Source organism: Falco cherrug, chromosome 5, assembly GCF_023634085.1.
Source record: "Falco cherrug isolate bFalChe1 chromosome 5, bFalChe1.pri, whole genome shotgun sequence".
NCBI classification, from domain to species: domain Eukaryota; kingdom Metazoa; phylum Chordata; class Aves; order Falconiformes; family Falconidae; genus Falco; species Falco cherrug.
In genome coordinates, this window is record NC_073701.1 from 87,049,814 (window position 1) to 87,164,546 (window position 114,733).

The 114,733-nt window shown below is 41.0% G+C and overlaps 2 long non-coding RNA genes across 4 annotated transcripts; one reads left to right on the forward strand and one right to left on the reverse strand.

Annotated features, from left to right (window-relative positions):
- Window positions 1–29,755: 29,755 nt before the first annotated feature.
- Window positions 29,756–68,249, reverse strand: LOC129736219 (uncharacterized). Its single transcript, XR_008732528.1, has 4 exons — window positions 67,229–68,249; window positions 38,374–38,568; window positions 35,477–35,567; window positions 29,756–31,850 (listed from the first exon to the last, which is right to left on the reverse strand). It is a non-coding gene; the product is annotated as an uncharacterized LOC129736219 (long non-coding RNA).
- LOC114015701 (uncharacterized) lies at window positions 45,256–67,230 on the forward strand. Of its 3 annotated transcripts, XR_008732527.1 has the most exons (5): window positions 45,256–45,595; window positions 48,784–48,897; window positions 61,636–61,750; window positions 63,903–63,965; window positions 64,491–67,230. It is a non-coding gene; the product is annotated as an uncharacterized LOC114015701 (long non-coding RNA). The 3 variants fall into 3 exon arrangements; XR_008732525.1 differs by lacking the exon at window positions 48,784–48,897 and having other exon boundaries at window positions 45,285–45,595; XR_008732526.1 differs by lacking the exons at window positions 48,784–48,897; window positions 63,903–63,965 and having other exon boundaries at window positions 45,281–45,595.
- Window positions 68,250–114,733: the final 46,484 nt, after the last annotated feature.

The window sequence follows — 114,733 nt, forward strand, 5'->3', positions numbered from 1 at the left end:
ACCTGCTTATTCAGAAAATATTCAGACCACTTTTCAGGCAGGCAAAATATAAAAGAATCAGTTAGAGCTGGAAATCTCTGCAAAGCTGCACTCTTTCCTCCAAATTCATATTCAAGGCAGGCAAAGCCTGTGAATAATGGAGACTGTCCGAGGGCATAACTTTGCTTACAATGGAGGGAGTATGAATCAGCAAAAGAACAGGCACCCACTTATGTTGGAGACTGATTTATGCAAGCCCATAAATCGTCTAAATGAGGAAAGCTAGAAGTGGAAGTCAGGAATGCCACATGTGCCGTGACACATGGAGCATTATTTAAAGATCATCTTACAGAACCATTCCAAGTATCAGCACAGCTATCCAGAATAGGAAACTGAGTCAATTAGAGGGCTGCTGAACTCATGCTTACAAACACTGAGAATTACTCACCATCACACTGTGGTGATTATGGAGCTACTGAACTAGGTTATTAGCAAGGTTTCCTGACTTAATCCTTCATTTACAAACTAATGTGTTTGCCTATTGTGAGCTCAGCCTCCTAGTCTTGGGGCAGCAATTAATGCTGCCTCCTCCAGAAACATTCAGTGGAGGTCAGGGCCCTGGGGGAAGCTTCCAAAAATTCCCTCTGCCTGGACACTGCTGCCACCCACAGTTTAAGAGGCAACTGATTACAAATCCAGATTTTTTTCAGCAGCTTTTAGAGTTCTTACAAGTCTCGATCATTTTTCTGAGCGCAGCGGTTGCTTCCCCCAGCAGAATGCCTTGGGAGTCAGGCTTTTCACATGGGGAACGGGCACACCAGACTAATCGACCATGACCATGCTGCTTCTTGTGGTGTGCAGCTTCATCTTAGCACCTCAATGCAAATTATGTTGCATTTGCAGAGCTAATTGACATACGGAATATGAAAACTCCTTGCTTAATTTGCCATCATATCAATGAGAAAAATAATATGTGAAAAACCAGGAAGTGAAGCAGTATTTAACATAGGTTCACATATATCTTAGATAGGAATTTATCTGTACTCCCAGTACAGTTTCAAAGCAAAGCAGAGGTTTTGCTACTCGAATTTCAGTAAAATTATTTGAATTTGTGCCACTAGAGCCTTATCAAGCTTTTCAAGACTTTTTCTGGTTCCTTTAAAAGCTTTATAACAAACAGTGTAAGATCTGTTCTCTGGGATATTTCAGTCCCCACAAGTCAACAGCGATCTTTCTAAAAACCTATTTATATCCATCAGAGAATGAGCACCTTGCACAACCTGCTACCCACAAGTCCTGATTGATACAGCTGCAGGGACTCTCAGCTGTGGGCCATACTGCACGGGGAAGAGGGGAGGAATATTTCCTGAGCATGGGAAGAGGTTGCAGGAAGCAGAGTGATCAGGCTTTCAAGGAAAACGGTAAACCCATGCAGGGCAGTGACCAGATGCTGTAGTTTTTCTTATCAAGTTGCATGCTATTTATTATTCTTATTTTCCATTTTATGGTGTAAAGGTAAGCCTGGAGATGATCTATTGCAGAACAGATTTGCAAGTACAAAAAGGCCCTCTTACAGTTATTTGTTATTTGTCACTGCATTTGGCTTCTGTTTTACTTCTCTGAAGTGCTGGAGAAGATGATCTGACAATGACATAAATCTGTGAAGCATCTTAATAACTGTCACCTTTGCAATATTTTACCTGTGTTGCCTTAATCTTAATTTTAGTATTTCTATTACTGCTCTTAAGTTTTAAATATGGATCCTTTGGGAGATATTTTGGAATTAAAGATGCAGAAAGGCACAAGACCATGTAAAATTTCTTATTAATGAAAAATTGTAGATGTTGAGCATTATAGTCCATTACATTATTAGTATGGTACTTCAGTTACCTTGCCTCCATTGATTTAAACTTCAATCCTATCATCCATGTGTAATACATAATTATTTCACCTGTCCCTCATATGTTTACACTGAAAGCATACATCAAAGTGTGCCTTGTGAATTTATGACCGAACTAGATTCTTTGATAGCTTACATGAGCATAGATCCATCAACTGCATGATAAGGATTTGACCTGAGGTTTTGTAAGGTTTTTTCTTTTTTTCTTTTTTCTTTTTTTTTAATAGGTGAGCAGAAAATTGTGAGGTATTAGGTCTGTTATGGCAGGACACCCAGCACCGTTTAAACATGTCTCAGCTTGCTAGCCTTTGTTATTTATCACATATCACGTTTTTCATAGAAGAAATGCAGATTGGACTGGAAGTAAAGAGACAAAAGATTATCCACCTTCTTCCTGGAAACGAACAGTCAGACTATTTTCCTTCCATAGAGTGGAAAGAACCCATTCAGATACTGTGGGGAAAAGAAATTGTGACTTTTGTTTTCCGTTGCGTTTTTTTAAACTGAATATAAACCAGTGATTTCAAAAATAAAGCATTCAAGGAGGGGGTAAAAACACCCAAGGCCTTAAACAAACTGCTATGTTTGAAGAAAACTAATTCAACATTACAGGTTATTCTAACATGTAACACATGTAAGCAATACAAGGAGTTCCATACATGCTTTCACTTTGGAGTCTGTAGACCCCACGCTAGTAGTTCACTGCACTTGCAATGCTGCACAGCAGTGTCTCCAGCTCACAGAACCTCACAGAGGATCAGAGTTGTATCCTGCTGCTGCAAAAGCACTCTCAAGCTAAAGGAAATGCAAAGAGAGCAGAAAGGCAGTGTGGCATTCACTCAGTATTGGAGGAAAAAACCAGTGATTTCTTTACATGGCATTTTCAGTTTGTTTTCTGAATTTGGAACTAAATTAATAAGCCTCTCTCATGTTTTCAAAGTTCATTGTAGTCATGAGGCCATAAAGAAAATCTAAGTATGCAAACTTGACTTTTTAAAGGGGCATCATGTCTCATGACACCAGTGATACATCTTTGAATGTTAGCAGCATGGAAATGGACACAGGATCTGTCTCCACATTCATTTAAATTCCATCCAAGAATCCAAATTCCGTATTTTTGCTTGTATTTTTAACCTGAATACTCATATTTTTTTCACAGAAGATAAAGACCCAGGATTTAACAATATCATTTAGATTTATGATAGCTTAATGTGATATTTGAGACTTTTCACGACTTTTTTTTGCAAAACTACACACGCCCGTTCATTAAGACTATTATTCAAATGATATAGCACCATGTCTGTACTAAATGAAAATGTTTGTTTATCTGATTACTGATCGGAGTCATATATCCTCATTTATGGGAAACCAATTTACCAAGAAATTTCTTGTATCATATCAAAGAAGACAAATCTTTGGCACTCCTAGGAACTCTCTTTTAATAGGTAAAAGCAAAAAATCTGCTGCAGTTCTTTGTAGCACTGTGTTGTGGGTTGACCCTGGCTGGATGCCAGGTGCCCACTACAGCCGCTCTATCATTCCCCTCCTCAACTGGACAGGAGAGAGAAAATACAACGAAAGGCTCGTGGGTCGAGATAAGGACAGGGAGATCACTCAGCAATTGCCCTCACAGGCGAAACAGAGTCAGCTTGGGGAAATTAGTTTAATTTATTACCAATCAGATCAGAGTAGGATAATGACAAACCAAACCTTTAAACAGCTTCCCCCCACCCCTCCCTTCTTCCCAGACTCACCTTTCACTGCTGATTTCTCTACCTCCTCCCCTCCAGCAGCGTGAGGGGAGGGGGAATGGGGCTGCGGTCAGTCCATCAGACGCTGTCTCTGCTGCTCCTTCCACCTCAGGGAAAGGCTCCTCCACACGCTGCCCTGCTCCAGCGTGGGGTCCTTCCCACAGGAGACAGTCCTCCATGAACTGCTCCAACATGGGTCCCTTCCATGGGGTGCCATCCTTCAGGAACAAGCTGCTCCAGCATGGGTCCCCCATGGGGTTACAAGCCCTGCCAGCAAACCTGCTCCAGCCTGGACTCCTCTCTCCATGGGGCCGCAGATCCTGCTAGGAACCTGCTTCAGCATGGGCTGCCCACAAGGTCACAACTTCCTTCGGGCATCCACATGCTCTGGCATGGGGTCCTCCATGGGCTGCAGGTGGATATCTGCTCCACCGTTAACCTCCATGGGCTGCAGTAGCACAGCCTGCCTCACCATAGGCTTCACCATGGGCTGCAGGGGAATCTCTGCTCCAGCACCTGCAGCACCTCCTGCCTCCTTCTGCACTGACCTGGGGGTCTGCAGGGCTGTTCCTCTCACATATTTTCACTCCTTTCCTCTGTCTGCTTTTCCCTAGTCAGTTTTCCCCCCTTCTAAAATACATGTCCATCCCTTGGGGAGGGGGTAGGGAGTGAGCAAGCAGCTGCATGGTACTTGGTTGCCAGCTGGGGTTAAACCCGCTGGGGCTACCACTGTCACTGATGGGCTCAGCCTTGGCCAGCAGCCAGTCCATCTTGGAGCCAGCTGGCATTGGCTCCATTGGACATGGGAGAAGCTTCTGACACTTTCTCACAGCAGCTGCCCCTGTAGCCCCCCACTACCAAAACCTTGCCATGCAAACCCGGTTACATACTGGCTTAATATTTCCCAGAAGAAATGCCACCTGAACATGTTTATTTAAAACAAGATAGCTAAAATTGTCAAATTAAACAATGAAACATCATTTTGGGGAACAGAGAATGAAGAGTTGCTCTCTAGGCCAAGATTAGGCCCTGAGAGTGCAGTCTGGTGCTTTGGGGAATTTGGCTACGAGGTAATTTAAATAATCCGGATTCTTTTTATGAAATTGCTGTGTTGTTAAAGACTCCAATGCATAGCTAGCCATTAGAAGATTTTCCAACCTCTCCCCACCCTTTTGGAAAAAGTTACAGCACAAACAAAAATGTCATTAACAAGTGGATGAAGAGTGGTTGAACTAAAAAGAACACCCAATGGAAAACCTGTTTATCTCTGGGGAAGTACACACACACACACACACACAAAAGGAAAATCCCCAAACCAAAGAACAGAGCAGCTCTCTTTAGTAACAAAGAGGTTCTTTTTGTTGAGGGTACAGTACAACAAAGAGAGGGAAAGACCGTAGCAGAGAAAAGGATTCAGGGAAAAAAGTTTGATGTGAGAAGAGGAGCTTGACCCAACCTTACAGAGCAACGAAGCTAGGCAAGACAGATGTTTGGACCCAAACTCATAGCTATGCTCATCATGCCTCAGCTACACCAAGGGAACAGCAGCCAAAACAGCCCACAGAGGTTTCTGTACTCTTTGGTTGTATCTCTCCAGTAGAATAAACAGTATCAGAGAATATTCCCAAGTACTGGAACTTCCTCTTCTGACTGCCAGCATTGTCTCTGGGATGGGACCTCTGCCAAAAAGGAGGTTCCCCTGGCATGAGATGAGCCTTTCCAAGTAGGCAGTTTGGATGGGGACACCCTATTCTGTTTATTGTTATAGCTGTGAGCCATGTTGGCTGTGGAGCCTATGAACAACAGCAGAATTTATCATTTTACTGGTAGACATGTAGCCTTTACTTCTACAGATCTTTTGTGGGTCTTTAGTCCCTTCCCAAGCTCCCAGCTCCTCCCTCTCACCACCACCATTTCAACCACTATCCAAAGTTATAGGGTCTGCAAGGGGAATATACCTGGTGGCTCACTGGCAGTGTTCCTCTTATGTTTTTGTCCGTAAAGATGCCTTTCATATATGAAGGTTTTGCAACCTCTGTTGTTTGCCTTAGACCCACAAGTACATCCAAGCTTCCTCAGGTGTGCAAAATCATTTAACAATGTTCAGGTAGTAAATTAATAACTTCACAAATGCTTTCAAGTCCTAGACCTCTGTTGCAGCACCCTTTCTCTTTCCTTGCCAGGCCATTCCTCATCCATAGTTTTCGTCATAGCTTCTCATTCTTGCAGGCCTGGGGCATGACTGAAAACTGATGGCACAGTTCACCACCAGGAAAGATGTTGTTTTACTGAGTGGCCCTTTGAAATCCAAGCTAGTAGCATGCACATTGACATGGGTATCACCGGAGACTGGAGTCACTCAGACACCCAGGTGTGGCAGAGGTAAGGGAACAGTCAGAATGACACAGTGAGAAGGAGATTGTCTGTTTCCCATGAGTTTCCCCTTGTTTTATGTTCTAAAATCCTCATTTGTGCTACCTGGACAAGTTGAAAACTACCCACTGTGTCTGTGGTGTGAGCTGCTTCTCTTGTGATATATCTTCTTCCACATCCCATAGTGTATTGCAACAAAACATGCCAAAAGACCTGTATGGTCTTTACCAATAAAAGTGCAAATAGTGAGGACATGCCGTGCTGGTACAGACGCTTTGACCTCTGGTGCTCTTGCAACTTAATTCTGTCATCACAGATGATGAATCAGCAGAAGTACGGGTGCCAGATTCTGTAACACAGAGGAATCTTGAGTTAAATTAAATTCAGGTCTTATAATACAAATTAGCTGGAGAATAATGACAGAGATCATATTTTAAATTGTTTGATTGAATAACACCCTAAAACCAACAGCAGTCATTTTTAAGGGGACAAATGTTTTGTACCTTTGGGAATACTCACACTGGAGATAATGCAATGCTCTTCAGTTAATATTGGTTTCTCACAGCCCATAGCCTATTATCCAGATGAATAAATAACAAATGCACGCTCAAAACTCCAATTTAGACTTGGCTTGGCTGCCTCTGTACACACTGTATCTGTCATGTTTAGCTACTGCTGATACTTTGCTATCAATACGAGTGAATCATTTGCTGAATCACTTCAGATTTTCTCTCAGAGCTCTTTTAAGAGCCTTCATAACACTGTTATTCTGAATGTCAGCTCTCAATGAACCGAAAGGTCTGAACTCAGTGGTAAGACTCAGCAGCAGCTAGAAAAAGCTTCAAATATCACATGGCAAATCACCTTTCCAGCGCTCCTCTTTCTGTTGTTTTCTCCTCCCTCTCTGACCTCATCCTTTGCTTCTCCTGCCTGCCCGGTATGCCAGATTCATAAGGCTTTGGGATGGGGGATTTCTCTGGTTAGTAAATCCGCAAAATACTAACGATGTCCAGCCTACACAGATATTGGCAGTTTGCCTCTCTTTTCCATATCAAAGTGGAGAAACTGGGCTTGTAGTCAGAAAGAGATGAAACGGTGGGACTCAATGATGTTACAGGTCTTTTCCAACCTAAATGGTTCCATGATTCTCTAAGTCTGAAAGGTGAAGACAGCATCTCACCCTGGCCGGAGCAGGTATCTTCATGTTCTTTGAAAATACTTCCTTGAAACTTTAAAATACACAAGTTTACCAGAAGTTGAAAAGAAACGGAGGCCCTGGTCATGCAGCATTGCCACCTGAGCTTAAACCCACGTTTCAAGATCAGCTCTGGCTCTTCACTGTGTCTTCCTTCACCAGCCTTGGTTTCTTACAAGTTTTTTTCTGGAAGACTGGGTGTTTGTCCAGTGTTGTTCATAAGAGACACATAGCATGGAAGAGCTAGATTAAATACTTGACAGAATATATTTTTATAAAAATACGCTTTTTTCCAGTGGTCATATATTTCAAATAAATTTATGGATTTCAATAAAATTTTTCCAACTGAACAACAAAAAATATTGTGAAGTGATTCATTAGTAGTAATAATAATAGTATTAGTATTTAATACAGCAAGAGGTTGTGGCTTTTTTGGTTTCCAGGCTGGAACAGTAATGCTTTTAAAACACCAGAATTCCCTTGAGAATTACAAATGCTTATTTTTGTCTAGTTCCACATAACAATACATTGGTGGAACAAACCATCCTAGGGAAGCACCTTTTGTTTCGTGCAGTACATACAAGAAATTTTGCCTAAGGCAACAATCCATGACATAAATACTGAGACACCCAGAAATAGAAGGCTGCAGCCAAAGAAAGTTAGCGTTTCCAGGATGGTTATGCCCATATGGATTATGTTCAAAGAGCTGCCAGGCCCACGAAGTGCTGTGGGTGGCAACCTGCAGCTCTCAGGGTTGCGGCTCCTCGTGCGTGACTAGAGGACCCACAGGGAAGCTGGAGAGAGGCATCCTGGCGCACAGTTTGACCCACATCTGTCCCTCCTACTGTGATATATTCTATATCTCTGCCACTATCTATGAGATGTCTTGTCAAATGACCAGCTACTCAGACCTCAGCAAGGAACAAGCAGAAAGAGCTCACCAGCTGGTAATGCTCTTTATCCCATCTGTAAATCTCTCACTTCTAAATTTCAGTTTCTGCAAGCTTTACACAGCACATAGTAAGAGGTTTCACTGTGCCTTCCATCACTCTGGATTAACGGTGACAATAATAGTGTTTAACCTTTGTGGAGTTCTTTCTGTCTTCACAATGCTTGACTAACATTAACTAATCACGTTACAATAACTGGGCTGCTTACCATTCCTACTCTTTACAGTGCCACGAATAATCTGATAATTGTTTCTTTAGCTCATATAAACAGCTTGTCCACTCTCCTGTCATTTTCTGTGTTTCTTAAGCTATAGATTTCTGATATTAACCGAAGAAATGAAGAAGTTTGTCAAGCTTGCCCTAAACTAAGGCATATAATTACGTTAATACGGTAGGTCAGAGAGCAAATTTCTAAGAAAACTCCATGCATGTTCTACTGCATTCTTAGATCTATATCCCTAATTATGGGCATCTTCTGAGGGTTATATTGTTTGAGAATTAAGAAGTGTGAAAACATTTCTCTGGAATCCGTTCATAGTGATTATTTAAAAGCACTCTATATTTAATGTTTCAAACATTAAGTACTGACATACTATGCCATACTGTAGTAGTGTATCTGCTATAGGGGGCAGAGACACTGGTTTAAGCAGCTTACAGTTCAGTATAGAAATTCTGTTTTATTGTTGAGAAGCACCAAATTCTGTGTCTTTTCCAAACCAATGTCAAGAAATTTATAATTTATAGCCTCAGATAATCAGCAGAAGGTTCAGGAAATAAGGATTGCAGACTTCCCACATTTTATCCAGGTTTAACTATTGATGTGGAATAATCACTCCATAGCAAACAAATAGATTTATTTCCATATTCAGAAGTGAAATTGATTTATTTGGCAAATAATTGTTTCTCTGTGCTGTCCTTTTTCAGTGGAATAGCACTATTGCATTATCTCATGAGATCTACTGTGGTTTGGATCATGGTTGCTTGCCAGTGGTATTGAGACTCTCAGCTGGAGATAGTGCAAACTGTTTGCATTGATGGTGCATTTTCTTTGGGGTCCTTGATTTCTATTTTAAGATCTGATTGCTTTCAGCTTTCATCCATGGGCCTCTGTACTTTACAATCCTTGCATTACCAGTCCCCAGCTTTACCCAAGGTAAGACATAAACTATGCTATATCCTTACTGGCACCTGCAACAGAATCAGTTATCTCTGCCCCAGTCTCTAAGAGACAAGCAGATCCCATTATTATTCCTTTATTAATACAGTTTTGTGTGCATGGTGCTTTATAAGGAAAAGATGAGTCACTGTTCCAACAGATCTCACCCTATAAATTAGATGTGGCACATTGAATGACGACAGTAAAATGATTGGGGAAAGAACACATTTTAATATATGAAATTATTGAAAATTCCCTTTATGTTCATATCTTGTTTGTCCAAGACATACAATTCAAACCCAAAAGATAAGGGAATATGCTCAAAATGGGGCTAGACCCATTCCTCTTGCAAGCTCAGCTCTTCTGTAAGTGCAGAGGACAGCACTTGTTCTGAAGAAGATAGTGTAGCACTCTGACAACAGAATTTATTCTTAGCCACAAAAAGAGATATTAAAATGAATAATGACTCATCTCAGTAGGCACTGAACTGCAGCCTTAATCCCAATCCTGGTGGGAGAAGGATGACAGTCATAATACTCCCATGTGTGAAGCAAACATTTTTACAAAATTACAGGTACTTCAAAAACACAAGCAAAATTTTCTCTTGCTTCAGTCTGCAGAAGAGCATCTTGCCTCCACTCTGCACCAGGGCACAGGGATCTGACAAAAAACCTCTTCCAGCCCTGGAGGTGCTCCCTGTGTAAGCTCCCCTCAGCCATGCGAGTTCCTCTGCACATTCTACTTGTCTAAGCCCCTGCCAGCACAAGTCAGGACAAGAAAAGATAATTTTTAATTTGAAAGCCAAACTTAACAATTATTTGCTAGGAAAAATGGCAGTTTTGGCTGTCCTACCTGTACACTATTAATACCTTGTAAACCTGTATATATGGACAATGGAAAGCACTTTTTTTGCTAGGTGTTCCTTGTCTTGGTGAAGTCAGATCCTTTAATCCTTCAAGCCAAATTAGTACAAAGCAAAGTATTTCAGTGAAGTACCTAACCACTGCCATGGTGAGAGTCAGGAGGAAGCCACTGCCTGGGGACACCTGGAGCCTGGAAGTATCATGATCACGCATGAGTGAAGAGTTAATTAAAAGAGAGAGAGAGGATTTTAGATATGAGCAGAGGAAGAGAAGGTGACATCAAGAGGAATCACCAGCACTCTCGGACGGTTTCTGTCTTGTTTTGCTGCAATAGACATCTACCTTGCAAATCCTGCAACTCTGTGTAGACCCATCAAGAGGCTACTAATGCAGACAAGGCGGGCTCTGCGGGATGCAGAAAGGCATGGCAGAGGAGCAGCTTCTGACAGCACATCATGAGGCTGCCTGCTCTATTGCCTCTGGCAGATCTGGAAGAAATTCAGCCTGGGATGAGCATGGCTGAACTGTAAATAAGAGAAGCGTGTTTGTCTCTGTCTGGAAGGTTTTCCATGTACGAGACAGTCCTACATGAAGCACGGTGTTTCTCCAGGACCACCCTGTCTTGTTTTGCACAGTGTTCACAGAAACCTGAGTGTGATGTTAGTAAACAAAGGAAAGGCTGTGGCTGTGTCAGGAAAACCAGCTGCTCCCAGCCTGGAGAAGCTCTCACTAATTGGCAGTGTGCTTATTTTGTGTTCTTACATTGCCACCCTCTGACAACCCAGTGGATTAAAACACTGTTGTTCAAAAGACAGACGAAGTTTGAGCAATGCGTGTTCATGAAGTATGAGCCTGAATACAACAGAGTGGAAATGCATTGTCACTGCCACGCTTTGGCTTGAATTTAATAACTTTCAAGTTGTTTAGTAAGTTTTCCTGGATATTTCTCATCTATTGCTGATTTGCTTAAAAGCTGATTTGGGGATGTGTAGCAGAGAGAGTATTCAGCTCAGTGCAAAAACCTAAATCGGTCTCTACGAGTGTTTCCTCACCCCCCAGAAGAATTAGAGATGAGAAATAGTGCTCTCCTTTGTATTCCAAAGAAACGAAGCCATTTGCTATACAGAGTAAGAGCAGAGAGTATTTATAGAGGATTCATGGAAGCAGGAATACCAAAACTTTAAGACCAAAAGACCAAAGCACATTGTACATAGGTGCTGTGAATACTAATCCATGTACAAGGATAGCAGCTACTGCTCCATCATCATGTGGAAACCAACCTGTTTTCCACATATTGGGGGTTATATTCTGCCTTCCTGACCTACCATCCCACCAAGAGCTTGTCTGTGAAAAATCTAACATTTCTATCTGTGTGAATGTCAAATTATACAACACCTAAAGGGCACAAAATGCAGGGCACAAAGTAAACACTCCTGTCTTCTCGTATGAAATGTGAAAGGTAATTTTACATAATGTTTACCTTCAGTCAGAATTGCTTACATCTGAAAGAGCAGTGCACAAAGACTAGCTGAAAGGCAAAAAGCTGTGCATATGTTTTTGGAATAGAGGGAATTATGTATGCTGTGTATGGCCTTTTACTTGATACCTTCTTAAGAGCATCTTATTATTAGAAGAGAGATGTGGACAAATTGAAAAGAGCGCAGTAGAGGTTTACCAAGACAGTTATGTGGGCAGAGCATGGCATACAAGTTCAAGGTGAAGGAGCTGGTGGGACAATGTTCCGCACAATCTGGGCTAGTTTTGACGTTAGTCCTTCTTCTGTCTTTCAAGGTTAGACCAGACAACCTCCGGAGGTCCTTGCCAACTTACATTTTTCTGTGAATATGACATCCTTTCATGGCCATATGGACAGTGTTGTTTCACGTTGCATATCTCAGGTTTGCTCCACAGCTTATGTCCCTTCTATCAGACGAGAGCGGTGCTGCCAGGTAGCTCCCTGCTTCAGCACCAGGGACAACGAGGAGCTTAAAACCTTCCAAAAAAGATCCACTGCAAATATGGAGTGTTATAAGATAAAGGGTTCCTTGTTATTTTGTTTTGTCAGGTTGTTTTCACAAAATGCAATGTTGAAGTGCAGAATGTCCTTCAGACTAGAAAGTAGAAGTTATGCAGCTTGGTTAGCGATCACAGAAAAAGCCTGGAGAAAAAACTCTCTTCAAAAGTGACATTTTTAATAATCTACTTCTTATCAAGATAGGGAGTCAGGACACACAAAATATGCTACACATTACAACTTCCACTTCTGTCGTGGATGTCACCTTAACTTGAGTAAATAAAGATGGTGAAATAGTGGGTACCATAGTAGATGCAACGCAGAAATAAATACTCTCCCAAATAACAGCTGAGGGTTTGGGGTTTGTCAGGTGGGTTTTGGGGAGTTTCCTTTTTTTTTATTCCCTTTCCGTGGCTTTATTATCTCTTTAGAAAAAAACACCTGAAGCAACAACAAAAAATATTCCTGGACAGAGTTTGCATGAAACTTAAACATGAATGAATGGCGACCCTTAAAATACAACAAGTATAGAACATGATTGTGGGGCTCAAATTCTAGGAAATGGCCCAGTCCAGCAGTAAAATAGAGATAAATGTGACTGCTAAAAATAGCTTGATTTCCTTTGATTATAAGAAAAGGTGTTTTTGTTTATTTGAGCAAATAATTATTAGATTATTTATACCATGATTGTTACCATAATATTTAAGTAGAGCTGAGAAAATTCTCAATCAGAGTTTCATTTATTTACGTATCTAACATTATACTTGTCTCTCAAAAATGTTGTATACCCGAAAGCTTTTTGAACATACTGTCAGAAAAAGCAGATGCTGAGGACACTGATATTCAAATCAGTTCTTTAGTTAACAAGAAAGATTTTGACTGATATGGGAAACAAGTTTTACAGCTTGAGACATCTAGTAAAAAAGTAAAATATCCCTTTTAATTAAGAAAGATCAATGAATGAGAAAATTCAAATTAATAATAAAATAATTAAGGATAAATGTATACAACATTTTTATGAACAATTTTAAAACCAATTGAAAAAAGCGGTTTTTTACAAATAATTCACAATTAGAAAATATTAGTATGACTGTTCTTAGTGACTATCTCAATCATTAGAGTATGGAATATTTACTTACATCCAAGAAGATGCTTATCTTCACTGTTAGCCTTGTTTGTAGATAAAACTCGGCATCTGATTTTCTGTCATCTCTAGCTAAAGCTGACATATTCCTCTGTTTCTATACTAAAAAAAATAATAATCTGGGTTTATGGGAAGGAACATACTGACCAAATGAAAAGACAATGCAAAAGATATCTGATGTGGTAAACATGGCTGATGGAAACCTGAGATTAGAGAGCATTACGCTAGACAGATAATAGTGAATTAAGATCTTTCTTTCCCTTGGATTGTCTACAGGAGATGAGACAAGAAGAGATTTGTCATCTCCTCCTCTAAGAGAAGTCAAAAATAAAGGAATGAAGCTAAGCCTGGGAAAATGTGGGTGGTGGGAGGAAAGTGTTATTTTACTTTGTTTCTGACTATCCAAACCTATTTAATAGGGAATAAATTAAATTAATTTTCCATAGGTTGAGTTTGTTTTGCTCATGATGGTAATTGGCAACTGTTCTTCCTGTCCTTACCTTGACCCATAGCTTTTCTTCTTATTTTCTCCTCTAACCCTGTTGCAGAGGGGGAGTAAGAGAATGTCTGGGTGAGTGTCTGGCCACCAGTCAAGGTTAACCCATTTCAATCACAGGGAATGGTAATGTCATACAAGAATATTAAGCAATAAAATATACTGGCCTAATCAGGACTGGGGAGACACTGACATGTGCTCATACAGTTTCTTCTGGGAATGGTCCTCGTTGATAAAGGAATTACTTCTAAGTATAATAAATATAGCGTTCTGGAGACTTACAGAGAAAGGAAAAACGTTTCCAGATAAACAGCAAAATGGTACTCATAACCAGAATACAAAAAGAAAAAGATGCATGTCCAATGTGATTTTTGAAATTATTGTTTTCTGACACACTATGTTTTTAATTGCGCAGGTTTAATAACATATTGACAAGAGAAGCAAGAACTATATTTAGACTGTTTCATCACGGAAAATAAATACGGGGGTTTTTGGCTTTGCAAAACTAAGTTGTCTCATTTCGTTGCCTTTCCTAAGAAAAACTCTGGCCCAGAAAGGATTCATCATAGCAAAAATTGGTCCAAATTTCTCCTGCTTTGGAAAGCTATGAGCACGAGAAAGCAGGAGGTCATAGTGGAAACTGTTTTGCAACTGTAACTACAGTGGCCTAAATGAATGCCTGTTCTTATGTGCAAAGATGTCCCAGATGAATACTTCTACTTCAGAACGTATCATTGTGCTCAAAACCCAGGCAGCTGAACAAAATGTCCTTGGTGTTTTTGTGGCAGACAGTGCACAGTCTCAGTATGTTGTTCTGAAATGGGAGAGAGTAGGTGTACACCCGGGTGTTCACACAGTTTCCTGTTTGGGGCGGTATTTGTCTGATGTTCATTTTAACATTCTGCCTAGGGTAATTTTTCTTCTAAATTCTCCAAAGCACAGAATTAAGAAAGAGGGTTAAATGGTTGATTTAATTAAGTTAAAAGCTATATCTAAAGTGTGTGCCAGCTACTAAAAACCATTTGGAAAAGCTTCAGTTTTATCCTTACTTTCCGGAGTGGGCATTCTTCCAGCCACTGAATCAAGAGGCAGAAAAACCTGCTTAGAAAACCTTATCAAGTCAATACACATCCTTCTTCTCCCACATCAATGTCTCCCAGATGCCTTGAAGCACAAGCTTTAGCAGCTTCCTACCTAGGCCCCCCGAACCGGTAATCTTTTGAAGATACTAGTAGGAGGAGCATTGAATGACATCTATGGTATTCTAGCCAGGGCTAGAGGATCCCACCACATTATGCCCTACACAAACACAAGAAGGTCTTGTTCTACAAGAGCTACTGTCCAAGAATGACAAGAGGAAAACAATTTATCTCAAAGGGCTTAACTGAAGCAGAAAGTTTAAAGAACAGGAAGCACAGACACATGTACTCTGTTTCTGTGTTGTATATCACCTTGGGAAAGAACATACAGCTTTCCCCTCTAATGGGTAGAGGAGGTTCATCGCCTACAGCTGCTGGCATGTAGACATGCCTTGCAGGTACAGACAGGTTGGACTCCATCCATCTCTGTATTTTTCACACCATTACTAATTGTTGTACGGCATCCCAAGTGAGCCCATGTCCCACCTGGGACAATATCTACACACTGCCAGGTGCAAGCCTCGAATGGCACAACCGAATGGGAACACGCAGCAGCATGGGCAGGGGACTTCAAGAGCAGGAATGGCAGTACTGACCTCACATAACCTGAGCAGACCTTCACTTCGCTCATCCTCTGCTAGGATGACTCAGTGTGGCATTGGCGTCAGTGATCCTCCATGTTAACCAATGGCACACGTGGAAGGAGAGGGAGGATTCAGAAGTAAACAAGTATTTAGGCAACAGAGCCTTTTTAAAGTTCAAGATGTTTTGCTTATACTGTGTCTCATTGGGAAAGGAGGACTCAGCTGAGAAGTGAGACTTGAAGGAGATTAGACAGATAAAAGTTGAAAAAGGAATAGGAAAATCACGTCAAATCCAAGCAAACAGGTCAAAGTAATAAACTGTCAGACAGAAATGGGGGACCAGCAATTAACAGCGTCAAAAAAGACAAACAGGCAGTAAAAAACCAGAAACAAGCAAACAGGCATTCACACAGGCAGACCAAGTTCACCTCCCACTATTTCTTTCTGTAATTCTGGAGTCCTTATTAATGGGATTACAACTAAACCAGTGTACTGAGAAACCCAGTGAGGACTGCCAGGTCTCAGCTCCCTTCAGATGGAGACCTGCTCCACGTGGGCTGGATCACAAGGTTTGTTCCAGGGCGGGGAGTGTGCAAACTCATTTCCCATGAAAAGATGGAAACTCCACTCTGTGTGAAAATATTGGGAATCTATGTCGATACACAAGTCTCTTTCCTGCAATATGGTTTTCCGTGAGAGACAGTAATTCAGCTCTACATTTTTTCACAGTGTACCTTGCAGGTTCTTCCTATGGATACACATACTTCGAGGATCAAAGACAGAATGTGAGAGAAAATATGTTTATTTCACTTACAACAGCAAAGTATAATTCCTCTGGCCTGTTCAAGTTTCAAATAGGGATTTGTGTGAGCTACATCTTACATCTGTTTTGGGCCCCAAGGGAGCATTTTTAACATTGGAAACCTTTAGCTAGAAGATTTATGTTTCAACACCAGCTGGAACAATAGCAAGCTCAAATACAACGTACAGTTCAGTATGGAAATTAGATGACTGATACAGGTCACGAGATAGATGGAGAGTAGTGAATATGCTCCCACTCATATTAGAATTGCCTACAACAAAAAAATTACAGGGCAAAGATAACAACCATTTTCCTACTAGTTGGTTTATGTTGCAAATATGCCTAGGAAAAGAATATTTTTTTTTTCCAGAATATTGTCTGAAAACCAACTTCTTTTTTGGCTGTATACGTATCCTTCTTAAAGCAATCTTTATTGGCAAAATGAAATCTGTTATACCTTTCCCAGTATAGGGAGAAGAAGATAAGTTAGTGGAAGAAGCAGCTGCCAGCCAGGCCTCCCCTAACAGGCTGTAAAACCATTATTTTGCAGAACAAGTTCCAATGCTGTTCAGATGAGACATCAGAGCTGACATGGCAGGCTTTACTGGCATGACCAAAGGGAGGGTGCGTGTGGTGCTGGTGCTGTCCCTAATGTGGTTGCATAGCAATTCCTTTGATAATTGTGGTGATGATGCTTCTCAGAAACAAAAGGAACTTTTCATCAGGAAATCAATATTCAATCTAAAACATGGTTAATGGCTTGTGGTACTTCTACCTTCTAGCTAACTTTCTTTTTTTCACCTTTTTCTTTCTTTCTTTCTTTCTTTCTTTCTTTCTTTCTTTCTTTCTTTCTTTCTTTATTTATTTATTTATTTATTTATTTATTTCGTTTTTGGGGGTTTTTTGGTTGTTTAGTTTTTTTTAAATTATTATTATTAAATAATTTTGTCATCCCAAAACTTGTCCGGAAAGCCAGTGAAAAAAACAGCATTCAAAGTGAGTGAGCTTCTGGTCCTCAGTGCCAAACTCTCCTAAATAAAATAAAGGACTGAGTCATTCTCAATGGAAAAGCTGGTGCAAATTTTGCGCCATGGTGGTGTGTTCAATTTATAAGGGTTTCTACAAACATTTAAGCAGTGCTCTCCTGAATGCCTAGTTAGGAACTTGCCTGGTTTATACCAGTAATTCAGCAACTGACATTTCCTCGTGTTTAAACACTAAGACCAATGTGGTTTAAACTAACACAGTATATTGGGAACAAAAGGAAAACACAATAACGCAGCAGCTCAGGGAAAGAACCAAATGACAACGTGCAGGATTACCATTTTCTGCCCTGGTGTCCCAGTCTGCTCCCCACAGCCGAGGTAGCTAACTGCTAGCTTTCCCTTGCCATTGTACTCACACTTAATTCATTGCCCACGTTGGTAGGATCCCCCATGGTACGGATAATTTTAGTGGGCTCCATGGGTGATTTCAGCTGAAATGACCCAAATTCAAAGATACACACTGGTACAGTGGCTGCACTGCAGCTGCTTTGCTCTGAACGGCTCGTGCTCTCACCCGTAGGTCATTGCTCAGACCCTGAACTGCTGAACACATCTCCCACCCACCCCTTCAGGGTTTGAGATGTAGTTCAGAGTAGAATTAAAGGCCTTTAGTAAGCCCTCTGCCTACAAGAGAAACAACTTCCGTAGTAAAATGTAATTTTATTCCAAGTTTTTATCTTCTTTTCATTTTCTGCTGGCATTTCCCAGAAGCCATAGGCAGTGGGCAGGGGGGACTCCCCCACCCAGGGCATGTCTGCCTGCTCACTTTCAAACATGAATGCCAACATTATGTTCATTTCAACAGTAAAACTTCACAGCTTATTTTTAAACAGAAAATTTATAAACTGTTACATAACTGACATCCAGCAGAGGCCTGATCCATCCCGTTAATTCCCTTTTTTCAAAAGCAGATGTAGGCAGAACATTCACCAGCTTGGCAGGAGCCTCCATACCTCTCCAAGCTTTCTGGGCTGCTTTTCTCCTGCTTCAATGTCGGGTATTAAGAGTAAGCTCATCCTCTTTCATGGCTTCAGACCACCAGGTTTACAGCAATTTATAACAGCTTTAGTACCTCCAAGATAAATAGATTATAGGTAGTAAAACACACAAGTGATTCCATGCATTCCTATGTGCTCTGTAAGTGACAGGGATGAAGGCTGTCTAGAGGCAGAAGAAATATATGGATGAGAGCCTCTCTCCCACACAATAGTGAACCAGGCTGAGGTAATCCACCGTGTCCCCTGTAAAGTAGCTCCTAATATGAGAAAAAATCCCTCAGCTCCAGCAACAATTAGCACTTCTTAACCTCCTCTACATGGTGAGGGCAAAAAATAAGGAGGGTTTGAAGTGTTAAAGTAGTAAACAGTCCCGTCTCCCCCCCCAGACTGAAGCAGGGTGAATAGGGGGATTATAAGAGAGAAGCAGAAAGTCCAGGTCTCCCTGGGCAGCTGACTTAATGGTTGTCTACGTGATTGTGGTTTCCAATACAGAATCAAAACAGTTTCTAGTAGCAACCAGCTGTAAACATTTGGGTTTCTGAAGGTAATGAACTCACTCTCCAGCTAACAAACAGTGGAGTCATCAAGTACTACAATTTCAGTCCCGTAAATATAACACCAGTGGATATCGGTGAGCTGCTTCAATCGAAACACCTCACATTGGGCTAACGCTTTTCTTTAGAAAACAAACACATGCAGATGGGATTTGTTGTCAGAATGGGATCATGATTGCAAATGAATGAGGTCATTCACAATGATGCTGCTGCTGTAGGAGCAGGTCCTTGCCTAGTTGCTAGGAAGAGCGTGTTGTTTTTTATCAGGTAAACACGTAATGTTAGTCTTCCTCTGTCGAAAAGGAAAGAGGACACAGAACCATTTACTGGAAGTGTCATGTGGATTACTTTTCAAACCTGGAAGGAAAATGTCTCTGCAATGAATTTGCATAATAGGCGGAATTCTATTGCCAATGAGCAGTAAATGCAAATCTGCTGTGACACAGGACTTCTACTTCCATTCACCTGAAAATCTCAGGAAATTGAGCCTTGTTACAGGTGGAAGTAATGGAGCACAGCAAGGCGAAGTCACCTCACAAGGAAATGCATCTGGCAACATCAGTGGCAAAAGCAGACTCCCACATCTCCAGAGTCCTGGGGCCCTGCTGCATCTATTTATCACATTGCAGTGGGGAAATCCTTTGGTAACTTACAGTTAAAGATGCTGGGAAGAAGCAAGAATACCTGTTCCCAGAGCAAGGAGCTTGTTAGCTAATGGCATAGAGAGAAATATTCTCCTTTATTCAAGACAAATACGAAGGTAGAAAAACGTCCTGTAGCTAAGACCGTAAGTAGGTTTGCAACCAGCTTCAGAAGACCCATGTTCCGTAATCCCCGGAGAGCATATAAGTTTCAGGTTTACCTTTCCATGCAGCTCACTTTACTATTTTTTCTTGGTTTCTTAAGTATGTTTCATAACCTAAAGATCTCATTTTCAAACAGCCAGACAAGTTTGGTGTCTTTTATTAAAATATCCTGTGTGGATATGGTATACAAAGGTTCCTGTCCCAAAGAGCTTATGACTGATCATGATTCTGTGCACAGACCTGTATCCTTTATGACCAGCTGCCTAGACAGATACCTTATGGCATATCTATCTGTTGCCAGCTACCTGCTTTGAAAATTAGCCCAGTTATGCCTGGATTCACCTTATCTGGTTTAATGTATGAGTCAGTGGAGAGCTAGTTGATAATAAGTGAGGAAACATTTTCTTTTGGACTTGTGTGCTTCTCTGCCCATCAGCTGTTGAGGGAGCCTAGGTAACTTTGCTCCTCATTTTGATGTCCCATGCTATACGTAGCTGCAGGTGAGGTATTCCTGGGCCCAAACATCCAGATTACATGGGCTTGATTCTGCCTTCATTGGATTGTCACAGAGGTAAATTCGACAGAGCTACTTTTGTGCAGACAAGAGCACATCATTATTTTAAGGGAGGCTGTTCAACGTATTTAGGTGCATGGAGGAGGTGAGCGTCAGCTGAGATTTCCCATTGGCAGGATCCTTTCAGACAGTCAATTCCTTTCTCACAATTTACCTGGAAATTCAGCTATGATGAAAACATTTATTGGCTAGTAGCATCATGCACATCAAATGGTTTAAGCAGGGAATGCCTGTTTGTGAAAATCAGTCTGTGTGGGCTCTCTGGTTCAAAGGGCTGTACAAAAGCTAGTTTTTCCAGGAGGGGCAATGATGAACTCTTCCCAGGCCTCTTGGAAACTCACATAACATATTTCATATGGGTGCAGCACATTCTCCCGTCCCACTCCACATCTGGCTGGATCTACTACAGCCTCTCTTCATTCACCCTCACTTCCAAATATGTCCGGGAGTGGACTGGGAGTGAATGTAGCTATCAGCCCTCTTTAAAGAATGGTGGAAAATGAAGGTTTCTGAACAATACTTTTTCTTCCAAAATTGTACAAGGACACACTATAAATCTGGCCATGCTTAATGTTATGAATGTCAATGGAGAGCACAGGATTTTACTGCTCTCTTCAAGGGAGTAACAGTTGATCTCAGACTGAGAGAGGGAGGCAAAAGCAAAGAGATGCAGAGACAGGAGCTCACTTAAGGAATGCCTGACAAAGAGATTGAAGGGAAGGTGGGAACAAGAGTAAATTCTGTCAAAAGATTCTTTTGTGAGATAGGACTTTACCTGCCTGTAACTAATAATGCCAACAGATTTACAGATCACATATAAATTCCCCCAGGATAGGTGCAGGGTCATCAGCATCTAAAGAAATTAGTACTCTGACACTTTGAAAGCCACAGGCTTGCACTGGGAGAGGAAAAGACAAGGCAAAACAGACAGCCAGCTGTCAGGACAACACCAGATATAGGGTTTATTGCCTCCGGACAGGATAGGCACCCGTATTTTGCATCACCAGCCCTTGACTACCCAAACATGCATCTCCTAAACCAGTGTGAGTCAGTGGGGATTTCGAGGTCTGGCTGCCAGCACAGCATACAGCCGGGACTCAGGCTGTTTTGCTGTCATCTGGAAGTTCATCAATTTCCAAAATTCCATCCTCTGACCAAGCCTAATCTTAGCCTTGATGCTATGTGACTGTCTCAGTTGTGCTGCCCCAAAGCATCGTACGTATCTTTTTTTAGTAATGTGCAACTTAAGCCATTTGATTTCTTAAAATGAAATCAGATCTGTCTTGTTACAGGCCATAGAAGTGAGAATGGACCTAAATGAAAACCCAGTCATCTGAGTCATTTAGATCTGTAGATGGAAGTCATTCTGCACTGCTGTACAATGCATAGTGAACACAGGACCCTGTGCAAAAACAAAGCGATATTATTACATGTTTTGAAAAACAGTTTTGAAGGGGCTGGCTGCCAAGGTCATCAATTTGAGCATGAATAAATTATTCATTCTCTACTGTAAGGATTATTTGGCAAAATTTGTTACTACCTAGAGTTAATTTAGTTTAAAATAAACAGTGCAGAGATTTTGGAGCCACCATAATATATAACAAGCAACAATTAATAACACCTGCAAAAATGAGGAACTATCCTAGCAAAAAGGTTAAAACACATAATTCCTTTTACACAGGGAATTAAGCACAACATTAGTAAATCATAAACTCACCAAAAGAGGCAATTTAGGTAGAATTTTTCAGGAGGAATGTGGGGCTACATGCGCAAAGCTGCTGAGAGCAGGTGGTCCCTTTCCTTTTTATCTTACTGCACCCTATCCCATGTAGCAGAGTTTATCTGCTGCATAGGTGACATCCCCTGTACCGATTCCTGTATTCCAGTGTCTGAATACAGTTGGTGGACACTGATAGCAAAGTTCAGCTATCTTTTGTCTGTCTATCCCAGCCAGAGCTTGAATATATAGCTCTTACTTTTTTTTTTTTTTTTTTTCCCCTGTAATAGAGAGAAGAGGTTGCACTGAAAGAAGGTAAAACAGAATGCTAATTTTACTTTAAAATATGACATGCATAACAGCAATGACACCATAATTCATTAAATATAAATTCTACAGTGATCTGTAAATGTTATTCCCACAAGATATGTCCTATGTATTACGTGTAACTCCTTAGTCAGCCACTTCTGGAATCCCACCAGTTTTCTCAGAGACTGTTGTAAAAATTCAGATCTAGAAGGTAGGTGCATGGGGAAAGGGGAACTAAATGCTGGAAGTTTGCTAGTAAATGTCATTCTGATATACATAGTATCAGCAAACAGTACCAGCGTACCTTACAACTTTGTCTGAAATTTTCCATCCTCTCATTTTCTGTTGTATTTCTCAGTGACAAAATACTTCTATTTGTAAATCTTCAATGCCCTCATCTGTGTGTGTGTGGTTTTTTTAATGCTAATGTCAGAGTGGAGTGGTCACACAGCTGAGTACCACAATGATTTCAAACCCCACAGAAAATGCAATGTCCCCCTTACTACCATGTGGGATGAGCCACGTTTACAGTATGGCAGCACCAGTGTCTCATCACTAATTTTTTAACTTACTAGAAAAGGGCCGTATCCTTGTTTTCCAGGTTGTCCTTTTGGGAAAGACTCTGCACTGTGGACGACAGAGAGAGATATATATACATATATATTTGTATGCACTACACCTTCAGAAGAAACGGAGGTCATACCGATTTTATGGCAGATATGTTATTGGATTATGCTCTGATTCAGTGTATTGGAAAGAATATTAAAAACATAGCATTGTCAGGAATCCTGACAACTGCATCAGTTTTAAATTCTGGAAACATGGAGGGCAAACTATTTACAATGGACACAGTGAAACATTCAGAGATATTGAATTATGTGACAGGATGTGGGGGAAGGAGTATGATCACCAATTTGTTTTGTTTCGGGTATATTGCCAGTCCCATATTTTTGTAACGCAGTCAAGGGTTGCTGTGGTTGTGTTTCAAATCTTGTTTCAAAACTGGGAAATTTCATGGTTCTTTTGCCTAAGAGCACATTTAAAGTGTCTGCTTAACTGTTTAATTAGCAACTTGGAACAACAGTCATTTGTCACAAATGTAAGTTTACATAACCAAAATATTAGGAAAAGAATTACTAATTAAATTTGTTGAGTATGGATAACACGCTATCCTTTTCCCATAGTTTCCTGTCATTTACTGCAGTGGTACATCTTTTCTGTCAGAAATACACCATGAGCTTTACTATTACATTTTAATTTCTCTTAATTTGTCTGCAAAAGAAATGTAGTTTATGAGAACCTGAGACAGTTACAATTCTGATGAAGAGATTTCCCTCCCTCACCTTTTTGCCTTTTTTTTAAAAACTTTTTTTTTGACAGCCAGGTTGTGAAAGATCAGCGATAGAGCTTTGGGCTCAATTACGCCATCAGATAAGCAGCATATCTCTAAGACTCTCTAGCTAATTTATACACAAGAGATGCTTAAATTGGTTCTCTTGTGTAACTTAACATGCACTGAAAGTTCTGCCATTGGGAAGAACGTCAATCAAATGAAGAAGATCCGCGCAGAAAGCAAGCACAGATGGTAGGTGATGAGTGCTGATTTTGGAAAACAGAAAGAAATATAAGAGAGAGTTTTGCCCTACTAAGCAAACTATTGTTCTGACTGTCACTGTTTGATACGTAAGCAATTTTTCCTATCTGATAAGTCCTTTAAAAGTGATGGGTTAAATGATGTTTCTTAATCAGCCACTCAGACATACTGAGATCATAGATTAAAAATGACTATGACAATTGTACACATGGGCAAGTATGTGATACTGAAATCTGCAAGAACAGAGGTAGCTTTTTCATGTCATTCTTGGGGCAATGCTGCCAGTAATCCTCAAAATCAAGAATGTCAAGTATTATTCAAGCAAAATATGGAATAAATTATTTCAAAGTGAGAAGTACATTCTGTAAACAGTTCCTGCTTGTCTGAAACTTTGTACAACTTCAAATTTTAGGGTTATAGGTTTGTGAATTTTCTTCAGACACTGCATAAATTATTAAAAAACTCAAAATTTGGTATAGATCACTATGGATGTCTGTGGATCTTCCATGCAAATAATCTGCTATGAATGAGATTAGAAAGAATTGTAATTTATAGTCCAACAGCTTTTTTTTTCCTTTTCCTCTTCTGCAAATACTGTAGAAGAAAGAGAGTCCTAGGGTCAATAAAAAAAGCTGGAGACACATTATCTCATCTCCATTTCTAACTGCCATGCAAACTGTCTTGATTATTTGTACATTTTTTCTCTGTGGCCCAAATTTCCTCTAAGCTATTATCCTCCAAACTGGCTCTTGCTCTAAATCCCTCCTTTAAAGTGGGGCACGTCGTGAGGAAGGTGTTGCAGAAGTGTAGAGCCAATCCAAGAACTCCAGAATAAAGCTTCAGGTGTCAGCTCCCATGGGGTAACAGATCTCTGTTACACTGTGGTGTTGAACAGATCACCTGAATCTCAGGATAGAGTGATGTGACTATCTCATCAAATACTTATTGATAACACATAGGAAAAAGAAAACATTACAAATGACTGTAGTGTGATGGATACTTCCTGAAAGTTTGCACGGCCAGTGGAAAAAAAAAAAAAGTCATCTTTACTACTTCTGAAAACAAGAGATAATAAATTTTCTGAGGATCCGAATAATGCAACATTGGATCTCATCTCATCGAATGAAGGAGAGTTGGTCATTAACCTAAGAATATGTGGCTGTTCAAGCACAGGTGGCTATCATTATATAAGTTCAATGTTCTACTGAATATTGCAATAAGTAATGGTATACGTGTACAGGGACTTGAACAGTATCAATTGCCAAAGCTTTACACATAGTTGGAATTAGTGAGGGAACTACAAACTTAGACTGATTTGTTTTAAAGAGACTATGAGTTGTTGAAGGACAACTGGCATCCAAAATCCTTGATTGTGCTTGTAGGGATAAACGTAACATACACCAAAAGACATCATACACATAAAGACAGACATGGGAGTAATGTTATAACATCAGCAGAAATTGGTATGTAAGAACTGGAAAAAGAAAAAAGTAAATAGGAAGGATTACTACTTATCATTTTGGAAACTTTATAAAGTCAGTCCAAATAAGAAGGTATTTCACAAACAAAACATAACAGAACAAAACCCCTAGACAACAATTAAAGTACGTTATTAAATATACATAGTGAAACTGAATGAAATTTAAAAAAGGTGGAGAGGCTTTTTCCATCAAGAACTAAGAACTCAAATGTACTATCTCAGCTGAATAGGAAGCTCGTGTTTTGAAAAAAATAGGATGTGAAGAAGCATCTGCTAAGGTTAAGGAATTTTGGAGCAGTGCATTTCTACTTCAACCAAAACCTAACAAGGTGGCTGACAAACACCACAAACTACTTTAAACAAATTCAAGAAAACTTCAGCAGACTCAGATATCACTAAGGTTATTTCAATATTTAAAAAGAATAGGGGGGATTTATTTATTATTATGAAATGGTAATTAGAGTTTCAGCAACGGATTTAAGGTTATAGATACAAGCAAGAACAGTTAGTATGTTTATTTGCAGAAGGTCTGAGCCAACAATCTTGTTACATTTCATGGAAACATTTCATGGAAACATTGTACCTATCTGGAAAATGGAACTGTGTTGCTATTGTAAGGTTGTACTTTTCTAGTTAATTGCATTATTACCTGGACACTTGATTTAAAAAAAAAAACATTTGCAGTAAACGGCACTAACAAGGCATGTGTCTGACAGACTAAAAACAGTGGCTAAATGAGAAATCTTAAAACGCTGTCAATGTGAAATCATTAATGAGTGGAACTTCTTCTAGCAAAATCCCTCCGATATTCTTTTTTGGTCCTGTGTACTTTTATCAGTGACCTAAACAGGGAGAAATTGCCTTTGCTGGCCTACCTAGAAGACATAACATTTCATGGGTTAGCAAGACAGATCACTGTAAAAGAATAATATGAATCATATGCCTAAAAAACCCCACAAACATGCAAAATGTGTCTTAATGAAATCTGTAACCATTTCATTATAAGAACTCATTGTCTCACCATGTCTTGAACTGGTCACTTTAGACTTCACTGTTTTTATGGATTTCATTTGGTTTCTGCAGAAAATCCTTGAAGACTGTACATTCAGACGTTTGAGCAGGATGGTTAAGACAGTCTGGCTTGGAAATATCTGATTGATTGTGAGAAACTATGAGCCCCTCTCTTTTGGTAGCTGAAAATATTGTAAAAGCTGCACTGCACTTCATGTTCTCGTTATCCCTGAAGCCCTGTGGTATGAAAACGCCTGTATCTCATCTAACCCTAAAAGATCCTGGAGACATTGTGTTTCCTTAACCAGCTAGATGTCCTGTGATTCTGCCACCCGGTGGATAATCAGTGACTGCCCTTACAGACTGCAAAGAAGTTGGAAGAGGAAGGCTGTGAATTGGAGAGAATAAATTCACCCTCAGATGTCTGGGTCCGCAGCCTCATTGAATTCTCCAGAACAAACTATCACCATATTTCTGTCCAGCAACTAATTTCCATAGTTAATATTTGCAAGGCTATAAAAGAAAGGGTATGTGGGAGCACCAGAAGCGCTCCTATGCACGATGTAGGAGATCACCCAGACATCTGACACGGACTGTTTCTAGCTGGAGCCTGTACCAGTGCCAGGAGCTTCCCAGCAGTCTCATAAGCCTTGGGCCTAGGGACCATTCCGTGCTTTGCAGGGCATTCCCCAGCACAGAAGGCATCAGGCAATCAACCGTGACATTGCTTTCTGACCTCCAGTTCTGTTAAACCATTCTACTGTCTGTCCTACCCATTCTGGATTTCAGGCTTTCTTGAGGTCTTTCCTGCTTTCCCCTCTAATGACAGTAGCTGATAGATTGTCCAAAGCACATCCAGTCAAAAATTAGGCAGAAATAACATTGGATTCAACCTGTTTCAGAAACCCAGGTACCTGGTATATTTAAAAAAAAAAAAAAAAGAAAAAAAAAAGAAAGAAAAAAATCAAAGTAAAAAGAACTGGAAAAATATCTTTCTCCTCAAATCTCTTTCAGCTAATTTACTTGCATGTAGTAACAGCAGATAAAAATTCAGTCTGAAGTGTGGCTTTGAAGCTGGCAGCATCTCTTCCATTTAATTTTTTTTCCCCTAGCAGTATCAGAGACTTTGATTTGGAATGTACAGAACAAAGGTATAATCTTTCAGATTCAGATTAAAGAAAAACAAAACCAGAACTCGTCATGTGAATCCGGTAGATTGTCCAAGCTTTTGCTTTTGTATCATCCAGAGTTGGTCACCAGGGACACAAAATTATAAAACTCTAAATCCTACAACCAATCGCTGTGTTTTTTAAGGGGGTGTTGGTTTCACGTGCTGAAGTATGTGCACCAGTTTATAGCAACTAAGAAAAGCTCCTTTCTGTTTGCCATAAACTGAGCTGACTCAAGTAACTACAGTAAGGTGGTTGTTTAAAGTGGGTTTCTCCGTGTGTGGCATCTTGCTCAACATCTGGTTCTAGTTAACTTCTTTTCTGAGGTTTTTCTGTACGTTGCTGTGTTGAATCCGTATTCAATTTCAAAACAAGACTGAGAATAAAGCTAGAAGTTCACCTGATTTGTACAAAGAAAAGGACCACAAAACAAATGTTATTGCCCAGTTTGTGTTTGGAGAATTAAGTGTTATCACGTGGCAATTTTTGTCATAAATCTGTTGCTTGGGATTTTTGCTAGAAGTGTGCATTTAAGTATCCTTTGTAACCATGCCTAAGGGTACACTGAGGTCAGCCTTCTCTGAGATCTTTTATGTACCACATAGCACAAAGTAAGTTTTCATGCACTATGACTGCATGCAGATTTTGTGTCTTAGAGAATCAGAAACCAGCATCTTTATGGAATAAAATTAAAGCCTAGTGGTTTATTTAAACTTTTTATGCAATTATCCATAATATATTTTTACTTAAATTTCACATTACTTATCATAGTTCAACATCTAACTTAGCCTTGTAAAAAGCTAGCATTAACATAAAGCACATATTCATCCATACTTCAGCTTAAGCCAGTTAAGCAACTACGATACAACCTTTTTAATGTACAATCACATCCCAATTCTGTATCAGTTGCCATGTGATTTTTGGTGACTTCAGCATTACGATACTTCACCTCACCCAGACAGCACATCACTTCTGCCAATTCAACAGCTTGACTTAATGAAGCATCAGCAATACTAAACTGCAACGAAACCAACCCCTCCAGAGGACATCACAATATATTTTCCCTGACAGAATTTAGAAACACACTCTCACAAATTTCACATCCATATGCTTACAGAACCAACAGTTTAGGTTTTGGTTTGTTTAGATTTGTAATGTTGTTTTCATTTCCTAATCTGCCCATTTTTTCACATGAGTTTCCTGCCACTGCAGACCATGCTTGCTGCACATCACAGTCAGCAATGAAAGCGCTTATTTGGTTTAGCAGCAGCAGCAGCACATAGGTTAAGGACATATAAGGTTACATTTTGTTGCATATTACTTAAATGTGTATGTCCAATAGCTGCAATGAAGAATTTCTTCCTGTTTCTGTGGCTCCTCGTTCCTTCTGAACACAACGATTTCAGCAGTTGTCCGAACTTTGCCTCAGCTTGCTGTCACCTACATTGATTTTTCCAGTAGCACTTCTTTTGCCTTGTTTTTCTTTATTAGACCCCTGCCCTGAGAATTTGAATCTTGCCTCACCAATTGCTTATTAACTCTTGTTTTATTATTGTAATACTTCATTGTGTCTTCTGGGCTACCTGACTTCATTGAAAAGACTTTCTACAGCTACATCTCCCAGAGATCTGTAGGCCAGTCAGCCTCCCTTGATCCCTGGGAAGTTGATGGAGCAGCTAATCCTGGAAGCAAATTCCAGCCATATGAAGAACCAACCTGATAACCTTCTACAATAACTAACTGGCTTGGTAGACGAGTGTCACTTCAGACCTTCTACAATAACTAACTGGCTTGGTAGACGAGTGTCACTTCAGCAGTGACCATTACCTACCTAGACTACAGTAGATGTTGCCTACCTAAACTACAGTAGGGCTTTCAACAGTCTCCCATAGCATCCTCTTAGAGAAGCTGATGAAGTATGGGCTGGATGAGCAGACAGTGAGGTGGATTGAAAAGTGGCTGAACAGTTTGGCCCAGAGGGTGGTGGAGCACCTCACATGTGAAGAGAGGCTGAAAGACCTAGGACTGTTTAGCCTGGAGAAGGCCCAGAGGGAGGATCTCATTAATGTTTACAAATATCTGAAGTGTTCAGAGAAGGCTGAGCCGGAGACTTTTAAGTGGTGCCCAGTGACAGGACCAAAGGCAACGGGCACAAAGGCAATGGGCACAAACTGAAAGACAGAATGTGCCGTCTGAACATCAGGGACACTTTTGTGCTGTGAGGGTGGCCAAGCACTGGCACAGGCTGCTCAGGAAGGTTGTGGGGTCTCTCTCCTGGGAGTCAGTAAAATAAACCTAGGCACAGTCCTGGGTGCAGCTGGCCCTGCTTCTTGCCCAAAGGGAATCAATGAGCATTTGCCTCAATGGAAATTAAGACAAATATTGATCAGTCGATTCCTTAAGGAATACGGAAGCAGAGGTGGTCAAGACTATGAATGACTGAAACTGTAGGTGAGCATAACTGGTTTGTGGGGTAAGGGGGACCATTTCACTCCTTTAAGCGTGGCCTTTGTTAACCATACTGCACTGCTGAGGGAGAAGCCACCCACCCACAGCCAGCAGTGTATCAATGCAGCTCAGGTGCATGCAAAAAACTGATCCGACTGACACAGTGGCCACATGTCAGAAATATCTCATTAAAACAAGGCCAAGCCTTATATTATAAGACTGTCAGTTCAAGACTACAGCAAGGAGGCCTTTCCTCCTATAAACCCATAATTTTATCTCAAAGAAATGAAATGTCTTTATTAATTAGTGAAGTAAATATGGCTTTTTTTCCTGCCTGCGCTGTCTGGGTTTTCCCAAGACACGCCAGCCCTCATGAGGGAGGCTGGATTTCCTATGCCTTTTTCTTCAGTAGATGCTGACCTCCTAATATAATGGAACACATTTGATTCTCAGCAAGTAATACTTTGAAATCATAAACCCAACAGCATTTTATATTTATCATTCAGCCTCCCTAGGATTTCAAGCTGCTTAAATGTTCTGTAAAGACATTTATTATATCTTTTGGTTTATATCATGCCTGCCACACTAATAAAACTGATAACGTAATGATATCTGTCAATAGCAGATAATCAAAGCAACTATTTTTTAAAAACCAAAAATATATAAATATTGCAATGGATAAAAATAAAAATGTGAACAAGGACATTATCTGTTTTCTATAGAACAGCCACCCGTCAGTTTATAATGGATACCTAGTGCAAGGGAAAATGAACTTATGATTCAATTGAACTCAAACTAGTTCATCAGCAAAGGTTTCAGACTCAAAGATGTGTGTATTACAATGTCAGCTTCTAGACCTCTGAGGCATGTCATTCATTAGGTATGACAGAGGCATGTCTGTTTCCATGTCTGGAAACTTCCTGGTCTTTGAAATCAACTTTAAAAATGCTTAAAGATTTTCACATGGATGAATATCACCTGAATGTTTAGTAGTACTGACTTCACTGGAAGTAACGGCATGGAAGGGGTTTTGCAAGGTAGACTTTCAATAATCCTTGATATCTGACAGGTCTTTCAGTTGCAGGTAGAAATTTACGTGTTAATAAATTATATGACGAATGTGGTGTTGTGTTTGTACTCTCTCCTTTTATGGAATGCCTTTTTTAAAAAAAAAAAAAAAAAAAGAGAGAGAGACTGCAAGAACTGGCTCTGTAAAATATGTGGCTGACCTGCTGGGTAGAAGTAAACACCTACAATAGACTGCCATAAGAAATAGCTGTGTCTAGGGTTGTTTGGTTTTATTTTACTTCCAGACCATTACTATGAGAAAGCAGCAGCTTGAGCTTAATACAATTGCCCTGGTGATTTTTACAGAGCTCTTGCCATTATTGAAATCAGACTCACTATTTCCCCCAAGTATATGCCTGAATAGCTGAAAGATCTGTGCATCAGAGCAGAATTAAGTAAGAGGTAGGGTCATACTTAAAATGGTGCGTAGAACAGGGGGAAAATAATACTTTTTTGCCTTGTCTTCTAATAATGGAAGGTCAGTAAGGAGGCAAGTATATTTTTTGGCTTTACTAGAGGTGAAACCAGATGTAGAAGTGTCTTTGACTACAGTGAACAACCCTATCAGAAAGATGAAGTTATTGGAATCTGTAGTTATCTGTTTCTAGTATATCACTGTAGAAAGTATATATAAATCAAATTCTCGAACTTTTACTGAAGAATGATGCCAGCCCATGAGCTCCACAATGTCTTCAAGTGCAGAAAGTGTCAGGTCATCTTGTTCTTCAGACTATAAACAAAAATCGGGATGTCTGAGAATAGCTTAAAAATAGAAAAAGGTTCTACGTAATTACAGACTTTTACAACTCACAAAATATTCTTCATTTTAATTAACCTCTTGACTGCGCTGGCTCCTGAAAATATCCCATCTGAGACCTTAATCATCTGCCTAAGAAGAAGCAAAATATTAAACCTACAATTTCACATTACGAAGGTCACCTTCTACAAAAACATACTGAACCACTGCATCACATTGCAAAATGTTTTGCTGGCAAGAACTACCTACTTGTACACAGTATTTGCATGTGGAATAACCTGAACTTTGAGGTAAAAAAAAAATATCCTTAGATAAATACCCTAATTATGACTCTCATATGACTGAATAGAATATGAATCTGATCTGTAAACTGACCAAGGTCTTAACTTTGCTGTATCACCAGGTTAAAAATCAAGTCATAATTAAGGTACTCTCTACACTATTATTCACAATGGAGCATAAGAGGGGCAGGAGATAGTTTACGGTTCTTTTGAGAGTTCATGAGAAGGTGGAAAGACCAGCCAGTATAGCTTCAATGGAAAAGTTGTCTTATATATATTGTATTTGCATACTCTGATTTTGTAGTTGATTGTCCAAAGGAAAAGAAAAACAAAAAATGGTAAACTGAGAAGGAAAAGAACTTTCTATTTTGAGGTATTTTTTTCTGTACTGTAAATCACATCTGGAGAAAACCGCTAGAATATTCTATCTACGTATGTCAATCAGAGAAGTTTTCACCATTTCCTTTGGGAAAATTCTCCACAGACTTGTAGATTTTGCTGTCACAGAGGTTATCCAGACAGTTAACTTTTGCCCTTACTTAACTCCATGCAGTTACTCATGCTTCTGCTCTCCTTCATTCTGCTAAAGTGATTCCTATTCATTATTGGGAAAACCTTTAGAAATTTGCAGAGAGCTAAACATCTGCTCCTTCCTCCTGCCACTGGGCTTCAGGCTGCTATATTGTTGTTCTGCTGTCAGTGATGCTTCTGAAAGCAGTCTTTTAAAAAACAAATTTGCAACATGTTTGTGATTAAATTGTATACTGTGGTATCACCCAGTGACCCCAGCTAGTCTTGTACCCTGTTGTGTTAGATGCCGTATGGACATGATGGTGGACATGAAACCTGAGCCAAGGATTTTTCGCAAACAGTGCAACTTCTCATCTCCCGCATTACTAACATGATTTAGTAAGTCTAGATCTTTGCTCCCTAGATCATTGCTCCCTCTCAAGAAAAGAAGGAGACCACAGTGGACAAGTTTTACTTTCTGTTTGGGTCAGTGCTCAGGGAAACTTCATCACTCCTGAGAGAAACATGAGATAAAGGACAAGTCTGGGAGGCCACGGCTCCTGAGCACTTTGGTAAGCCCTGGGGTTACAGTTGTCACCTCATGGGTTATTTTAACTACTAGGAACTATATCTTTGCTGATAAAGCTTGATTCTCAATAAAAAGTGACAAAGGAAATGTCCTCCCATGTTGGATTCTCCCCATCTGCCTGTAGCACAGCTCCCAGCCCAGAGTATGCAAATTGCTATTAGTTATTGAAAAGATGTGACTAATGCCATGGACGAAGGGTGAGGAGGTGGAAGGGTATGGTCCCAGGTCCCAGAGCTTGCTTTCAGTCTGTGTGCCAGCCTCAGTAACAGAAAGGTGAAAGGAGGTGCTCCAGCAAGCCCTTCTGGGGCAACAGATTGGTTGCACTCCCCAAATGAACCCACGGGAGCTGGTGCACGCAAGAGCACCGTGGGCATCCAGCTAGTGGGCCACCTTGGCCCTAGGGAGGCTGCCTCTGTGCTTCTCCTTCCCTTGGGTCTTCCCTGTGTGAACCAAATGTTTCCATTACCCCAGATAGCCCAGCCCCACCTTCCCACATAAGAAGGAGGTGACTGTGTACCTCTTTCCCTCTGCTGGTCTTGCCTCAAGCGCACAGTGGTTTGCTACCTCTGCTGCAAATGGTCATTTCATAGGTGTCACCCCGTTTCCTGCAGTTGTTCAGCCCTTGCTCAATGCAACATCTATCAGGGCTTGCACTAAAACAGCAGTGCTGTGAGATTTCAAGCCAACATGAAGTCTTTGAAAGGTCTGACACCTCAGTCAAATGAGAAACGGTAGGCTCTGCTCTGCAAGCCTTGGCCAGTCCCCTTGAAACTCTCACATCTACAGGTCATCTAGTTACAAACATACAGAATTGATGTCAGACCTGCCCACTGTGCTTACGTGGCTAGTAAATTATACTTTATTTTCATTACTAACAACTATTTCTCATGGGATCCAGTGTGATTTAATTAGTAAATGGGTGTGGGTGTGTGTGTTTTTAATACTATGTCTCACTCTATCAGTTTAAAAAAAATATATTGTAAATGCAATCACACAATATAGAGCTGTTAAAAAATTCCTATGCAAAGTTTTGCTGAAGAAAAAGTCTTGAGGAGGAAGGAAATGTTTCGACAATAAATCATAAATTTATATTGAAAAATAGCACTGATCCAGAAATTAAAGAAATAGCTTGTGCTCATTTTTTTGATAATTTTTTAGATAATTCTCAATAATTTTTAAGACGTATTCTTGAAATCTAGTATCAGCTTTGGGGTTTTTTTCCCAGCCTCTTTCTTTTCCTTTTTCTTATTACCTGAAACAGAACTAGGAAATACTTCTCACAAGTTCCTTATAAATACTGTAACAGAAGGGGTTTACCTCTGTGGAAATTGCCTACTTGCACCATTTTAATCTGTCAGACTGTTCGAAATTTTTTTAAAGCCAGCTGGGGGAATGGAATACGTACATTACTCTGCAACACTGAGTCAGTGGAAAGAGACCCAATGACTCCAGGGGAAACTACTTATATGTTTAGTTGCCTTTAGAGCAGGTATTAGTTACCTGGTGAAGACTACAAACTTAATAACCCAACGCCATATTAACAAGTTATAGTTTTATATATATATATATACATATAAACAAGTATAGTAGCTCTTTTTAGAAGCAGGTTGACCATTTTTCAGTGTGTTCTTTCTTTTTTCCATTAGCCTTATAGTCACTTCTATATTTCACATGATTGAACAGAAATCTACTACTTACGCCACCTGAAAGATGTGTCTTTTACAAATTATTTACTTTGGATGGCTTGGCTGTACACTTCTTGCTTTTAAAAAGGAAATGCTCACAAAAACAAACAGTCCTAAGAATTTTCTGGTTTAAATACAATTCTCCAGCTTGATGTTTCCAAGGCAGTGCGCTGAGGTGAATCCACAGCTTTCCCGGAACATTGCAACACTGAATGAAAACGTGCAGAAGAGCTTGAGATATATTCTAAATTCCCTGCATTCACTCCATGGAGGGTTACACTTCTACTCCCAGTCCAACAAATGTGAATAATGTGATCATCTGTGCATACATAAAATCCTGCTGGGAGTTGATGCAAACATAAAATTCCCCATGTGTTTTCTAGCATGTGAAACCATGCTCAAATCCATGTGCAGCCAGAAAAAAAAAAAAAAAACAAACTTTTGAGAAAGAGATAGTAATTTTAAATCTAAACCAGAAATTCAACCATCTGTTTCATATCTCCAATCTACCAAGCTGCCATCGTCCTTACTTACGAGGAGAGGAGCTTTTCAGTGTCATCATACTCCATGTCATGGACAAAGTCTGGGTCTCTACTATGGTGTTCACTGACAGCAGTAAAAGATGCTGGGGGAAAAGGATAAACATACTATTATTAAGACCTTCATTTACTGAGCAGCTAAAAAAGAATTCTGTAACTAAAACTACATATATTCATATCTATATATTTTTAGTGAGAGAACTATGCTTTGCCAAGTATTTCTCATCAGATAAAATAAATCTGATTTTGACCTTCAGCTGAATGTTCCTGCGTTTTCACTGATTACAGTAGGCCTTTGAAATTCAGCAAGAAGAAAGCTCTGGAAGATAAATATTTCTAGTGCAGGGGTCCTCAAACTGTTTAACCAGGGGGCCGGCGCGCGGATGAAGCGGCAGGCAGCCATCTGCGGCTGCTTGGTTCCCCCCCCAACCCCCGGCGGGGGTGTCTGTAAATACCGGGGGGCCGGATTGGGGACCCTGGGGGGCCGTATCCAGCCCGCGGGCCATAGTTTGAGCACCCCTGCTCTAGTGCCTTACACGAAATTCCATTTGTCTGCATCCCAGGTACAGGTGCGTGTCATTCCCATCTGTCAGCAAAGCTGTGGCAACATGCCAAAATAACAACTGAACACAAACACTGGGACACCACAACTAAATAACCAGCAACACCTGCTCTTGAGCAGAAACCCTCCCCTACAAGGGAGCAGGGAGGGAGAGCTAAGCCACCTTCCCTTCCTTGAGGACTGTCTCCCTCAGATGTGTTGTGTGGCTTCAGGGGCTCATCCACAGCTCCGGGGGAACCACATGAACAAAGTGCTTTTCCACCATCTCCATATAAGCAGAGACTCAAAGCAGGCTTCTCCACACATTTCACAAAGATAGTACAAGGCTTTAGTACACCATACTATACGCTTGCAAATAGAACCAAGACATTCCTTCATGACGTAGCATGGTGCTTTTCAGGAATGTCTGTCCTTTTGCTGCACAGGTGGGACGGTGCAAAGGAGGATGGCTGAGGGCATGGTGGCCAGAGCTGGTGACTGAAGGTTTCCCTGGCATACTCTTCCTTGCAGAAGGCTTGAAGGATTCTTCAGGATTAAGAAGGACACTTGTGGCTCTTGTAGATATTGCCATACAGAAGAGCTCTGGTCTGTTCTTGCCTGGGTCGCAGCTTTCTCACATGATTCTATACAAGTTGTTTTAATATAAAGTATTAGAAAAGATCATCACTTGTGTCCCACTCACTGTCTGAAGGTCTACAGGCAGGCATGTGGGAAGATGACCTGGCAAGGGCTTCACAAGGACCTCTTGCTGTAAAAGGGATCAGTGACAGTTGTGATTGTTGAGCACTTTGAGATAAAATAATGCATTCCTATAGTAAATCACTGCAGGAGAAAGAAATCTTAAGAAGGGTTAGGTGGTTATGTTGAATTATGCAGTTCCTTTAAGCAATTTTCTTCCTTCAGATGCATTTGGATTAGTTTAACACCTACACAGTTATTTGGCACCCTGGTTGCAGTGAATTTACCTTCAAGCAAAGTAACAGTTCTTTTATTTCTTTTCATTCACTGAGCTTCACCAGATAAAAGAGCACAGAGTGTATGTGGAGCCTGCAAAGGGACCCTATGTCCCAGAACAGTATAAACACCAGCTTTACTAGCACACATCATTAAACATTTCATACAGATAGGTGCCACCTGCACTTGGAAATGCTGGGACCTCTGCACATAAGGTGTTTGATTGCCCTCAGCCAAGAGGGGCAGCCTTTTGGCTTAACCTGCTAGACCCAGAGCTAGCATTATTTTGCCAGTGTTCTCTGTTGCACTAACCTCTTCTCCCCTGACCTGGCTGTGTATCGAGAGTTGTGTCCAGCTCCCTCCTTGTTGGGTCCCTGAGCGTGGGAAATCACGGACTGGCTGGATGGCAATATTCTACATTGCCAGTTACATATCCATTTTCCCTCTTGTAATCTGTCAGCTGGCTCCACCCTTACACCCAACCACACAAACAGCATGTTCAGAGGTTTACACAGAAACAAACACTGGAGTTATTTTCCACGTTTCCCTGTCACGGTTCCTGGTCACTACCCCAAGAGCAAGAAGGGCAGGGTTAACATCACACATGGGGTCTTTCCTGCCCCATATCTGTCCTACCTCGCTGTGGCCAGGTTAGCAGGTGGAATGTGCTGCTAACCTAGCAGGTGGAATATGCTTCAGGGATGTCACAGCCCATGGACTGTGTAAGTTCAAAATGCCCCAAGAGCTCCTTAGAACAGGCTCGCAACTCCGGACTGAGAGATGTGGCTAATGCCATAATTTTGTGCTGGATAAATGAAGTGGTACATATTCTTTTTCTGGTTTGTCAGGAAAATGAACACAGAAAACAACTTTGCTGACACAGAAGACAAAAATTACATGAAGATTGTATGTGCCCTTAATGGACAACAGAACTATTATAATTAGGCACAAATCATAGTTTTAAAAAAAATCATGAATTTATTTGGAAGAATTGTATCATATTCAAATGTCCAGAAGTTTATACCAGCTTCACAGGATACACCAGTAGTGTACACTACAGAATTCTGGGTTTTTTCCTGTATCCTGTATCTGCATAAGTATCACATTTCTAAGAAATTTTCCCCAAAATTAAAGCTTCTGATACAATAAAATATGTATAATTCTGTTTAATAGTGTACATTACTGGAATAGTGATTAGGAAAATAAAATCAGTTTTTGAAACGTATAAATCTATCATTCAAACAAAACATGATAGTCCCTGAAAAGAATTTTTGATATTATTTAAAAACTAAGAAATAATATGTCTAATGCCATAAAAGTAATCATCGCTGTGTATAAAAAACAAATGAAAAAATTATCATCTTGGGGGAGCATACCTGGAAATGTCACCTAACCCCACAGTCTTCTCCTGTTGTCCGGCTGTGACTGTTTTCATTTTTTCATAGTTATCAACCAGCTTCTGTGTTTTGGTCTCTTCTTTAATGCAAGACAGAAGAAGATAGATGAAGTTGCTTAGCAGCAACTTCTACCCTTCATTCATCCAGTTACTTGTAAGGAACTTCTGAAATTGTCTGAAATGCAAAGAATGTTTTTTCCTACGTCATTAGTGTGCAACTGATTTATGTCCCTTAGAAATGTTTCGGGTTTATTGCTTTTTAAAAATCATGACTGTAGACTGAAAAAAGGACAAATTCCATTTGTAATTCTGGAAATACTTATTGACCACCAAATTATTGACATCCTTTTCTTCCTGCTGAGTTCTTTGCCTGCCTAACATCTGATTGCAATGACTCCAACACTGCTAGGCATGTTTCAGTGTTTTATTCGTAACGGTTCTTTATAAAAACGTGGGGCCATGTTTCACAATGTAACATTCATTTTCCTTATGTGTCTTTATTTACCGGAGTGTATTAACACATCTGAGGAAAAAAAAAAAAACCAAACAAACAAACAATCCAAAAACACTCATTAGCCTTCCTGTAAAAATACTATCAGACTTTTCAAGACATTTGGTATGTGCACAGTCATTCCTAATCATTCCTAGTAAAGAGAGAATTAGCATTCTTTCAATTACTTATCTTTATAAGAATTAAAATTCTTTCCAGGATATTTAGTTCTTAGGGCATTTTATCACAGCAGTTTCTGTTATAAACATGCTCTTTCTTGTTAGGAATCACACTAATTTTCCAGTTAGTTATCAAAGCAAATTATTCCTAAATTTATAGCAGTTTGACATAGATTTACAGAATTAGATCACAAATCTTTATTGCTATCTTCAAAAACATAGCTTGACACGTGCATTTGCCCAATCATGGTATGTAACTAGATGTGCTGGGGTTTTTAAGGAAAAAAAAAAATTCTTCTCCCTTTATCAAAATCATATGTGCCTGTGATTTGATGAATATGTTCCTTTAACTGCACCACCACCTCAACAAAAATATTTTCTAACGTGGAAGACAAGACATTGACAATATTAATCTGATGCTCCCCAAATTTGTACTATATACATGAAGAGACATCGAATTAGAGGCTAAAATAGCACTAGTGCTTTCTCAAAAGTACAGAACTAAGGAAGCTAGTCTGCTATGAAGATAAAGAGGATACTACAGCAAAAATTTCATGGAGGAATAAGACTATGTATCATTTCAGTATCCAGTTGTCTGTCTCTCGTTTCCCATCTCTCTCATGTGATTGATTTGGTATATGCTGATGGTTCATTGTGATGATTCTTTTGCTCAAAGGAAGGAAAACTCCAGCACTGCAGGACAAAACAGAAGAATTCAAGCAAAACACTTCTCCAGCACTTCTGAGACTCAGTCGCTCTTCTCACTGTAGTTCATCGCTGGCACTATGCTCACAGTCATGCCTCTGCTCTATTACTAATTTTAGCCTTTGGATACTTCAGCTGTGAGACGTACCCTTTTCTAACCACAAATTACTTTATGGGTTCCTATGGGCCTGTTCGTGCTCATGTTTTTCTCTTCTGACTCTCCCTTCTCTCAAAGGGGAGTGAACCTCTACTATCCTTTCATGCAATGGCCTTTCTTAGTTGATAATTGTTTTCTTGATTCTTTTCCCATCTCCATTTCAGTCCATTTTCTCTCCTGGCTTCTGTAGTGTCTGTTACTGACTTCTGTCCTTACGAACATTATCTCATAAAAAAAAAGTGAACAGAACGGATTACAGTTTCTGACTGAAAATTTTCCCAATTGTAACTGAATTGGTAAACTCAGTAAAAAGTTTCAGAGAGAGAAGTGAGAGGATACAGAGATGAGAGTAAAATATAAGACGCATTTGACATTTTTAGGGGAAAATTTCTTACACTAATCTAAGCAATGCCTTTTGGAGAAGCTTTAGGTATGATATGAAGAAGGGGTAAGATAGTCTTCTTGGCCAGCCCCTTGCAGAATGAAGAGCTATTTCACATACCGTTACAGTCATATCCAATATTCACATTAAATGGACAGTGTTGATAATCAACTGGCCATCTCATACCTGAAGCCTAACCCATAAACTCTTTTTTAGATGAACTTTTATTTTATTTTCCTACATTTTTTTCAGGAAAATACCTGATGCATCAATGAATAGCATTATAACAATACGTATTATTGTGAATGAAAACGTAAGTATGAATATATGAAAGCAGGGTTTAAAAAGAAATTATTCTGAAACCTTAACTCCAGCATTGTAAAAAAGATGTTTTGAAAGTGCAAGAAAGTCGAATATTTGATAAGAATTTCATTGACTGGAATCACTATTCAAAGATTTGCTGTTCTTTCATATGGCGCACACACATACATGTGCAAGTGGGTGTCTGTATATCATCTGAATATCTAGCATATTAAAATTCAAAAAATCCCATAAAAACTTCCTGATCTGTCATCTCAGAAAGCTCAGAGCTTAATGAGTGAAGCATCAGATACAAATCAAAAATAATTACTCAGAAGAAGACAGGCATCTTGCCCTTTCCTGATGTAACCAAAGAGAAACTGGGAAATGCCACAAAACGTTACTACTCCATTAACTTTATGATAATTTGCTGATCTTGAATCAGCACTATCGTAGTGAGTCAAGGGACATTCTAGCGTTAAAATACATAATTTAATGTAAAAATTAAGTTTTGTAGAGAGTCAGCTTCCATCCTGCTGTGGCAGTACTAAGTTAACAGTTGGACTTGATGATCTTAAAGTTTTTTTCAAACCTAAATGATTCCATGGTTCTATGATTCTATCAGAGGTAAACATACAAAATGGAATATCTGACATATTTGTAGAAGACTTGAGGTATAAGCTAGCCAGCAATTTTTCATCAAGGTTATTATCATTAAAACAGAAAACGTCTGTTCCACAAAATTTAATTTTCCAATGGCTATTTTCATTTTTCTATTCTGTTACTGAGAAGTGAGTTACAGCTACCAATGTTATGGCCCCCTGTATTTCAGCCTTTGGGGAAAGCTGCAAAAACTCCCTGAATGGGCATCAGCAAAGAGGAGCAGGACAAAAAGATTTCACATTTAACTGCTAGTAACCCCAGCTGAAAACTAATAATTTCACTTATGGAAAGGAAGAGGAAACTGAGCAGTACTTTCTGGGCAGGCAGACAACTAGCAAGCCAAAACTCTCTGTAAACACCATTATTATTTTTTTAAGAAATCTCTTTCTGTTGAAGTAAATAAAAAATTACATGTAATGTTGGGAGCGGGAGCAGGGAGGGAGGGAGGATTGTTCATTTTACTTTTTACCCCAACTCAAAAGGGAAATATTTTCCAAACCATTTCGTTAAGACAAATGGATCTCTGTTTTCCAAACAGGTCTAGTTATGATCACTCATATTTCTGATCATGTGCCAAACATACCTCATACGTTTATGTGGAGTTTCACAAGAGGAACGTTTGCATGGTTCAGTAAAACCAGCTCCTCCCTACTCCCACCAGCTGTCCCAGAAGCCATGTCCCAGCCCACCCAGGGGGCTGCTTCCATCCTCCCTGCCCAACTCCACCCTGACCCTTCCCCACTCACTGGCCCCATCCCCAGTCCCCACGAACCCTAATTCTGCTGATATTTCATGGACCTCTACTTGTGTTTCACAGATGTCACTATTCTTTACTGATAGGGGAAAGGTTCTTAGTCCCTTTTTCATTCTTGTTTTCTTAGTGAATGCCAATAGTTAGGTGGAAGTCAGAAATGAATCTGTCATGTGGTGGCATTCTGAAATAAATGGGTTTGTATGACTTTTGTAACTGACTTTTCTTCACATACTGGTGCCATTTCAGTGATTCATATGGTGCTAGATTTTCATTGTACTAGATTTACATTGTACATATGCGCAATTTTTTTTATATTTGGTTTTCTTCTTTTAAAAAGAATTATTAAAATGTATATGAACTTAGTTTCTTGTATGGTCTTTAGCTGCCAGACTTTTTGTTTTGAGAAATACATTTTATTTTTAAAATAATCTTTTATAAAAAATTAATGAGGGGAGTACAGAGCAGCACTGATGCAACGGTTTGGGCTCAAAATAAATACGAAGGCATTGCTATGGTTTTTCACAAATATCATTTTGTGTAGTATCAACTTGAGCATAAGTTCAAAAGATGTCTTCCCTCAAAGTAGCTGTGCTTTCCCATCAGTGAAAGGAACAAAGATCACAAGCTACCAGAATCAAACTACCACACAGGTAGCAAGTAACTGTTTCAGCACAAAGGTGTTATTTAGTTAGTTATTGATACATGCTTACTGTGATCACAGAGAATGAATTAATAAAATGTGGGAGAAAAACACTATTTCTTCAGCTGGCAGACAATAAGTCAGTCAGAGCTTTACATTAATGATTTTTCTCCAAAGCTGAAGCAGACACAAGGTAGGTTGTGTTGATTCAACGGATAGGTGACAATTTGTTAGGTTACCACAACTCAGCTGTGTTCGGCTGCGTGCTTATTAACACAGTGTTTCCAGCTGTCTCAGTCATTGTAATATTAATTCTTCAGTTATGCTATTGATATTTCACATTTGCACTGTACAAACCTTCCACCTGAATAGTACATGGACCAACCACCCAAGTGCACTAGTGGAAAGCATCAGTAGCTGTCACATTTTATGAGCTCTAAATGCATTATAAGGTGGGGGATTAAAATTCATCACATATGCATAAAACCACTAACTCAAAAAAAGAACGAGTTAACGTGCATTACTGCATGTGTACCACCATGGGCCCCATCACATAGACATGTCTGCATCAGTGTGCAAAAATAAACATTATGTCTTGAATTTTTTAAGGAAATTTTCCTTCAATATGTTTTATGTCATAATAAAATCATCAGGGAATCTGTGTTTCTTGCAGATTTTAGTCATTCAGTTGAAGCTTAGAAAGCCTGGCAAAAGGTTGTAAGCTAATGAATACACTCTTAAATAAGGCAAAATCAAACAAACACTGGCTTTTGCAGGGGGTGTGAATATATTCAGGAGATAATTATGCTTGACACTGTCAGAGTTTGACCTATTGGAGCCCCCAAAGCAATTGTGTACATGACTGAACAAGGGATTTCTGACTTAATCTCGTGACTATAACAGTTTAATAAATTGCACAGTGAGCCATAGCACATGGGATTAGGCTGCCCTTGGTTATATATTTAGAGCAACTCAGGTTAAAAAGACAGCTCAGTTATATGAACGTTCTCTATGTCTTACTCCTGTGGATCAAAAAAAATATCTGATTTTCTCGACTAAAGCAAGAAAACACTACCAGGTAGGTTTACCTATCCTGAGCAAAGCACCTCCTAATCCATCTCAGCTGATACCACCATAATCCTATTAACTGCCACAGGCACATTCTGAGAACAGGACAGCTTCAAGCACAGATCTGTATTTTTAAAGCAGCTTCTCCGTTTAGCCTAGGAAGAAAAAAAGAGATACCAAACCAACTTTTGTAAAGTCTTTGCTTTGTGCCCTGCAGTTGTAATGTCAAGGCAATCTATAATTAGAGTGCACAGGGACCAGTGACTAATGCACATGAAGGTACAGTGAATTAGCTGAAGTGTTTTCATTATTTTTGCTAGTAGACAGGAATACTAGACGTTCTGATGCTGTTCCTCAGACTGCAAATACTGGCACACCCTGCTCAAATATAACCACAGAAAGAAAATACAAAAGAAAAAAAACAACCAACAACTGCAGATGCCATATCTTCTCCTACAGTATTTACAATGTATATGTTCACACTCAGCCTGATCACACTTCCAGTATAAAAATCCCATGCCTCCTCTGCAGTGACACATTTATGCATGTGACCACTAACAAAAAGACCCCAGTTTTTAACTTGTTCTTGCAATGGCTTTGCTTCCGTTTCCCTTTCACATTTTCCCCATCTGCAAGAACTTTTTAGTATCTTTGACCATTGGCTGAACGTGGTAGAAAACATTAGATAGTTGTCATTATTAATCACCGAGACCTGAAAGAATGGCTTTGTTGGTGCCTTCACTCTTGCTTTCCCCTTCAAACCAAGCGGTATCTGCAGTACTAAACAGTCACTGAATGGTCAGCTTCCTCTTGGTAAACACAAAGCTTGAGTAAATATTGTGTAGTTGAGAAAAGCATGGATGTTTTGACTGATTATGTGGGAGGGAGGGACAGCTGGCTAGGAAGAATTGTCCAAAATATGTGAACACAAGATAAAAAACGATACATTGTCCCAGAAAAATCAAAATAGCTGGTGCGGATTGCTAAGTGTGTGTGTATCTGACCACTCTGTTATTTTTTACACAGATATATAAAATCTATCTGTTCTCTTAAGTTTTGGACTTTGGTGATATCCAGCTCAGTGCCAGGAGCCAGTTGTAGGATCAATGCCCCTTTGAAGTAATGCCTAGTCTTGTGTTGACCTTTGATAAGAGGATAAATTTCACCCTGTGTCATTAGTGCTGCCCACAAACATAAAAGGGATGTGTTTGCCTTGTCTTAACATCTTTGATATTTACCCACTGCTTTGCTTGAGATATCAGGTATAAAGATGACCCTACCTCTCCTGACTATGCTGAAAAGGGGAGATATTTGTATTTATAATAAGGTTCAAACCTAGGCCAGAGAGATAGTTCCAGCTCTTGCTGAACTTTTTCCTAGCATAGTGCAAGAAGCCAGTAGAGGTGAGCTGATGTAACTTTACTGTAACAAAACAGAGGTCAAAAAACAGTTGTGATTTTTCAACCCAGAGGCCAAAACTTACCCTGAGATGGAAGGTCATGATACCATGGGGATCAGACATTACCCAGTGACCGTGATATCCCACCAGTGGAGAAGAAAAGCTCAAAACTGCAGTTCTCCAACCCATAACAAGGGCATGTGGTGCGGTGGGTGAAGGTTAAACCTGTCTGCAGGTACAAACCTCACCAGGGCCACCTCACTGAAGGAGGTGAATTTGGCCATGACCACTCTGGGGTAACACTACTTCTCCTGCTACCCACAGCATGTCCCCAGCATCCTCTCCCTGCTGTGACTTAATTTGAAGAGTGGATCACAGAACCAAACACACTGCAGGTACAAGCACTGCTGGTCTCCAAAGGACAGCTGGTAGTACTTCTAGGCAGCTTCTCTCCTCACCGAAACGGTAGGTCTCATCCCTTAATCTTCTCAACCCTGCCTCACCTCTATACTTATAGGTTAAAGGACTTCTGAGAGCTGGCCAGCTGACTGACATGGTGCAGACAGTGCAGGCTGCCAGCTGAAGCTGAGCGATCGAGACCGTCTCTGCTTGTCAATACAACAGACCTTGACCCGTCCTTTTGGGCTGGTATGTGTGGGGTTTCAGCATGTGATGAACAGCCACATGCACAGAGAGAGGGAAAAGTGAAACCGATTTCAGGAAAATGGTTCAAATGGTGCCTGTATGTTCAGGATCCCTAAGAAGGAGGGTAGCAGGTGAGCAGGCTAAGGTCCAAATTCCCAATGTGACACACACACACAGAGCGCGGTGTTCCTAAACTTGGAGTCTTTTTTGACAGAGAATAAAATACAGGAACGTGAATGTAGAACTACAGGTATTTTGTAATAAGGCTCCTTAAAAATAGTTACCGGTAAAACAGGATTTCTGCTATGAACAAAGAATCCTATCTGTAGTCAGTCCTCTGTTCATCTAGCAGCCCCTCAGTTTCAAAAAATAGGGGCGATGTCCCCAGGAGTTCCTCTGGCAAAGGGGTCCCTCAGAAGCTGGAAGGTTACCCGCTTACAATTTAGAGGAACTTGCAGCAAAGATGGTTGACTGAGGGCAGAATCTGTGACGGCGTCAGGAAAAGGGAAAGAAAGACCCTGAGGGGGTTAGGGGTGCACACGAGAGAGCACTTCGCTTTCTTATATGAGTAAGGTGAGGACAATTATTCTTATTCTTAAGTTTTGCAGAGAGTGCAGTCAAGGTCCTGCTTGCTTGCTTTCTTCTTTTCTTCTACTTCTCTCTCTCTTTTGCTATGTGCAGACCCCATATTTGCATGATGTGGTAACAAAAAGGGCCCCTTAACTTAAAAGCTGTTTGGGGCAGGATAGAGACAAAATACAAGATTGCTGTTAACCCTGGGCTGAGGCAGGGGAGTGGCAGATGGTGGCTTCTCTTGGGAACTAAAAGGAGATGCCAGAGAGCTACCTTGCCTTGGAAACCCCACCCAGAGCAGGATTAACAAGAACTACTAGCACTTTCAGGAGCTAAGGACTCCTACTAGCTCTCTTTCTAGCTACTGGGAGTTGGCCCTAGAAGGAGACTGTATTGCCATGCCTGGAACAGGATTGCTTGCTCATGCAACCCCATCCCATTCCCATCACACCTATTGCAACCCTGAGCTGGCGAAGCAGAGTGCCCAGATGATTCAGAAACATCTGAGATTGACTGTGATCAAGCCCATTTGCTCTTCTTTATTGCTGACATCTTCTGCCTGACTCACATTCAGGTGTGGCTGAGCACACCTTACTGTTTAACCCCACAGCTTCCAATCTGACCTCCTGCTTCAACAGCATGGCTGTGAGTCAGTGTGCTGCTCAGGCATGCACTGGGAGCAATGCAGTGCCAGGCTGAGAGCAAACAGCCCAGCCCAGCTCACGGGATGCAGCTCGGAACCCTTAACCTCCCTAAATTGTGTGGCCTCACCCATGCAAAGAATGGTCTCTGCCCATACTGTCCCACAAACGGCTCCTGGGTATTATCCCAGGTAGTGCACTTGAGCCAAAACTCTGCTATGGGGCTTATTTACTTCTAGTAATATTTAAACCATATGGATAATTGTAGGCCAGATCAAATCTGTGGTTTAACTGGTTTACTGGTAAGTCACAGCCTTACTCTCCCAGTGGTTACAGAAGACTTTCATTTTCACCTAAGAGAGATCCCATAAATCCTCACAAAAGCATGTAGAAGATTGCTCACTTAAAAGGTTGATGTGGTTTAGGACAGTTCCCACAATTCTCAAACAGTAAGGGGGAAATTAGGTAGAGCAATGACTAGACCAATCAGTAAATAAATGGATAAATAGATATATTCACACACTTTTCAAATAATTGATAATGTAACAAAGCACAATGCCCATTTGAAACATCTGGGCTCTCTACAGTTCAAATTAAAATAGGTCTTAGCTTTAGTAACAGCATCATTAGTACTTATCAACATCTAAAACATTGATCTAAGTCATAAAAATCTGACGCTAAAAATATTTCTAGAAAGGAACCCTACATTTTATATAAATCATTCTGTAGAATTTTCTCTCTGCTTTTCCATTGCCAATTATTTACTCCCTAATTCTACTCTCCGCCAAGTTCAAGAACGTGCCAGGATTGTATATGTGCTAAAAGAAATGTTAACCTGAATTGTATCTCTGCACATCTTCATTAGCATCAGATCCAAACAATTTCAGATCAGTGTCAATTTCCCAGCGATGCTACAGTGATGTGGAAACTCGCTGCCTCGTAGGAAACTCAAGAAGTGGTTGCACCCAGGGCCAGGTCTTGGTGGAATGGTGTCATCTGCTTCCCCTGGCTTACCTCTCCACCTCTCAGCCCATTCTACCCAGACTTCTTCAGCTCCTTTAGGGCAATAAGTCCTCTGAGTCATATATGAACAAAATAGGCCATATTATCCTGTAAGGAAGACAAAATATTTCTGCTATACTTTCTATACACACTTGCTAAGGCACCAAACATACTGCTTTTATGATATTGGCAAAATACATAATTAGAATGGTCCATGTCCATGTTTGATTGATTGATACTAATTTCCTTTGCAAACACAGTATTAAGAAAATTAGTTTTTGGAGGAACTGGATGAAGTGTGCCATAATGTTTAATGATGTTACTTGTTCCGGTGCCTGAATTAATGACATATCACTTTACTGAAAGATGGATTTATGAGTGATTTAGCTTCAGCTCTATTACTCTGTTTACCATCTTTCTCAACAGTGGGAAATACACTGTTCAAACAATGCCACAATAAGAAAAATAAATAAAATCGATGACAAAAGTTTCTCAATATAATTGTCCTGAATGTTTTACTATTTTGACATCTGCATTATTAAACCAAATTGCTTCAATTCCATTCAGTGACTGCCACTGGCATTGCAAATCCTGCAAATGTCAGCGAACAGCATACACATGAAATTTCCACTTGTACAGTCATCTCCTCGTGCAAATTAACTGTACAGTGGGCACTGGCTCACTCTGCACCATGAAAACACAGTTGTATTTCTTCTTCAGCTGTCTTGGGCCTGGTATTAGCAGCGTTATGCCTTTTATATGACAACCTGTCTGAACTAATAATCTGTCCAGGACTTTACCTGGCTTCATGAAGGACCTGCAGCCTTGAAATCCTTTCCCAGAACTAGAAGTCCATAAGAAAACAATGTGCAGACAACCAGCAGCCTCCAGACTGCGTAACTACAGGTGGGATTTGGTTTATTAGCTTACACTTTTTGTGAGACTTCAAGGATTTGGTGGTAAAATGAGGGACGGCAGCAGCTCTGATTGATGGGGGAAGCAAAAGAAGGTGACAGTTAGTTTCGGTACCATGTCGCTCAGGGTGTGTTAACTCTGGTGTAGAGCATGAGAAGTGGACAGCCTCACCTGGACGTGCTGCACATGGTTCTGGAATTCAAAGCGCTGGGAAAACGGGGCATGAGGAAAGCCATGGACGTAGCTCTGCATAGTTATAGTTTTTACAGTGAGCAGGGAGTAGGAACACAGAGTCGCTGAACAACGCAGGTTGGCAGGGACGTCTGGAAGCCTTTTGGTCCAAACCACTTCTCAGAGCAGGGCCTATTTTGAAGACAGATCAGTTTGCTCAGAGTCAGCAGTCAACGCTGGTGTTGTCTGGAATTTTCCATTTTCTGGATGTCCAAGATCCTTTATATTAAATAAACTAGGAAAACCACAGGGTAAGTTCTAGAAGTCCTAAACTCTGTCCTTCAGTGTCATCGCTGACAGGCTGCTTCATACCATAATACAATGAACCCAACTCTAACTTTCTTTATTCCTGAGGAAGTCAGTAAGAAATCCAGTGAGTCAGGAGTAGTTCCACAATGTGAAATGAGTGAAGTAAAAGGAAAATCAAAGCCAGATATTCCTTACAGTAACAGTTTTATGGGAGAGAGACTTCTGCTCCATGTTTTTTTCTCTCAGCCTTCTTCCCCAAGTCCACCCATGGTTTCCACTTGGTGTGGCTCTCCAAGTCAAGAGTGGTGGAAAGGGATCCACAGCAGTGTGTATCGGTCTCCTTCCTGAACCAACAAACTTCCCAATAACTTCATTCGCCTTGCTTCCTTTTATTCCACCCCTCACCCTGAAAGCCTGGAGGATGCTTTATGACTGTGTTGGGTCTTGATACATTCAGGGATAAGGTGTGCTGCTTCTGTCAGACTGCAGGTTTCTGTATTATAGAGGTCCCAATACCCAGGTTTTCTCATAAATGTGTTCTGTTTTGTTTATGTAGGATAAACTACCTTTGTATAAACACCTATACAAAGGTATAACTGCATTGTACTAGGTTTATGCAAAGTAGATTTATGGAATAACTCCGCCTCTAACTTAAAAAAACTTGATACAATTCATTGCAAAACAAATCAATAAGTTACCAAATGATAGTTATGTGGAAATACAGCACACTTGGATAACCTTTAGCAAGACAGCTGGGAGCTGGAAGCAGCCGTACAATAGCAGCATGGAGTGCTGCAGAATGTAGCTTACCAGATATTAACTCCTCCAAGCAGCAAAGCAAACCTTGCTGTTCCTGTCCTTCTTACAAAACAGGCTGTAGACAAACCAGCCAGCTGTGTTCTTCTTCAGTATTTAAATCAAGGTGGATTTATGAGGTATGTAGATTCAATTCAGAGGGAAAGGCATCATGACAATGCAATCCAGCCCTCATAAAACGAAAGCTAAATATAAAACTAGCCCATATAAAAATCAGGGTTAATTATGAAGGAGAGAGCTTCAGAAAAAAGTGGCAAAATGCTAGTAACTTTAACAGTGCAAACAACCATGTAACTTAAATGCAGTTGGAAAAGCCTCTAGTACATCTAACCCAGGCAAAATTAGGATGAGGAAATCTATTAAATCTGAACGTCTATGCATTCATTATATTTTCAAAGAAGTTTTGAGCTCTTTCAGGGTCTATTTTCTGCTCCCTTTGTGTTGCCTCACAAGCTACAGCAGCCAGTGAACATGCAATAAAAACTCTAGCTTTCTTCTGGACAAGTGGTTTTCCAGATATTTTTTGAGGTTAAGAATCATTTTTGCATGGATATGGCCTAAAGAAAAGTGTTCAAAATAATAGAATTTGAATAAGCTAGAATCCCCAAAGCAAAGATAACCAGAGGCCAAGGAAGTCTTGTGGTTTAAACACAGAGTTTGAAAAATCTAGTGAGAGACCTCAGGCACATCACAAAGTCTTTCTGTCTCCATTCTGCAGCTGTAAAATAGAGATAAATTTTCTCCTGTAATTCTCCAGGAGGTTATAGCACAAATTCATTACCATTTGCAAGGCATTCAGATGTTGTGTGAATATCTGAGAGCAAAACAGGAAACTACTGCTGGTGAATGAAGGCCTTGTAAATTGTTACATAGATAAATCTTGATCCTTTTTATATTTCCCATGGAAATTTGAACTTAATTGTGGAAAAGAATGCAAGGATAGAAAATGAGTTCTTTGAGTTCTAAAGCTGGGGATCATTAATATCTCTAAGAGTGGGAAGGACTAATAAAAGGACCAATATTAAACCCTTGTTTTAAAAAGCCACCTCTTAATATCTGCAGCCTCAGCTCTTATCCCTGTTCACTTTCATATTACCTCTGCCTTTTCTGTTGCCCTTCTGTTCCTGTTATTTATTACATGCAGTAAGAAAATTCTTCTATGTAATATAACATCAGGTTATTTTAATGAGACTGTCTGAAATGTACTCTTGTTAATAATGAGTAAAGATAACCCATGAAATCTTGGTCTCACTGAGATCAGCAAGATTTTTCTGTTGACCTCAGTGGAACCAGAACTTCATGCAGGAATCAATACCGATCCCTTAGATCTGTTGGCGGACTTGATACATCTTTGAGCAAGAGTCCGCTGACTTTGCTGCAGATCTTAACAGGAGAAAATGCTTTCAAAATCACTCTTTTAAGGGTTCATTCCCTACGCACAAGAAATAACTGGTAACCAGGACCATTTAGCAGAAGAGTGGTCTCACACACCCCTGCAGTCTGATTCCCTTAGTACTTCAGTCATAAATGAAGGTAATTTTGAGATTACTTTTGACCTCTTTCCTTTTATGGTTGAATGACTGTTCACAGGCAAATAGTAGAACATATTAAGCACAAGGAGTATCATCTGACTAGAATAAAACATCTCAATGTAGCATGAACAGTCTGCCTGCCACTTACTTAATAATTTTATAAAAGGCTCATAGAATTTTTATCTTATCTGAAGTGCTGGGCTATAAAAGCATGTGACAGTCCGTATGATATAACTAAAATCCACCATGAAGAATACACATTTGTGTTTGATATTTACAAGGTCAACAAGCAAAAAAAAAGAAGTACAACATGAAGGTTAAATGTTTGAAACACTGTCAATAAAAGGTATTAACAGCTTCCCTTTCATATTCTTCTTTCCATTTTGGTTCCGTATCCAATAATTACTTCAAGCAGTGACTTATAAACAAGTAAATTATTGTTTACCATGGGGACTTCTTTCAGGTACAAGAAGCTAAATGTGTTATCCATAGCACAAAGGGCACACAGATTATTTTCCTGTATTTGATGGAGGTTCATCTCCCAGCACCTGTTTGTTAGGGAAATTATTCAAAGACAGACATTTGTTAAACTCATCAGAATTAAAATGTCTCCTGTCTTCATATGCAGACACCTGTTGGATTAATTTGGGGATAAATAGAACTCTCAGCAGTAAAAATGGTGACTGATACACAAATTAAAAAGAAAAGTATGTCAATTTTAATAAAAAAATACACAAGATAGGAAAGAAAACAGGAGTTTTCCTGATTGTAAAATTACTGATTAGATTAGATTAGCGATTGTGTAGTAGCATATTTGCTGTTACAGGTATGCTGTTTATTTTGATCTTCTCAGCACCATAGATACCAATGTTTTGACTATCATTCCTTAGAAATGCTCTAATGTAAGGATGTACTTGTCACCTTACTGAGCTCTTCTCAGTGTTTTGCAAGTTTTTTGCTCGATTTTAGTGTAGAACAATTTTTTCCATATAAACACATGACGACCTGGGCAGCTTATATTACATCTAAATTTGTAAGAATTTTGATATGATATGATCAGCTCTGTGCAAATAAATATGTCAGTTTCATCTTTATTTGTTGACCAGAGCTCCAGTGTAAATACTGTATATTTTCCTTTTTTTTTTTAGATAGGATTTATTATATATTTAGGTAGGATTCCATTTTTTTTTTAATAGGTAGGATACCCCTGTGCTTTCCTATTATTTAGACTAATTTAAGAAAATAGAATTCTTTTTTTAAAAAAAAAAAAAAAAAAAAAGTGCATCTTTAAGTTCCTAGTGGTTTTGGGGGCCTGATTTAATCAACACTTGTGATTATGAAATGAACTAGAACCTGTCAATGAAAACACAAGAGGAAAACTTAAGGGGTACCGAAGAAGACTGTGAATTTACTAACTAGAAAGGGGTAGGTGTAAAATTCACCTCTGCTGAGGAAGGCCTGAGATTCCACTCCATTTTGACTGATTGCCAATGATTAATTTTTGTAAGGCTTACTCACAAGTACCATACAACCCCAGCAAAATCTAAAATCAATTACGACTTTCAAATCAGAACACAAAGTTTGCATGGGCCTATGCCCAGAAGTTGCTCCTGTGGATGCTCAGAAATGTTTTGGTCTGGGGACCAAACAGTTGCCCAAGTTCTGTAATAACATGGTAACACCCTGTTATTCTACTGTAAAACACAGTGACCGTGTTTTTGTGTGCTAAAAATCTGTTGCTACCTTACCCACCACTTTGGAAATTTGCCATAAAGCATTTAGAGTTAGCTAACCACTCTGCTAACCATTGCCATTATCCCACTTTTCTGTCCTTCACCTTTGACTGCTTTAATTGGCCTTGATGAGAAGATAATTGATGATGACTAGGATGAAAATAAAACAATGCCTAAAGAGGCGCCAAAAGCACATGCACTTGAAGATTTGTGTCAAGCATTGGCTCTCTTGTGAATTGATAAGCACTTCCAGAATGGTGGCCCACTCCAAGAATGACTGGCAGAGGCATGAGGGTGGCACCAACCAAAATCTCAGGCCAGTATGTACATCAGATCTTGAGCTGTGTTTTAAACTGCAAATCAGCATTTTAATCAACGTCCTTAGCTGCTCAGAAGTCAGCTTCTCTTCCAGCAGACTGATCATCCATGACCTTCTGCCTCTCTGCCCTCCCCACAGCATACCCTGCCCCTGTGTACGTCCCTTCTGTGCCTTCCATTAGTCACTAACCATCACAGAAGCGTGTCCTCCACGGACAGCCGGCTGTGCCTGCAGTACCGGTGGGCACAGCTCAGAGACCTCCCTGCTAAACTGTTCCACGTCCTTCCTGCTACAGCTAGGTTACCTACCAGCCGAGAGAGATAAGAGGGGAAAACACTTTCTCTAAGTTTCCTGAGAATTCCTCTGGCACCATTTTACAGGTGAGAGTCACCAGAAGAAACACATTAGCAGTAGGGAAAGCAGAAACCAGAATCAACTTTTTTCCTCTCCCTTTCCCCCTCCTGTCCCTACCCATAGCTGATTTTTCTTTTGTGGACAAGGCTTTCTGGTATGCTCCACCCAGGACCATGGTCTAGGTGAGCCGGAGACTAGATCTGGAGGGGACAAGAAAGCTTGGTAGAGCCACCTGTCGTACGCCAGCTCGCATAGCTGAAGCTGCCTGTAGAATCTGTTCACATCTACAGCATGTGCCGAGCAGGAGAGGAGAGCGGTGAGAAGTATAGAAAGGCATTGATGGCAGCCTTATAATTTTTGCTTTTAATGGAGAGAGTATGGCCTACCCCGAACTGCAGAAACACCAGAAGGAAAGGATTAGCAAGCGTATAAATTCTGTCAACACAAACTACAATTGATCCTGGCAAGGAAGGGTGAATTTCTGCTTCCATCCTCAAATTCAGTGACATTTCAGCTTGCAACGGCAGACATTGTCCAGGAAACTCTGGGACACCTTAGCATCCTTTACAGCAGGTAGCTTAAAGCGAGTGAAGGATTCCTTTGTTTCAATGGGTATTGCAAAGGACTGTGAAGAGGTAACTGAAATACTTGTCGATGAGGGAGCACTGAGAGTTACGGTGCTGTGAGGGGTGCAGTCGCTTGCAATTTTTAAAAAAACATTTAGACAGCTGCAATCAGAGGGCGTTCAGAGCTAGTGAGCAGGCATGTTTGATTGCGCTGCAGGAAAATAAAATACACATCTATGAGGTAAGGTCAAAGCAGACTGACAGCACACAGATTCCCGGTGGTATTCCTGCTTCGCTTCCTCTAATGTCAGCTAAAGCCAGGACTCAGCCCTAGAGAATTCAGCAATCGTACCTTGTGACACTGGGGCACTGACTTGCCCTATTTAACATTATAAGATAGATGTAAACTGTCCCTTTCGGAAATCATGCCATTTGCTATTGACAAAGATCAAAGAGTGACTTCTGGGTCACATGGAAAAAACTCTAACCAAAACCTTAAACCACTAAGAAAAGCACGAGCAAGCTGCTATTGGACTGCTCGAAGAGAGCAAACAAAAGCAACTTCTTGCTATTTCATAATGTTTTTAATAAACGACTATTTGAAACACAGGATTTGACACTGAAAAGGCAAGACAACCATGTTCCATTAAGAGCATTACTTTAGTGCAACCAGAAACAGCACCAACTAGATCAAAGTTACAGTTCTTTATTGATTAGTCCTCGCTGTGTGTTTAACCAGCAACCGGCCTGTTCCAGGTGGACTGAGGATAGTAGATTAGCACACTCACCTATTCTTGGAAATACCATGTTGTTGGACATTAGGAGATCCTTTAACTGAAACACAGTGTTTTTAAAGTGAATTCACATGACCATGGCCTAAATTATCAGCAAGTACAGGCTTACAGATGTGTTAGTTAACAACTAATGAACAACCAAACAAAAACTTTTCATATTATGTAACTATACTCTCAGCCTTGATGGTAACCTTAGTCCTTTCTTTTTTTACACTTATTCTCTGTAGCTAATGAAACCAAAGCGTACCTTCAATTGAATTTATTAGGCTCTGTATTGCTGGTCCTACATTGTTGCAGTTGTAAGATTTCTGTTGCATAGGAAGACCCTGCAGGGATTGTAAAAGTTCAAACAGCAAAAAAAGAGTGAAAAAAATTAGTCTTAGTCCCTTTTAAACCGCTGTATTCTCAACAAGATGTTCTCCACGTTCATGTGTTTTAAAGACAGGTCCAGCCTCTATTTTCAAAGACGATATAGCTAATCGACAGGAAATATTCATCCAGCTTTTATCAATCTGTCTTACTACTCCCATACCAGAAAGCCACTTTGACTACCCTGGCCATCAGCCAGCCAGCGCATGGTGCAGTCTGTGTGTCTGTAAGACACCTATGGCTCAGACTACAGACAGGTACTGTTACATGAGCACCAGAAAAGCTTATTGTCCACATGACAGAACACCCAGGACTCTTGTTGCAGGAATCAGCTTTCCACCATTAAAAGGCACCAGCACAAAGGCAGGTGGGCAGTACCATCAAGGGCGGGCTGACACAGCACCCTGCCCTGCGTACACTGTAGGTCTGCAGAGGCTTGGCTCTCACTTCACATTTGCTAAGCCTATGCTCACCACACTGCACATAAGTCTGGACTCGATGAGGTTACACCTATATTTATATAGGATAATCATAAGATAGAGCCTATTATTAATCAAGCTGGAGCAGGTGCTCTTATGTTGGTAAGGGAGATCATGGATGGCACAATCTCTCTTTTTCCCATAGTGTAGAAAATACAGTTCTCTGTGTGTTCAAGGGCAGGGACCCTTCATCCCCAAGACCCTCTTGCCTGCTCCTAGCAATGCTGCACACTTTCAGCTGGTGCAGTCTCACAAAGTAACTGGATTTATAACATGTCTTTGCTATCAGCTGAGTTCTGCTTATATGGCAAATGCAATACGTGCAACTCATTTGCAGCTGGGGCTTTTTCTCCCTGGCCCCCCCCCCCCCCCCCCCCCCCCCTTTACAGAGGAGTTTCCTTTTGTAATCTTTCTTGCTAGTTTTTTAATGGGAAGTGCCTCAAACCAGAAGAAAGTTTTGGAGCTGAGAGGTTCATTTCAGTAAACTCTTAGAATTTCACATTCCAGTGAAAAAGGCAGGGTCTCTGTGACTTTGGTTGTCTTTAAGAGCTAAAAATAGGCTTTTTGCATGTAAGTGAGGCTAGACTGTAGTCTTCATTTGAGAACTTATTTGGTACTTCTGAGACAAGAAGACTTTTTAAGTTCCTCGGGGAGTTTCAAGCTTCAGGACATATTACTGCTAAAGCTACACCAGCCTGCTCACCACCTATTCCCTGGAGGATATGGCAATAACTGCTTAAACACAAAACACTACCCAAACTGTCCAACACCTCCTGGATTTGCACGCAGCTTAATCAAGCCACAGTGTGGGTTCATTTCCCTGCTGTGGTAGGGATAACCACACAGGCTGCCAGCACAAGAACTCATATCATTCCTACCCTTGCCACCATTACTCTCGGAAAAGACATTTGAATGTTTCATAATCTAAAAATGGTCTACAAAGGTGGAAAGTATTAACACTGCTTTGTAGTTCAGGAACCTGACAGACTGTGTGGACTGACCTGCATGACAGAAAATCTGAAGCTGTGCAGGGATTCCACTGGTTGTCCTAGGCTAACGTCTGTGTTTCGGAGGGGATTTTTTTCTTGCCTGGCTGTGTAGTAACATGGAATACCATACTTCAGAAATAAAAACCCAGCAAAGTGATGATAAAAATTCATCCCAGAGCAAGATCCTTATACCCATTATTTCTCAGGGAAAAGGTACTACCTGGCTGTTACGCAGGAAGAAAATCAAAGGGACAGTTATACTGACCCTTCAGTATTGCGGGATTTTCAGCAAATATTAAATTTAATGTAATCACTTCTAGGGAAGTGCTTTGGCTCAGAGCAAAGGAAGATGAGAGCAGGAAACTTTGAAAATGAAAAGCCAACCCTTTAACTGACATGAAACAGCTGGGTGAATTTGTACCAGTCAAGGTGACAGCACTGTTAATATAGGCAGCGCTTCATTCAGAAATCAAAGGAACTCTGGATGTATGATTAGCAAAATACCTGTAAATCCTGTCTGAATAGAGGGGGGAGCTACGTTTTGTCTTATAAATCAGGATCTTAGTTGCTGTGGTAATGTTCCTTGTATGATTTGTCTACATAAATGAAACTCAATCCCTGTTGTATCAAGCCACAGAGGATTATAGGATAATGAAAAAGAAAACTAAATGAAAAGAACCCAGTCAACTGAAGCCTTACAATGAAATCTGTAAGTAAAAATTAGGTTTAAAAATAGTTGGGTACTAGTTTATGGGAACACAAACAGATTCGCTTTTTTGGTTGTTTTCATTTCACTAAGGAAAACAAATGATGGTAATAGTTTACAATTGGAAAACATGGCATTCATGTTAAAACTATCATGAGCAGCTGTGCCTGTCTCCTGCACCTGCCTCTGGCACCTTGGGTAGATGTCTCAGAGAAGAAACATGGAGGTGCTGACTAACAGCTGATGGAGAAGGCGGCTGAGGGTGGCGATGAACAAAGGCTGGGGTGAAGTATTATAAGATTACGGGACAGATTTGAGGTAGGATAATAGACCGATCTCACAGTAATCAATTACACATAGTGGTTTTCTTTCTTTTAAAACTAAAGACAGTTGAAATCCATCTATCGTCAGGAGTCTGGAAAAAGCAAAACAGAGACATTCAGAGTTTAGTAAATAGGAGTACACTACAGCTGATGTTTTACTGACATTATCACCACATGTAAAGTGTTACACAAACAGATTGAACCAGTGCATAATAAAGGAACAAGTCTGTACTGAGTGTAGCTGCTACCATACAGTAAACAACCCTGGTCTAATTATCAAATATTATGAAGCCCTGGCAACAGTTTTTGGAAGATGCATCACAGCACTTTTTCCAAGTGGCTGAAGCTGTTGGCTGTGGCATGGCACTAGTTCAGGTCCCTCAGGGAAATCCATCTGCTGCCTGATGCTCATGTCTTTCTTGGCTAAAGAGGGGGCAAAAAAAGCAACAGCAAGTGGACAAATGTCAGGATTGTGTAATCAACCATCTTATTATTTGTTCTTTTTCCGCTCTCCAGCAAAGAACTAACAAAATTAATATAATGTATGCAAGTCATGATGGAATGTCTCATTTCTCTTGGTAGATGACAAGGATTTAACTGTGTCTTACTGATGTAGGATTTCATAGGCAATGTTTAACCACAGAGCTATGCTGACATGCAACTGAATCTTTAAAAAAAAAAAATAAAATCCCCCTACTGCACCCCTTTGTAAAAGGCAAAACTTGCTGTCCTCACAGTCCTTACCCAAGGTGCCTGTGTTGCACTGCTTGGCATTTGCTATTAATCATTAAATTATGTCCCCACCTAATTACCTACCACTCTGACTATCTAGGAGGCCAGAAAATAAAAGGTAGAGGAGCTTGTATCTAATATCTCATACTTGCACCTGACCAGTAGTTAAAACATGGACTCCTCCCATGGCTGAGCTGACATGGCATAACATGCTTTGCCACAGGAATTGGATCAAGAAGTTGGCTCCCTTGAGACTGTGCCATTGATGCCATCCATGTCTTCCTCACCTTGGGATGAAACATTCTGTAGGTGTCCCTAGATGCTGGGATCACCTAGTGGCTCCATCTGATGGCTCATGCAGACTTCCTGAGAAGAGCTGTACACACCGGCAGTGATCAAACCCACGTCTGAGTGGTTGGCAACTGTTTCCAGGAGGACTTCAGACTGCTGATTTTGGGTCTGCAACCTAGAGGCAACTCGAGTTATGTCTCTGCTGCCCCACACAGCGGAGGCAGAAAAGCCTACGCTTCTCTTCTCACCTCCCTCTGTCATTTGAATTGGAATATATAGTATAAAAGAGACCCCTGAAGTTGTATATAACCCAAATTTGGACTGAATGGAGGAAATTAGTATGCTACAACTTCTCACAGCTGAGAACACTAGAGATACGGGTAATGGAGCCAACAAGGATAAGAGGAGCTATCTAGCAGAATTGCCTCCACCTTTGATTATAAAACCTGCCCCATACCCCAGGTCCAACAGAGACAGGGTTGTTTGGCTGCTTGTTGAGTGGAGAGGTGGGTGGCATTTTTGAGCATGCTATATGGAGTACAGCTTTTTTCACCTATTTTTTGAGGCAGTTGGAGGAAGTATGAGCTGAAGGCAAAAGACTGTGGGGGAAAATATTTGTAGAAAACATTTTGTATAAGCTTACAGCATTTTTTTTAAATTTATGAGACAAGCAAGTAGAGACCTAGAGAAGTGCTAAAGCTGCATTATTAAAATGTTAGTAGGTAAATACATTAACAAAAATGGTGTGAAACGAAGAATCAGCTGGAGTTTTTTAACGTAGAGGAGATGCTTGCCTCAACCCACTGCCAACATGCTCCAGGGCTCAAAGCTGCACATAACTCTGAGCTCCACTACTCATCCCATTTGTCCTTGCTTCCAGACTGCCAGAGCACAGGTCAGTTCATGGTCAACAGTACTGGAGGCAGCTGACAAATTCAAAAGAATCAGAAACGACACCTGATCTTCATCCATCATTGACACAGGATTATCAGCCAACACAAATATGTGCTGTGACTTCTGTATCAAGTGGTTTGTAAATAACTGTGCATTATGGACAGGACTTCAAGTGAACTCAGTGTTGCCCTAGCCAAAAAGAAAAGCAAACTAAAGCTAAAGTGAGCACTAATGTGTGCTGACATGAAATTATGTAAATTCAGTGCTCGTAGCATATGGAGAGTAGGATTATCTGGCCATCTACTGAAGGATCTGGGATCTGACAGAAGGATTTAGGACCAATTTCCTACAGAACAGAGGTATTTAAGGAAACAGCTAAGATGAAACTGATGTATGTCATTGTGTGGAAGAGTCTCTGGTTTTAAACTTTGATTTATTAGGTACTCTTGCTGTGTGGAACAAGTTCAGTAACACTAAGTTTCAGTCTCTCAAATCATCAGTCATGTACAGAATTTTCATACGGCACAATAATTCCCCAGATCACTCAGAATTCATGTCATTCATGACTTTAGGGGTATTCTCTGGGTTACTTAGTCCAAGCAGGACTATTGTAATTGCTACGAACAGAGAATAAGGGAAGGGCTGTTCTTCGCATGGGGCCAAGGAGGCAGTTCTCCATGTGTGTGCCTCTGCTCTAACTTCAGGGCCCAGATCAAAGTATTTGGCAGGGTCCAGATAAAAATATTCCCCACACTGCTAACACTAACCTCCACCTCACACTCGACTGTCCTCAGGCCCTTCTGTCCTCGGTCTCAAATCCCTCAGTCCATCTTGCCTAAAAACTCCTCTGAACAACTTCTGTATCAAGGGTTGCCTCCTACATTGTCCTTTACTAAGGTCTCTGCCATTCCAGAGCACCTTCCTCCCATTCCAAAGCCACTCGTCTTGCCCCCAGCATTCCTTGCTTAGATTTACTTCAACTCTGACAATTATTTTCCCATACTTTTCACTAACCCAATCTCCCTGTTCCTCCAGAGGCAGTCCTTACAACCCTCAAACTCCAAACTAGAGAAATAAGGCCTTCCTAATCCTTTTTGAACCCCAGCCCTCCTTTCCCATCTGTCACCGCTCTTTTCCAAACCCTTTACCAAGTATTTCCCCAGACCTTAAGTTCCACCTCTATCCCCAGTTCCTATTTCTTCTCCTGCAGCCCCTGAGCTCCACACCCTCAGCTCGGTATTCCCACGCTGGTTCCCATCTCCTGAACGGTGCTGTTAATTCATAACCCATTTATTACCCCCCTGCTGACTGCCATGAGGCAGTACTGCCTTCTCATCAAGCTCTGCCTCCAGATGAGCCCTCCCCTTCCTTAGGTCATCCTCAAAGAAACTGGATTTGGAGATCCTGGACACAGCAGACTTCACTCATCAGCAATCAACCTAGGCAGGACTCTGAGAGCAGAGGAAGGTATGTATATTTGAGGTGAAGGTGTTGTATATAAAAGCTTAATTTCTATTGTTATTTTATTGTTATTATTTGTAAATAAAAACCTGAAAGCTCATTCAAATCACTTTCTTTACATAAAAAAAATTCTACATACAAATTTGTCATCCAGAATAGATATGATGACAAGGAAAACATATGGATGGAAATAAATAGTTCACAAAGTAAAAGTGTCATTAATTATTCTTTAAGAAACACAGAACGTAATTAGTAAATACCATACATTTTTTTAATTATGTAGTTACTTGAGTATAAAAAGACCCTCTACACTTTCCCATATACTGTTTAATTACACATCTATTCCTATTTGTTGCTGAAATAGTCAGAGTTAGTGTTTAAGTATACATCTGTCAGCTCCAAGATTGATTTTAAATTCAGAAAACAACTTACAATTAAAATATACTTAGTCCTGATTTATACAAGAGTAATTATATTGTAATTATAAATAGACTCATATAACAAAATAAAGTTTCTTGCTATTATTTGATAATAATTACAGGGCAGTTACAGTTCTACTTTTGGTTACATCTTCATTACATTTTTCTGACCAAAGAAAGAAAAGTAAAATTGGAAAGAAATGCATGGCAATTCCAAAACTCCTGTCTTAGCAATACCACACAAAACTGAATCTCAGAAGTTTTCGGTCACATCATGACTCTAAAACCAATGACTTCTGGCTGGGAACTGGAACTAGTTCATAAATAGGTGTTCATAGACTTGTATGCCTTTGTCCAAGAATGAAATGTACATTAATGTCTGATGTAGCTTCTTTTTAATGCAGTTTCCATGGACAACTGAAACTGTAGTTTTGTGCATCCCTAGAGCTGACATGGACTGAGCCATTCAAAGTCAATCTAATTTATAAGCATAATCAGGTTTCCTAAAGGGCATGTTCTCTATCCCTCTCTCACACTTGAAAAGCCCTGTGCAGTGGGTGTGAGCACACTATGTATAATGCGTGCCTACAAGATTATGCTAACCACTTTGCACTGAAGCATGAAACTGCTTTGAAGTCTTCTCCAGAGTTACCAGAAGGGGCTGGCTTCTCCTTTTCTGGTCTATTCTACAGATCTATCCTCCAGGTTAGCTGGGAACAGCAGAGGTAGGCATCCTTTCTCCAGGATGTGAAGGATGCTCACTACATCTAGGTGAGCAAGAAGCTGCAGATATCAGGCACAGCCGGGGGCATTATGGGGATGACTGTGATGCAGGATATCAGAAAGAATAGCTCAGGGCATCTAAGTGTTTTGACCTGAGAGATCTAGCAATGAATGTTAAGGCAAAAATGAAGTAAGAGACAGACTGTATGAAATGGCAAGGTGATCTTTTGATCCTAGAAACAGAGTCATGTAGAGGAATTATAGAGGAATGAAGGCAGGTTAATTAACATTGATCACATACAGCTGTGGGCTGGCTTGGGGGCGGTGGGTTGGCTGACATAGATAACGTGCAGCTGTGGCTGGTTCCTGCAAAGTAGTTAAATAGCTTTAAGGGGTATGGAAGAGGAGGACTTGATGAAGACTGGATGAAGAGAGACCTGGAAGAAGCAGAGGGAGGAGAGAGAGAGTGTGAGCATGCGTGAGCACCCTGGATGTTGGAGAGACAAGGGTGGACTGGCCTGAAGAGGATGAAGAAACAGCATGGACAGTAGATGAACTTTTGAAACCTTGTGGGGGATTGGTGGCCGTGCTGGGAAAAGGCACGGGAACTACTTATTGAAGTCAGCCTGGTATGGGGTGGTAAAAACCTTGTTGCAGCCAGTTTTGATAGTGCTGCAACAGAGTCATTGGAAATTAATCCTGAGGTTTTGGTCTTTCCTGTGATGTGTTTCTGGAACAGCTTAATCTAGCACCAATTGAACTGTGATCCCAATCTTATACCATGAGCAAGGGTAGCACTTTACTGGAGAGGCTAATGGAAGAAAAAATGGAGTTATACATTTTAATTGCTTTGACTCAGTCAATCCTAGGGCAAAAGTTTTTGTACCCAAATTGTCTGATGTGATAAGTATTAAAGTCACTCTAAACCATGAATTCTCCTACTTACAATTTTGGTTATGTAAGATATGGTGTGTTATAACATGCTAATGGATTTTGTTGTATCTCCTTATCCACAGCCTACTGGAAGGGCCACCAGGAATAAAGCTTTGGAATGTCCAAGCCTGGATTTTAAGGTTATGGTGTGTTGACCCTGTCTGGATGCCAGCTGCTCACCAAGCCACTCTATCACTCCTCCATCCTCAGCAGGGGCAGAAAAATGTGACAAAAGGCTGATGGGTTGAGATAAGGGCAGGGAGCTCGTTCACTGGCTACTGTGACAGGCAAAACAGACTCAGCTTGGGGAAATCAGTTTAATTTGTTACCAATCAGATCACTGTAGGATAATGACATATCAAACCGAAACTTAAAACACCTTCTTCCCACCCCTCCCTTCTTCCCAGGCTCAACTTCACTGCTGATTTCTCTGTCTTCTCCCCTCAAGTGGCACAGGGGAAGGGAGGTTGCAGTCTCTGCTGCTCCTGCCTCCTCAGGAGGAGGACTCCTCACACTCTTCCACTGCTCCAGCATGGGTTCCCCTCCCCTCCCCCCCCCCCCCCCACCTCCCAGAGTACCATCCTTCAGGAACAGACTGCTCCAGCATGGGTCCCCCATGGGGTCACATGCCCTGCCAGCAAACCTGCTCCAGCTCTGGCTCCTCTCCACAGGTCCTGCCAGGAGCCTGCTCCAGTGTGGGCTGCCCACGGGGTCACAGCCTCCTTCAGACAACCCCCTAGTCTGGCATGGGGTCCTCCATGGGCTGCAGCTGGATGTCTGCTCCACCATTAACCTCCATGGGCTGCAGAGGCATAGCCTGCTTCACCATGGGCTGCAGGGGAATCTCTTCTCTGGTGCCTGGAGCACCTCCTGCCTCCTTCTGCACTGGCCTGGGGGTCTGCAGGGGCTGTTCATCTCACATATTCTCACTCCTCTACTCCAGACAATCCTGCCCAGCCATTTTTTCCCCCCTTCTTAAATATGTTATCATAGAGGTGTTACCGCCACTGCTGATGGCCTTGGCCAGCAGCGGGTCCACCTTGGACCTGGCTGGCATTTGCTGTACTGGACACAGGGGAAGCTTCTATCAGCTTCTTAAAGAAGCCACCCCTGTAGCCCCCCCTCTACCAAAACCTTGCTATGCAAACCCAACACAAAGGTATTTATCCCAGATGTATGAGCATCCAGTTTCATTTTCCTCTTCAGCCAGTGGGAATTCAAACCTTTTTCTCCTCCTGTTTTGATATTAAATAGTTGCTGGATAAAGTGGACAAACATTCCTGGAAATTATAAACAGAATCAAGATATCTTTCTTCTCCCTGTGATGTTTATTTTATAGCTCCTGATTTTTAGGATGGAGTCCCCTATTGTCCCCTTTTTTTGATTTTGTTAGGGGTTTTTTTCTCATCTGACATATTCCAGCTTCAACTCAAGAAGATGCAGTAAAAACCAAAAAAAAAAAACCTGCATCTGAAGAGTTTTGATACTCAATCAAAAAATGAAAAATTTGACTTTGAACTTTCTCATTCTAGCCAAGGAAGGCCTAGAGACTAAATTTCACAACTTTTGCAAGTATTAGAAATGCTTTCTTATCGTATTATGAAGAAATTAAAAAATTCCTTTCTGTTCCCTTAAAAAAAAAAAGTATAACTGTATTTTTCAAGCAACACACTGTTGTCCATGTTTGCTAGGAATGTTCTGAGAATATTTTACAAGTTAAAGAGAGACTTAAGGGAAAATTCCTGTTTCTGAAACTTGATCAAGTGTTGAACCAGCTGCTGAGCTTCACGTACTGGGGCAATCTGAGATGGGCTGCACAGAACTGAATTCTTATTATAGTAATGTTTAACATCAAAGAAAAAGGCCCCTGGTGAGTTTAGGTATCTATACTGGGTTAGATGCAGCTGAGCAGGGGATTTGGGGATCATAATTACACTCAGCTATACCCAAGTTTCTCCAGAACTTCCTCAACTCCTTATTGGATCAACCCCAAGTCCTTTTGCAGATATGCCCTTGTTTTGATTTTATTTTTTTTAATTATTTTTTTTTACTGTCAGTGCTCCAAAATCTCTTCCACATCATTCTCAGAAACACATGATGTTGGAGTGTTTTTCAGCTTTTGTCCTCCATACTTGAATAGGAGACAGTGGTTCAATAACCTAAGGCTTTATAGCAGAGATTATGAGATGCTGTCACAGCAATTTACCAATTCCTGATGAATATTCAAGCTGTCTCCTCCCAAAATCCAGAAACTCATGATGAGGCAAGAAGAAATCTGCAACTGGATAGAGAAGAGAGAAAGGAGACCGCCCTGCCAGAACACCTTCCATAGTGAGGAAAGGACCACCAGTCACCAGACTGACTGTATCTATTACCCTCTGTCAGGGGAAAACACGAGGATAGCGCAGGTTCCTCCCCACGTGCCCAGGGTGCTGGGATTCCCTCACGTCCTCATGCTGAGACCTATAGCATCTCTATGCAAAACTGTTCCAGCTGGGATGTGGTTTTGACTGTTGGATTGACAACTGCACACTGGGAAGTGACTGGGAAGTCAAAGCTGTTGCGCAAAGGTGACAAAGAGTTGTAAGATAACCATTGTCATCGATTTCTGTATCTACATTTCTGCCAGTTTACACAATTGTTTAACTGTGAAATACCGTGTAATTGCATACTTTCTAAGTGGGAAATACTGTTTTTTTCATTTTTATTCCACGTGTCAGAATATCCTTCCTGTACTATCTAGCATGTACTTCTTGCACCTCCAAGCCTGGCAAAAGTAATTTAAAAATAGAGTAACTAACATTGAAAATAACAGAACAAATTCATTCCAACTCTCACATCCACGTTAGGGGACTCACATCTGGGGCATATTTGGTCCTCCTGTTTAAAGTTTTAAATTGGCAGCTCCAAAACAGAGCTTTTATAGCAGCCCCACACTGCCTAGCTAACTTTTGAAATAAAGCTGCAAGTCTTAAAAGTCTGCTTTGCCTAAATGGCACCTTTCAATGAGGTAATTGTTTTTGAGACTAAAACCAACAGTGTGAGTAAAGAAACATTACACTGGTATGCATCACCGGAGTCCCCATTTCTTTATCTGCTTAAAACCTAAAGAAAGCTTTTAGATGGTACCTCCCTGAAACAGAAACCAAATCATCTCTGCAACAGTTATCACTCGCTTCTGTAATACTTTCCAAAATAAATAAATAAGGGAATATCTATCAAAGCCATGATGAGCTGCAAAGTAATCTCCAACTTGTTAGCTCCCCAAACAGGATTCTGGTGCTTTTCCAATAAAAGTTAAATTAAATGGTTTGCTTTCCTTTCAATAGAAGCAAGATTTCTTCAGTATTAGTCATGAGAATAGGCCCACTTGGCAGTGACCACTTCAGATAACACTCAAATCACTCACCTTTTGCTTCTGATTCAGGTAATGCTTGATCCAGCAGTGCCCTGAGCACCTTATGCCTAGCTGATTCCCAGGGACTGACAGTCTGACTAAAGGGCTTGTGGCAAAGATGCTCCATGGCTCATTGAGATCTTCTACACAAATTGCAGAGCTATCCTCTCGAGAAAGCCCTGTCCTCTTCCTACCATTCAGCTGGGTTCAGTAGAGCACTGGGGTTAGGGGAACCAGTAGGTGAACCACACCAACCATTTAGCAAGTTTGGTCACTTAAAACTACACCTGTGCTTTGCTAGACAGAAGATTCAAAGGCTACCAACAGAACTTGAGAATTAAAGTTGATTTATCTAGCAGCCATATTTTTTACTACATGACAGCTGAAGGCCTGCCCTTACCTATCTATTGGCTATTTGCACTGAGCAATGCAATGTGAGACGTATTCAGCGCAAAGAGCTCCACCGTTAGTTAAAATTTCCCTAGTATTGATCCTGGAGCATGGTCTCCTGTTTTGTGTTGGTGGCATGTTAGTGGCAGCCAGACTGGGCCAGCAGCCTGCCAAAATGGGAGGCAGGAACAGGAAAGTCATAGACTATCATCAGGAGCTGAGTGTGTTGCTATGTGCAAAACATGACCACACATGCAAAATGCTGATTCCAACTAAATCCATAAAACCTGACTTTAAGCTGATTTGGCTCCCTCTTTTCTGCTCCTTGTTGAGTCATCACATGGCTTTCTTGTTCGGGATTAGACCTAATCCTTCTGTGACATCACCCTTCACACTGAGTGATGTACAAAGCAAGGGCTGGACACTGGTCACAATAGCTTCCACAGATTTGTAAGTCATAGCACACATAAGACTGTTCTTTCCTGCCTGTGTTGTAAAACGTGTTTTCTTTTTCCAATTGCTACACAACAGCTCAATGTAGTTTGTTTTACTTTGGCATTTTTTACAAAGTAAAATGTAGCACATCCCAACCTTTGTAAAAATCATGATATTCTGTATTTTCTACAAAATATTTATATTACTGGTACACCCCCTAAACTTTCAAAAAAAAGTTATTTTCACATATTTAGGTGAGGTTCACCTGCCTTAATTGTGACATCTAGAAGTCCATCACTTGATGTAGAGGCCCTGCTTTGTGATACCTTTATAGTTATTCCTTTCTTCATGCTTCCATTGCTCATTTTCCCATTATACACCACTACTTTTCCTGTGATTGCCTCCTTTTCTCCATAAATCCTCTTGCTTCAAGATTCTCTCATTCCTTTGTTCTGGCTCAAGTATACATTTCTTCTTTCTTACCCTTTGGTCATCTTCCTCCTCCATTTTCCTCTTCTCTTCTGATGTCCCAACTCCCTTACTATCCCTTTCTGTCCCTTTCCATCTCCTACTTCTTCTGGCCCGCCCTTTCACCTTCTTTGCAAGCATCTCCTTTCCATTTCCTCCTTCCTCCATTCCCACCTGCTCTTCTGTGTTTCATTTTTCCTCTCTGATGTCTTTTTACTGTCACTGCACTCATTCCCTCATTCCAACCTACTTCTACATCCCCAGATTTCTTACCATTTCTAGCTCTTCTTGCTCTACCATTTGGATTTGCTTGGGTTTTTTGGATGGCTTCATTTCTTCTTCTTTCCTCCCCATTCTATAAATGATTGACCAGTGTTAGGAGTTTTACAATTTTGGTGTGAGCCCAAAGAAGAAAAATACCTGTCCTTCAAACTGCAGCTATTCAAAGCCCCTGAAAAGATGTCTTGAAAGGTGTCACGTCTCTTTGGCTTCACTGGACCATCACTAAAATACAATTTTGAGTTTAGTTGGAAGGATAGTACTTCCTTGTTTCTGGTCTTTAGGTCAGAATAAGACCTTGCTGTGTTAACCTCCCACCTGTGCACCCAGGTTTTCTTTGGAAGGAGTGTTTATTGTGCTCCAAATGGTCCTTCAGTCTGGACAACAGACTAGGACTGCATCCCTTCAGCAGAACACATGGACACAGCAGCACTTTCCAGTTCATGGAGGAAGCCAGGCTTGAGGAAAGGAGGGTGCACCTGTGGACCTCAGGTAGATTGTGCTTTGATTTTCTCTGAGATATATAGTTAATTCTGCTTGTTTACAGGAGACATCACTGTTCTTGCTTGAAAATATTGAGGTGATAAAAAAGACAAATCATCTAAAGAATAAAGAAGGGAGAAGCAAAAGGCATTACGATCCATGTGTATGGAGTTGAGCAGTTTGCCCTTCTGAATGGGAGAAACAAGTTAAGAAGCAAGTCTTTCAATCCTGGAAAGACTGGAAAGCCGCAAAACCTGAAATGCTAGAGCAAAATTGGCTTTGTGTTCAGACTGTTGTAGGAAACAACACAGTAATAGAGGAATTTCAGCTACTAGGGCCACTCTGCACTCTTCCTCCATTTGGAAGCTCTAACTGCTCTATCCATTTTACAGTCAGTCTTCTCTCACAGGGGAAAATAATCTTGATTTTCTTTGCACCGAAGTTAGTGTGAGAAAGAGCAGTGCCACTCACAGCAACCATTAGGATCCTGTCCTCAGTTTTAGCATTCTCAGACAGCAAAGAGAACTGAACTTTATGCTTCTAATTCCCATTCTTATGCTAACTGCTAGGTTATTACAATCTGCAGGATGAAACAGATTTTTTTTTTAATACAATTAGCACCATAATATAGTTTTAAGACTGTTTTCCTAAAGCAGTTATGGATGTCACCCACAAGCAATAAGACATAGATCCTCAAATATATTTACATTCCTAAATCCCATTTATTTTGGTATGAACTTCAGATGAACTGGAAAGATCCCAATCTTCTCAATTTTAAACAATCCCAGCTCCACTACAGTCAAGGAGTAAATAGGTATAGATAAGTAATTCCACTGTAACAATGGGGGAAGGAAGGGTTTAAAGGATAAGGCTAACATCTGAGATGTAAAAATCTCCAGTCACTAGGACAGGATCAGTCCAACTTATTCAGGGTAAAACCAATGAAAGAAGAATTGCTGTGCAAAGAAAGAATCAAAGAGCAACAAAAAGTCTCAAAGAGCAATGTGCAGGTGACATGGCAAAACTTACTTCCTTTATACTACATAAAAAGCCAAGGTGGCAATAGAAGTAGCCAAGCAGAAGAAAATGTCAAGCTATAGATCCTGCACTAGCAGTCCGTCAGAAGACTGTCTTGAAGATAGTCCTCTATCTCCTACGCTGTCAGTTCTTGGCACAGAGATTACAAACACAAGGGCTCTTCTCAGGGTTGATGAGATTCCAGGCTGGAAACAGCAGCCTGAGGAGAGATCTGTAAATTGCCTAAATGATGCTGGAGATTTCTCACCTGAAAGATCTCGGCCTCCCCTCAACACAGTGTCACCACTTTGAAGTACAAAATTCTCAAAATGTATCAGACAAATGGCAGGTCTGAACATTTAGACATGTCTGAAAAGGAAGAGCAGTTCTCAACAGCAACCAGCAAACCCAGGAGAAAAGCAGCCCAGAACACTAGGATCCAGAGAGCTGGTGATCCCATACTATTACCAAGTATTTTGGGTGGAAACCTGTGCCACACCTGTCAGGCAGGCAGGTGGAGTCACCTCTTTCAGCAAGACAGTGAGCGCGTTCCTTTTGCTGCTGCCTCTTCACTTGGAAAGCTGGCAATCGTCCCTTGACCTGCTGTCACCACCCTGCCTCGTGCAGCCTAGGTCTTGCTTTGCTCTAACGGCACATAGATGGCTCATCATCAGCTCGGTATCTAAAAGAATACCCAAGTCTTCTTCTGCCAAGGTGCTTTCCAGTTGGTCAGCTCCAAGTCAGTGCTGGTACTTGGAGTTGTTCCTTCCAGGTGCAGGACTTGGCATATCCCTCTTCTTGAAGCTCATTAGGTTCCTGTTGGCCCATTTCGCCACCCCAGCGAGGCCAGAATTCCCACCTAGTCTACTAACCACTCCTTCCCTTTAATCACCTGCAAACTTGCTGAGGGTGCACCCTGTCCCATCATCCAGATCCTTAATGAAGGCACTAAAGGCTATTTGCCCCAGCATGGACCAGTAGTTGGCCTGACAGACTTTTCATCCCCTGGCCCCTCTTAGAAACATTTTGTTGATCTGTATGACTTCTATTAAACTTAATGAAAATCATGTGGATAAAAATCTACAATACCGTGACTCCAGCCACTGCCCTTTGGTTTTCAAAGAAGCATACAGAAGTTTCCTTGGCAACTTTTGGCTGGTTTTAATGGGAGTCATGTCGTAATTCAGAGATCACTTCTGAAGCTTTATGAATATTATTTTCTTAAACTACCTGAGAACAAGCTTAAATTTTTCTTAAACTACCTGAAAGCTACCTTAAACTAGTCTGAGAAAAAGAGTTGCCAGGGAAAATTATAACTAACTGTACTGATTTTATTTTTGAAATATTACTGCATTTTGACTGACTTTTTAGTGTAAATTCATACAACAGTACTCAGCAAATTCCTTTTTTCAGTCCCTCAGAATAAGCTCTGACCTATGACTAGGCTTCCCAAGTATGATGATAATACAAATGATTAAATAATAGCAATACAGAAGCAAATTCATTTGGAGATATATTACTTTAAATCACATTAGGCTCTACTGCTATTCCTCAGCATGTCTTTCCTAGAGTTATTTGGACTTTCACACAATTAACTCAGCATCCCCCAAAGTGAGTAAGCCTCCAGATGGTCTCTTCTTTGAGGTGGCGAAGATATTTTTACTGGGAGGGGGATGCAATTTCTTGCAGACTGCATCTGTGAGACATTTAGGAAGTTATATTGGTGCTCACAAAATAACGATTTCTGTCCTGAAAAATCATCCTGCTCTTTTATGAAAGTCTGTTTTAATTGGCTGCTTACCTAGTGTAGCTGTCTTCTCAGCCCACACTTTTGCCTGAGCTGGGCTGAGATGTCAAAAATGGAAGAATAAAATGAATTATTTAAACCTTCATGTAAAAAAACATCCAATTCTCTTGCCATTACACTGATTTTACATTAGCTCATTCAGTTTACCTTTTATATCGGTGCCTTTTATGAAGTCACTCTCTACTGACAGCACTGTGAGATGTCAACCATACCTTAGGAGCTTGCTCAAACTTAAAGATGGGTCTTCACTGATATTTGGATTTAGCACTAAACTTTTTTGGACCTTGGTATATTTGAATTTATGGCAAAGCTGAATCTGCATCACGAAGTTTGGATCTGAGTCAGAACCCTCGGTACCTACTGAAACTGCAAACTCAGTAACAACTTGCAAAGCATTGCTCATGCTTTTCCATGGGGTCTTTTGAAGCAAGCTGACAACAATTTTTTGTAATTGAAAACAGCCTCAAATATGTTTCCATCCTTTATTGTATTGTATTGTATTGTATTCTATTCTATTCTATTCTATTCTATTCTATTTACTCAATTCTATCTTATTCTATTCTGTTTTATTTTATTGATATTGACAGAATTGATAAAAACCTCTGAAACCTATTCCAACAGCCTTTGGCATATTTTAAAATATTACATGAATTCAGTGTAACACAATTTTCTAAAAAAAGAGTTACATTTCCACTGATATTTATGGATGTCAGATAAGACTCTTGAAAATGTGCGTGTAAAATTCAAGTAATTATTTCTGGGCTTCTGCCAAAAGTTCAAAATCAATTTTTGTTACATTAACTCAAACGACAAGAGTAGTGTTTGCATAATTTAAAATAAGTTTTGGTTCATATTTTTTAAAATATGGACTGTTTCAGTTGTGATTGACAACACACAACTAAAATGTAGAAATGCTTTTAGCAAGTTTCCAGTTAAATAATACTCCTTTTAAAAGTATCTAAATTTAGCAGTCAATGCAACTTCCATTTCAGTGCGCCATCACTTTAGTATCACCTTGGTACTAATGGAAAGAATGACAAAAGGCGTCTGAAATACTCTGGTTCATAACTGGTTTGTTAACCTCCACCACAGTCCCAGTGATTTGCACTGAAACTTACACTAAATTTACACCAAATAATCTTTCTACACCCTTATTTGTGTTCTTTCGTTTTCTTTTTTTTTTTCTTCTCTCCCTTATTCAGCTGTTTGCTTTTACCTGTGCTCAGGGTTCTTACCCTTGTTCACAGACGGTTTAAGAGCCGCACTGTTGCCTGACTCTTCCGTAAGTGCCACTGTGGCTGCCTGCTGGCATATCAAGTGGCCGATCAGGACAGAGGATTTGGTTGGAAAGCAGCAGCTCCATGGTCAATGTGAAGAGTAGCACACTGATTTCTTTCACCGTTCTAATTTTAATGATCCTGTGATTGTCAATATGAGAAACACAGAGACTATTCTGAAAATACACCTCCCTGCTGAAAATGTGCCTGCCCGCTGGCCTTCTTCTCCGGTCACAGCACAGAAAGACAAGAAAAGGTTGACTTTTCCTAGAGATGCTGTTCATTCTTTTTTCAGTTGCACAGCTTTTTGTCCCACTTTCCAATTTTCCTAGGTAATGGTATCACCCTCAGTTTGAAAAAGAGAGAAATACTTGTGCGTCAGAGCCCTGAAAAGACAATTTGTTTTTTTAAAGTTAAGATTTTCTCGGGTAAGAAACTTCAGTTATCACATTTTCTGTGCACTCTGCTGCAGCATACTATTATTAAACTTTACCGATGACCGTGACAAACAAGACACATTAACCAAATAGCTACATAAACAGTAGAGATGCTTCCCATGAAAGAACTGGTCAGAGACATCCACACACAAGCCCTGCTAAAATATGCAGAAGTAAGGGTAGTAGGGTCCCTGTCACTGATATAAAACTCTTCTTGCTATATGGCTTGTGATTGTATTATTTGCTATTGTTTTCCGGGTGGTTAATTACTAAATTATGGTCCTTACACGATGTCAGCAGGACTCCGTTGTCTTGGAGTCTGTGAACGAGGGAAGATCTACTAGACTCTAAGACTCGGAGAGTATTCTGAGTAGCTGCCATGTTGCCCAGGTTAGATGTAGGTGGAATTTAATTGTCTCTGTCTCACTAATACCCACTCCCAAAGGGGAAAGGGATGTCAGAAACCCACCCACCCCTCAACATTAGGCTTTCTCACACCAAACATATTGAAATGCAATACTGGGTTCAATGAAAAGCATTTCCTGATACTGCAAGGAATAAGTAACAGAAATGCCTCCCACTGGAGAACTGGAAATTCAAGCCATCAAAAACTACTGTCACTGCACAAAAATAAAGTCTTCAGCTCCCTGGCCTCAGGCTGCAATTGATGGAGTGTTGCAGAAATTGTTGCTGTTCTTCCTCTTCCATGCACATGTAGAAGGAAAAGTGTGCATCTCCAGAGCAACACTGTGTGTGTTTCTAGAAAAGGAGAACAAGGATCTAGGCTTAGACATGCTCCCACCCTCAGCACACCTTGGTGGCTGGTGCTGAGTAGCAGTGCACTCAACATACCAGTGGTTTTTGAAGTCTCTCCACAGCAGTTAAATGCCTAACAGTGAGTTGAGGTACCCAGTCAGGAGGTCAAGTACTTAATCATTAGGTGCTTTATTTCCTTTTCTTTATCTGGCCTAATTGTGGGTGTTCTTTAGGGAGATAGAGAGGTGGGATGCTCACAGGAATCATTGGGAACTCAGCATTCCCACAGGCCGGACCAGTTGCCACAGCAAACTTCTCTCCTCTCTAATATAGAATTACTATTCACTTGTTTCAAATAAGCATATGCTTTGGCCCTTCCACATGCTTTGCATTATTCCATACAGTTTTATGCTGCTTCTCCAGGAGGCATGTGTTCCACCCTCATGCAACTGAAAGGCAGAGCTGTAACTCCAGATAGGGATGATAAACCAACTGGCTGCTAATTCCATGATGCAAAATCTCACACCTTTTTTTTTTTTTTTTTCCCTTTTTTTCTCCTTGCTATGGTCAGGAGCTCTGCAGTGGCAGTACATCTGGTTTTAGCCAGAAGCGGTTTGGCACTGCTCTCTGTAACCTGGCCGGATTCCCACAGTTCTGTAGCCTGGTGATTTGTCATGAGCAAATCCATTGTGATTTGTCTTCTCATGGAAATCTGCAAAATTATATACTAACGAGTCCCTCCCCCACAGCTGATCCTTGGATGTGATACCACGCATCATCACTGTGTACCAGAGAGAGGACGTGGCCTACTACAACAAAGAATCAATGACCATCACTTCATGGTCTGGAATGACAGAGCCTAAACTCTGAGTCTGTGCGTCCTGTGGGACTCTCTGCATGTCTGTCTTTCCCTTGCACCCAAACGGTAAGTGATAGTGATATGTTTGTCAGGAAGGTGCTACATGAAAAATGAAATAGCCGTGTGTTCCTGCAACAGCGTTTTTGAAGAACCACATCATGCATACGTGTGCAGGCTGCACAAAACAGCTTTCTGAGATATGCATAGAAAGACCAGGTGCCCTGGGGTTAGCATGGCAGTGCAGGTATGACAGCAGGTAGGTAATCCATTCTGCCTGCGAGAAACCTTACGCGGTGCAGGTCCCTGGAGGTCAGATCCTTGGATACAGCAGCTGGTGTGCTCCAAGGCACCCAGAGAGCACGCCAGAGGTGAACTTCTGCAGAGTCACTGTGTTAAAGAGTTTGTGCCTAGTGTGCCACGGGAAACTTTGTGATAGGACAGGCCGAAGGAAGATTTCTTGGACAACAAGCAAACAACCCCAGGATTACTGTACCAAGAGCATTAACTTTGCATACATGTCCTATCTTATGAATGGGAAAGGAGGCCTTTTCTGCAAAATTTTCATGTGCTGACTTCACCAACGAGACTAAGTGGTAAATGGCAGTGTGATCACTTGGTGGAGAGGATACCATTTCTTCTATCCTTTTCAGATCTCATAAAAATAAAACACTGAGCCTGCTGGTTCATGTTTTTGTTGCCCAGCAGGTGGGAAAAAACATCCATTAGGGGAGATACCAAGAAACAACTGAAAGAAACCTTAAAATATCTTATGGCACTGCCACAAGTAAATACCTAATAAAACAACGATCGTCCTATTTCTTGCTTTTTGTGTTAGCACCATGCAAAATCCATGTCCATTACCTTACCTTCCAAAAATAATCAAATAAATTAATAATTTAAAAAAATGTTCATTGTTTCAGAATAAAACCACCTTCATTATATCTATATAAAGGTCCAGTCTTCCCAGAGGTTCACCTGGCAATTCCAAGGCTTTCAAAATTACACTGCAACAAAAGAATTTATAGGAACAAAAACCATTGAGGATCCATGTTTCCAAATGAACCAATTCCAGCTATATTTCTTACTTTAAAGAATAAAGCAACACATGTTCAATCAAGGTCATTAGATAGAAGAATCATATTACATTTTCTTGGAAGTACTTCCAAACATAGATAACAGAAGACATGATGCTACTTCCTTGACTGTTTCCAGCAAGTACTAGCAGGAGCCATGCAGTAGCAAAGGAGGGAAAACTTTTTTCAACTCCCTTGTTCAAGGGGTTGTTCCATACTGACTCCGTCCCTGGTGTGATCTGGAGACATTCTGGGCTGCCTAACCCAGGCTGAATGGTCTGTGTTCCCCACCATGATCCCTATAGAAACTGCAATGCACAGGCAAGTCTTTCTCTGTCCAGAAATGGATGTAGCCAAACGGCAACGTGCAGCCAGAAAAAATCCCATTAGCTGCTGATGGCAGCTTCTGAGACCCTCTGCATTGCCATCAGAGCACAAAGGGCTCCAAATGGGGCTGAAGTTGCTGCCAGCAGATTTTATAGCAATGGGTATGGAAAGCCCAGCTCCAAACCCAACTTCATATAATTAAAAGTCTCTCGCATTTACTTCACAAATTTCCTGGAATGTGGCACCACCCAAGTATTAGTTGTTCATCACTATCAAGCTGAGAGCTTCAGTAAACATTAAAAAAAACACAGATAAGCTCATTCTGACAAGTGAAAGCCAATAGTGAGCTGGGATATAACAACAGGTAAGTGTGGCACATCCTGTGATAAGGAAGAGCTTGTTCTGGGAAGGGCCCTTGGTTTCAGTTTGCTAATTTCCTTTCTCTGCAGCACTGGCAATAACAAGGGCATAAAAGGCCTTTTTCTAATTTGTACTGCATGTTCGGAAAATGTCTTATGTCTTCACTGTTTCGGGCGCTCACAGGGGGTGGATGGCACTTCTACCGCCAGCATTAGCCAACACTCTCCCACTGCTTCAGTGTTTTCTGTCACTCTACATCCTGCATTGCCAGGTAAGGTAACCCATCGTCTCAACCCATATTACCACTGGGGATATAAAAAAAAAAAAAAAACAACCTAAAAGGAAATTAAGTTGGAAGAGAACTGGCTGTATCTCTAAATACAGTGAGATCATTAATGCCAGCCATGCTAAGCCAACGTCTGAATCAGCTACATTTTTAGTGGCCAAATTCTGGTGTGATTTACACTTACGTGGATCCAGATAAACTCCTTGGAAGTGAAGGGAGTTCCTGTGGAGTTGTCTCACAGTAAGGCAGAAACAGAATATACCCCTTTGTTTAAATTCCTCATGGTTTCAAGAGTACAAATGAGTTGGGAAGACCCTTTATTGGGCTTATGAACTCAGTGGAAAAAGTAATCCAGAAAGACAAAAGTTTCTTAGGACTCTTATGTAGCCACCAAAACCACAAAGAGGATACTACTAGATTATAACTCTTAGAACGGCACTCCTGGGAGCAGAAATCAAACTCCAACAGAGCAAAAGGGAAAATCAGAATCATCTAGTTTCCATTCTTCTTAATAGGTTTTCTTTGTATTTGTTTCCACTTGGAAACAAGTTGTGCTTTTCACTTTACAACACATAAAATACATTTTAAACTCATTTGTGTGAGAGACAGCATTTCCCCAGATTCCACATAGCAACAAGCATGATGAACTGAAAGCTACCCACTGGAAGTAATGCTTTGCATCGTAAAATTCATAAAGTATCACTTTTTCTCTATATACAACACAGTACCAGCTTTCATTGTTTTTTTCATCACAGTTTTAGTGAGACAGAAGACTAAGTAACAGAGTGCCAAGCCTGGTATAATGTTTTTAAGGATAAAAGGTTTGGGGCAATGGAGGTCATTGCTACTGGAAGAGAACAACCTGTTTCACAGCAGCAAGATACTAGAGGGAAAACTGGAAACCAACAGCTTCATCTCTGGCTCCCATAATGCGCATGGTAATGCTGCCTGTGAGTGACTGGAAGTCCCTGCTGATGTCAGGCTGTGAAGAGAGACGTGTCACCATTTTTCCAGAGGCATAAAGTGAGCGAGCTAAACTCAGACCAACAGAGGCTCACTACAGCGAAGGAGGAAAGCAGCAGCAGGGTTTCAAAGGGGTCATCTGCCTTGGTGAATGCAAGCGCTGAGAGCACAGTGGGCAGAGGACACTCCAACTCCATGGCCTGCTTAGTCCTGAAGAGGTCCCAAAGTTCGTGACTTACACAGAGCTGACAGATTTCGGCTTTTTCCCCACAAACCAGCCAGGCTGCTGTAGTCCCTTGCATGGCTGGCTATGTCAGGCAAAACAGGGTATGTAATCCATGGGCAAGAAATTTTTTTCTGTTTCTTCCCCTGTCCCACTTGTCTTGGTTTGCCAGGACTCAAGTAACTTTTTGTGAAGAGAGCCACGTACAATCCTGAGCCACAGGGCACAGCAACAAGGATTTGCTATTTGCAGCTTGGTTTCATCTTCAGTTCTCTTTCTGCTCCCAAAACATAGACCTTACCAGCTCTGGAGAGGTCACATTCGCTCAGCTTAGCTCTCTGTCCCTCCACAGCAGAGTGGCCCCATCCTTGCTACCACGGAGGGAGAAGAGTCCCAGGCTCAGGCTGTCCCCAGCAACCGGCCCAGGTACCATCTGGAGAGTGCTGGGTGGCTCGGCCGAACCACGTGTGGGCTGGGCCAACAGGCACTGCCAGCGGTCGCAGGAGAGCACTTCAGCACTCACTACACCCCTGATCATTTCACTGGCATACACATGGCCCTTCAGGAGGCCGAGAGGGGACCGCAGGACTCAGCAGCAGCCAGACACTGCCTTGGGCTCACCCCCTGGCAGCTGCTGTGGGCAGCTCCTGTTGTAGCAGCGCAGTACAGACCAGACAGCCCCAGCAGAAGTCCTGCGTGGTTGTGCTCTGAGGAGCTTTGGTTACTGTGACAATTGCCTTTCCCTAAAACAGTCCTGGTCACAATATCTAAGATGATGTACATGAAAGACAGGCAACAAACCATCCCTATTTCAGAGAAACCAGCAAGGGAGTAACCTTCCAGAGGAGACAGGGCAAATTGCCTAAAGACACCCTCCAAAACATCCTGTCTGAAAAACAAGGATGCAGTCACAACACCAACCCCTACCCAGGCCCCAGAGGAGAATGGCCAAGTTCTCTGTCCATTCTGCTGGAGACTGGAGCTGCTCAGATCTGAAGCAGTGTACAGACTTTGGATAGACTGGTTAACAGATAGTTTTGAAAATAAATAGCGTGATTAAATGGATAAAATTCAACTAAGAAAAAGACACACAGCATATATTTCTTGAGCCCTCTTACCAGTTTTCTTGTTTTATTCATTCAGGGTTTGGCAGGGATGCTAGCCCATTCCCTTGATATTACCAGCAGTCTCAGGAGTTCAGCATCACTAGCAAATGCCAAGGCTTCCAGGGTATCTGTGATATTTGAAACAGAGCTTTGGTTATGGACATTTATTTATGGAGCACTTTCACTCCAAGCTTCCAAAACACTGACCACAACCCTGTTCTGGTACTAACAAGAATCCCTTCACTAGTCCTGGATTATTAAAATGTCTGGCAAGACAGGAACAGCTCTTAATACAGCAGCTCTGTACTACAGTATGAGACAAGCAAGGAATAATAATGTATCTAACTAAATTACATGCAAATGTCGGTTAAGCAAAATATAGTTACCCAAATGGAATTTGGACAGAATCCTCATGTTAACACCCCAGCTCTCGGCCAAAGTGCCAAATCACTTCTGAAGGTTAAGAGTAGCCAAGAACTTGGTTTTACAGCTCATCCAAAAGCCCATAATGTTTGCATTAACTAGTGGATTATATAATAATTACCATTTTAGCAATGTGTTGTGACTGTGCATATTATGAGAATTTTTTTTATTGGTAATGGTGCCTGCCTTAAAACGGTCTGTCGTTCACTGCTGTCGGTTTCTTCAATTCTAGACAGGTTTAGCCCATTTGAAGTCTTGCAGGTACTCTTTATTTCCTGTGTCTCTCTCTGATAAGAAGCATTTCTGCAAGAGTCGGTCATTCTGACAATAAAATCAAGACAGACAGATCAAGCAGTTTTTCAGAGAAGAACTCTCAGGTTTAAGGAAATGCAGATTTTGCATTCTGGTCTGCAAAAGTTCACTGTGATTCAAGGACAGGCTGTGTGACCTGCTCATAGCGGGTTTTGGCAAGTCACTCTCTTTTTCTTTTCTTTTCTTTTCTTTTTTTTTTTTTTTTCATTAGGCAAGTACAGGTGAAACAAATGTGAGCAGCAGAATTTATTATACTCTATTGAGCACCAGGGGACTGTAATTACAAAGCTTCAATGCAAGACTGACACCATCTGGCTACTGCAGAGTTTGCAGGCTTTACAACATTTCTGCAAAATACCGCTTTTACGCGCAGAAAAACACAGTATTTCGACCTCCAGTTCCAAGTGGGGGATCCCCAGTGAACAGCCAGCACCATCTGAGTGCACCCTATGGAATCTGGAGAAGCTGAGGGCTCCTTGGCAGCAGGCACCCCCCGTCCATCGCTGCTCTCGGGGCAGGTGCAGCTGTTTTATGGCCACAGCTCTGCGATGCTCCCAACCAAAGCTGTCACCCAGTGTAAGCAGTTTCTAGTAAATACTGATTTGGACATTTTTATATATCAGCAGGGTGAACCTCTAGCTTCTGTATTATCTTCTCAGGAACATGCAAGAAAATAAGGTGAGAGGCCAGAATGTTCTTTGAGAAACCACAACGTTTCTCCAAGTAAATCAGCCGAGGTTTAAGCTAACTCGCTTGAACAATGCACTAGAGTCAATGAAATTGCTTGCATTCTTAAACTGAAATGACTGGATAAGCACCTCCAAACAACAGTATGAAACAGAAATTGAACCAGATGTGGCCTATTATTTACCCACATCATGTACTGAGCTTGGATTCACAACCTGTGAACTTCATTCCCTGGTCAGGAAAGAAAATAGCAACCAAAATTACATTGCAGCTGAATACTGGATGACAAGAAATAATTTCTCACTTCTCTAACTGCTTTTTCCCAGATGCTTACAGCTTACTTATTTGCATTTATTTGGAGCAGGATTGCTCCTTTTTAGCACTTTCCCAGAAAGGAGTAAAGCTGACTGCTTTCTCTAAGTGAGTCAGAATGAGTCAGACCATAAGGATGGAAGAGGGGCTCCAGCACAAAACTTCTTTCTGCAAAGGGTTTGAGGAAGAAGAGTTTCAAGCTGCACACTGCCTTTGTGGAGCTTTTGCTAAGGTGCTGCAACTATAGCCCTTTCCCCTGCTCAGATCAGCAAAGAAATTGAATTTAATCCTTGCTGACCGATAAGGTGAACATTTGCATCCGGGAGGAAGGAGCAGAATTATGTAATAAACAATAAAGGATATGACCCAAAGAAATCATCATTACAATTATACAGACAGACACTTGAAAGCTATTACAAGCAGATGGAGAAATAGGATTTTCAAAAGTACAAGGTTTCCTTAATAAGAACTCCATCTGGGATTTAAAGTTTGCAGCTTTTTCTGGTTTCCATAGAAAACTATTTGCATATCTTAACATAATTCAGATTATTACCGTGTGTCTGCAATCTTTACTAAAGGAGTGTTCAAACTCTACCCAGAAAAGGAATTTTCATTCTTCACATTGCATATTAAGTTCAAATTTGTGTGCTTCATCTTAAAAAGATTCATATTTTTGCTTCCTTGCAACCCTGAAAACCGAATACAAGGGTAAAGTAAGAAAGAATTATGAAATCCCAAATATACTTCCCTTCCTAATAAATGGACTTGTGGGAGCCTAACTGTTTCCCAAATACATCTTGGAAAACTGCCATCACCAGAACTACAAACCAGAGCTATGCGAATATCTGTTTGTATAGTTTGGTTGCCAAAAAAATGATCAAATAATGAAATAAAAACCGCTTTGACCTAAAATGAACTTGTCTTTTCTCATTTCCTTGGAAAAAGAGACAAATCATTTGAGGACAAAAATAAAGGAAATATCTTTTTCTTTTTCTTTCTTTTTTTTTTTTTTTTTTTAGACTTTATGGCTTTTTTAGTCTATTTAACCTACTACAAACATTTGCATTTGTTAGCATGCAATATTTTTGCTGAAAATAAGGTAACTAGTTTTAATCAGGTTACCAGATTAAAATACAAATGCTTCTCCCAGAGTCTGTTATTCTGTGTCCTGCCTGTAAGGAATTTAGTGCTTCTCGTCGTGCTCCGTTATTAACACTGCAGCAGCTCTGTGAGATGGAGTCAAATGCTGCTGCAGGGATCTGTTACTCTCTGCACGTTGCTGGAGAGCACTGGGCTGGACTGGGCTGAACCCTGGGCTAAGGAAGCACCTCTTTTCTGTACGGTAGTTCCTTGCTGCATTTATGTGCAGTTTTCTAGTTTGTATCATAATGGGCTAGTGCCAATTCATTAAAAATTCACACAAGCTTTTCCATGAGTTCACACGCTGTTCTTATCACAGATGGACCCAAACTGCAAAATCTGGATCCTGAATTAAATGTTCTTTTGCTTTGCTATGTCAGATGCAAGGTCTTGCCTTCACTAAGGGGAATAAAAGAAGAAAAACAGCAACAAAGAAAAAGGTATGTTCTTATTTAGATTTAGCTAACTAAAGGTAAAATCCTAGCAAAGGCAAAGAAACTCATAGCTTTCATTTGGCTTCTCCACAGTTTTCAGCTCAATGTTTAATTTATTTGAAGCCTATAAACTGCCCCGTCTTCTTCAGTGAAGTATTTTTGTGCATTAATTGCTCTGAGTTACAAGTGCCTTTTTACTTTAGTGAGGAAAATACCCAAGTGTCTGAGCAAGGCCTAGTTTAGACCTCAAAAAATCAGAAATAATACAGCACTGCATGTTAAGACACTATTTGGTTTTGCTGCCAGCACACTGCACATTTTCAAAAGCAATACCAAGGTGGGATCCCAGGATGACAGATGTCACTCAGACCTCCTGTACAAGGGGGACAGTGAAGGAATTCTGCAGAAGACACCTGTATTTTGCTGCTTTGCATGCAATGACAGGAGAGCGTGTCTTTTTGCCTAGGCTGGTTTGTGACCAGGACCAATAGTAACAACATTTTTTCACACTGTTATTTTTGGCTGGTCTGAGTGTTACGACTTAAGGATAAGGGAAAGTGAAGACCAGTCAAAATGCAGCGTAAATGAGATGATAATGATGAATTAAATTCGACGTGCACTTAACAGTTTTTCTGTGCCCAGCAATGCTTGGAATAAGAACACGTTTTGCAGTACTGCCAGATCCTGTAACATCACCCAGGACCAGTACTGAGGAGGGCTGCTCCCTCCGAAGACTCCTACAATTACATCTTTCCACAGAAGGTTTAATGTTCAGTAGTCTTGTTAGGAAGAAATGTGTTTTAAACCAGAGTTGGAAATAGAAAAGATGATCATGATACAATTATGCAGAAGGAGAACAGCACAGAACTCCTCACAGAGAGGAGTTTGGGAGAACTCAAACCAAACCAAACCAAACCAAACCACAAAAATGAAGTCTTTTTTTCTGTATTACACCCAGCATCTTAACAGATACCTACCTCAGCAGGACTGCTACAGCTAGCTGCTCTGTTCCTGTTTATCTTCAGTCATATTAAAAGATCCTTATGCCACACTCTGAACCATGCAAAGGGTTAAATACATGTGCCGTGAGCTGTTAAAATTCAGTGGATCACAAATATTGCAACCAAGGCCAAAATCTTTGGATCGCAGTGTCAGCTTTATGATAGTGCTTTGTAGTGCAAAAGGTATTTATTTCCATTTCATAAGCATTTTTTATGTTATACTTTTTGTATGCCTTTTCAAAGTCCAGAAGACCTTTCAGCACAGCATGCTGTATCACCAGACAGTTTTTCCTTTATAATTTTCTTTGGATATTCCCTGGAAGATTGTCGTTGTGAAATTTGTACCGATTTATGCTTTTTCCCTGTGCCAAATAGATACATACTAATATACTACAGCATATGCTCTCAGTATCATGTCTAAACCAAACACAAACACACAATCTATTAAATGCCTATGAGGTTTACCATATTAGATCATTTACATTATGTTTAAATGATTCCTCTCCTCCAAATTCTTTTAAAGCCTAAAGAGCCAGCATAAGTCCAGAAGCAATCAGAAGGAAGCCAAGACCTACAGGAGATCGATAGGAAATTTTAAATTTAGAGTCTTTGAATCTAAACTGCTGACAAAGATTGCAGGGTCAAAAAAAAAAAAAAAGTAAACCAGTTAATGGCTTTTCTAAGTAAACATCCGAGATTTTTTTATCATGCAATGAAGCTTTTTTGCATATGTAATCTTCATCCTTTTCCAACTCCTACCCGTTGGTGGAAATGTAAGCTTTTATATACCAACAAATCAAAGTTCTCAAAAGAAAAATATGCAAAGGAATGCACTATAGATATCAATTTTTAAAAACACAGTTGACTAAATATTGACCATTTGACATTGAGTACTGTGAGAATAGACGTCCATGTCAGAACATCTTCTTTTCCTTGTTTTTATTTCTAAGCAGTGACTAACTATAGAAGCAGCATCACATTTATGCTACCATAATTAATGTGGTGACAGATTTTCCATTATAAATTTCTGTTTTCAGGGATTTATAACGCATCTGTGGAAGACCGTTCCAGGCAAAGAACATTTTTGAAGGGTAAAGATCAAAAATCACATTAAGCTTCATGTTTAAAAGAAAACTGTACCTTTTTTCTTCAGCACAGCAAGCCAAAAGTTCAAAACAGCAGTGAAAGGATAAATGGGTCTGCCCTGCTTTATTTTGGCTTCACACTGGAAAAAGTGATAGACTTTATATCTTTAACAGTAGACATTAATATCAGAAGAACATTAAACTGCTTTTGAGGCAGCATGGAGGCTGGCATTCACTAACAGTTTAAATTACTTCAGTTCCTTGCAAGACAACATTGTCTCCTAAGAATCTCAGACATAAAAATTTTCATTTAAACTTCGGGTAAACATTGATTTCAGAAAGCTATGATTTTGTCCCCAGCAGCTTGTACACAGAAAAAAATTTGGTTTCAATAAGGGAATGTTTGGGTAATAAGGATAAATAAATTGAAGGTTTATTTAAATGTTGAGAAGAATGGAAAATACTAAATCAAGCAGAAGACTCAAAAATGTTAAAATAGCCTAAAGTATATTACATAAATCTTGTTAAACAAAACAAAACAACCCTTTTAAAGCACTCCTGTGTGTCTGCATTTCCATTGAAGTCTGTATTTTTGCAAGGCTGGAGCTGAAATACAAGTGTATATATATAAAACCAAAAACAGGTGGGGATGAAATCCAGAGAGATGAACTATCAAAAAAAATATTTAAATTATTTGGCACATAAGAAGCACGGTGTCTATGCTATTTAATCACCAATATTTTCATAAGTTGCTTTTTCTTTTGTTTTTAAGCACGTGCGGTAGTTTTGATGTTGTAGGATATATGTAAAATAATAGGTTATAAATCATTAAACCTGACAATATTGTTTCACTAGCACGTATGTTTTATTTGTGTGATGGAATTTTTTGCAGTCTGTCTCTAATTATAGGAAGGGTTATTTTTTTTCTGTAGTTTATTTGACTTCACCACTTCTCAATTTATGCCATATTTAGGACGTGATACAACTAATAATGTGTATGAAGCCACACTAGTGTTTCCACTAGGGCCAGCTAAGGAATGTACCCCCTTTAAGTGAGTGTTTAAATCTCCTTCACTTAAATATCAGCCCCAACATGCAGTCACAAGCCCTCCTGAGCGAAGGCCTGGTGGAGAGTTTCATCAATGGCTTTGTGGAACGAGGCTCAACACATTTTTGTCCTTTTAATTCTAAGCCAGAAAATTTAGCATTATGCAAGTTAACTTCAGATGGCTTTAATCTGCTGAGCACGAAATGCAAGTTCTGTGCAAGGCAGGATGGGGCTCGTGCTCAGCCCTGTGCGTACTGCCTGAACGGCGTCCGGGATGCACAGACACCCACCCCGGCTCTACCGACCCAGCACCGGACCAGGGGGACCTGTGCCACAGGGGCAGCCCCTGCTCAGGAGTGGCTTTGGGTGACAGGGAACGACAGCTAGTAAGCCATGAACTTAAGCTGCCTCTGTGGTGCGTTTGCTCAGGCATCTGTATGTCTGCTGTCAGGCGTATTGCAGAGATGTTCTAGCAGATGCATATAAAGTCGGTTCAGTTCTTGCCGGGTTCATCTGTCCTGGCCCAGGGCTCGCCCTGCAAGAGTTAGCCTGGTGCATGCAAGAGAGCAGAAACTGCCAGGCAGGCTGGCCTTTCACTGCCTTCCATCTGTGGGGCTGTGCCCGATTCTGCTGTACTCCCACCAGCCCAGTCTGCTGCACACAACACACAAGGTGTGCACCTCCTCCCCTGTTGAGATGGAAGAACAAGCCCCAAGAAGACCACCTGTGTGGAGGTGATAGTGCTGCTGCTTGTAAGATACAGCTTGAGCAGGTTTCAGGAGACAGCCCTCATGACAGAGTCCCTCCAAGGTGTTTCCACTGGGCACCTTCTTGGCTTTGCAGAAGCAGCTCATGGATCTCAAACGCTAATCTTTAGCTTCCATGAGTCCAAACTGTTTCTGTGTCTCTTGCTCTAGATTGTCTTGCTTTAGCTCTTATCAGTTATATATTTGGCTATTGGTAGCACTCATTTCTAACCAATGATCTCTTCCAAATTAAAAAAAAAATAAATAAATACATTACTGTTTAGAAAAATTTGTTAGTTCCAGCAGGTCCTTGGAAAAAGAACCCCATATTTTATTTTGGCTGTTTCCCTATTTCTATCTGGCTGATTCATTTACAAACTATATGAAATTTCTGCATCCCAGCTGTACTTTATAAGCACAAAATAGATCCACCCTCCAGGTGCACACAATCCAAACTCTACCACACCATTTCCCTACCAAACACACATGCATTTCTGGGGAATCAGAAGCAGTGCCCAGAACAAATCTAAACCATTCACTTCAATGATAACATTCATGAGTATATACAACGTTTGTAGCTCTGTTGTTCTATAGAAAAGGCTAGATGATCTGGTCGGTACCCTCACACATTACAGGTCATTACATTTTATCAACATACCCTTCTTAAATGTTCAAATATCTAAATTTAGGGCTCTGAAAGAAGTGCTCAAAGGCCCTAAGATGAGCTAAGCTGTTTATTCCATGCAGTCGTCGACTCCTTCCTTCTCCCAAAGGTTGCTGCTCCTGCAACCAGGCAAAGGGACAATTGTTGCAGCCTGCACCCTGTTGCTCCACCTTTAGACCAGGAGGAGGGAGGTGGGAATGCACAGCTGGCGGTAATACTACCTCCAAACACAGAAGCTAGATCCAAATCTGAGCTCATCTCTTCAGTACTTAGATCAAACTATTCTGAAGCTCAGTCAGTGATTCTGTTTATAATAGGGGAAATCAAAGTCTCACTAGCATCCAAGGCCCTTTGTGTGATACAATATTGAAATGATTTCTGTTGCTAACCTTGCTATTCTCTGCATTTCCTGTGTATACAATAGTGACTTCAAATAGCAGTTCAAATATAAATAGCAGACTCTTTTATCCCAGGAGTCAGAGTATTCTCACAGAACACCACTGAAGCCAACAGAACTTCCACCAAGAGCAGTTTTTCGTCTTTCCACTGTCTTTGTACCTTTTCCAGCATGGGGCGTGTGCATCACCTTCAGGAGAAAGTGGTCACAAAAGGCCACTGATGAGCTGTGGAGTCCTCCACTGGTACGGACCTTCCCGTGATTGCATCAGTCATGTCTTTGCTGCCTGTCTTCCTGCAGCTGCCTGGCCTTTGACAGGTGATGCTTTGGGAGTTAAGATCTGAAACATGCCAAAAGGGAGGTAACGGGCCAGGGTAGACCTCTGTTTTTTCTAACTTCCCATGGAAACTTTTCTTCAGCAGGTACCCATTAAAGAATCTTGCTGTAACTTACACTGGGATCAGGGATCCTGAAAAAAGGAGACCTGTCAGCACTCGATAGCACGACAATTTGTGTAATGCCATGAAGTGCCCGAGTTAGCTGTGCTGCTATAGCACACATGAGGAATCACCATATAACACTGAGTTTCCATGCATGAACTGGGGACACAAATACTTTTGGGTTAGCTCACAGCTAGGTGCTAATGCCATCTTCTCTTTGTCTTGCCTCACACAGGTCCTTGAAGAAAGCAGTGTATGCAAAGTCATCGGGAAGACCGTCACTTCTGTGAGAAGGCTGGGTGCTGTAACCTGTTCATGTGGGAGCAACAGCCTAGTGAAGATAGTTTGTTTTATTTCAGGAACTGTGTTTACATTTATACAAATTAAAATTTGTTCCCACTGATTAATGCTGTCTTACTTTTGTTGAGTCACCTCACAATGCAACCACTATTTTCTACTGACTTGGTAGGAAGATAAAAGATGAAGCAAAGTTCCCATGAAAGTAACCTCGATTAACTCCGTGACTGAGGGCCGTGCAGAGATTACACTAATTTAACTAAAACTTTTTAAACTGATTTAGTTAAAACCCATGCAGTTCCCATATGCTGCTTGAAGAAATTTATTTGATTGGATGTATATTAATTTTAGACACTGGGACAGATTGATAAGCTTTTACAAAAGGGAGCAAGTCCCAGATTATATAAATCAATTTACAAATTGATTCAAAAATTGTATTTTCACACTGGGACTGAGACTGACAAACGTCTTTTTCTCTCTCATAGCTATATTGACTGAAATGATTACAGTCATGTATCCCTGATTACTATAGAGAAAATAAATAGCTTCCATGTTCACAGTGCCAAAGAGCAGAAGTATGGTGAGGTCTTCACTAGAAGATTTCTTATAAATTACTGCACATCTTTCTCACAAATCCAAAAATTGTTTCTCTTATCAACCCAGATTGTTTTTGCATTATGACAGGGATTAATTCAAACACTTCAGAAGCAAAAACTGGGAGAAGAGGGAAATGTCTGGAAAAGTAAATCTGGTCGACTCCTGCTGAGTTTCTGCAGTGTCACTATTACGATTGTACTTTGTGATGTGTGTCTCACAGGTGCCACTGTGCTAAACTAAATGGAAGATGCGGTCCCTGATCCAGCAAGTTTCCGTCTGGTTTTAGGTTTTGAAGAAGAGGGAATACACAAGAAGAGAGACTAAAAATCTAGAGTAACATGTCACACAGATATACTCCAGTCTCAATTTGATTATAACAAAGAACATCAAAGATCAGGTTTGGATTGTTCCTAACTAAAAATGTAAATTGTTGGAGGTTTTAGCTCATCTGTAAAACCAGATGAGTTAATAAGATCAAATGAAGTTCTTGCTCTCACGTATCCTATTTCAGAAGGGCTGAGCATTGCAAGGGTTTGCAATATAAAAAAAGAACTATTTAGTTTGGTCCAGATACTGTAGCATACATTAATACCAACTTAATGGATATTATAACAGTAAGGAAGAAAACATTAAAGCAATGCAAACCTTGAATTACTGATCTGCTTGTGTTCTTCCCCTTAGACTACTCTGCATGGCCTCCTATGGCAATGGCTTATCTAATATCAACAGGAGATACTGCAGGTTGTGTTGAATTGCTTTGTTACTGTCAGCTGGGAAAAAAAAACCAGGAGAGACGAGATTGATGATATGACTATGACAGTGGGTTTATTTAAGCCAAAAGGTAATACTTAAGCAGGACATCCATAGGACATGCCAGGTTCAAGTCTGTCCTTGATATTTAAATCTCCATCATCCAGGAGATTTTTCCCTAAGCATAAAGACATGGAATTCTCTTAATCACTTCTGTGGTAGGTATTATGCATTTACAAACTCCTCTGAGGAGAGACCAGAAGAAATTTCTAACATACACAGATGAGTGCCTCACCCATCAGGCCACAGGGTTAATCCCCTGATTTTTCCTAACCTGTCTCTCCCTCTTTAACAGATCCTGCAGCACTTTTCACACATAAAATGAGATGAAGACCAAGACAAAGAAATCAGTTCATCCAGTGCTGAATTATTACAGCCACTTTGATGAAATTTGGTAACTGTTTAGTAACATGAGAACAGAAATTCAGTTTAAAATGGGAGGAGGAAAGAGTTGTCATGGGACTGTGAAAGGGAGAAAGAGGGATGTGTCGTGAGCTTCTTAAGGTATCTTCCCCTGAGATACCTGCCCACTCTCTTTTGATTTTGTTATGCTGGACCTACAAGCTTCAGCCTTCTGCCGTTTTCTCTAGCTCTGCACAAACTTACAAGCCCTCTGCCCTCATGTTCTCCCTTGAGAGATGAGCCCCACCAGACAGTATGAAAGCCATGAGTGTCCATTCCTCCCCATGGATGCTTGTTCTCTCACACTCCCTGGCATCCTGACACACCTGAGGTTCAGGAGCTTCCCAGGCTGAAAATGTTTCAGCAAACATTCATGTCATCAACAGTCACAGGTCAGCAGAAGCACAAACATCTCCTGGGCAACCCCAGGCAGTTCATGCACTCTTTTGTACTTTCTCCACCTGTAAAATGTGGCTAATAATACTTCCTATTTCTACTCTTTTATCTGCCTTTCTTAAGGTTTCAGTCTTACTACAAGATGTAAATACAAGGAAACACCCATACAGAAACATAAAGTCCTTTTAGCTTTAAAACATTCTGGTTTTGCCTGCCCTTGGAAAGAACTGCCCAAAGCTAAGACTCACCCACCACATCAAAGCTCTGCATATCTATATCTATGTACAGCACCTAGCACACTGCAGCCACAGTCTTGGATCAGGATCCTTCAGAGGTGCCATAACACCACTGCTAGACGCTGTATAACACTTTTCCCTAATGCCTTTCAAAACATGTATTAACAGAGACCTGTACAAAGTTACACCCTTAGAAATGTGGAATGCTGGCCGTGCACTCCAGCAGTGAGGCTCTGTAGTGGAGATCCATGTCTGAAGACCACACAATTAGCAAAAGCAGTGTAAAACAAACACAAGAAGTTACGCCTCCACCCAGTGCAGAGTTAAGTTACAATTTTTTTTATTTATTTTTTTTTGTCTCAAGTTATAGTAGATCTTAAATGCTGTCATAGGATCAAAAATCGTTTAGAGAAAATTTATGGAAGTAAAATCCATAAAAGGTTGTTAAGGCAAAGACACTATGTCCACCTCGGGAGGCCCCTGGCCGGCTGGAAGAATATTCTGCAGTTTATCACTGGATAATTTTCTTGTTCCTATACCTTTCCTTAGACATTTTTATGACACCATACAGGGATGAAAGGATGCTGCTGAGGTTGTGAAGACATTCAAGTGCCCTCACTGAAGGATCAATGTGGCTAGAGATCGGCTGCATGGTCCATGGGATCTTCCAACAGTCCATGGCAAAGAGAGCTAGTACAAACTTTGGATCATCAGCAGAAGAGTGGTTCAGGCATCTGAGCTATGCTGTGAAAGAAAGAAAGGTGAGGAGGGGCTTCACAGTCCTCTTCACTGTGATAGTGCTGAACTTGACCTCACTGGAAGGTAAGTGGGTGCAGAGGACTGTACCAAAGGGTACTGCTGGGGCAGGAGGCAAGGGTGAAGGCACCAGGCAACAGCTATGCCTTCTGCTTTTTCCCTTCCCTGCCACCTCAGCTCTCAAGGCGGTTTCCCATGATGTTTATTCTCTGTTAATGTGTTGTCCTCACAAACAGACTCACAGAGGAATGGGAATGTGCACGTCTGCATGTGTGCACACAGGCACACACTTGCAAGTGTTTAGGGATGTCACATCTGTACACCATCAGGAGTCAGTGACGGCTTTGATACCATTTCAGAAACCCACAGAGCCTGTCACACCAACACAGTGGACAAGCTGGGACCTCATTAGAGTGATATGTGGGTATTTGTTTGTCATTCTCCCACGATAGCTGCATGCTCGTAGCCTGTCTGCATTTATTTATTTATTTTGATGGCATTGCTCATGGAGGTCTTCAATCATCCTAAATGAAACATTTGAATAAAAACGCCTGAGAACTGTCAGTGTGCAATCCCACTTCGCATTCTTTTCTAAGCTTTGCATCCAGCCTTCACAGTACAGATGCTTGCAGTCTGGTGTGTTATAACTTGCTTTTATTTTCAAATAGTGCATTTGTCAACATTTCAGAGCCATCCAACCTCCATCAGGACACAACGACAGCTGGTCACAGGTTTTAAATAGCTGCCTGATATTTGGAAATACAGCTTTCTAAGTGTCCGTGATTAACTCCATGATTCATTCAAAGTTGAAAGAAGGAAGGCAGTTACTCTCCTCTGATGCACTGTGGTTATGAAGATGTTCTATTTTTAAAAATCTCTGACTAGCCAAATTGTAAAGCAAGGGAGAACAGCTAGTTGTGCTAATGAGTGACCACTGCATAGCTACATAGGAAGGTCAGGCACCAACACACAGCCAGTGAGCCATGGAGATGTCCTTCACCACGGCTCACTATAACCTGAGGCTGAATTGTCCATAAAACCTTCACAGAGCATTGGCAGCAAACCAAAACAAAGCCCAGACAATCTCTTCCTTGCCCATTTGTTGGCCCGCAACCAAGAGGTAAGTGGAGCTGTGCAGACCTGCAGAAGCAAGATCTGAGGCCAGCAGAGCACCCAGGGTATGCTGGCAGTGTGTCAGCACGCTCAGTGCAGAGCCGCTGTGCAGCTGATCTTCGCAGCCAGGAGAGCACAAGTGGTGTAGCGATGGTTGTGCAGCCCTGGACCCGCAGAATTAGTTTGGGCACAAGGCAGTGTTCACAGCAAGGTGCTGTTCCTATGACCAAGCCAACTTGCGTACGCAGTGCAGCTGTAGGCACAGCTTTCACTCAGAGCTAGCTCAAGGCTCTCTTGAGCGTGTACTATTGCAAAGCTTGGCCTTGCCTCACTAGTGGCAGGCTAAAGCTCAAGAATCAGAAATTAAATGCTGACTTCGTTGATGTCTAACTTACTGCTTCAGCTACTCACTGCTCACTACCAGATCTACTGTAAAAGTACTTGCTTTAGTTCCACAGTATTTTTTCTGCACTTAGACACATTTTTTACAGAGGAGGGAAAAAAAGTAGATATTGAAATCCAGTTTCCTAGTAAGCTTTCAAAGCTGAGGTATCATTCCTGAAGTAAATTTAGTGCTTCTTTAAATTATTAAATTATTTGCAAACTGTGAAGTGTAATTATTTTTTATAATTGACTATTTAAGAAACAAAGTACAAAGAAACAGTCATAGGATGCTACCTGAGACAAGGAATACCAGTCAGGGCTATTCTATAACTCACCAATTCGGGATGATTGATCTGACATATTTTAACAGAACTATTGTAACTACTTTCAAGTGTGGTGGTAAGGCAAAATATTGTTTATGTAACTTTCCTAAACCAACAACCCTGTTTATTCTTTATGCAAATGTTGGTCAATAACAAATCCTAATGCTTCATAACACTTCAGCTCTGCATCTTTTATTTAGCATGCTTTTGAATAATTGGCAGATGACCCATTATCCTGTTCCTGGATCAGGCTTCAGTGACCACCAAAAGGAAGGCTTTGGTGCCCACCAACCGGGAGGAAACTGGTTTAAATTCTGTTTAACTACTCACTGGCAGTTTGGAGATAGGAAGTTTGTAGGCATCATGCACATCCCTTTCCTTAAACTAGACTTCAAAATCCTACCCCCATTAGGTGCTGTATCTCTCACTCAACTTAGATATCTTTCTAATGTTCTCTGAAAATGTCTACAATGCCAAGAAAAACTTGTCACGTTGCTATGATCGTAGATAATAAATGACGGCTGACTATAACTGAAGACACTGCCAAAATTAATCGTTAAAGTCTCCTACTCTAGCAAGCGATATTACCCTGTATAAAGAGAAACTCCAGCACACCCTGCTCTATTCCCCGAACTAAGGGGAGACCATTAATTTCTAACATTTGACGTGATGTTTTATGGATTATTTTCCTACCAGAGAAGGACACTAGCCATTTGATTGACTGACGGATTGAATTGCCTGCTTTTGTGCCTCAAACATTCTGTTCTCTGCTAGCCTGGAGCTGTAAAGATTGTGTTGGCTTTCTGCAGTTTTGAAATCTGAGTTAAAAGAACTAAGGATTAAAGTTTAAAACTAAGAATACCTCTCCTGTCCCAGTGAAGAAGAGAAACAAACCTGAAGAACAGATAGGAAACTCGGTGAGTTCATGGTACACTCTTCATTCCCTCCACTTTCGTAACAGTCCATGGAACAGAAGATGACTAGCACCATGAGCATGGCTTGGTATGAAAACAATTAACGTTAAACATCACCTGCCTTAATTGCTGAAATTTCTTCAAACCTTTTCAAGACTAGCATCTGTTTTGAAGGACTTCTATATAGGAGGGGGGGGGTGGGGGGGTGGGGGGGTGGGGGTGGGATATGTGGAAAGGTCCAAGGAAAATCCTTCTATTGGGAAATGAAAACTTCTTTGATTTCATGCAGCCCTGCTGGGTACCCAACTTTACATGCTGAAAATCACTCAGGTGACACTCGCCCGCCTCTGCTGCCCAGTCGCCTGCATGTCCTTGGCACAGGAGTGAAGCTTCCCGCATGATCTCCGAGTGGTTGCAGACAAACAGAAGCTGTGGCAACAGCCTTGGTAGTGAGGTCCCGAATGCCAAGAAACCGCTAGAAGGCTCCAGAGCTGGGGCAGCAGCCTCACAGCCAGATCCTTCCCTTTTTGCAGGACCCAACACTGAGGAGAGAGAGCAGAAGTGCTATCATTATATGACCCAGCTTGGGAGGCATGCAGCTCTCAATTAAAATGATACATACACTGAATAAAAGAAAGATTAGGTGTCTCTTTAGACATCTGCAAAGATCACTGCTCTCATTTTTCACTTAAAGAAAGAGGGAAAGGTGACAGCAGTTCCCCGTTATGCTGTTCCTCACGCTGCACAGCCCACTCTCTCTGCAAACACCCTGCATGGCACAGCTACTTCTTGGCTCTCATTTCCTATTTGTCCTGTGCCACCGCCACCAGCAGCAATAGTTCTGTCTTCCAGCACTCTCAGCACCTGCTTTCCTGCCAGGCAATTTTCTAACCTATTGCCCTCATCCCATTTGTATGCCTTAAAAATCCTCCCCCTGCCCCCTGCCCCCTGCCCCTTTCCCTGTGAGAAGGAACTATGGGAAATAATTTAGCAGCGATCTCCAGTGCTGACTGAGAGAAACAACTTGCCAGTCATGGTAACTATTGATTAACACCGCTCCATTCTACACTTTGTCATGACTGCCTCATACAACATAAAACCCTTGACATGTCGTGTTGAGTTTACCTCATTAAAGGTCATTGGATCAAATGCCCAAACCGACATGGAAGCAGGAAGCAGAATCCAGGGTTTCTCCTTGCTAAGGGTGTACCTATAAATAGTAGCCCAAAAAATTAGACCCTTTTCTACTTTCTGTGCTCACATAGGTCTCACATTTTGTCTGTAGAGTAGAAGACCACCACCACAGGCTTGTCTGTAGACTGCCAAAGAGTGCAGTCTCCTGGGAAGGACAATCTGAATCCCATCAGGATGAGAGGAATAGTAAACCAGATCTCCCCTTTTTTGATTAACATCTCTAGTCTTGCAGTACTAACACTGTCTTCTTTAGCTGTGGTTTGGAAAAGACTGCGTTGCTTTGCGCTGAACTCAATACCCACAGTGCGTGATAGATGGGGTCTGATTTGGTCCCCAGTTGGCTTAGATTTCAGACAGATGTCAGAAAGCTCCGCTAGCTGTGACAGCCAGTGCCTTGGGGCACAAGCGGCAGAGCCTTGACCACCTCTGCAAGCGCAAGGAGGGCAGTGGTACAAACATGGCCCTGTCACCTGGAGGCACCCGGGCATGCTCTGAACAACCTGGCTCAAGTTCTGCGGTCCTTGTAGTTTGTCTGGACCAACTGGCATTGCTTCGCATGAGCCAGGAATGATGTCTGCCTTAGCAGAGCTATGCAGCTACACAGCTATACCTATCTGTATGACTAGCGGTGTTACACAGATGTGTTCTCTCCTGGGCGTTTCTCTGCAGCAGGGAGGGCTAAACAGCACAGCACATAGGTCTGAGCCACAGCAGTTTGTGTGCTGGAACAAATTCAGGAACAAGTTCAGATGTTCAAGTTCAGTGCAGCGGACTTTGCAAAACAATGCTTTGAACTCCCTCCTGGTTCCCTGTCTGCAAAAGGAGGACAGAGGCATTCTCTCCTTGGCAGAGATGTTATGAGAGAAAACATTCAATGTTGTGAAGCTTGCAGACATTTCGATAATGGGGCCATGCAGCTACCTCAGATGCACTGTTAGAAACACGGTGATTTGTTAGCAAATACTGGTTTTTGTTTGCTATGCCTATACAGATACACAGTTACATAGGGGTTAAACACCCTGCATTTTGCAATAGGCTAAATCTTTCCTTTCTACTTTCTGTCCCCAGGTGAAATATTTCTGAAGACACTTCAGTAAATTCCGCCATTCATCCCTAAGTTCCGTCAAGGTAAAAAAAAAAAAAAAAAAGTTTTTCTCTATTGTACAAAATTAGAGGTGTAGTTTTTCCATGACAATAAATCAGGAACATTTGAAAGGAAGAGACAGACTGCCTCCTAGAAAACACAAAAAGCAGAATAAAACCACATACCCTATACTTCATAGCTAGAAACGTATTTTTTAAGTTAAAGGTTTCATTTGTTATAACAAATAACATCAGATAGAACAGATTAAATGGACTAAATTAAATGGTAACAACAAACTATGAGGCATTCTCAAGTAAGTCTAAAAACTGGTGTGAAATACTCCTTCAGCTGTGTATCTGGTTGGAGTAGCTGATGAGGAGCTTTGTTAAAGTGTGGCTGCTCCCAGGTGATAGGGCTGCTCCACTGAGGCTCAGGATGACTGCTTTTGTATACAAACGGGGCCCGTCCCCAGAAACCAGCCACCATACTGAAACCATAATTAGTTACCTGACGCTATCCAAATAAAACCCAAGACAATAAAAGGATGAGTGATAAAGGCAGAAGACTCTTCTCATGTCAAAGGCTCTGAGTTGTCCATGATCAAATGATGCAGTAGAAGCAAAAGTTATGGCTTGACTGACACCATGAAGCATATTCCATGTGCAGCTCCACACAGTGTCCAAAACAGACACTATGATATTCAGTGGTGAATCAGAGGTGAGAAGTAGCACCACATTTATTGACAAATTAAATTGCTTAAATCATATTTAGTTCAAGCTAGAAATTGCCACAGTCACCACAAAGTAATGAGGTGAACTCCAGCAGTCGTGTTTCTGGGCACGTTTGGGGAGCAGGAGGTCCTGAAGTGCTTTTCTCCTTTGTGCTTTCTGATAGAAACCAAGTCCATGTCTGTTTCCTAGAGACCTGTGTCTGGGCAGTTCTGTGAAATGTTAAAATCTTACAGCACAGCATTTAAAAAATCTTTTAGTGGGAGCTGATCATCTGACAGTAATATGAAAAAGGATACTGGGACTGCTTGGGGAGTGTTGGTCTGTGTTACATGCCATTCACACAGTACCAGGAGTTAGTGTCTGTCATGGAAATCTGACGAACTTAATTAAGGTCAGAAGCAACAAATACAGAATTACACAACCAGCAGTACAGAAAATCTAACCAAAAGCTCTTCTGTACTAAAGGTTACCAAGATGCCACTGTTCTGAAGGAAGCGCTATTTAGTTGTTAGAGAAATGGTTAAAACACAAGAAGCAAAAAATGTGGCTTAAGTGCCACTTACAGAACAGAGAAAATACTGGAGCATCCCCAGGTATGGATGCTGGAACTAGTTTTATCCAACACCTTCATCAATGACCCGGAGAAGCAAGTGTGCAGTGAAATCCCAAAGCTTCCAGATCATCCTAAGATTTACACGTAGTCAAGTGCTATGCTGATGGAGACACAGAAGGGCTTCACTGATCTGAGCAAAAGCCTGAAATTCCCCTTTAAAAAAAAAAATAACCCCCCCTTTAGAACATGCTGCATGTGCACTAGTGTGTCTTACTGACATGGCTGTGTAGGAGAGGACTTCACATGCAGGCAAGGCTTTACTCCTTCACGGGAAAGGCCACTATTCATGAGATCATAACAGCAGATGGTCCCATATCTAGGGGGGGATCTCAACCTTCATTTCACGATCACAAATTGCCATATTTCAGAACAAACTTGAGGGTCAAGGAGACCTTGCAGCACGGCTGGATGAAATGTTGCATTACATAAATAAAAGAGGTTCCATAAAGGACCACAGTAACATCCCCAGCTTCCAGATTGGATTCAGTAAACTGATGACAGCTTATTATGTGTGATAATACTGAGTGTTGTTCTGTTCATAATTATTCGTAAAGCAATATTTTTTAGTTTCCAAATCTGAAGAGTTGTGAGGCTCTTTTGTCCCTGAGCCATTCAAGGAAGCAAAACTCTTAACTCCTTCATATTTTCAAAGAATAATAATTAGGTCTGCTGTCTTTCATCTTAGTTTAAGGCAGTTACTCCTGTCCAAAGCCTTCATCATTACTAAATCAGTGTGATACTGATCATCCAGTTATTAGTACAAGCATATTGATGGACATTTGCAAAGCTGAAGTTTTGAAGTCTGTTTACTGGAATTGATGTCAGTGAATTTTAGGAGTGGGATTTAGCTCTGGGTTAAAACAACTAGGGTTTGGTGTCAAAAGCATTTAATGTATTCAAGGAATACTTGTAGGTACCCTGTGCTACTTTAGAGTGCTTAGGTACTCTAAGGCATGTGAGGCATCCTCACAAGGCTAGCATATGACACAGATGGAACACATATGACACATTTGGAACAGCAGGTGCGATGTCTCACAAACACTTAAAATTACACAGCACCTACATTTAAATAACTGAATCTCGATGCACATGAGTCTAATCTAGGATGAAATAAACTTGAACTCTTGACATCTTAGATTTAAATAACTAACTTTCTAGCAGCTTCTGTAAAATGAACTTTGTTCCTACCGTACTTGTTCATGTAATGAATATATGTTTACTCGGCATTTTCTAATCACTAAATGCACTCATTACACATATGTTTTTAACTACTGGTGATCTCCTGCTCCCAAATGGCCAGGCAGAGTACAAGATCATAGACACTGGATTCACAGGAACTAAATACACACACCTTTTATGTGGCTTCAACATGAATAGGAGGTGCATGTCCAAGTCTCCATACAGCTTTAGTCAGATCAGCCACTACGCTTCCAAAAACATTCACAGCACTGTTATCTTGGCTCCAGGGTGAGTACATGCTTACCCCAGCTGCTGTTCGGCACTACGGCCTGCCTCCTACTCAGTGACCGCTCTGCAAGTGTGCAAGAGCAGGTTGACCGGTGGCAGCTGGCATTGTACTTACAAAGCAGAAGGGAGATTGCTGCTAGGATTTAAAATACATGTTTTACAGCATGCCAGCGCAAGGCAGGAGCCAATTTTATGAGATTTGGCTGATATGATATGTCTGTCCTCGATGCTTTAGGGAACTAGAATATAAACAGCGCCAGATATGCAAATTGCGATAATTCTATTCCATACACACATTTTACTAGTATAGTGTCGTGCCTGACATCTATGTCCTCAGCTAACCCTCTATCTAGCTCATTTCTCACTTCCCAGCCCTTTGTGATTATCAATTATAAAACCTGAGCTTTGCAATGTACCTAGAAAATTACTAATTTGGGCTTCATTTATATATGTCTGCACAACTCATTGCGGGCAATTTGGAGAGACATGGGAAGCATGAGTGCCCTTGTCTTTCCACAGTTATACGATTTGGCTAAAATATTGCTCATAAATTGACATTTTATATCTAAAGAATAAAATGTGTGTTGAATTTGATCTTTCTTGAACTCTTGCACTAGAAAATGTATATACAGGAGTATTTATATGCACTGACTTTTTTTTTATACTTTTTACTTTCAACTTGTTAAAAAACCTGCTGTAAACAAATTCTTGGGCTACATTTTTCACGCCTCAGTAATACTGTTAAGTGAAGCCTTCCATACCCTTGTCTAAACTAAAGGGAACATTTCTTGCAGCATACTTACAGGAATTTTTGGATTAAAAAAATCTTTTCCAGAGTGTCTGAAACCCACTTCAGACAAAGATGCTCTAGCAGCTTGGTACTTAACCATCAGATAGGAGAGGGATGTTGTGTGACATCCGAGGTCATGAAGCACTTTACAGGCAGCATTCAAAAGTGTGTATGACCAAATCCAAACTAATTGTATGAACATGAGAGCAGCGGGCACTCAACATTGCTCTCCATTTACTGGTAAAGCCTGACTATGAAAGAGTTCATTGTATCTGTGTGTGTGTGCAGACACAAACGCTGACGGCTGGCCCTTCATGGCAGACCAAAGTCAAACAGCAAGTGAAAAAGAGGACATTTAAAAAATGTCCTGCTTTGCAGTCACTTTGGTTCTTTTTTGTATTTGTTTGGATTTTTTTGTTTTATTTTATTTTATTTTAAATCAATGAGATCAGTTAGGCCGAACAAGCAAGAAACCAACCAAAGCAATTACTCACAGTCCAACACAAACCTGTAACCAAGCAGCAGAGGAAACACCCCAATAAAAACTCGTGAAGATAAGTAAGCGAAAAAAGCAAAATTGTGTCTGTTGCTTAGTGTGGATATGAGTAGGATGGGGGCTGGTGTGCAGAGCACAGGCTATAAAGTACTTCATTGCCTGTTCAGAGCCAGGGGTTGAAACTTCTTCACCATATCCTAGTTACTCAGAAGTTGTTTCGTAGTGTGGTTGGTGTAAGCTTAAAGCCACCACCATACCTAATGATGCCTCTGAGGCACTGTCAAGAAACAGAAAATGACATTATCTGGGACTTGGGCTTCCTGGAAGTGCACAGAGTAGCAGATTTCCAGCTGGATTCAGAAGGCGAGCATATGGTCCGCATGACGCGGAGTTTTCACTCTCCTGCCTGGGGTGATTCACCTCAATTACCATCAGTGTTTAAAAGATCAAGTCATCTCACAGGGACCCTGGGTGACCATTGAAAGCCACAAAAGCCCTGTTTCTCAATGTGTTTGAACCACAGTGCTTGCTTCCTGCCTCCTAACATTTCCTTATATAAATTGGAGCTCAGGGGATTCCCTCTCCTATTTATTGCTTTAAAAAGAGCTGTTTCTAGGCTGTCCTCACTTTCCCCTTCCTGGACTTGCTGCCATCTCTAATAACTCTGCACTTTTGACCTGCAATTGCCTGCCGGTTTTTTTGTTTTGGTTTTTTTTTTGTAAGAAAAGGCCTTTCCAGTTGCTTTTCTTGTATCATCTGGTTTCTGAGAAGCTACTAAATAACCTTGCAGATTTCTCCAGTGCTTTTGGTTCTTTGAATATATGTTAAAGATGCACAAACCAGAGAGGATTAATACTTCTGCTTATGGGTCCCTTTCTCCAGCTGAGAGTCTCCTACATACCAGTTCAGCCAGCTCCTGGCTGGGAATCTCCAACCCAGTACACTGTATGCCATATGTTCCCAGAGCTATGCCAGACCCTTTGAAAGCTTCACGGTCAGACACCTCATCCATCACATGAATCAAATTCAGACGGAGCTCAGACGAAGAAGTCTTCAGGTTGATTTTTATAAACAAACAAATCTCCAGTGCACTCTGAGAGCACAGAGGGTACTCTAGGAGTACTCTTGGCTTTGCTGTTCAGCTGAGACTTTTGAGAGTCAACTGCCACGTGCTCAGGCAGTTATATAAATCAAAGCCACTCTAGCAACAGTACGTGTAACGGTTCCCACAGCTGGAAGCTTATTCCAAGCTAATCAGCATCCTTCTCCATCTCACAAATGCTCGAAAAACATAAGACAAAGATTACAAATTTTAGAGCAGGATGGAAGGTTTATGCAAATTAACTGAAGTCAGTGAAAAAATCCTAATTGATTCATCTGACCTTCAGGCTGGACTACCCCCAAAAGTTTTCAAGGTATTTGAGAGCTCTGGGAAGCTTTAAGGGAACAACATACCATGAAAGTGCAGTAAAGCAAGCTGGGAGAAATTGGGAGGGTGAGGAGGTTTCTGGTGGGTTTGGACCATGTGCCAGGGACTTGGCACAGTACTCAGCTGTAATAGGGCATCTCCCAAAAGGAGGAGATGGTAGTATTTACTCTGAAAAGAAATGGAAGAGGTGTTAGTGTTGTTACTATCGCACCTCTGCTCTTTCAGAGGCCTTCTCTTTGCCCCAAGGGAAGCAAAAGTTTTCATCAACATGGGTTTATTCTTTTAAGCTGTCACACATCTCTGTAATAAACTTACAGGGCACGGAAATAACAGTGGACATGAACCAGTTGTCTCAACTCTATCGGGATGCTTATTGTCCAGGCTTACTTTATTTGCTGTTTCTGAAAAAATATCATAACTGTATGTATCCCAAATGCATCCAGATAATGCACACATATTTTAAGCTTTCTCCTTTCCATAAAAAAAATAACAGTAATTTCTTTATCATTTAAAGGAGTATCACTAAATGGGTATCTTGTGCAAAGACAAGTGTGTATGTGCTTCTGCCTTGATGTTGTGGAAATGGGGCTTGGGGGTGCATATAGATCAAACTTTGGCCCGGCCAGATTTCATTTTCTTACCAGGTTTCCCTGTGAATCCAGCAGTCTCACAGAAAACACAACACTCCAGCACTTGTAATTCTCTAGAATATAACATCCAGGGGGCCAGCGGGGGTCTGGGGGCCACCCTCACCCTCCCATGGGGGGGTCGGACGTTAGTGCTAGTGCAAGGGCAGCAGCCTCCCCCAGCCCAGACTCTCACCCCTGGAGCCGCTGCCAGAAGCACCATCCCTCGCCCTCTGCCATCCAACTGGGTGAAAGGGAAAGCTCCAGGCACAGCCTGCCTCCTGCCTGTGCGGGACTTACCACAGACACAAGCCATACCTGGCAATGAAACACTAAACAAATATGCATTAGCAACAGAAAGTCCATGCCCAAAAGCCCCTCCATCCAGCTCCTCCGGCACAGGGATCTTTGGTCTTATTTAAAATGCTGGTGGGGTTCCCATGGTGTCAGAGAGCCACTACAGGCCACAGAGTCCCAGTCGCTGCTAGTGGCTCTGAAACCATGGAAACCTCACCAGCATTTCAAGAAGACCAAAGGTCAGGTCCACGTAAGTATACGTAATACAGTGAAATCAACAGACACACACGTACACACATACCGTAAAGAAATAGGTAAAGATAGGCGTACGCAAGAAATTTTCACTTATCAACATAAATGTTTTAAGCCTGAAGGATGAGGCTTTTTAGGATCAATCACACAGTGTTTAATACATTTATACATATGTGCATACTTACATGTACATATAAATTTCTTAGTACTGTTCACTCTGTGTTGGTTTTTAAATCAGCACCCTACTAGACAGCTTTTCCTTTTTATTAAGGCATTTGCTATTCATAGACAGACACGAGCCAGAAAGGGTTCAGAACAGATAAACATCGCATTCCCGGACCTCTTTTGCTTTGTGCGGGGAAAAGGAAAAGCACCCCAATAACAGGATGTAGGTTTCTCCAGCGGAAAACACCAGGGGAACTCCTAGCACCTCCCAGGAAGCCCCAGCGATTTTCTAGCCAAAAGCTAAAAATGACCCGATCAGCCAGCGGCACCTTTAGTAAGAAAAAGGGCAAAGGGGGTGCCTTGACACGGCCCACACTGTGCATTTCAAGCATGTGTTTGTGCATGATGTGAAAGCCATGCCACAGAAACTCACCCGCCTGAATTTCTGTGACCCCCCCTCCCCGGGTGCACAGGTCCCAGATATGCAGCTGCCGAAACACTGGGGGATGACACATCACAGCAAGCATTCCGGCACGCTTCTCCATAAGTGCTTTTCAGAAACAGAAGGGAATTTAACTGGGAAGCTAAAGTAAAACGTAAGGTTTGTGCCTGTGTAGTGACTTTGCGTCAAAAAAACCCAGTTTAGAAGGTGGACAGCACCCATCAATTAGAAACATACACCACTGCTTTCTGTTTGCTTCACACAAACGGGTTCTGCACCTTGCTGTCCTGGGAGGTTGCTGCCTTTCACATTATTTGTGAGTTATACACTTTTAATAGCACCTAATGAGACATCTTCTGCAGAATCCTCCTCCGGTCTAAAACGTGATCCATTGCTCATATCTATAGTAGTACATACCAAAAATAGCTCACAGCTACTACCCACATTCTGAGTATATCACACAAAAGAAGCACAATGGAGGAGGGAGACAGAAATAGAATCATGGGTAATGCCTCAGTATATTATGTAAAAATGTTTCTATCTAGTAAAAAACGTGTTTCTATCTAGTACTGGAAAAGTGTGTTTTGAAAGAGTACTATTAAGGGTGATTTGACAAGTCAAAATTCACCAGCAAAAAGGATTATTGTAATTCAGACTTTTGTAAATGCATTGGCATTGCCCTTCCTGACATGATCTCATCCTATTTTTGGCAAGATTCATATCTTATTTAGTAGTCGCAGGTTGAATAGGATAGAGAGAGGTGGGGAAAAATGTTTTTCCAAAATGGTTGTAAGCTTCCAAAGAAAAAAAAAACAAAACTGAAATGAACCCTCACACTTTTAATAAGGCTTATGTGGGGGTTTAAACACAAAACCTAATCCCTTAAATTCATAGAAGAGAGTAAGAGATTTTCACCAGCTCTGAAAGGGACTGGACATTTTGACAGTTTGTACCACAAAAAGTGGTAAGTGTGGATGAATGGTGAAGGCCAGGAGTGTGGTTGTATGGTGGAGAGTATGTTTTTAGTGATCACTTCTCACTCGTTTTGCTCAGGCTCTCTCTCTGGGCTGGCCTCAGTTCTTGTCTTTTCCACATCCCTGCCTCCAAGACTTGCTCATATCTCGCCCTCCTAGCCAGGCCAACTCCACAGGTCTTGATCCCAGGAGTTCAGATTTCTAATTTCCCTCGTCCCTTGTCCTCATGTGCTTCCCTAGCCCATCTCAAAGCTCCATCTGTCACCAAGTCCTTGTTGGCTCTGCCATCTCTGTTCTCCCTCTGTCCAACCTTATCTTGTGCTTTCCTTGTCCTTGTCCAGTTTCCTTGCTTCCTTCACAACCCATCAGCCTCTGTACTGTCCATTATTTCCTTTCATACTCCACAGTCCCAGTTTCCTTATCAAACAAGTCCCAGGCAATGTGGTCAATGAATCTAGTCATCATAGGGAACTTTATCCAAGTTTTTGAAGTCCCAAGGGATGACACGGGAAGAATGTCAAAGAAAAAGCTCCAAGAGATCCAGCAGAGACCTTGCTTAGCCCCTTTAATTTTTTTAGGAGAGGGCTTTATGTTTCTCAGAGGAGCATGCCAAAGAAACCCCTAGGAACAGGAATCACTTCTCCCTGCTGTCCTGGAGTAGAGTTGTGGAAGAATGAGTCATTTTGCAGATCAAAAGGTCTGGGAATTGTTCATGTTTACAAGAGACATGGATTCAAGATCTAAGCTGAAAACACACTGATTACACAGGAGATCAAAGTAAGAACATCAAATACATCTGACCCAGATGTAACATGGCCACAAGGGCCATTATGTTTTTGTCATGTTATGCCAAGCCATATTTCCATTTAAAAACAAACACCACCTTATCTGAATAGGATGGGACATCACAGACAAATGTAAGTTTCACCGTTTTGCTTTGTCAGAATAATATATGTAGTTTTCAGGTTTCCATTTCTTTATCCAGGTGCTTGAATGTATAACATCTGTTGCTTTCATCCCTAATTCCCAAATGATCCACTGCCAAGCCATTAAGGGTGGAAGTTTTACAGATGCCATGTGCTCCTAGTTCAAGCATATGTCATTTCACTATTGTTCCTGAACTGCTTTGTCCCCCCAGGGAAACCTGAAGAGAACTGCAAAGACACACCAAACAAACATGCTCTGCATAGCTGCACTGGCTACCAACACTGTTGAGTCACCTTCATGTTACAGGAGGACTGAAGGGAAACCAGCTCTGGGGAATCAAATCACGAATTCATACCACCATCTAGTACAGCAAGCTCCTGCATCTCTACTTCAGGCCAGTGATATAGTAACAAAGCAGGCTGGATAATTGTGGTTTTCAAGCAGATGTTAAAACCAGATTCTATAACATTAATGCTTATTTAACTATGCATGCTGCAGAGTAAGTGTTGACAACATAAATGTCAATCAAAGGAGGACACTGTAATTGCCCAGGATAGGAAGATCAAGAAGTGCAAATCTACAATACAATTCGTTATCTGAATTGCTAACAGTGTTTTTTAATGATCATTTAGCAGCTATCGTACAGCAAATCATTATATGCATAAAGTATATAGCTTACAGCCTTCTCAGAGGTAATTTCTTCAGCATCTGAAAGCCTCACCCCTGATGCTGATGCAACTCACATAAGCTGATGCAACTTTGCTGAAGTTTCGCCAGCTGAGGATCTAGCCAATTACAATGACAAGGTTTTTTTCTGTTTTTCTTTTACTTATTTCATGCCATTAAGTTAATTAAAATAACAAAACATAAAGGGTCTACATAATGAAGTCTAGATATTTGGAGACATAGTGGCTTTAAGTATTAGTGCAACAATCAGTTGCAGTTTTAGGAGCGCACTAGTAAAGTTACCTATTGTATATAAGGCAAAGGTTGTATTTGATGTGAAACAACAAAACCTGGCATTTCTGGAAGCAAGTGTTTAAATTGTCTTGGTAAAGGCAACAGTAATAATGACAGCTATCTATCCAATACCTGAAAATGTTCTTTATAGTGGTTTAAAGGACGCGAGGAGGGTAAAGTTTCAAAACACCTCAGTATTGGTCAGCAACAGAGGAGACCACACAGAACGAATGCATCATCTGCTGGCCAGAGGCACAAATTACTCAGTGAGTGTACAGATCTAGTCAACGTGAACTGTCAGGGCACTCACAGGATAAAGCACCACCTAACATCAGTGTTAAGTTTGTACCTAAGCAGGGGACCACAAGAAATGGAAATTTTTGTAATGCTAGCTTTCATTACCTCCTCAGCTGGAGTGAGAATAAAATGTATTTTGTGCTCTTCAGTGAGAACCCATGACCATTTTCATCATTAGATGCCAAACTAAACACAACTCAATTAAGATAAAGCCTGGAAAGAACCCTAAAACTTAACAAAATTCTACAGCACAGATAATCTGAGGTCAGGTTTCTAGTAGGTGAGGTTTATTGCCTAGTAGGCTGAAGCTACACAGAAGATAGTGAATACAAATGCTTGGATTTAAAGTGAAAAAGAAGGGGATATGCCGTTTCCCTGCTAAACAAGTTGTGTGTGGCTGTTTGCCATGATTCACCTTCAGGACTTGCTGCATTCACTGTTCTGTGCTTTATGCATTGTGGTACTCTCTCTTTTAGGAAGGAAGTGGAAACAAGTGGTTTCAGTTACTTTTATGGATTATGTGTGATGAACTGCTATATTCTGCAAGAACCTAATCGTCTTCTGGAAGCTTTTCTTTCTGTTTCTTTTTTTTTCTAAATGAACACTCAGCAAGTACTGGGTACATGAACACAGACAGCATTTTTCCAGTATAGTTTAGTTACTCTGAAGTCTAAGAGACCTAAGAAACTGCTGTTGTTCTGTATTTCACCAAGTTCTTGTCTCACTGAGCAGGCATCTCATACCACAGTTTTACCTAGTTGTAAGTCCAGGAAAGGAGTATATCCTAAGAAGAAATAGTTTCCTGTTATGATTGGGTATAAGCAATGAGTCTCTAGCATTTCACAGGTGGTTTTCATTCCTTAAACTAGTCCTAACCCTACCCTATAAAGCAGCTCTGCAGGTAGGACAGTAGATAGGGGTCATTTATGGGGTTTGACTGACACATTTAGCACCAGGGGCCTCACGAGGAAGGGTTTAGCTTGCCGTTAGTTAAGGAGTGGGCAGCCTTTCCAGTGGGAGGTGTATGGGAAATAATGATGTACTTTTCTGTTGCCACCACCTTCAGCCCAATGAGAGGCCAAAGTGACTCCTACAGGGGTTTATAACAGCACATAGGTTACCTCAAACTTAGTGGGCTGAGACCTGCTGCTAAGAGCTATGTTTCTAATTACAAAAAAAATTCCTGCTGCTGCTACGCTGTATTAAACCCGTTTTGGTGGCTCCTATGCCAGGGCAATCCCTGGCTGCCCTGATGGGTAAATCAATACCTGCCTAGCCTGGAAGTAAGTGTAGCCCAGACAATGGGAACTGCCTAGAGCTTCTGAACCTGAAGGTTTTGGTTTTGAATGAGGGTCTTGAACATCCAGATGAAGACTGCTCAAACTCAGCTGCTGCTCACGGCAAAGCTGATTTGGGGTCCCCATGCTCCTGCTCTGAAGGGACCCCACAGCACTGTACCAGACATGAGTGCTGAGCCAGAGTCAACGCATCTACATCAAGAAGTCCCCGAGCACATTATGCCCAGCACCTCTTGACTCTCTTAAAAAACAGCCCTGGCAGTAAGGTTAGAGCCACATGGATCTGTTCTCATCACACAGTGCACCCTGGATATTGTAAACTATATATGACAAAAATGCTTGAGATATGGGGGGTTTTGAGAGACTTGATAGAGGAGTAGAGAATTCCTAAGTAGCCCTAAAAGCTACTGCTGCTGGACACCACAAATTTCATACACACAAAGCTGGACACACAAAAAAATCATGTTTTCTTTTTGGAAGACTTGGAAGATACTAAGCAGGTGTGGTCGCAATTACCAAATAATTTAATTGCAACATACAGGTCTGGTCCTGATTGGTACCTAAGGCATCTGATGACTTACCATAAACTGTCCCCTGTAATTACTTTTGTCATTTCTGGCGAAACAATAAAATTGGTACAGAAAGCAGACTTTCACAGACAATTATTACCAATGATAATTGAATAGTAAATTATTTCATTAATCATAATGGAAAATTAGATTGAGAAATATTATTTACTGAATTGGTAGACATACCCAACCAGTATAACAATAGAATCTTACATTGAAAATATAGTCCTTGCATGAGAAGCCTCACCCTAGAGAAATAGTATGTTATTTATTAGTAGTATAGCGTAGCACTAAAACTACTATACAACTGATGGGATTTGGGATTAATTATCATTGCTGTGTCCCATAACACCTCTGCAGGCATAAATTCTTACCAATGTGATAAAACTGAGTTTATAAAATATGTCTCTCTGTTGACTGAGGGGTATTCCATCTGCCAGAAGAACTACATCCAATAAAAAAAGGACACATTTTTCTGTTCTTTTCCATGGTGAAACTGCAATGCAGATCTGCCTTAAAAAATATATGCTGATTCTGAAGCCTTAGTGCTTTTGCATCCAAGGCTCATTTGTACCCTTAGTCTGTGATAACCTGCATTCAAAGTGGTGCAGTACTCCACAGCTAGACTTGATTTCCATCATTGCATACCCATTCCAATGACATTTCTGCTAATTCAAGCCAAATTAAACCTCTCTGCAAGACAAAGGACTATAAATTTCTAAAACAGGAGGGACTGATTTTGTTTGCCAAGTACTGCTTACTCTGTTTTCTCAGCTTCATTTGGGATATAATAGTCTGACTTTGCATTAAGGCACTGACACATCCAAAACAAGAAATCATCATCAAGATAGCAGCATTTTATTCACTGATGGGTAATAGCCCTTGTGTTCAAAAATATTATCTATGTTTTACTTGGGCAACCATTTCATAAATATTTTAATTTGCAATTTTACTCAGCAGACTACCAGGCTTTGGTTAAAGTGTATAAAGACACTGCCAGCCCTGCTCAGCACTGCTCAATGCTTGCAGAGAAAGCCTACAATCGCAATAAACAACTTGTAATAGCTCTGTGAAGCATCTAATGTGGACTGGCACTGCACCAAGAGAACTTCAGGCACCCCAGCCCAGTGCTTTTGGAGGAGAATGTTTTTCAGAGGCATCGGACACCTGCAGGCCCAGAAATGCAGTTACCAATATAATCTAAATTCCTGCCACCGGTCACACTTAGTCCTTATTCGCAAGAACTTCCCATGTGAGGGTCTGGTTTATGAAGATACTTTGCCTTTTCTTACATGTGGGCAAGCAAAACCATTTGCTATTCAATAGTTGATATTTATTCCTTTGTTTAACCCCTGTTCTTGCACTTCTTTGGAGTTTGAGATTTTTCTTTGTGAGAGGACCAGAAAAAATAAAGTTTTCTCTGTTACTCTAATACTCTAAGTCAAGTATTCAGATAAAATCTATTTCTCTTTCTTCTTTTTTGAGCTTTTGCTCCTTTCTGAAAGCTCATTCGCTTCGGTACAGAGGAGTCCCCAATGACTAGGGGACTAGGATGTTTTCCTTGCAACAGACCTCTTTAAAGCATTAGCAGAAAGGTTTCTGTTTGTTCTCATTCTCAGTGCTCTAAGGTCTCAGTCACGGACTAGTTAAAAGCTGCGGGTGAGTCTCCCACTGATCACAGCAATCTTACTTGCAGTGGCACCCCAAAATGACAGGGTTGGCTGCACAATTCAGACCAGTTATGTGCTGCCTAGTCCCACCCTTTCTGGGGTGCTGAATCCCTGGGGATCATCTGGGATTTTGCTGGCGAGGAAAAGCAGCCGATATGTCTCTTTAGATGCCAACAGAAGTGAGGTAAGCCGAGACTGAGAGTGGAAAAAATGTAAGCAGCGAGCAAAGGCCCTTGGACAGCTGTGGTCTGAGGAAGGAGAGAGGCTGCAGATAAAAGCAAGGAGGGAGTGGGGAGGAATGCAGCAGGTGGGTAAGGGAGGGGCAGAGAAAGGCAAGGAGTTAGCCAGAAAAAACGATCGTTGCATCACTTGATCAGTATCACTAGTCATCTCCAAAATCTGTTTGGTGTTGGAAAGCATCCTTCAGCTTCACTCCTGCCTGTCTGCCTGTGTGCACTTTACTAATTAGCTAAATGTTTGTACATAACTATGAAGCTGGAGAAGGCCATCCAAGTAAAATAACTTAAGCCACATTTGCAGCTGGAGAAGAGTAAAAATTCCTTTTGTCTGGTTTCAGTGATTTCCACTACAGTAAAGATGCTGTAAATCAGTTTCTACTTTAAAACAGGGATCACTGTATCTAATAGCTTTTATCCTGGAAAATACGTCATGTCTCCTGCTAGCAGAAACAAGTATTCTACAAAATCATTCATCATTTGTCACCAGGAGAAACGTCAGTCACTATGAAAGAACGAGAAGTTAAAGAAGTTCAATGAAGTTTAGTATTTCTTGACACATGTCCTCAAAAGAAAAGTTGGTTATGCTAAGAAGAAAGATCATTTTGTCCTGCTCTTAATGCCACCCCCTAACAAGCTTTGTTTTTATTAGAACTGGTACTTCTTAGGGGGGGAAAGGAAAAATTCAGAAATTTGCTTTTGAAAAAGGGAAGGATTGGGGATAGTATTTATTCATCATGTTGCATTTTATCATGTTCTCTGTACATCTATTTTATTATTGCTGTGGGAATGCAGCAAAGTGCTGATTCCCTGAACAAGAGGCTGTGTAAATTCCAGCTATGACCATACGACCAAACCTTGTATAATCAAAAGCAACTTTTTCTCCCTGCCTGTATTTTGCTTGAGTTCTTGCCAAAAATGCAGCTGCCTGTTGCTGCAAAATCTACATTAATTCTCAGTTTTGTTTGAACTGGTATGAGATACGCTCCACAGTCCAAAGCCTGCAGTTATTTTATCATTATGGACACTTTTCATTGCGGCACCTGAGTGCTTCTCCCACTTCTGTGGTGATACGAATTTCACAGAATCACTAGAAAGCACAAAATCACTTTGATCCCTGTGTCCACTAGAGGTGTTTGGTTTGCACCAGCTACCACTGTGTTTATCCAAAGCCCAGGCTGCTATGGACCTGTCAGGCTCTCCAGAGCAAGTCTGGAAACCATGAGGATACTTGGAATAACCGTTGAATATGGGTGGTCACTATGCCTACTGAGTTTTCTCATTAAGGTCGAAGTTTTTCAGTCCTGAGTCTGGCCTCCAAAATCAATGGTAGGCACTGGAGTCGTTTCAGCCTCTCTGTTAAGAAGGATGCCTTCCTACCTCATGCTGGGATAATACTCCCCAAGCCAGCTTATCAAGTATAGACCTGCCCAAAGAACAAAGCTCAATGAAGCAAATGATCCAAAAATCATACAGGCAATTTACAGCAAGGCTAGACCTAGAACTCTGAAATCTCACCACTGCCTGCACTCCACCAGACCGTCCTCTCCCATGGATTTGTTCATGGACATTCTATCTGAACCTCCGGTACTTTCAAAAAGGTGTCTCAAAGGTGTCCCTGGAAAAACTCAGCAATCTGTGCTGTCACTTTGCAGGACGCACCTGAACTGACACCTTGGTGTGCTACCATTACACACATCTTAATTCCTCAGCCATCATTCTGTCCTTGCTGACAGGTCTAAATCAAAAAGCTTCGGAGATGTGTTCCACAGTTCTTGCTGTGGAAGAATGAAAGCAAAATGTCAGTGTGCCACTGAAACGTCTTCTGTGTCTAGGGCCTGCTCTTTCCATTTCACTGGCATCGTCTTCACCATATATTCAGGATTATTTTAGTTTGCCAAAGATTCCATTTTGCTCTACATGTCACCACATCTGTTTTTCCTATAGTCCCATTGGTTTTAAGAAAAAATTTTAGGTGAAGCTCACCTACGGTTTGGATGCTTTGGTAAAAATCTTATGTTTACTGCTCATTTATGGAGGACAATACCATTAGAAGAAGCAGTATGTGCCATGACAAAGATCAGCAGTGACTCTTTCCCACAACTGCTTATTTTTACAAATCCCCATCACCTCCTCCTTCAGCTTGCTACAAGGAATTGTAAGGCTTTTAAGGTTCTCCTGGAACCTTAAATACAACTGCCAAGCATAGTTTGCAGAATTTTGATTTTTTTTTTCTTTCTTTGTATTTGCAAACTCAGAATAAAAAGCATGGCACATCCATCCTTTCCCTGGCAAACTCAGAAGGCCATGATCCCATGATAAAATCCCTCTCTACCCCAGGGAATAGTGAAACTTTGTCACAGCACGAGTATTTCCTGGAACCATTTTTAAGTTCAGAAATAAACAAATTTCCCATGTAAGTTTATTCAACTGCTATTCAAAGAACATTAACTCATATAGTTGCTTCTTTCCAGTACTGTGCTTCTAATGCACATAAACACTGTGTTCGTACTTCACATTGTGGGAAGCCCAAATATTATTACAATAAAGAACGCAGGCCAATAGAGAGCGTGTGCTACCACTGGTGACGCTGGTAAACATCATACTGCTTTCAGAGTAATAGCAGATCACTCTTCAGAACAACTATATATTCTTGTTTATAGAATACTATGAAAACTGGCAGGTCCTTAAATTGGTGTTAACAAACACCTAAGTTCATAGGATTTGGATATCGCTAAATTCAACAAACACAGGTATTTCCCATGGAAGTATGAGGTGTAGAACAGGGGTCAGCATCTTTTCAAGCCGGTTTTTTTCCCAAACAAGAAGCTAAGTGCACTGGAAGGAGCTCAGTGGGAACTAGGAAATAAAGCCTCTGAAAGGGATGATGCAGCCGATCAAGGTTTCTCCTCTTTGTGAGGCAAGAACGTCTGAGTCCTGAACTCAGAAAGAATTGGGAGAGGCAGCAAATGTCTTGTCAGGACTCAGTAGCCCCTGCTCTTTATACCTGAGTGACATTCAGGATCTACCTCTCCCCCACCTTTGGCACTTAGGCCATACATTGGTGACCTCTGCCATAGACTGAAACATTTCAGCCATCATGCAGGTGTCTCTCTCTTCAATAGCACAATGTACTGCCTGAACACCCCAGGCCAGCGCCGAACCCTCTCATGTGTGTATTAAATTTTAACTGCACCAGTCACAGACAGTGAGAATATTCATAACCTTAAAACAAAGTGTATGTGTTATTGTTTGAAGAGCATCAAGCTCACAGCCATGCTGATCTACTTGATTCAGCAAATCAGTTAAACCTCTGCTTAAATCCCACTAACTTTATGGGAAGAGGACTATGTATATGTTTGGCATCGAGTACTTTCTATTTAAGCTTTACACACTTTACTGAATAAAGATGTACTTGCATATATTAGCATGGATTTACTTTCTCTGAAGAGTGCTCACACCAGGTGGAATAAAACCCACATATACACATAGAAAACAAAACCACAAGGATTTTACACTTGAAGCAATGTATATTCC